Consider the following 144,179-nt stretch of genomic DNA (forward strand, 5'->3'; position numbering starts at 1 on the left):
GCTTGAGGACAAGCAATGCTAAAGTATGGGGGGATTTGATGTGACAAATTTATACCTATCACCCACATCATTATTTGAGGACAAGCCAAAAGTCAAACGTGTACCAGGTCAAAGCTCGAGACAGCGTCGCAGTAGGGGCATTACTCGCCCACTGCGCCGCAGTGGTTGCACGGGATCTGAAGCCTGGAGTCGATTTTTGCATCAGATTTTAGTAGGGTATAAATACTAAACATAAACCTAATTTCAAGATTATCAAAAGTCCCTAATTTCAAGATTATCAAAAGTCTTTCTAGGAGCTGCTCTACAAGGGGTTCTATCAGGTGTCCAAGCAAGATTTTCTTAGGCGGATCCACTGAAGATACACGAGCACCCATCTAGATCGTATTACATTACTGTCTTGCAATTTTCTATTTTCTCAAACGATTGGTACAATATGTTCTTCTCTTATTTTGATTATTATTGTTATTTGATCATGAGTGGCTAAACAATTTATCATCCACCTTGATGAAACTAGACGAATGATGTGATTGCAACATATTTTAATTCAAAGAGTTTATTTAATTATCGTTATTCCGTGATCTTGATGATTTAATTCTTTTTAATAATTATTATGATATTGGTTGCATATATATTCTTCGTTGGTGGTACCAGTTGAATGTACATGTGATTTTAAAATGGTTGTTTGTCTATGAGCAATTATCACTAGTTCATGGTATGATAGTGAATATCATTTTAATAAAAGAGTGATTTTGTCAACGTAATTTATAACGGTTGGTGGTACCACGTTATCTTTTACATAGGTTCAATTGATATTTGATAGTCAGTCAAACTAATTGTTGGAAAAGTTGTCTTGGCATTGGTGGTACCGGCTTGGGTAATTTAACTAGCAACTTAAGTGATTTGGTAATTTGTTCATGGTTGGTGGTACCACATGAGCACTTTAATATTTTCACGATTATCTTTAAACTCAAATGAATTTGGTCTTAATTAAATGCAATCACATTTGAAGTCGAGTGAATTCAAGGTGGATGACTTTTATTTATATTGTCTGAAACTTTCTTTACTTCTATGCAATTTGTCTTTCAAATTTATTTTAATTTAATTGTCAAAGGAGATTTGAAGCAACACCCCATTTTCCAAACCATTTCACCAAACAACTAGTCAATCCAATCCCTGAGAAGGAACACGGTCTTACCTCTTAACTATACTGCAAACGGTCGGGTCCACTGCCCGATAGTGTGTAGTAGTGAGTTTTTAGGTGATTCCAATTTACAATTTTTAAAGCTCGATTTAGCACATTAGGCCTACATATTCGTTTCATATTTCATGTGAGTCGTGTGTATGTATATATGGATATATGTATGTAAATTCAAAAGATCCACATCGTTTGATATCTCATGGGCCAAATGGGTTGTATTTACTCGTCTTTCACTCGAATGGGCCTAGTGGGCCAAATTATGTTCATCATTTGTATAAACGGGTCAAATGGATTATATGTGTTCGTCTTTCAATCGAATGAGCCTATTGGACCTACATACTCATTTCATATCTCATGTTAGTCGTGAGTATGTATATATGTATGTAATTTCAAAAGAACTATATCATATAATATCTCATGGGCCAAATGGGTTGTATGTACTCGTTTTTCACTCGAATGGGCCTAGTGGGCCAAATTATGTTCATCATTTGTATAAATAGGTCAAACGGATTATATATGCTCGTCTTTCAACCGAATGGGCCTATTGGGCCTACATACTCGTTTCATATCTCATGTGAGTCGTGTGTATGTATATATGAATATATGTATGTAAATTCAAAAGATCCACATCGTTTGATATCTCATGGGCCAAATGGGTTATATGTGCTCGTTTTTCACTCGAATAGGCCTAGTGAGCCAAATTATGTTCATCATTTGTATAAACAGGTCAAATGGATTATATGTGCTCGTCTTTCAATCAAATGAGCCTATTGGGCCTACATATTCGTTTCATATCTCATGTGAGTCGTGTGTATGTATATATGGATATTTGTATTTAAATTCAAAAGATCCACATCGTTTGATACCTCATGGGCCAAATGGGTTGTATGTGCTCGTCTCTCACTCGAATGGGCCTAGTGGGCCAAATAATGTTCATCATTTGTATAAACGGGTCAAATGGATTATATGTGTTCGTCTTTCAATCGAATGAGCCTATTGGGCCTACATACTCGTTTCATATCTCATGTTAGTCGTAAGTATGTATATTTGTATATATGTATGTAATTTCAAAAGATCTATATCATATAATATCTCATGGGCCAAAGGGGTTGTATGTACTCGTTTTTCACTCGAATGGGCCTAGTGGGCGAAATTATGTTCATCATTTGTATAAACACATCGTTTGATATCTCATGGGCCAAATGGGTTATATGTGCTCGTCTTTCACTCGAATGGGCCTAGTGGGCCAAATTATGTTCATCATTTGTATAAACGGGTCAAATGGATTATATGTGTTCGTCTTTCAATCGAATGAGCCTATTGGACCTACATACTCGTTTCATATCTCATGTGAGTCGTGAGTATGTATATATGTATATATGTATGTAATTTCAAAAGATCTATATCATATAATATCTCATGGGCCAAATGGGTTGTATGTACTCGTTTTTCACTCGAATGGGCCTAGTGGGCCAAATTATGTTCATCATTTGTATAAATAGGTCAAATGGATTATATGTGCTCGTCTTTCAACCGAATGGGCCTATTGGGCCTACATATTCGTATCATATCTCATGTGAGTCGTGTGTATGTATATATGGATATATGTATGTAAATTCAAAAGATCCACATCGTTTGATATCTCATGGGCCAAATGGGTTATATGTGCTCGTCTTTCACTCGAATGGGCCTAGTGGGCCAAATTATGTTCAACATTTGTATAAACGGGTCAAATGGATTGTATGTGTTCGTCTTTTAATCGAATGAGCCTATTGGGCCTACATACTCGTTTTATATCTCATGTTAGTCGTGAGTATGTATATATGGATATATGTATGTAATTTCAAAAAATCTATATCATATAATATCTCATGGGCCAAATGGGTTGTATGTGCTCGTCTTTCACTCGAGTGTGCCTAGTGGGCCAAATTGTGTTCATCATTTGTATAAATAGGTCAAATGGATTATATGTGCTCGTCTTTCATTAGAATGGGTCTACATATACTCGTTTCATATCTCTTGTGAGTCGTGTGTATGTATATATGGATATATGTATGTAAATACCAAAAGATCCATATCGTTTGATATCTCATGGGCCAAATGGGTTGTATGTGCTCTTAGTGATTTACCGACTCCCTATGCTCCACCCAAAACATCACATATTGTTGGTCCCACTCCTGCCCTAGATATGCCTGCTTTTGTTGCTCCACCATCGGGTTTTACTCCTACTCCTAGTACTTCATTTATTTATCATGCTTATGATGCCCCACCTGCGACTGATACTGCTCCACCTCCGAGTCCTGGTTATATTGTTCCACCTCAGTCTTCAACTTGTATGAGTAGTCATACTCTTAGTGATCCATCGACTCCCTATGCTCCACTCGGTTTTGAGCATGTTGCTTCACCTACGGGTTTTGAGCCTACTGCTCCACCGAGTCCTGATTTTGCCACCCCACCAGAGAGCCCTGATGATGGACTGCAATGTATTTGATGTTATACGTACTTTTTAGGACTATCATTGTGATATATTATGATTTGTTATGCGTACTTTTTAGGAAATATGACGATTTGTGTATTATGTAATATTTTATGTTTAAATGGCGAGAAACTATGACAATGTGTGTATTATGTAATGTTTTATGTTTTAATGGCTATGAACTATAATGGTGTGTGTATTATGTAATAGTTTGTGTTTTAATGGCCCGTCTAATTTGTGTTTGGTTTATTATTTATGGTTGTGTTTGGAAAATAATTGTGTTAACAAGTTATTTCCCATAGGTGAAAATGTGAAATGCGACAAAATTCATTTAAGGTATACATTCATAATGTCAAACGAATCAATTAATACAGGGGATTATTAGGAGGTAAATACCTTATATCGTGAGATTAGAAAGAGTTTTTTATGTTAACATATCAAGTACTTTACAATTATTAATTTTTTTTTAAAAAAAACTTATATTAAACTTGTATAATAAACGTATCAGTTAATACAAAGAGATTTTTATTTTAACATATCAAGTATTTTACAATTATTAATTTTTTTAAAAAAACTTATAATAAGCTTTGTATCATCTACACGCTCATATCAACGATTTCATGCATTATTAAGAAGATTAGAGGAGAAAAACTAAATTTCACCGTTATAAAAAATTATAATAAGGTTTTCAACTAATTAAAATACCCCGTTTTACAACATATGGATAATACAAGACACCTATTGATGGAGAATTAAACGAAATTAAAAGGGGTGACAGTTGTGTTACAATTTTAGTATAGTAAAGATGGATTATACAAAATCTTAACAAAGAGGGGTGGTAAGGGATAATTCCCTGAAAATACAGGGGAACTTTATATATTTGACTCATTTACATATAAAAAATTAATGATCTCTTGTTTTTATATAAAGCTCCTAGTTTTAAATCATATACACCATTTTGTTGATTATGACGTGTCATTCTCTGACATATCAGTGCAAAAATGCAGAGTTATTTACACACCGTTTTTTACCCCGTTTTACTTCATACGGGCCGTTTTTATCACCAAAACGGGGAGTACTACATAAAACGGGTCGTATGACCAATGTGTAAATGAATAGTTGCCGGTGTGTAACTAGTAGCGCCTTATATATATATATATATATATACTTGTCCGAATTTAAAACAAATATTTTATTATTTTTTTGAATTTAAAACAAATACATGGCTCCCCATGATTTTCATGATTATAAAAACCAAATGTGAGAGGTTCCCCATCTAAGCTTAGATAGGAGATAACCCCATACTCACTTCCCCCATATATATATATATATATATATGTATATATAGAGAGAAAGAGAGAGATTGGGTATTGTAAAATGAGTATTAAAGTAAAACAAATAAGATAAGATCTTGACTCTTAAATCTTTACTCCTTTATAAAGAAAATGTCTCTTTTTATTTTAGAAAATTCTACCTTTGAATTACCAGATTACCCTTGACTTTTTATGTCTTGCCCTAATGAATAATAATTTACACTTTAAACCTTTATTTTAATAATTAACACTTTAAACCCTTATTTATCTTCTAAAAATTTTCATCATCATAATTACATAACCTACACCACTTGACACCGTCACCACCACCACCACCACCAATCGTACCATCACCGACACTACTAGATCGTCTTCTCCACTACCGCCGCTGCATTGTGCGGGTACCATGCTCGTTATGGTTAAATTGATGCACGGAGATTCATAAAATAATTGATGCATGGTGATTTTTCATGATGCACAATGATTTTTAGTGAAGAAAAACCTACTATTTTATTTGTTTTACTCTAATACATGTTTTATTTTACCTAAAACTTATATATATTATGATGTGCTCAAAAGCTATAAATAAATAGTTTAAAAAGAAAGTTTATATAATAAGAAAGTTTAAATAACATACAAATATAAATGCATGAATATAAAATGTTTATAAACAGATATCAAACATTTATAGGAACAAAAAGGAGCTAAAGAAATATGAAAAATGAAAATTCACTTATAGCAAGAAAAAAAAACCTACAATAGTTATGAAATATAACTAAACAGAAAGAGTAACACATTAGATATTGTTATATGAAAACATTAAACGTCACAATGAGATGTTATTATAATATAACTTTTAAATTAAAATTATAAAATTTGTAACGTTTGTTTTGTTGAGCTTAAGGTAGGCTGAGGACATTTGTAAATTTGTAAGAGGATATTTTATGTTAAGGGCTTATTTCCCTAGATAATTGTAGAAAATAAAAACTATATTTAGGCCAATTCATGAAAGTAACAATGATTTTTTTATGTTTCACTTTTTTGACAATGAACTTTTATTTATTGCTAGATACAGTAACATGTGACACATGTAACCGCTAATGTAATCGATTTTAAATTAAATAACATTTTTAGTTACGTGACAGATTTTATTTAACTATATGACAATTTTACTGCCGTGTCATTTTCTCCCAAAACAAACATCCCCAAATCGATATAGTGGTTCCTAACCTAAAAGAAACCAAACAACTTTTGCAAGCGAAAAAGGGGGCGATTGGGAGCTATCGTGTCTTCATTTTCATCGCCATCGATTAAATTAGGGTTTCATCTTCACAATATCAGTATTGTGATTGTAACCCTCTTCAGTGGACCTGTTGGACAAAGAAAAACCCAGATAGAAAATTGAAGAGATGTGCTAAATGGGTAGTAGATGTGCTAAAAAAATGGGCACACCACAAGTTACGTGTGTCATATGAAACTACTTCCGTCTTCATTTGTGTTATTTACCTTAAAGTTTATATCAGGTTCAAAATTTTAATTTAACAAAAAAAAATGTTCAACAAATATAATGTTCAAGCTTTATGTTTTTTTTCTTTCCTTTGTTTTTTCCGTTCATGATTTACAATATCTCTGTATTTATTTATTTTTTATGTATTTATAAAAGTGAATCAAGAAATAAATTAGCATGTTATTACCAGTCGCGGGACTCTCTTAAAATTGGATTTTATAATTGTCTTATTTTGACTGGTCAAGTATTTTTCTTCCGACTTTGACCGTAAAAATATTTGTTTGTATTATATATTAATTGACGAAAGTTATATCAATGAAAAGTATATTCAAAACTCAATTAATTCATATATGTTACATCAAATGTTATATAACACAAAAAAATAAATTACGGTTAAAATTGAAAGAAAAAGACTAAAAAAATCAAAATAAAACACGGGAGAGAGTAATACATTTGTTATTAGCCGAAATGCCCAATATATATCCAAACCTAGATTTCCCTGCCGCCTCAACCTTTGCCTATAAATATAAGGGGAACCCCTTTCTTCTTCTTCTTTTTTCAATTTATCATTATTATATTATATATAAATATGATATGAATATCTATCTTTAAAATCACAGAGGAGAGGGGATGGGGATGTTAGGAGACAATAGTATAGAAGATGTTCGTTGGCTCTGTTCTCTTTCAGAATCAGAGCTTGATTTACTCATCAGCCTAAAAGAGATGGCTATTCAAAGGGCTACTTTTATCGGACATAAATCCTTATCCGACAAATTTGATCTCAAGATGCTTAGAGGTCTCAGTTTTGTGTTGATGAAAGTGTTTAAAGAAAAGTTGGGTGATGATAATATTACACAATTGGGGGAACCATGTGTAGACAAATCTTTTTTAGTAAAACATGAAATTAGTCAGGAGTTTCGAGAAATGGGTAAGGAACAGTTGATGGCATACATCGGTTCAGATAAGAAAAAAAGGATATCTCAGTTGTTTGGTTTTGATGGTTTCAATTCTTGAGGCAAGCGGGTTTTACCAATAATTCTGTTTGTTGGCCGTGTTAAAAAATTCAAAGAAAGGAATGTTCAGATAGGATACAATTGTAATAGATTGAAGCCCTGCCTTTGTGACTTTTTTGTTGTTCTTTTTGGAATACAATGTATTGATGTAACATGTTTATTTTCATGAGATGTAAAATGTACCAAGTTATGTAGACTAGAAATCAGATGGTTGTTAACTTGTGGTTACAATGAATTTCTTTCAGTCGTTATAACTGTTAGGCTGCTAATATAGTCTTAGTCGTGAAACTGATGTAACTGTGTTTGTTAACTCGTTAATATAACTAACAAGAGGATGAAGTCAATGTTCGCAAAAAGAGCTCAACCAAGTATCGATGTGGTTACCTTAGTTTTTTTTCCGGTAAAAGGCGGTCATCCCCTTGTTCCCCTTGTTGAGTTGCATAATCGGTGAAAAACCCATCACATCTTAATTTTTTATTTCATAAAAATGGGTATCAGGTTTTTATCAACTTTCATTTATTCATAAATATTAAAATATTAATATGTTACCAAGTATGACAACCTCATACATAAAAATTGAAATCAATGCTAAAACGTCACATTGATTAGGGCTTTAATGATTTTAATGTGCTTTGATTTTAATTTGGCGTTTAATTTTAATTCCTGTTGTGATTTTCTTTATTTTTACCGGAATATGAATATGTATGTAATTTTTTTTTTGGAACATTCAGATTTATATTTATTTAAACAAAAACTAGCGAGATGCTAGGGATTTTATGTATTAATTGATGTGTATGAATGTATGTATTATGTATTAATTAATGAATTAATTATTTAATTAAATTGATTAGGGTTTTTTATGATTTTATACTTGGAATTTATGATTTTATATTTTTATTGCTTTGTGATTAGGTTAAATGTTGCTGCCAGTAAATTTGTGTGTATATGTATGTACGAGCATACTACCCGCAACGTGCGGCGGAATTTTGTTTTAGGAGTGACAATTTGTTATAAGGGTAGATACGGTAATTCAGTGTTGTAGTGTACAGAGGACCATTTTGAGAACCATATATATAATGAAAGGGGTTTTTGGAAAGAAAAAAAAAATATGCTTAATTTTTTAGGACATACCATAAATAGAACTTTAAAATGCTTTATAAGGAAGTATCGACGTGCTAGATAGATGTAATTGAATTGTTATTTAATGTGTTAATCTTCTTTCTTTATGAATGTTTATGAATTATTAAGTGTCTTTTCAAATTTTGCAATTATTATTTTATGCTTTGTTATTAGTAGTGAATTATGGTACAATTTTACGGTGTTAGTAAATGGTGGTGATTCAAAATAATTATGGTACAATTATTATTTTGCTATTGATTGTGGATTTAATGAATTTACTTAAATGGGTCTGTTTATATCTATTATATTTGATGGGATCAAAATATAATTTAATCCCACTATCAATTCAACCTTAGCAATTTTTGCGATAGGATGAGCTTTTTTATATGAGAGGCTTGCATAGCTTCTGGAAACAGTCAAAATTTAGTCAGATTACCGCTGTTATCTTTATTTATGTGTCGCTCTAGCTACAAAAAACATAAAAACATAGTGAGACTACTTGGTTTTGTAACTAACGGAGAAATCAAACTTCTTACTACGAGTACGTGTCTCATGGGAATTTATATGACATTTGGCATGCAATTGCAATGGGAAGCAAGGTACAAAATTGCAGTGGATGTGGCAAAGGGATTGTGTTACCTCACCATGATTGCTCTCCAATAATCATACAATGAGATGTGAAATCGAATATCATACTGTTTGATTCAGACTTTGAGGCTCATCTTGCTGAATTTTGTCTGGCCAAGTTCTTGAGGCGCTCTGGTACTTTGAGTAAATGTCATGTATTGCTGGATCTTTTGGATATATTGCACAGGTAAAAAATTTTAATGCATAACCTTACAATTCTTCTTTCATTTTTGATATAACATGCTCTATATGTAGTCTTTACCTATGGGAATGATTAATCTCTACCAATTTTTTGCTTGCAAACCATTTTAAGACAATTAGTCAGGAGGCTGTAACGCCCGACACCAAAAAACCCATATTTATATAATGACATTACACCATAATTATTTTCAGATGATTACATATAAAGTGACAATACACATTAAACTTCTATTTATAGACTCTTTATATGACCTTTAGACAACCGAAAATGGTCCAATCAGCCACATTCAGGGTCTAACAAATTATTATCTCAAAAATTTGTTTAAAAAGAGTTTAGTGGCGGGCCTTATGATGAAGGCTACAATTCTGGTAATCATATCATCCGTGTAATTATCACGTTGTGGTTCATATAACTTAATGACATCATTTTTTTATTTAATACAAGACCACTACATCGATATTATTTAAGGGGAGTTTTTTAAATCTTTGACCTTAAAGGTTTATGTCTTAACATCCTTTTAAAAAAAATTCCCTTTTCGATTTGTCAAATTTTCATTGTTGGTGTGGGGAAACCTCAACATCACTTGCTAACAACCTAATGGAGAGATTTTGTTAACTGCAAAAAGTCGGTTTCTAGCGATGCTTTGATATTCCTAAGGTAAGTTGTACGTAGCTGATATATGATGAACCTACCTGTATAAAGATTTCTAATTTCAATATCATGATGTTCACTATTAATCCATAGAAGATTTCCACTTTGTCTTGACGATAACCTATAACTTGAATTGTGTAGGGGTAAGGTTCTCGAGGTACTTAAGAATTTGTCTGGTAGGAGTGTTTAAGTGATTGTGGTGACACATGGTGGTTGTTTCTTGGAGTGGGAGATCTTGAGTGCAAGGTAAACTAAGTTACCATTTTTAGTCTGCAACGATTTTTGATCAAATTCTTTGGAAGTTTTAGTGCCGCCTTCCGCGGGTTTTGAGCCCCAATACCTCGACGGTGTATGGGGGAGGTTAAGATGTAGGCAGACCTTACCTCTACCTAAGTAGAGAGGCTGCTTCCAGTTTCTACCTAAATGGTAGAAAAGGCCCTCCAACCTTTGCATGGGATGAGGATCGAACCCATGACCTCTGTCTCCAGAGGCAAGGGTGTTTACCACTGATCCAACCATACTGCTTTTTTTAATCTAAAAATGTGACAATCTAAATTGGTACAGGGTATGGGAATTCCAGTTGGGAAACTCGCTTTGTATACTGCACTTGGAGGAATTAGGCCGTATGTGGTAAGCTTTCGTTCGAATGAAACTTTTCTGTCAATATTGATTTTACATCGATTTATGGGGACTTGGTTCAAAGTTTTAATTATTGGGTAGCCATGATTTTGCGTTTGGCGGGTAGTGGTGTCAATCTTAGGAACTTGATGCTGCCCGTCATGCAAATGGAAACATGGGTGGAAAGAGTACCTGGCTTTCCACATCATATATTGGATCCTTTAGGTTTACGTTTCTTGACATGGTCTTTGACATATAACAGACTTCTTGGACGGGCCAAGTGAGTTTTGAACTAATATATGTTGTATACCTTCGGCATATGTTTTGAGTATATACGTATATTTAATCATCAGGTAATCGTAAATTGCTGCCCAACTCCTGTAAGAACAGATAACGAGTTGGAATTAACTATTAAGAAAAATTTAAGACAAAGAGAGATTGATCCCAACACACATAAGCCACTTTCAGAGATTTATGAGGATCAAAAAGTTCCGTCTAAGTAACGACAATACGTCACAAGGCTCATATAAACTAGACGAAAAAACTGAGCCAACTTGCATCGGTGATGGGAACTTCTTACCCCAGCCTCAGTACAACTTTCCATCCGCCACACACAAATTCTTCCTTAATAGATTCATCGCAACCCATAAGTCAGCCACTAAACAGCCCGAATCCCATCACCAAATGCTGATCTTTTTTCCCTGTTAACTAAACCCAACAGCAACAACAACAGCAGCAACCTCCAGAATCATCAGCTGATCTTTTCTTTACGGTTGTCAGCAGAGCTTCTGCATGAATACAACACGTCTAGCTTGAATAATCCTCTAATTTCGGCTACACAACGCAACACGGGTAAACATCATCTATTTTATGCACACTACATGTTTGATGGAAAGTTTAAATGGGACTAGGCTAAAACTTTGTGTTTGGTTAAGTCAGAAAATGGGTAGACAACATTGTTTATGTGAGACACTTTTGTATTGATATCATATAATTTTTTCGTAGAAATATTGTTATATGACGATATATGAACATGGAATAAGCTTGAAAAACTTATTGGAATATATATTTGGTGATCTGGCCGCGACTTCTCGGTGAATAAAGGAAGGTACTTTTTGTACTTCCCATGATTAGGTACAATAATGCATTTAGCACACTTGGATGATTTCTTACAAAATGAAGTTAACTTTCATAGGAGAAAAAAACAACAAAAGGTGGATTCTATCTATCTCAATATTTATACACATTCAATTAATTTTTTCTATAGATTATTTATCTACAGATGATCAACTTTTAGATCTTCAAAATTTTGCTAGAGCAAGTTCTTCAATACAAGCAAGGTCTGTTGTTGCAGCTAACTTTGTGCATTTATTAAATTAGTTGTAATATAGCTCTAGAAATGTGACTGATAGAGAATCCCCCATCAAGATGTAGATGTCTATATATATATATATATCCTGGTTAATGGAAGCTAACTGTTCTTTTACTTTAGTTACTGGTGCGCCACCTCCAAGATATGTATGCCACAAATGGAAAACCCCATGTAGATTTTTGGTCTAGATGATTGTCACTCTCCTCCTAACTTAAAAGAGAAATGCGAACAGATCAATTTTTTATATTCGCTTTAAATATGATTATTTTGTTGTCATCTTTTTAGCATGAGGGAAAAGGAACTGTAAGAATTCCATGATACATTAACCTGAGCTAAACACAATCATATTTTCTGACTTAATTTTACGTGGATCGTTTTCTTCATTGGAAACGTAAGTGCCAAAATGGACGGGTGGTGAATGCGTAAGAAAAAACAATTTTTATTGGAACATGTGAGGTTGGATTTCCTTGACCCGAAACACATTATCAAAATGTCAATGTGCTGTTGCCTGTGAACCCATAGGCAAGTGTCTCTTTAGAGGTGAGACATAACATGAACCAACCCTTTTTAGAATTATGAAACATTTTTTTTTATTGACTTTCATTTCTCTTAAGTTCCATCAAAAGACTTATATTTTGCCATTAAATAGTAAAAAAAATGGTCTTCATATGTTCAAGCTATTTTAATGTATGTTAAAACTGTTAACTTTTACTTTAATTCTCTTAGATTTTACGTCATCTCAAGGTTTGATGGATTGTTGGTTTAATTCGGGCAGGTGAGATACATGTGTACTTTCCAAGGTCTGGTGGTTTCAGATTGCAAGTATAAGATTTATGGAGTGACCTTTATATATACTTGCATGATTGCTTATCTAATAGAGAGACCATAAACGCTAGAATAGCCTACAGATTGACTTCAAGTGTAGGATCAATTAATTTGTTTTTAATCTAATGATTAACACGTGGGACTTCCTCCTGATGTGTTGAATATTGTCTCTGGTTATGGTCCCAATGCCAGTGCTGCTCTTGCTAGCCATATGGAGGAGAATAAGGTTTTTACGAGGATAGAAGCAAATGATAATTGGTTCATAGATATGGATTTTACGTCAATGTTAACCTCATATCTTTGTGATTATATGCAGCTTGGGGATCCACCGACTGATAAAATTGTACTCGGATTAGCTGCAGAAAGCAATCTTAAACCAGCGACTCTAAAACTTTTTGAGAGATCCCTTTTTTATTGTATGTGTGGATGCGAAAGTTGACGAAGCCGTTGATCTGACACATGCTGCTCTATTCTACAATCAGGTGTGCATTAAAGTTTTTTATTATAAAGTAGATGTAGAATTTTGATTGGACATTTGATTTGGTTTCACTATTCTGCTATTTGCAGGTCCAATACTGTTGTGCTGAATCACATATATTTGTGCATGAACGTGCCTATGATGAGTTCGTAGATAAAGCAAGGGGTAAAGCCTTGCAAAATGCGACATTGTATGTCTCTTGAGTTATATATAAAAAGCAATTTCAAAGATGCCATACATTGAGCAATGTAAGTGGCTTTCTTATCACTCTAATTGTCTGTGGCTAGAGCTGGCTATGTCAACCTATTTACTTATGCTACAAACGTCCAATAGGTCAAAAGTCATCCGAACTGTACTTATAAAGCATAAAAGTGTGTATGTTGTTTATTCAAATAATTTGATTGTCGTCAGATTTTACAATTTCTGTAACTATATTCCTTACACTAATTATTTTAGTAAACTCAAAACGTGGAAAATAGTTTTCCAGGTTAGCCAAACCTTGTATGAAGTAAATGTTTTGACAAGTTACCCAACCCAACCATTTTTGCTGGCTCTGCCTCTGATGTTCGCGGAAAGGTTGTAATTTGTTACCTGAATGATTTTGAAGCGTATGAATTTATTATGTGCAACAAGGATGTTATCACAATAGTAACATATATTTTAAATCTAAGTGCTGGGTGGGGTTTTATGCATTTGAATACACGTTAGGACCAATTTGACATTTTCACATCCTAGCCTATTTTTCAAGTTTTGACAGTCAAACGACTATTAATTGTGTATATAGCCCTATATTTGTAACTTACATATGCAATCAGGCATTGGTAAATACTTTGAGATAGGTGATTAATATGTGAATAATTGCCAATAAGCAATATCCAAATTACTAAATGAATAAAATCAATAAATCAAACATATATAGTCCGCCTTTTGTTATTTAAAGTCGTTTAAAAGTATGTGTCACACCTAATATGTTTTCCCCTAAAGGAATATGGGTGTATTGATGGTATATCTTGTCATTAACAGGGTTTCCCCTCATTACTTTATGTTCTTTTGAAGAAATTACGCGTAACTGAAAGCATAGATATCATAGTAAGAGTTCATAGGTGAGCCCAACCCAAATAACGAGAACTACACAGGATGTTTTGTATAGAATGTATTATCCCCTTCTTGCTTGTTATAACTTTCATTTGTGGGCAAATTTTCTTAAATAGGCATTTTGTTCAGTTGCTTGCAGGGGTTACCAAGAAATACCTTGACAGTAACACGTCCCTAGTCCCTAAATAAGTTGAAGAACCTTGCATCAATAGCAACTCCAGCAAAAACATGTGAGCAGAAAGCAACATGTAAGCTACATATATACAATACAAAGTTAATTGCATGCCTAATTGCCTATGTAATATCCTGTGTTTCCCATGGAAAAATCCAGATATACTGACGATTCAGGATCGGATTCACTGGTGGATGAGGACGCGGACGAAAATGCAGGCCCCCTTAAGATAGGCCGCAGGAAAAGGTTGGTGCCATATGGCCCTTTTTATGTCAAACAAAAGATATCTGTACCAATTATAATGACTTTCCTATATTGAAATTAGGCGCATCGAGGATTCTAAGTCATCTGAGGAAACTGGTGTCGGTGGGCAAGAACGCTCCAAGACAACATTAGTAGAATACTTTGTTTCTAACAAGTTAACGTATGGGTCTGCCCTGCTGATGTCCATATTTATTTTTGTCATGTTTTATGGGTCACAACGGAATTATTAGATTTTGTTTTCTTTTGTTATGAAAGTTATGGCATGGACGTTTTTGGTTTTCATTGTTTGTTATGTTTGTTTGGCGACTTTATAAGGCTTGGCTCCGTCTTGCCGTCGAGAATTTTTACAAGGGGTAAAACCCTAGGCCGGAGGTCCTTCCGAACCAGTCTCTCTACCTTTGTGTAGGGGTAAGACTGTCTACATCTTACCTCCCTCAAACCCGGCTGCTTTGCCGGATTGAGTACCATTGTTGTTGTTGTTGTTGTTGCTAATCAAATAAGCTATAGTTATTAATCTGTCTTATAACAATATTTTTTATGCATATCAAAGTAAGCTATAGTCTGGCTTATAATTTGGCTATAGTTTGGCTTAATCAAGCTTTGTGTTGAATGCATTATAATGATTAAGCTACAGTTTTTCAAATAATTATGTATATAATATAGTACTGATAATGTTATTAGGGCCAAACAATATTTAAGAACCACGCGAGTCTCCGTAAAGAAAACCCTTTATCATGTAGAGGGCTTACTGGCTCCTAGTATATCTACAATCGTTGGTTTTAAATAACATGAGAACTAATTCACTGAAAAAGATATTACTAATGTATCTTCCCATACAAAATGAGTATGCAGATTGCAGAACAAAGATTTCACTAATTACCTCTACCTATGACAAGAAAGACGAAGTACTTTATTGATCTTAGATTAGTCTTAAAAAAAAGTCTTTAAATTTGGCATACTATTTTCTCATACCCTCTTGACTTATCATCTTTTCTGTTCATTTCGACTACATTATATAGGGTACTCGACATCAACCATGAACCTTGACCAGAACCAATGCTTCTTCCACACGATCACCATCTCTTCAATCGGAATATTCTTTGTTTCAGGCAAAAACAGATATATAAATGTGGTCATAACAATCACCCAAAACCCGAAAAAGAGAAAAAGCCCGAATTTCAAATGGCAGAGCAATGTCAAGAATACTTGGGCAACAATAAACGTAAAGATCATATTCACGGAGACAGCAATACTTTGAGCCGCTGATCGGATCTCTAGTGGGAAGATTTCACTTGGTACAAGCCAACCCAATGGACCCCATGACCACGCAAATCCTGATACATATATGCATATGAAAAGCACCACCAGAAAGGCATACCATTTTGGCAATTCCCCCGGATTACCATCTACTCCAAACTTAATCCCTATGAGAACTGCAACCGCAATCTGTTTCAAAGGAGGACATCAATACGATAATACAAGATATAGATTACATAGAGGCAAAACTATATCAAATACCCCTATGTAAAGGTTGAAATAAAGCACTAACCTGGCAAATGAGCATTTGAGTGCCACCTTCAAGAAAAAGAAACCTTCTTCCCCAGTTGTCAACACCATAGATTGAAACACATGTTGCGATAACATTTACTGTACCCGTAATAACAGCAGACATAAGTGAAGCCTTTCCTCCAAACCCAATTGTTTTAAACAAAACAGGTGCATAAAACATAATCACATTAATCCCAGTCAATTGTTGGAAAAATGGAATCATTATAGCCATTGTTAGTTGTGGCCTATATTTCTTTTGTAACAAATTTCTCCAAGGATGTTCAACCTTTTGTGATGCTTCACTAGCCATGACCAAATCATAAAACTCTTCGTCTACATTTTCAACACCTCTAATTCTTTTAAGTTTTGTTCTCGCCTCTTCTTTATTTCCTCTTTCAATCATGGAGTTGGGGGTCTCAGGAAGGACAAGGGACCCAAACGTTATGATCAACGCTGGGACCACCGCACCCCCGAGGCTTAGCCTCCAACCCCACCCTCCTTTGATCATGTCAAAGAAGTAATTTAAAATATTTGCAACTACGATACCAATTGTGATTGATAACTGAAACCCAATGTTGAGTGACCCTCTATACTTGTATGGTGCCATTTCAGAAAGGTATAATGGTACCGCCTGAAATTTATGAAAAAAAATAAAGTTACAACCAGTAGCTAATTAACCCGGATTTAACCAAACTTATTAATATAAGTATCGTAAAATTAAGTTACGCTGATGTCTAGAAATTATGGGATAGTTCAACAATAATCATAACTTTGAAATAGTATATCTTATAAGGAAGTCTAATAATAACAAGTAAGCATTGTTTTAGAAATAATGTTATAAGAATTTTATTTTATTTATATAAGAGATTTGAAGAGGGACAGCCTTTGTTATCATTTTCCCTTAAATTTAAACTTTTCAATACTGGAACCACTTGTGAAGACCCGTTCCATACATATATATTAGCTCATTATATCAAAGATACAAACTTAGCTTTTTTCCTTAAAAAAATGATTAAAAAAAAAACACTGTTTCGACTTGTTTTCCTCCCAACTAACTTATTTATTTGACCGCATGAACAAAATATTTGTAAGAGGCTGGTATTCTATTAAAAGGTTGTAGGTAAATGTGGAACGTCATCTCCACATTTACATGCAATTCATGTAAAATGTCTTCGAATTAAATTACGAGTAACACTTAACAATTGTGAAGTTCTACCTTATCCGTTCTGTCTCTATAGATTCATTATTCTCATGAAATAAAGAATAAATGTTGGCATGGTATCAAGATTTTCAATACTGATTGGTGGAGAAGAATTATTATAAAAATCTTTCTTTTTTGAGAATGGCTATATTTTGTTAAAACATCACCAATACATACGCCAATAAGAGTATCACCAATACAAGATTAAAATGTTACATGCAGAGATGGCTTAACAGTATTATGGGACTAAGCGATCGCTTTAGGCCCCTAAATTTCTAAGGCCTCAAAATCTTGTATATTAGACTTAGTGTTTGAATTTTGGATTAAGTATCATTATATAATTTGTATTGCAGTAACACTTTTTTTATTTTTGCATCAACATCCATTACTTCTAGTTCAATAATAAAAGACGAGCTATTTTTTCTTTTACTTTAGTTTATATGGTAATGAATTAAGCCCCCAAAATTCATCTCGTTTGAGGCCTCCAAAAATCTTAAGCCGCAACTGGTTACATGAAATAAAAACTTTTCAGCTCTCGCACATCAAAGGAATAAAATTTATTTGATAAATTTAGTCAGTCTTTGGGTTATTGGGTATAAATGATAATGTTACAAAAAAATTTATTATTTTTAAATTGGTTTTAAATTTTTACTATAATAATAATAATAATAACAATAATAATAATAATGTATAAATGTTGTTTAATGCGGTTTGACTATTAGATTCCATTATTTTATAATCAATCAATTACGAATTTATTAATCTACCAATATATATATAACAAGGTACTAAATTATTTTATGAAGAAACAAAGACCGTTAGATAAGTTCAAACTTTTAATCACAAACCTTAGATCAAAATAATTATAACATTACCAAATATATTATTAAATAAACACAACATTAGTCCCTTTACTTTATACAATTAACATTTATTTGATAATTATATTATTTAATTATAGAAGCTTTGATATCAAAATCGCAGCCTATGTTTAATAAATAGATATATATTCGTACTTGGTAATATGTATATGGCAAAAAAAAATAAATTAAAATAAATATAAAAAAACGTCCGAATCGCTTTGGTTCCAGACTCCTTTATGTGAATTAAATTTGTCATTTTGCTTTTTAATTATATAATATAATTTAAGTTTAAATTCTTAGTTTAATAATTAGAATATATTTAAATCGAGATATCACAACATACAATAGTCCGTATTTAAAGTTAGACATTATAACTACAAATTAACTTTTGATAAAAATAATTATATGAATATTGTACCTTTTATTTCTTACTCAAAATAACTTATCAATCTACCAATATATATATAACAAGGTCCTAAATTCTTTTATAAAGAAACAAGGACCGTTAGATGAGTTCAAACTTTTAATCACAGCCCTTAGATCAAAATGATTGTAACATTACCAAATTTATTATTAAGTAAACACAACATTAGTCCTTCTACTTTATATATTTAGACAAACTATAACCTTTTGTAATTAAATATATTAATATTTAATAATAAACAAGGACCGTTAGATGAGTTCAAACTTTTAATCACAGCACTTAGATCAAAATAATTGTAACATTACCAAACTTATTATTAAGTAAACACAAAATTAGTCCTTCTACTTTATATATTTAGACAAACTATAACCTTTTGTAATTAAATATATTAATATTTAATAATAAATATATGTATGATATCTACATCGTATTTGTATCCTATTCAAGTTTTACAAAAATTTTTAACAAACAATAAGATGTTAATATTTTATTAGTAAATCATTATATTGGAGTTTTATTTACTCCTTCCGTAAAACAATCAACAATCAATTGGTAATTTTTAATAGGTTAATAGCAATTTGGTTATGCCCTATTTAAATATTATAAACGAAATTAATAAATTAATCTTTTTATATCACTACAAAACATATAAAATAAAACTATTTATCAATTATAGTTTTATAAAACATATAGCCTGAACTTTTATAATAGTATTTAAATATTATAGATAAATTTAATAAATTAATCATTTTTATCATTAATAAAAAAGGTAATTTGATGAGATTCCTCTAATCTCATGTACCATTTGGTACCCACTAATCCAATTAAAGATCATTTGATAAATTCAAACTTTTAATTACAACCGTTAGATCAAAATAATTGTATCATTATCAAATTTATTATTATTAAGTAAACACGGTATTAGTCCTTTCTACTTTATACATTTAGATAAAGTATAACCTTATGTAACTAACTATATTAGTGTATAATAATAAGAAATCTATATAATATTCATGATTATTTTTAGTTTTAAAAAATAAATAATTTTTAGGTTTTAGAAGAAAGCATATACGTATTTAACAACGTATTAAACAATACTAAGTTAATCATTTTTATCACTATGAAACATGTAAAATAAAGCTATTTTTCAATTATAATTTTTATAAAGTATATAGCACTGAACCTTTATAATAACCTTTATCCAACAATAATTTATCTGGCTAAAATAAAAATATTAACAATTTTTAACAACTAAATACTTTTGCGTTTTACAACTAACACTAAAATATACATATATATTTTATATTAAACATAAAGTTTTAAGATGTTTTCCCCCTTTTTTTTAACATAAGTAATTATTTTTAAGTCTATCATTGCTATCGGACATCAATTTGGAATATGCTACCCAAACTTTACAGATAAACCAATAATACTAATTTTTAAATATATACTCCGTATATATTTATGCACTAACTCTTTTCATTCTATTATGCATTATTTCTTTTCAACCTATTACTATCATTTTATTTTATCTATATACATATATTGTTCAAACAGTAAAGTTTTAATAAAATGAATTTATCTGTATATAAATTCACATCAAGTATGTTTTGCAATTTATACTAAAATAATATAAAAAGACCAAATATACTAAAAAGAAGTTAGAAAATAAAAAACCTATGGCTTAGTAAGATATCAATACAAATAAACATTTATGGCTCGGAATCATAATGAAAATAGTATTAAGTTGAGTCTAACGAATTATAATCTATCAAGAATAAAGAGTTAAAAAAATAGTAGAATGAGCTTTTAAGAGATATTTTAAAATTTAAAGTTAAATAAAGTTTTAAAAAATCGTAATAAACTTTCCATATAAATTTTGAATAATAATTGATAAAAAAGAGTTTGAATAACATAATTGATATAATTCATAATATGAAGGGTTTAAAATCAACTTAACTCAAACTTAAGTGGAAGATGACATCATATATATATATATATATATATATATATGTATATATATAGCACGGTACCCGCGCAATGCGGCGGTGGTGGCCGTGCTGGCAGTTGGTGGTGTCGGCGACGGGTGGTCATGGTGGCGATTATTGATGGTGGTGACAATGTCGAATGGTGCAGGTTGATGTAAATGTAAAGGTGCTGGTGGAAATATTTATAAGATAAAGGACCCATGGTGTAAATTAATCTATTAAGGGTAAAATGGTCATTTCGCAACTCTTCTTTTCAATAAGGGGTGTATAATCTTTATATAGTAGAATAAAAGAATAGAAGTATTGATAATAGTCTTAAAGTATATAATGGAGAAACAATAACTATTAGATGAGTATTAAATTTTAATTACAACGCTTAGATATAATTGGTCAAACACAACATTTGCTCTTCTACTATATATTTTAAACAAAATAAAAAATCAAATTTAAGGATAAACTAATAATAACTGTTATTTTCTAATGTATATTCATGTATTAATTCTTTTCAATCTATTACTATCATTATCATGCATTATTTCTTTTCAATATATTACTACCATTTATATTTTACTTTATTCATTTTTATACGTTTAATTTTCAAATGCTAAAGTTTTTCAAAATAGTAACTAATAAAATGAATTTATTTGTATATAAATTCACATGAATTGTGCTGCAATTTATACTAAGATAATAAAAAGACAAAATATATCAACAAAAAGTTGAAGGAAACAAGAAAAGGAACATACGATTATGGATATGAATTATAATGAAAACTATATTGGGCTTAATATTAACGAATTATGATCAATCAAGAATAACGATTTAAAAAATTATAAAATGAATTTTTAAAAAATATTTTAAAATTTATAGTTTAACTATTTTTAAGAAATCATAATAAACTTTTCATACAAAGTTTTTAATGATAGTTTAAAAAAGGGATTAAATAAAATAATTCATATAATCCATAATACGAAGGATATCGACTTTACTCAAATTAAGTGAAAAATGCATCATATATATAGGGAAAAGTAAATGTGGTGTTGTCATACACTTAAATTGGGTGTAATTTCTCTCACATGTTAATTTTTTATTTTATTTTAATGTCTAATGAATAAATAATTATCCCCATGTTTTATATATATATATATATATGAAAATGTTTATGTGAGAACCATTTAAATTGGAAGAACCATGAGAACCTTTAAATTATAAGTTGATGTTCATATATGAATGATATATGTGGGCAAATTTGTTCACATATGACCATATTAAATTTTACTTGAAATTACATATGTTTATATTTGAATAGTTCTCACATAAACTTTATCATATATATATATATATAATCCTTTATAAAGCAAAATGGCTTTCCCTAATATTAAGAAATTCGATACTTTTTTATACCCAAAATACTCTTAGCTTTAAACAACCTTAATATCTTTACTCATGTACCCCTTTTTTTCACATTAACAATCACACCTCTATCGCTACTGCCACTTCCGCCGTTACTATCGCCACCCGTCACCACCACCAAATAAAATACTATATAAAATCAAGTATTTATTAATTTTATATTTATATCAAATGATAACATGTTATTAATTTATATGCATGCTCGCGTATTACGCGGAACAATAATCTAGTTTGCTTTATATTGTTATCTTAAAAGATAATGATTTATCTTAAAAACTTAATGAGAAAGACAAATGAATGTTAGATACGGAGGAAATTCTTTTAAGTCAAATTTTCAATTTAAGTGAGTTATAAGTCCTAAATATTAGTTTAAAAATCATTCTAAAACTTTATAAATGTAAAACCTTATAAATGTGATAAGTGGATTCCACTTAATCTCATTCTTAATCTCTCATTTGAATTTACACATGTCAATCATTGAATAAATTATTAAGATTTTTAGGCTAATCAATTACGAAGATTAATTATTTCCCTATCTATAATTCTACTACTATATATCTAATAAAAAACAATCATTTAGGAAGATTAGTTATGAAATATCGTGTAATATTTGCACCTATCATATTTTAAAATATTTTCACTTACATTATCACTTAACATTAATAAATAAATTCACTATCAATCATTTATCTTTTATAATATATCTTTATTATCCTTTACATTAATTATTTTTACATCAATTCTATATAGATCATACGAGAAGGAAAATGGTAGCAACTTAGAGTTGATAATTTTTATAAATTATTAATTCTACATCCTCAGGGGCGTTAGCATAACCCTTCTTTATTTCACCAATATTTAAATTTTAACATTAATATTAATAAAACCACTAGATAAGGTGTATGTATAACCTGATTAGCAAACCCGATTCCAAAACCAAGTAGCATCCGACCCACAATGAGCATCCACACAGCCTGAGCAAATCCATTTATCATAGCTCCGGCACAGAAAAAAATTCCACCAAATAACATTGAAAGTTTTCGGCCAAATTTTCGTGTCACCGTGGACGCCATCAACGATGATAGTAGTGCAGCCAGATATAAAGACGACGTAAATATCGTCAATATCTGACTGTTGAACTTACAGTATTGATTAGTCGATGTAACTGCATTTTGTTCTCGATACACTGTTGGAAAGAACTTTTCCAAAAATGGATTCATTGATGTAACTCCCCCTATTAAAATTTCATTAGTTATTATGTTATATAAAAGCATTAAAAAAAAGCAAATTATTTATTGAAAACAATACACGCATCATGTAATTGTATTATGTGCAAAAAAATTTGTATCTTAATGTAGATGACTAAATTTTATTGTAACTAGCATTGTACCCGCACAATGCGGTGGCGGTGACGACGACGGTGGTTTAGTGGTGTCGCTGACGGGTGGTGATCGATGGCATCGACAATTGGTGTCGAGTGATCTAACCGTGTAAGTTGATACAATGGTGATAGTGATATTTTAGAAGATAAGGGTTTAAAGTGTAAATTAATTCATTAAGGGTAATTTTGGTAATAGGTTGTTTATTAAGTACAATCTAGTAATTTCCCATCTAACTATTTTCTAACTTTTTTTTTTAAAATAGGGGTGAATAACCTTTTATAAAATAAAGGTAAATAATCATTACTAGTCATATATTTGTAACTGGTTTGACACGTCATTTAAAATTTCACGCGGGCTCTTATATTGGTTCCCGAAACCGATCCACGACCCGGGTCTCTCACGTATTCCTAAATAGTTTTTTGGCATTGTCCAAAAATAAATAGGTCGATTAAAAGATATTTACTCATGTTCGGAGGAATTACTGTATATTGAAACACACAAAAATTTCGGGGTCGTGAATGAGTTTTCATATTTAACTCAGCAGTCCACGTGAAATTATTGGAGATATGTCAAACCACAAGAAGATTAACGGATAACTAACAAATTAAACTAGACAGACTTTTACTTTAGCAAATGTACACAGTATTTTAATAAGATTAACGGTATTTTATTTTCTATTCAAATCTTGTTATAGTTTCATACAAGCATCGTAAATATATAGAGTTACCAGAAATTCCAATATCGTAACCGAAAATGAGACCACCCATGGCTGCGACAATGCAAGTAACTGTGACATAGAGAGTAAGGTTTCCCGGGTAAGCTTTATCGCTGCCGCGAGAAATCGGGACTCCGCCGCCCGCCATGACTAATTTTGTTAGTATGAATACAAATTGGACAAGTAATGTAGTGAGAAATGGAAAATGATGTAACGTTATAAGAGGTAGAAGAAGCACAATCATCCGGGTATTTATAGAGTGCATTAATTCCTTTGCCTTTTCATATAGATAAAATTTAATGTCATTAAAGTAAGAAATTTTAAAAAACAATGATAACAAATCTCGTTATTAGGTCATATTTGTTAATTTATATACTCATGTTTATAATTCGACTGTTTTGCAACCATTTTGATAGTAATAATTTTATATTATAATAAGGCACAGTAACTCTAATAACTTATCTTAATGTTGACTTTTATTTTTTAATTTTGACTTTAGTTTACACTTTTTTGTTTTCCATCATAAATTTATACTTTCTACTCAACAATTTTAATATAATAAATAAATAATAATAACTAATATATATCCGATACAATAATAGCTAATATTTATCCAATTAAATAATAAGTAACATATATCCAATAAAATGTTCAACCATATATATATATATAATTAAAAATAAATTTAATATAATATAAATATATTGGGATCTTAATAATAATTGTACTATTTTAATTTTAATTTAAATATATACTAAAAGACAGTTAAACTAATAACTTATTAACCAATGATATCGTTCGTTTTCATCAAATAGACTCTCGCTAATGTCATCTTTTGAGCTTTTTTAACTTTATTTAACTAATAAAAAACAAATAACTAAAATAATTATTTTTAAAATGTTAATAAAATTGGTTTCTATATACAAAGTCTGGTTTTCACACACGAACAATTGTACATTGCAATATCTTGAGTTAAGTCGGGAAGAGGCTTTAAGGTGTTAATTTGTGACAAAGATGAGAAGACAAAAAACACTACAACAAATTTCAACTATAAAGAAGTCTTTCAAATGATGAAAGTTCAAATGATGAAGGAGGGTATATGTTTCCAATGTTTTTTATTACATTAGTTATTTTTATATTAGCTTAACATTCTTGACATTTGAATAAAACACTTAGTATCTATTTATATCTTCAACATTGAACTTACAAATTTTTATGAGTTACATGTATTAATATCTAGAACTAATAGTGTCGTAAGTCTTGTGTTCAGTGTTGGACACGAGTCTAAAATCTAGTAAATAGAAGAAAAGATCACCACCGTTATTACAAGCAGGGTTTGTTTAATTCGATCTTATCGGCTTAATAATATGAAAGGCTTAGGTATACGCTTAACATAAAATATAAGGGTGCTCTTGTGTTCTCTTTACAATTTTAATCAATAAATATAACTTTCATAAACTTTTGTCGTTTGATATGTTATCAGAGCCACCATACATTGATATTCAATTCTTTCACTTTGACATTTTTGTTCCGTGACAGTTTTGATCCTTTTTTGATTAAATTTGCAACGATTTCTCTATTGTTGTTTCTTCATTCTTCCAAACGCATTTTTGCTGGATTTTTTTTCAAACAATTCATTTTTTTATGTTCCAATCCATTAGTGTTCTTTATATTTTGCTAGCTGCTATTTGACAATTTTTTTTGTATCATCCTTGGGCTATAAAGAGTAGAGTTGTTTAGAGTTGGGTAACTCTTACCATGTAACGCCATGTGGCAAAGTGGTTGTCTTGGATATATGCTATAAACAATATGAGTGAAGTAGCCTCATGATGGAAATAATTGCATTTTTTTTCCAATTTCTATTAAATAGGACATTTTATTTTCATAATTAAAACATAAAATAAAATAGTTACCTAAACTCCAAAGCATAAAATAAAGTAGTTGTTGACCGGGCGGTATCTTTTCTTGCTTATTTGTCGCGTGAATCACTGTTAGATTATCTACCAAATTTGCCAATAGCATATTTCTCTTCTCCTAACCACATTTGAGTTCTCAATCCATTTGAGTTATTGTTTCCAATAATCCGGGTCTAAAGTCGGGTCTTGCTCATTAAAATCTTGAAAACAAGTTTTGTCTTTATCCTACAAAATCATGTGATGTAAAATATTACCGTCACGTCATGCATTCGCTTCTTATCCCAATATCACGATGGAAAACTATTATTTTTCCAAAGCCTTTTTAAAACCCCAAAAGCTCTCCAATTTGTTGAACGCCGACTCTTGTTTTTCCCTTAAATACTTTATTTTTTTATCAACCGGGTCGGCAAAACACATCACAAAGGTTGCAAACTCTAGATAGATGTCATCACTTAAATGATACATAAAAGTGTAAAAATAACACATAAGTAAAAGGAACCTACAAGTTAAAAGATCTGCATGTTTGCAACAAAAAGACACATATGTGGGTAAAATTTACACATAAGTAAAAAAGACAAACCTTTAGGTGCCAACCAGGATATCATTTCTTTAAGGATGCGCAATGACTCAAATACATTTATGTCGTTGTGGGAGCCTTTCATGCCAAAATATGTGTTCCAAATCATAAATCGGTTGAGACAACGACATGAAGTATCAACGACGGTTTCTCAATATCCCCTCATGTGTGTGTACTGCACCATTTGGTTTGGACACGTCTCTCACGAACAATACATGCAACCAATACTCCAATCATGCCCGGGGAAACCATTGACTTGCTCATGCATGTCGTAAATGTGTTGAAGGTCACTCCAAGTCTATCTTCCTAGATATGTCTACCCATACAACTCCTTTATACCTCTGGTATCGCCACCATATGACCACATGGCTCTACAAGATGAAGACTGTAAGGTCAGAGGTTCAAATCTTGCCGAAGACAAGTGGAAAAATATATTTTTATGCTCCATGTGTGAGGAGGGTGCTTCACCGGACATGAGTTCTACGCGGTGTGCGCTCTAGGTACCAAGATGATACATAGGACTAAGAAGTTCCCGCCTATTTGCCCTTAATTATATACATACTAAAAACCAACATGGAATTTACAAGTTTTTAAGCATAGTGTATAATACTTCTTTATTTTTTTAATTATCAATTTTACCCTTTAAGTTTTTCTTTTTTTAAACTTTTATATACAACACATTTTTGACTTTTGCTTATGTCCAAATTTACCCCTTTAGAGTTTTTACTTTTATTATTTGTAGCCCAAAAAAGTTTTCATTTTCAGTTTTTGAACACCAAACTTTTGGGTTATCATGTTCCAATCAAACAACTTTTATACATTTATTATTTTATTTTTAAATATTTGGTTTTTATTACGTTCCTCTGTTCCAATATATAATATAACGATAATTTTTACAATTGTCTTTCAGCCAGCTATTGGTCACGGGTTCAACACCTATTAAATGCATATTGAGAAGTCCTTACCATTGAGGTGAGGCATGGTGGTTTCTCTAGCACTTAGCTGGTTTCCTCCAGAACGATAATGGGACTCTCACCGCCATCCATCCCCTCGGATTTACTGTGCTGGTGCCATAGTCGATCTCTATCGGACGATGAAGGGGCAATGTCGCTGAGTCCAATCACCACTACTATTCAAAAAGAAAATTCACAATTGTCACGTATTACGTTCATGTAACATGTAAGGCAATACATTGTATTACATCACCGTCGACATAGTATCATTATTTACATTAATATAGTTATTGTTTTGTTTTATGTTTTTATATATTTTATATATCTTATTGTTTTATATGTTATGTTTATTATAACTACATGTTTTGTTGCTTTCTTAAAATCTAGGTATGAAGATTTTATTTATCTCTATCTATGTTACACTAATACTACCATATATTGTTTGTATATAGAAATTTACCGTGCAAAAATGTGTTCGGCGACATCGTGCGGATAAAACGACTAGTTTTAACTAATATGTAATTTTAATTTACTTGTACTTAAATTGTAACTAGTTTTTTAACCCGTGCATTGTTGCGGGATATGTTTTTACACGACAATATTTTAGACCCGGATTTATGTCAAATATTTAAACTGAAATTTAAAAAAGACAACTAAGCATATAACAATAACAATAAAAAAATGTAAAAAACTAATTATAAGATATATAAAAATATAAACAATAAATATATTAATGTTTTAAATGTTACATGAATGTATTATATATGAAATGTATTATATATAAAAAGACGGATGAAAATATAAAAAATCAAATGATTAAATGTAGAACCGTAACTGTGTAAAAGTTGTTTGATAAAAACATGAGAACCCAAAGTTAAGTGTCAAGAAAATGAAACGAAAACTTTGATGTGGGACAAAAGTTAAAAGATAGAAACCTTAGCGAGAAATGAAAATTGGTAAATATTATTATGCGTTATATGAATGCTTTAAATATTATATGAACGTAAGATGTAAAGATGATAAAACTTATATATTAAAAACGTTAGATATATAAGAAAACGGATAAAAGTTAAAAGTAAAACCATAATTGTGTGAAAGTTTTCTCGGTAAAAACATAAGAACCAAAAAGTTAAGTGTCAATAAAATAAAAATGAAATTTTGATTTGGGACAAAGTGAAAATATAGAAACTTTAGGGGGTTAAATTGAAAACTGGTAAAAATTATTATGTGCTATAGAAACTTGTATATTTCATGCATGAAGAACTTGTACATTTACATAAGCTTTTAGGAATATATTAAAAATATTAGATATATAAAAAGGCGGATGAAAATTAAAAGTAAAACCGTACTGTATGAAAGTTGTTTGATAAAAACATAAAATTCAAAAGTTAAGTGTCAAGAAAATACAAACGAAAACTTTAATGTGAGACAAAAATGAAAAAATAGAAACTTTAAGGGGTTAAAATGTAAAGTTGGAAAAATTTATTAGTTTTTAGTAATATATTAAAAAAATTAAATATATAAAAAGACGGATGAAAGTTAAAGTAAAATCGTACTGTGTGAAAGTTGTTTGATACAAATATGATAATCCAAAATTTAGTATGAAGAAAATACAAACGAAAACTTCAATGTGGAACAAAAGTTAAAAGATAAAAAGTTTAAGAGGTTAAAATGAAAGAATGGTAAAAAATATTATGTGTTATAAGAACTTGTACATTCCACGCATAAAACACTTGTACATTCACATAATTTTTTAGTATATTATAAATATTAGCTAAAATGTTAAAATGAATATGAATATAAGAATATGTGACATCTGTCACTAAACCCGGTAATTTATTATAATCTCTAACTTGACTTCCCAATTTCTTGACTAGTCAATGTGTATATATATAGTATAACAAGCGTAGAAATGTTGTGATTATTCTAATATGTGACTCCTATTACTTGAATTCCAATAGTTTAAACATAGACGATTGTAGTTATTCCCGTTGATATCTAGACAGAAGGGTGAGTACGGTTCGGTTTGGGTCGGTTTTAGTCAAAAACCAACCCAAACCGTTATAATTCGGTTTTTGAAAACTAAAACCATTGGGTTTCGGTTTCGGTTTTTTCGGTTTGGGTCTATTTCGGTTCGGTTTTTCGGTTTTAGTCGGTTTTTAACCATTTGTGGTTTGGGTCTTATTGAGTTTGAAAGGTTCATAAGTTTATACCTTATAATTACACCATAATTAATTTCAACAAGTTTTCAAAACAATATTAGTAACAATAACACTACAATAATGACAACAAATCCATTAAAGTAAGTTGTACAAACTTCAAACAAGTTATATATATAACTGTTTATATATTTTATGCGTTTTTTAATTATATAATTATTAAAACAAGTCAATCTTGTTGTGTATTTTCACTTAACACATATATATGATATTATTATATAGATCTAAAAATGCAAATATATTAAAATATTTACCAAAAATTAATAATAATATGATACAAATATAAAATAAAGTTAACACCATATTTTTTTGGTTCGGTTCGGTTTTTATGGTTCGGTTTTTCATTAAAAACCAAAACCGAACCATAACTTTCGGTTTTAAGAAACCAAAACCAATGGTTTTTGGTTTTTTCGGTTTTCAGTTCGGTTTTTGCTCACCCCTATCTAGACATATAGTTATATGTCATTTTCATTTCTAGACATTGATAAATCTCTATATACTACTTGATGAGTTAAAGTCTATAATCATGGAAGAATTAAAAGAAATCGATGAATGTGTCCCGACCAAGCAACGAAGTCTATAATCATCAAAGTAAAGTTCAATAAATATATGTAGTGAATTAATTAATAATAATATAATAAGATTGTTAAAGTATGGAATGTTAAGTTAATTTAAGATTTATAAAAGCTTACGTTAAGATATATAAAGCATCACAAATGTGAAGATATTCCTGCTGTATACGAGAGTTCGGTCAAAAGGGATTACCATTCCATCACAATTCATTCTATGATTGTAACACCCGTCGTTTAAAAATATGGATTTCCAAAAACTTTCGCTTAACGGCGTCAAAGAAAGCGGAATTAAACTTTAAAAGTCCAAACCAGCAAAATCTGTTTGGTTTATTCATTAAATGGTGTTACTAGCCATATCATCAAAACAAATCTAAATGGAAATCCATCGGTTGCCCAACATTAAACAACCGACATTATAGTAAATACAAATCATAAATATCTAAACATAAATCAACGTCTAATGCAGGTAGCCACTATGGGTAAATTACAGCCAGCTTCAAGATCATCTACCCATGTCTCACATCTTCTCACATCTACCTGCTCACTATTGTTGGAACTGAGGGCACAACACATTTTAAAAGAGAAAGTGTTAGCGAATTAGCTACGTAAGATAACACATAGTTTATAACACGTTTGTCCATTTAAAACATTATATAAAAGTCATATTAAGTCGTTAAGGCACATATCATCAAACATATCGTCTCACATACATATCATAGCATCAACATCTCTCATATTAGGATGGGTCATCCTAAATGTGCCTAGTCATCTTTTGCATCTCCACATATCACATCTAAACATCTTTATAGTTGTGACATAAGTCACGCATCTCATATAACATATGCATCTTTATAAGTGTGACATAAGTCACACCCGACTGGATGGACAAACCTTACGGTTGTACATCATTGTCATTAAGGAATGGCAAGCCAATCCCTGAGTAATCCGTATGTTCAAAACAAGTGGGGTTGGTAAGACCTCTCGTATTACTCTTCACGTTGTACCTCGTTGCAAGGTGCCACCCAAGCAACCACATCAAACGTACTACCCTGGTAAAGGCACGTACGGGTTAAGCTTAACACTTTCATCTCTGTAAAATAGCTCGAGCATTTTCATCACATGTAGTTTAGGTGTTCATGTTACCTAAACATTAATCACATATCACATCACATCTCATTAACGTTTGGGCCCTTAAACGTGCACGTGTCATGGCAACTTACAAAGTATAGTGAACTAGATGTACAAGCTATGTAATCATCATATCTCACATTCACATTCACACATTCACATTTACATATTAAGCATCATTACGTATCAAGCATGGTCACATGACGTACATTATCATATATCACATATCGTTATGGGAAAAATCCATAAAAAGTCAAGTGCCACGTCAGCAAAACTGATGACGTGGCATCGATGATGTGGCACTTCACGAGTTTCGTCTGTCAAAAACTAACAAGATACCCTTTATTAGGAATTTTTTTAAAAATAGAATCCTTTAAATAGACGAAAACAAAATAGGTTACCTTTAATAGGAAATTCGTGTAAATAGGTTACCTTTTTATGGATTTAACCCTATCGTTATTCATCATATTTCATTGCATTGCATATATATTTACATATCATCTTTCATTGCATAACACATTTAATCACATATCGTATTTCATAACACCTCAAGCATTTCATATCATATCATAACGTGTCATATCTATGGGGTAGCATTTCAGGCTTCAATATGTCTATACACAGCCTATATCACCTCCCATATAATCCTGAATACCCATAAGCAAACAAGATATCATTAGGGGAAGTTATTATATGAAAACTATGTTTTTGTTGAACCCTCAGCGTGTCAAAGTAGTGTATCTTACCTGATGACGAGCACAACGATACACGAAACACAAGTTAACAAGCTTCACAATTATCCCGAGTGACCTATATCGAGTTCATTGTCATTAAACTTGCATAAATCCATCCTCATAAGTTTACAAAACCATCTATTAACTTAGGTACACTTATAGGACCCTTAAACGCTTGTTTCGGACCTCAAACGGACTCACAGACACTTTATGTGGCTCATGCTTTGAATATGCATCACATATTTGCTTCAAAAATCACCCAGAACTCTCCCATGCCCTGATATGCGCCGCATATGGGGTGCTGGTCGAAAGACTGACTCGCGCCCTTCACTTTCAGGCGACCTTTCGACCTCTAGATGATCAAATGAGTAAAAACTTAGTTCTTATGAAATGCAGGAAATTCAAAGACCTTTCCAGGGATATAAAGTTTGACTCTTGAAGTTTTCGAATGAATGATTTATGACGTTTGCAAGACAAGTCTACAGAATTCGTCCGAAACCTGACCACTTTTGGAAATTGACATTTTTCGCATATCTCTGGGCAAAATCATAGGAAACTTTGTTCATATCGAATTTAGGGAACACATAAAACTTTTCAAAAATATGAGATTCATCTCTTAACTAATTCATATAAAAAAGATATGACTTTTGCAATATGACAACAGAATCAGGCCTTGAAATCCTTATCGTTTTGAAAGCAATTTCGATCATCAAACATACATGGCTGATCCCCACGACCTCTACAGTTCATATATACCAAAATATAAATCATTTGACTCTATGAAATCATATATTGATTCCTGGATTCAATAAACACATCTGACGATTAATTTGACACCCGTTTTTTGACCTAAATCGACTCACAAACATAATCGAATCCAAATCAAGCCTCTAGACCAGGTGTGAACCCTATGTTGGTCATATTTGAACATTAAAATAATATTAACAATGATTTCATACCTGTAAGAAATCTCTAGATACTAAATGATTGCAATAACAATCACCGATTCACCCGAAATCACCGATTCTATCAATAAAACGTATTCAATCGATCAAGACCATATATGAACGAATTGAATAGAAGAAAATTACCAAAAATCATTAGGAATTACCATCTTTACCTTAAAGATGATTCTAGATTCGATCTACTTGCGGTTAATCACTCCGATTCAACCCGAAACCGCAAGAAACTCTCTAGAATTGCTCGAGAGACAAAGGGGTGGTTCTAGGGCTCCAAGAAGAATGATGAAACAGATTTTGGGGCTAATGATCTGATTAGAAATCCCTAATCACGTTTTTAACTTTCCACATATGTCAAAATTAGTCCCTAGAAATCTGTATGGTTCTGTAACAATCGTGACTTTTGACTATTTGACTATGTGTACATTTTGAATAAGCATTAGTAATCAATAAATGTTCTAGTGCAATTTAAGGTTCAATTGGCTACAATGTGTTCATATGGGTCAATTTATTGTTCAAGTTGAGAATAATGTGCTAGTCAAGATAATTAATAGGTGCTAATCGATTTTTTTACTTAAATGACATTCAAGCTAACTAGTAAAATGTAAATGGATCCTACCCATGGGTTGTGCCCAAACCATGACCCACCTAAGTTAACCCAACCCTATCCCTTTCTCCCCCACCCATTTCTCCAGATATTTCTCTCTGTTATTTACTTACAAACACACACACACACACACAAGCTCTCCATCTCTCTCTAATTTAATTCACAAATTTAATGGGTTTCAAGTAGAATCATAACAAAATCATCATCCTCATCATCATTCTAGCATCATATCAAAAATTCAAGGTTTCAAGTGCAAGAAAAAACTCCATTTATGTCAAATTCGAGTTTGGTTGCTTGTGGAAGTTTTGGTAAGTGATTTCTAGCCCAAATTCCTTATTTCAAGTTGTTAAGCATGTCTCTTAATTAAATCTAAGTGTCCTTGGTCGAATTCGGGTCAAAATCGATTTGGGTTCAAAGCTAGGGTTTCATTAGGGTTTGTGATGGTCAAGAACTATTTTGAGCAAATATGGGTGTTAATAAGTGTGTTTATGATGTGGGTTTTGTCTATTTATGTTCAAAAATCGATTTAAAAGTATCCTTAATCAACAAGAAGTCAAAAATCGAAATGTGGGTGTTCTTGGGTTGTTTATGGCCGAATTTAAGCAAAGATTTGTGTTAATGGATCAAGTTTTGAAATGGATTGTGTTGGTTGAAGTTAAAACATGTTATTTATGTCAAAAATGTAGTTTATGAACTGCTAATTAGAGCCTTGTGTCAAGATTTTGAGTTGAAATGGGTTTTGAATCGATCTTGGAAAATTCTGCAGGCCATAACGCCCGTTAGGGATCTTAATGGCCGTTAGTCATTTGCCCCCCCTCTAACGGTTGCCCCTGTAACGTCCGTTAGTCTTGTTAATGGCCGTTAGTATCTGAAGGGCGTGTAACGGCCGTTAGTCTTGTTAATGGCCGTTAGTACCTGAAGGGCGTGATGGCCGTTACTTTTGGTAACTCTTGTTAAGGACTGGTTTTTATAACATTTTGAAAGGTTTATAACTTTTGATCCGTAAGTCCAATCGAGCCATATGACCTATCGTTAGAATTGTATGAGAGTCTAGTTTCTTGTGGTAACAATCATTTGGGTCGAATCTTCCTTTATTTTTAAAAATGTCGAGCCAAAGTGTCTTGTTCTTGCTCGGGAAGATTATTGTAGTGTCTGTGGGTTAGCGACTTGACTTGAACCACTAGACCAACTTGTCCTAGGGATTAGGGATGACATTGATGACATTATGTTATACATTGATAGGTCGGGAACGTTTGGTGATCAATTGACGTTGTAGCTCTATCTAACCTTAACATTTGCAAGGCAAAGGTGAGTTTTCGTAGCTTCATTTACTCTTTTAAGAGTCGGGCTGAAAAGTGTACTTCGTGCATGATGACAATTTGTAAATTACATGTTGTGTGAAGGTTTTGATGATGTGCAATTATGTGTTTTCGTTGTATGGTTACTTGTTTATGTATGATGAGTTTGTTTAGGATAGTTGGGTATATATGGAGGATGATAATGCCTTTGAAAGGTTGGAGATGTGGTGGGAAGGCTGCGGGTGACCCTATATATAAACATCAAAAGCCTTTCAAAAAGTAGTATCATACAAAGTATATACACACGGCGTTTGGTTATGTGTGGACAATGATGGTCATGGATGATCAATTTATGTGCAATGAATACAAATGAGGGTCAAACGGGCACTTTTAGTGCTTGATGACATTATACGGGTACGATACGTACTTGATGACAATTATGGATGACATGAGAACAATTGAGGGACATTGTGTGCAAGTGTAAGATCATTGGTCATGTTAGATACTTAATTGATGTCTAAACTCTTGTTCTTTATGTTTGCGTATGTGATGGATGGCATTGGTATGTGTTCTTGTTCCTTCTTTCCTATGAACTCACCAACCTAGTGTTGACATTCTTTAGTACACTTTTCAGGTAACCAAGATAACCCAAGAGCTTGATTGCATTGCTAGAACTTGGACTATGACCATGGATCCGTGATTCATTTCCCATTGATGGGACTCGCTTAGGATCATGAGCCATCTTTTGATATCATTTTTGTAAAACTCTTGATGGTTGTATGCTCCTTGTGCTTTTGTAACTTGTAAACTAAATGTTGGGTTCACGGAATCCTTTTATTTTCATATAGTCTCGTTCTACGATAATTCCATCTTGTGTCATGCTTTTCATTTCGAGCCTAGCTCGGGGTGTTACAGGTTCATTTTAGGCTAAAAATCACATGTTGAGAATACTTACAACATATCCAACACTTTTAGCACCTCTAAAGGCATTAAACTATACCTTTAAACACTTATTCACATCAACCATTAAGGCATTAAAGCCTTACACCTATAGAACCTTCATCACACATAAACCAATTAAGGCATATAAACTTGACGAAACTTAACGTACACACGATGTTGACTTAACGATTCAAGTTAACCATTAAATAAAAGTTTCGGGATGTTACAATGATAAAAAAATAATAACTCCATACGCCTAACAAATAAGTGAAAAATATCTATCAAGAAAACTGGAATTTGAATTTGAAATGGAGATATCCTCTAAATTAGTCGGCCGAGAATGGATTTGTATCCCATCCAAGTTCAATTTATGTTAATAAAATATCCATCAAATATAAATACTACATAATAAGTATCAAAATATAAACCTTTTTTTCCCCTCTGAAGTCGTACGGCCAAGCAAACAAATAAACAAACAAAAAACCTCAAGCAACAAAACTTCTATTTTTCCCCTCTTTACCATTCGATTCACATCTGGCCTCAAAAGCTAGGATTTTAATCATCACTTTGTCAAAGCAAATTTTATTTGTAAGATTATTATAATTCTTATAAACTTTGATTAATAATAATTTCTTTATAGATTATATTTTATTTTAGGTATCTAAAGAGTGATCATTAATCTTGGGGTAAATTACTTATTCTTTTCTTTTCATATATCTATAAATAAATATTAAAACAATAGTTATCCTAGCATTTTAAACCCTTCTACCATTTAAAGTTATTTTAAAAAATTGCCACATAGGTCTTTATCCTATGTGGCATCTCTATATTTTTTTACAATATATAAATCTACAAAATTATATTATCTAAAACTATTAAATTAAATAAAAATAAAATCTATATATAAACAAAATCTTACAAAAATAAAAGTAAAAAATCACATTCTATATCATAATAGAAACCGTATGAATTTAAAATCTATTTTTAAAATTGGAAAATATTTTGTTTTCAAATAATTTATTTCTTAATTTTACTATCTAATATAGCCAATATTATATATCACATTGTAATATAGTTTTATATCCTTTTCGTGGTGGTGATTTTACGTTTTATAAAAGTATTATCAATTATTAGGTGAATTCAACATAATTTGAATCATAGGTTTGTTCTTTGTAATCTAATTATAATTTGAATTAGGTTTCTAACTATATTTGATTAAAGCTTTTCAACTTTTATGAATTTTATTATTTGATGAAGTAATTAAGTTTTATGAAACTATTTTCTTTGAAAGAGTGTGATGAAATTCTAATAAGTTACATATCACTTTGCAAAAAATAAAAGATCGTTATGATTTTACATTATATTTACATTTTAACTTCATTTTATGTTCATTAATATTGCATGAAGTATAATATGTGATAGTTAATATGAATATTTGATAACGTATGTTTTTATATAAATGCAAAGATTTTCACAAATAATAAGAATTATATTTTGAATTTATCTATTTCAATAAATGTAAAAATTTCCATTTAATGATAATATAGATTTCCATTTAATGATAATATAGATTTATATGTACATGCCTAAATAATGTATAGTTGTTAAAAGTTATTATAAATATTCATATAACTAAAACAACATTTTTAAATAACCGCACATCGTGCGGATAAAAGACCTAGTAAATAAATATATCTTTATACTTATTGATATTTTTGTTATAATTAACCTATTTGATGAATATATATTATGGCAGAATTACAAGAACTAATAAAAGACTTTTTTATGTTAAATTGAAAGCTTGAAGTATAGATCACATTAATCTTAAAAGTTTACGTATTAATTGTAGTGTAATATTTAACATAATCTAAGAAAGCTACATATGAAGACAAATACATCATAATAACATATTTAAATAAGCGTTGGTAAGATTGGAAAGTCTAGATAAATATTTAGTTATAGTAGTCTTTAAAACAGTAAGTTGGAATTGTTTCAAAAACTGATAGATTCAGTTAGTTAACTTTGAAGGGTTGTATCTTAGTCATGAAATATGGTTAAGTCATGTTTTTGGTGTCTAAGTTTAAGTTCAGGAAGTTTACTTTCAGCTGGAAGTGGTTTCGTGTCAAAACATGAAGTTTAGGTTGGTCAAATGAATTTTATAAGAAAACTGCTCAAAGCTGAGTTTTCCGAACAGATTTGAGTTGACTTCAAGTAATCACAACTTGATGTTAGAAGTTGAAAACAAAAAGAATGGATTGTTTTTTTGAAGCTTTAAAGGTCTTTAACTTTTATAAAACTTTTTAGAGTGCAAAGAATAATTTTTCTGACTAGTTTGTAAATATCGAACTTTTAAAAATAGTTAACGTACAAAATAAATTCCGTAAAAATTCATGTAAGTGTCTAACACACCGAAGTTATAGTAGTAAAAATTAAGGATCTTAGTTAGTTCGTTTCATCTTAATTAAAAATACATAAAGTTACCAAAAATTCCAGTAAATATGAGTTTGTAGAATTTAATGATAAATCATCAAAATAAATACTCCATATTAAGTTATGTGACTTGTAACTTAATAAAATATGACAAATCATGTTGCGAATATTTTGAAAGTAGCCATATGTGTATTTCACCAAATATAGGTTACAATGCACGGTTATTGACCATGTTCATAATTGTAACTTGTGCTTATATATGTTGTGTAGGTTCTAGTGATCTTTTTGGACTTTGCACAACTATTTGCTTGTTGACGTGAGTTTCGTGGCCCATTTTTATATTATTTTTGGGGGGAAAATGATGCTCAAAATAATTTTCATTTCTTTTACTAGCTGTGCCAAAACTAGTTTGTTTTATTGGACAAATACGTGTAATTATGAAATGTGTATGCTAGCTTTGCTTGTATGGATTACAATGATGCAGTAGATGTTTATCGATATCTATTGTTGACAATTGATTGCAATGGGTAACCGTGACGACAATTAATCAACTTTATACTCCAGCTAGTAGTTTGTTGGTAAACAATGTGTGGTTGAGTTGTTGGGAAACAGTGATGTGATTGAGTTGTTGGCAAACAGTGATGAGATTTTGTTGTTGGAAAACTATGATAGCATTGAGTATTTGGTATGCATACATGCTACTACACGTTTATATTTATACTTTTGTCCAAACTTCTTATATCATGCACATCAAATTCTTATGTATTACGTTAAACCTACGAATTCATCAACATTATGTTGACATTTTCGAGCATTCATTTTTATGTAACAACAATGCTTAAAAGATTGAACATAAAGATTTTAGGAAGACTAATAAAGAGATCCTCATGGACTCCTGGTTGCATTTGAACATTGAATTCTATTTGCTATTCGCTACATCATTTGTTATTTGGGGCATGTTTCCTAAGACTTATCCCGCTTGATGGAATTACAATTATTTGGATTTTATTTAGTATAATTTCATTATAAAGTCCATGTGTTATGTTATGTCTTTCCGTCAGATCCTACAATTTCGCCTAAGGTAGGGTGTGACAAAGTACCTTTACGAAAGTTTGTTAACAACTCACATGAAGTCCAATTTGACATTTCCAAATTCTCGTCAAATGAGTCAACGTTCGACCCGTATGCTAATTGACAAAGCAAGGAAATATAGTTTTGTATTGAGAGGAAACCTAAGTTGAAAATATGAGTACCCTTGTTCCAAGTCACTAGTTGTCTTTAAAAATAAACGCTTACTCATACGATATCGCCGTCTAAATTCTAGCACGCCGAACTCTGTCTCATCAACAAAGTAAAAGCGTAGCAACCTCTAGCTTGTGATCTCTTTCCATGTCTTCGGATACAATCCGGAAGGGTTTTCCCATTCTTTGTGAAAAAACCCATCATGCCAACGACGTACTTGAATTGTCCGTCTTCTAAAAATAGGCACACCATCTTCATTCTTCTCTTCCTTCTCTTCAGCGACATATATCATATCTAATATCTTGGAGCACATATGTTTCATACACATGTGTATGTTCACTATCTTTATATGGTACACATGTATGTTTCGACTTCAAAGCATTCCACTTATTTTCCTTCGAACTTAAATTTAGACTTCTTTCTTCTTTGTAACTTGAAATAAATTTAAGTAGCCTATTGGGCCCAAGTTGGGCCAAACCTATGAATTAAATGAAAACATGGATAAATTTAAGTGGCCCACTGGCTTTTGCTTGAAATTTGTGTAATTAAACATTTTGTCGGGCTTATTAGGCTCTAATAGGAGGAACAAGGAAGACCATGATGGGTATTGACCGGGGCAGGCCCAAATCACCGGTAATTTCAACAAGCACAAAATTTACAAATCTTTCAATAATATAAGTATAAGAGGAGGTTGAGAGTACATTTGACATCCCTAATTTTATGGCTTCATTTTCTACAAAAAGTTTTATTCTTCTAAATTTATTTTGCTCACTATTTACATATATATATTTTTTAAAATTTAGAATATAACATATTTTGTTGTTTTTTATTAGATGAAAAGAAGACACCATTGGTTCATGTTGAAGATTTGAATCTAACACATATTAATAATCATCTAACAAATGTTATCATTTTGATTCCCTTTGATATATATTTTAGACTACCTGTCTATCAGACGAGACTGAAGACTAGTTCTGAAAGGCCAAAAGTTATTTCACAATGTTTACTAAACTCTCTGAAGCTACTACCATTACTATAATAGAACTACTGGTATTGCTTTAACCGTTTTAGTATAGTTTATAAATACTTATGTTAGAATTTAGAAAAAGTTAATCTGTTTGCAATTAAGAATATTACCTATTTGAAATAATAATGTATAGCCTTTTGTTTTGTGTATAAAGTACAAATAAATGTTTATTGTAATATACTAGCCTAGTGCCCGCGCGTTACCGCGACTCCAATTTATAGCACACGATATGCCATAACGATATTAATTTAGAAGGTGTTTAAAATATTCTTGTCTTTGTCCCCGTGTCTAAGTGTATTGGCTAGATCATACCATATATTCCATCAATCTATCAAAAAAAAAACAAGAAAAACAAAATATTAAGACGATTATAAGCTGGTCATTAACAACAATTAAGAGATGGATAGTGCGTGAATTAAGGAAGGGTAATTTAGGAATATTCAGAAAAGTACTTAATGTCTTAAATTTAACCTCTTTATAAAGAGGTATAGATAAAAAAAAACATGAATTTCTTCGTAAAGGATTTTATTAGACAGTATTAACAATTTCTTAATTTTCATTTTTTTTTTCTTTTTCTCTTTCTTCTTAATTGGCACCAAACCACCAAGACGACTTTTTTTTGTCATTAGAGTTCTAATGAATACCCTTTGAAAATCTATAAACTTATTTTAACTAATTTTTATTTTACAGTATGTCCATAAGAAATCTATAAAATTGTTTTAACTTTTTTTTTTCATCTTTCTCTTTTCCATGATAAAAAGAAAAAATTACTCCCTAAAAGTTATATCATGTCTTGTATAAATTAAAGTTTATATCATATAAATTTTAATGATATTGTTTTTATTCGGTCTCACACAGTCACACGTACCTATAGTGTAAAACTATCCCATTTTCATTTTCTTCTTCAAAAATTCATCATTCATGCTGTGTTCTCGAGTTTTTTATTGAAAGAGAAAGGAAAATAATATGAAGAATTTTTAAAATATTTGTGTTCTTGAGTTTCATTAATGAGAAGAAGAGAAAAGAAAGGAAAGGAGTTGGAAGGAGAGTTTAATACATTTTGGTTACAATTTTTTCCTTCCACTTTTGGGATGATTTGGAAGGAAAGAAAATCTACCCCTTCTCTTCTATTCACCTCTCTTCTTTTCTTTCCCCTTCCTTTAAAAAAGAACTCGAGAACACAGCGTCAGTGTAAAAGAAAATGCTAATAAATATATGAAGAATGAAAAACAAATAAAAAAGACCAAAAAAAAGTGCAAAAATCACCTTGCAAGTTTCAAATGAGTGGTTAATGTTATGGATAATGATAAATTAACCTAATTGGTGTGCCTAAAAATGTGCCTAATTATAAGATGATAACGTGTGGAAAAATCAGAGAGAAAGATTAGGAAAGAGAATTAGTGGAATCCACATATCAAATTTTTAAGGTTTTAAGCATATCTTTAGACACACCAATTAGGTTGATTAATATTTTCCTAATGTTATACCACTAAACCCACACCACACCACAATTTTTTTTTTTTGACAACAGTGTTCAAATGTAGAACCACACCAACCAGTCACCTATAATGATATTATCCATTCGTTGACATTATACAATTATACTTTGATATTTGTATTTAAGAAAACAAAAATGAAATTATGAAAATAAAATCCACTTTGTCAAATGTTTGTTGTAAACTTATGTTTATGAATGGAATCTATGAGTATTATTTCTGAAAAAAACAGTAAGAGATGCATGTACCATCCAATACTAGAAACAATTTAATGCCCACATATTCCAATATACACCATTTATAAGATGAAGATGACAAAATTGGACAGAACAGAACAACAGCTACTACTCGTGGTACTCCATCCTGTATTACTTGTACACCATGAGGAGATTGACAAAATATTGATTGCTACGTTTCACTTGTCCCCCAACCCCACACACCTCCACCATGTGCACTACCCATCCAATACCATTTCCTATCTAACCATATTTGACAAGATTAACCATGTAATCATCAATAAAGTTTTACAATGAGATTTCTCCCATCGGTTAATTGGTTTGTTCGTTCTTTTGCCATATTCGACTAACGTCATAGGCAGCTTCTCGTTGTTTTATGAAATCAGCTACCCTCTTCGGTTAACCGATGTGACAAAGACAAGCGCATGGATCCATTTTTTTTTTTATATATTTCATTATTGTGTGTCAGTTTGAAAATCTGTTTAAAAATAATGTAGTAAAAATGTCATAAAATCTTTAATAGATATACAAGTACAAATGCATTAAGTACTGTAACATATGCTTTTTGTAAATATATCAACATCATTTTCATATAACATAACTAATTCGGGTATTACATCACTATCCTTTGGAAATTTGTCAAAAGCAATTAAAGATGCTAGTATTTGTTCAATCACAGATTTGAATAAATCAATGACAAACCTATAACAACCTATTTCATATATGAAAAATACCAAATCATATCACTTCACAATTTGATAATATAACATGCGGCTACATTTATTTTCATGTGCATTATTAACAATTGGTAACAACTAATTAAACACAAGTATCTAATGTCCATTGTTTTCTTTTGACCAAAAAAACATCACAAAATCAAGATTTACATGCAATTAACAAGTAAATTACAGTTCAAGAATGCCAAATTCCCCTAATCATGCTTCTTAATCGGTTGGAAGACAAGTTCCTAATGATCCTTTTTGCATCTAACACTTGATCATCTGCAAGTTTTTCTATATTCTTCAAGTACTCAGAGCATAAAATTTTCCTTCTCCCTTCATTACAAAAAGTTAATGACATGATTATTGAAAGTAAAAGCTTTCTGTTACCAGAATTACCTTCTTGTAGATCAACCAATTTTAGTAGCAAGGTCACATTTTGGTCATTTTGCACAAATCTTTTTTGGTTTCTAGGCATCATCACCAATCGCAAAAGCGTCTCAGCTGCCATCTCTCGTCCCTCAAATGACTTCGCGTCAAGAAACTTAACGATTTCTTGTATAAATCCTGCATCACCCATTGCCTTCTTGAATTCATCTGAATTCGCCGAAAGCCAAAAAGCAGTCCTTAAAGCAGATTCTTGAATAGAAACCTCACCATTTTGAAGAAAATAAAGTATATGATCCAAAAAACCATATGTTCTTAAACTATTCATATATCCAACTGAATCTGTACATAACATCATAACAGCCTTCATGGATTTCTCTCTTGCCTTAGACGAATACAACGATTTTGGATCAATAACACGAACAAGAACACGAATTCCACCTTCATTCACAATCAAACCCCTCACAAATTCATTCCCAGATGCCATAACTTGAATTAACTCAATTGCACCAATTTGTGAAGCCTCATTTTTCGACTTAACTAGCTTAATACACATTAAAATCGCGCCTTCTTCAACTACAAACCTCTTAATCTCCTCAACACCAATAAGATTTCTCAATACCCCACATGCCAAACCAACTAATTCACCCCCAAAAACACCTTCATCACAACCACTTCCACATATTTTTAACAAAATAGATACACCACCATTAGCTGAAACTGACCAAGAATTATCCGAATTCATAGTAATTTTCATTAAACACCTTGTAGCTAATTCTTTTCCTAAATCACTCCCATTTTCCAAAACCTTAACCAAAGATGAAACAATCCCCATCCCAACTAGTACATTTTTATACGAATCAAACCCGCAAATCGTTACAACCGATTTTAGCCCTTCTTCTTGAACTCCAACATCTTTGGAACTCAAAAATTTGATTAAAACATTAACAAGTCCATCAACTTCCATTGCAAATTTAACATATCTTTCATCTTCTTGTATAACTTCATTAAAACAAATCAATGCTTGTTTTTTCATCTCAATTTTGCCAACTTTAAACCTACACATCAAATCTTTGACATAAAACTTTATATCGTCTCTATTCGCATTAAACCCTGGCTTCGATACCACAATTGCGTAGTTTACATTGGATATAGAGGGATCATTGTTAACAAACTCAACTAAACATTTCAAATTCTTGTCAAATTTAGCAAATATAATATCAAGATCACTTTGCATTAACAACTTCCCACTATACGTACATTCGATACATTTATTAGCCAAATTGTTACAACAAGTTGTTGTATCTTGAAACAACTCAATGATGCCGGAGAGTATTGTGTTGGGGTTGCCGGAATCTTGAATTTCCGGCGGGAGAGATGATAGGATTGAAGTAATTTCTTCTAGTTTGTTTCTTATTAATTTCCATTTAGATGGGAATACTTTTATTGAATGAGAGAGATATATTAATGAAGATATTTGATCGGTGAGTTGACGGAATCTTGAATTTCCGGCGAGGTTGGGTGTTTCTTGTATCATGTTGGTGGCTTGTTAAATTTGGAAGAAACCCATTTTCCGGCAGGGATTTCTGTGGGGTTGTTTAATGTTTATTATTATTATGAAAGATGGAAGTAATGAGAACGATACATAATAAGTGATGGCCTTATCTTTATGTGTGTAAAATATGTAATGTTTTAGTTCCGTCTTATTTCAAGTTTTTTATTTGACCTTTTTTAAGTTTTTTCCATTTTTGTTAAACTTTTTTTCGGGTGACTGTATTATATAAGGTTTTGATTATTTGAAAATTAAAATTTTCGTAAAAATTAGAAAACAGCCTAGAACACAATATGATCTGAATTTAACGCAATATGTTTTTAATTTTAAAAAAAAAACACTTTGTGTTAAGTTCATATCATACTGTTTGAACAATTTTTTTATTTTCACGCGATATCAAAAACACACTTTAATTTAAAACTTAACACAATGTGTTTTTTGATTACATAAAAAACAAATTTAAAACATATTGTGTTAAATTCAGATTACAGTATGTTTTGATTAGTTTTCTAGTTTTTAACAGAATTTTTAGTTTTCAAATAAATATTTCACGTATTATATAACATTTTATTTCAACATTAACTATTAACTATACGAATAAATTGGATTTTAAATATATAATTTTCATGAAATATTACGAGTATATAATACCAACAATAATTGTTATGATTAAAATTTAAAAAATGAAACTTAAAATATTAGAGTATGACATGTAAAATGAGACACAAAAATATATTAAAACCGAATACATGTAATTTACTAAACTACTCACTAAGGGTTATGAATAATACTTATGAGATGGAACCAAAACCTACATAACATAATCAATAGGATGAAAGACCCCGACGTCGAGACCCAGCCGACAACCACCTTGGCGTTATTGTGTCAACCGTCAAGTTGTTGGTGTCATGGAAAGGTCGTTGGCCTAACATGAGGGTATCATCAGTTCATCACCGAGTGAAAAATGGGGTCGTTCGATTTAATGCTGTTTTTATTTTTTCTAATTGTTTTACTAGTTATTGAATATTGAAAGGTTTATTTTTTTGGATGAGGATCTTCTCAAGTAATTAATTACCTATCAAATTCATATTATGAGATAATGAAAACTAATAAAACTAAAAGCCTATAGTCCAATATTTTAAATTATTGTCCTAGAAGTAAAGGGATTGTGATGTGGTATTGATGTAGTGATGTGATAACGTGAATGTTATAATAAACCTTATGAATTGTTAATTTATATTTGATGTCATAAATATATTTTATTTATTACAAAAATACAACTTTTATAAAACTTACATGTGGATAGTAAATATATCATTTGTTCTGATAGTAATATCAATTCATTTGTGAATCCTTGGGAAATATTAGAATAGATGTATTAAACTATTTATTTGTTAAATATAAACTTTTGCTCAATAAAAGGATGTTAGTAATAAATTGGTGTATTTTTTTTTGTTGGAATTGCATAAATTGTGGTTTGTTATTTGGTAATGTTGGTCATCATACTATCACTTTTATCATGTAGGTAGTTTAGTAATCAACTTGGCAACTTGGTTTGTCAATAAACGTGTCCCGAGTGACCTAACTAAAATTTAATAACACTATGTGTATATTTGACGTGATGCATGGACAACATATTTTTATCGTATCCATAACTTTTTGAGATTTATACAACAATAATAAGAAAGTCATAGTCATATAAAATTGGATATATTTATAAAGGTTTGTTTCTGTAAAATAATTATTAAAGTTCATTAAAATAAAGAAAAATCTTAATAACTAAGTCCTGATAAAATTAACACACAAATATTGATAATCAAAAAGTTGATGCTACAAAACTCATTTGATTCTTTTTACGACAATATTCATTCAAAACAAAAAGTTTTCGAGTTTGAAAAGAAGAATAGAATTAATTACTGATCTATTTTGTAAATTATGAAATGAAAGATAAGAAGTTAGGAATTAAAGGAGTAAGGTTAGAAAAGATGGGTTGGAGATTATTATACATATTGGTTTATTAATGCTGGAAAAAACACAAATAATACAAAACAAGATTGAATATAAAATGAAGGATAATGATTAACATGTTTAATTGATGTGCCTAAAAACATGCATAAGAATATATATGATGATGACACATTTTATGATGAATGATAAAAATTAAGAGAGAGAAAAATCTAAATACATATGTCAAACATCTAAAACATTAAGCATATTATTAGGTTTATATCTTACGCATATCAATCATTTTCCAAAATGAATAGGGAATAATAGTTAGTTTAGATTAACAAATGATGATTTATATAATAACTTTATCCATAGAGAAATGGATAATGAAAAGATTTTTGATGAGGGATGAAAACTGATAAAATTAACAAACCACATAGATGATTTTTGTAATTTACTTAAAATTGTATGATGCATCATGATTTTCAATCAATAAGAAATAAAAATCATTTTATTTATTTTATTTCAATATTTGCTTCATGAGAAATTACCACAAATCGTCCATGTGGTTTGTTCAGTTCGCATTTTCATCCCTATGCTTTTTTTGTTTTATCATTAGGTGTCCATGTACTTTTCATTTTCATTGGCAATCGTCCCTGACACTAACGACCGTTAGTTTTCATCCGTTAAACCCCTCATGTGTAATGCATACGAGGGCATTTTCGTCCAGTTTGTAACCACAGGAACTATTTGTGATAAAACTAACATCTTTGAGGTTTACACACTTCATCATCTTCCCCCACAATTTCGGTCACCAACCTTGAGCGGTCGGTCACCACCCGCCACTGCAAAAAAACTCGCCGAAAGCAGAGAACCACCACCTCACTTCATCTTTCTACCCCCTATCTCTCTCTCTCTCTTCTCTCTCCCGTATCTGATTTCCGGCCACCCTTCTCTTTAACCGTTGCTGCCGGAAAGACGTCACCGGAAAACTCATTTTCGAGATTTCCCCCGTGTATCTTTGACTTAGAACTCAAGGTTGGTACCAAAACAATGAGACACAAATTCCCCAGAAACCCTAGCCAATAGAAAACCCCTCTTGGCAAGTGGTGGGTTGGTGGTGTTCACAGCGATTCAAACCAGAGAGAAAAAGGAACCCGTTTTAGGGTTTTTAGAGAGAGATCGCGTGAGGTGGAGGTCAAAAACGGAGGTTGCCGGCGTGGGGTGGTGGCTATCGGCTTTCGACGACTTTTCCGGCATTGGCAGGCGGTGACTGGCCGGTCAGAGATAGTAGCGTAAATTATGAGGGAAGATGATGAAGTGTGTAAACCTCAAAGATGTTAGTTTTATTACAAATAGTCCATATGGTTACAAACTGGACGAAAATGCCCTCATGTGCATTGCACGCACATGAGGGGTTTAATGGATGAAAACTAACGGTTGTTAGTGACAGTGACAATCAGCAACGAAAATGAAAAGTACATGAACACCTAATGATAAAAAAAAAACATAAGAATGAAAATGCGAATCGAACAAACCACATGGATAATTTGTGACAATTTCTCTTGTTTCATTTGAACCATTAACAAAATATTATATGAATTTTGCTAAAGAAAGCCTTATAGGTTGTTGTTAACTTTATATATTATAAAATTTAAAGATAGACATTTTAATATTGAATATATAATTTTTTTTATACATGTTAAAAACAATCCATAAAGGTACATTTAATGAATCTCAAGTACATCATCAACAAAATCCGAACAGGGAACAAATTATAATGCAAAATTTCTTATTGCACTTTCTATATCAAAGCTCCATTACATCTAAGCCAACACTATATACAAAGCACTAAAATTATGAGTTTATTATACATTAATACATGATTGGCCGGGTAGATCATCACGTACTGATGGATACGTTTTAAGGCACAATCCATGAGATAAGAAGGCTGGGGTGGAAGAAAAAACAATTGCAAAACACTCACCCTACCATGTGAACTCTATTATGTTGTTGGTTAACTCAAAATCCACGTGAACCTCAATTAGGATAAGAAGCTCTAAGTCATTGTTTTATCTTTTTGTTTATATCTTACTATCACTTTTCTTGTACTTTAGTGCGCTAAACGAGTCAAAGTATACTTAAATTCGAATCACTAAAAATTCAATTTAAGCCGAGCTTTTACGAGTTTGAAACCTAACTTAGAGTTCGTTTAGTAAACGAGCTTGAGTTTCCAGCACTCAACTCAACTGGGGCTTGCAAGTCAACAGGTGAGGGTTTTTAATGTTTGTATATTTAACAACAAAAAATAACTCTTTTTTAAAATTATCTTAAATAATAAGATAATTTTAAAATCATTCATATTATGGATTGACTCAAAAGCATTACTCTCAAATTCAAAGTTTTTACTTAATTAACTAACCCTAGATAATTGATGATAGGTTTTAGTAAAACCATTCGAAGACCATGAGCTTTTTGAAAGTTAAGGACAAATGGGCAATCAAGTGGTGGCCATAAGAATTTCAGTCATTTGGCTGAGTCGAAAGGAAAAAAAAAAAGAATGTCCTAATTCTTAATGAATTCAAATATACAGATAAAAAAATTTTAGAACTAAGACTTTCTACAGTAAAAAATTATAATACAAGAAATACATATCATAATAGTTAACCGATAATTCTTGACGCTCGCCTAGCATTCCTTATAACAAATTGGTTGAGTAGCTATTCGAAGTTTATACTCCTGTATGCAAGATTGCATGAGAGTATACAGTCCATCTTAAATGGCACTGTTGGAGGTCAAACTATTAACATCTAACAACCATCATTAGAAAAAATATATACATGTATATAGCAATATTCGTGCACATGTGATCAAAAATTCAAATCTACACATAATTGTATAACAGATGATAATCCATGCTCCACACAATTATAAACTTCAAAATTACACATAAGTTATTCAGAAAACTATCAAAAAACAATTTTCATGTAAAGAACAATCATCGGTTGGGCTTGATATGAAAAGTTCTTAAAGGTTCTCGCAAAAAAAGGTTCTCAAATAACTTTTCACTATGTATATATATATATATATATAAACACTAATGCTCAGGCCCGTCCAATTGATGGGTAGTCTCAAATTATATTAATCAAAAGCTAAAAAATTGGAATTTAAGTATATTAATCCCTATGACAAGGGGACATATGAAAATTAACTCCATATAAATATTGATTTCAGTTTTTCTTTTTTTTCAACTTTAGTTAAATAAAAAATTTGCCATTTGTTATATCTAGAATTACTACAAACACAAACAACAAATTTAGACTAAACGATTTAGAGTTAAGCTCAACAAAAAGAGAAACAAAAAGTGTACAATATACAATTTGAGAAATACATATCATTTCATCAACAAAGACTATCTCGAACGTTTTAATTTTTTCGGGTTATTCCACTTCGAAACAGTCCATACATGCACAACACGGAGTCGTAAATGATGGTTAACATGTATTGCCTTAAGATCTTCAAGATGAACTAATGTGGTCTTATTTTTTTTGTTGAAGAATAAGCAATAATGAACCTATAATAGATAACAAACTAAATTAAAAGAGATATAATAATAATAATAATGATGATGACGATAACGATGACGATGACGATGACGATGACGATGACGATGCGGATGACGATGACGATGACGGTAATCTTTAAAAATTAAAAACATGTTACCTGATATAGGAAAAAGGTCGAATCTTTTGGTAGTCGACTTTTTTTTTTTGGTTTGGTCGTAGGTCTTTTTTGTGAGAATATGTGAATGTTTTTTCTGGGTTCTATATATATAGAGAATAAAATAATAATAATTTTTGGAAGTCTCTTTTTTTATTATTGATAATACAAAGGTCGGCATTAATAAACATAACTATTAAATAAATATTAAAAACTAGATGATTAATAAGAAGGAAGGATTAGGCTTTAGGAGAGAGATTAGGGTGACAAGTGTACCCTCAACCCCTTTTTTAGTTATATTATTATAGATTTCAAAATTTTTTATTCTCCTTCAAAATATGTCCAAAAAATCATATCTTTTTCATTCTATTACCAAGCTCATTTACAAACCAAAAGCTCCCTTAATTTTGGCGTCAACAAATACTTAAACTTTAATCAAGAACGTTTATTAAGTTACTCTTCAAATCAAAGTTTAAACTTCTTTCATCATTATCTGTTATTACATTGTGGCTTAAGTGCCCGGTGGCCTTTAGATCTTAATATTTGGATCTTTTGTATCTTGATTTACAAGGGAAGCCACATTGCCGACCAAGCATGTGCAATTATATCATATTGTATCAAATTTTAAACATATATATCTTGGCCAGTTTATAACATTTTTATTACTAAAAGAGTTTTGATTTTTTGTGTGCCACTGCCAATGATGCATACGTACATCAAATAGTTGAACGCATATGACACATTAGTTGATCAATGTGTAATGACCAATACTGTAAAAGTTTATGCATATATATTTTTAGAAACGCGGTGATCAATATATATTTTTTTTACTTTTATATCAACAAATATGTTTCACAATATTATACAGTACAATACCTTAAATCATGTTTGGTGATGTGGGGCTAAAAACTTGTGGTGTATCACCAGAATGATTAAGCATATGCAAACCAAAAGTTCTAGTTGTAGGATGCGAGTGCAAGCTAGCAATTTGAATCTCGTAGAATCATAAGCAAAAGGGAGAGCTTACAAACTCTAATCGAACTCAGAGCGTGTTAGGCTTAGAAACAATCGTTTCATAGAGACCAATTAAATAGAACTAGCACCTACTTATGCGCCTCTTATGTTGGTGACACCAAAGGAAAGCTGTTGATTTGGAGCTTGTCGCCACCATGATAATCATCGTTATACCCTATAATTCATGTTGTTTCATAGTTCCCCATGAAATGATTGGATTGTGTAGGTTTCAACAAGTGTTGTTGATTATAGTTCAAGTTCAAAGTGGCTCAACAATATTATGGGTGATTGCTTTAGACCTCCAAACATCTAAAAACAGTTGGGTCTCAAGTATTTGTGAGGTGATAAGACGTAAGAATAGTTGGGTCTCATGTATAGACGATGGTAACAATTTAATTGTTTGCAAACGGGTGTTATTTCACGTTTTGAAACGGTTTGTGACATAATGTTGCTCTTTTGAATAACAAAATGATAACAAATATCTAGATGGGTTTGGTACGTAGTAAGGTTGGATGCTGTTCAGTTCAAGTCAAATTCTTCTTTTGTTTCAACTCAAATGGATCAAGGATCTGTATTCCGCCAAGGCGCCAATGTGAGTTCTGAAGGCAATTCAGTTTCTGAATTTCTGTAGGAACACTGATCATCTAACCACTACGACTTAGAAATCATAATGATCAGTTTCTAAATTCTTGATAAATCAGCATTAACTACACCAACACTAAGAATGATGAACACAATATTCATTTCACATCACCTTTTTCACCAAACTGATCCACTAATCCTTCAAATAATTCATCAAATTGAATTAAAACATTTGTTTATCCAAGTAACACAACTTCAAATGGGACATCCTCATCCAAAAACCATGTTCTAAAATCGGTCTTATTGCAGCTTATTATGTAATGATCATTATTAATACAAAGATCCAAACAATGTCATAACAATTGAAATTTGCCATAGAATAGACAAATTCTCAGACATATGTTTTTTAGTTCAGAGACGAGTGCACAATCTTGCAGTATAAAGCAGGAAGAAGCTCATGAATAATGATGTGTGCTATTCATTATCAGTTATATCTCGTCTACCAAATGAAATTGCTAACCTTATCCCACGTAAAAGAGAAAGATCACGAAACCGAAGTAAGAAGAATACCAGTTTACTTTCACAAGCGACGTATATACATCTTATTGATCGGTTGCAGAACTATCACAGACCTTTCTGAAGTGCCTTTGCCAAATTACCAGAATCAGATTTGTAAGTTATGGTGGATCCATTAGCAAATCACCACAAGTATGCACCTTGTAGCTTGTTCTTTGGCTGTTGTGATGCACCAGCACCAAATCGGATTGGGTTGAAATCAGAGGGTGAGAACAAATGGTGGTGCATCCCTTCGTGGTCCAGCCACGGTTCGATAGACATAAAGTTTATGAGCCTGGCTATCATCACTACCTTCGTCTTTCATCACCTCAACATTTAACCTAGGTTTCTCTTTAGCCAATTCCCTACAACCATTCATAGTCAGATTACAAGCAGACATCCATAAGGATCGCATTGACTCGTATTTGGTCAAACCCGAAAGCAAAGCAGCATTCCCAAACGGGCAGTCTCGTATCTCAAGCTTCTTCAGTTTTGGGCAGCCTCCCAATACACACTCCATTCCCAGATCACTACTGCCTGCAAAAGCCACGGATAGTGTTTCTAGATTTTTGGCGTATTTTCCAATGTACTCGAATGTACGGTCAGTTAAGAGACCAGACACTGCAAGCCGTTGAAGCTTAGTACAAGTCTTGACAATGGCGCCAAATCCTTCGTCCATTGGCTCCTTGGTCAAATAATCAGGTTGACCTGGGCTCATTATGCAAAGACGGAAGTGAGTGAAATCCGGGCAGTTTCTGGCAATGGTGGCAACAGCAGCGTTTGTCATTTGGCGACAAAAGTATAGAACATAATGGAGTTTTGGGCAGCCACGGGAAACTGCTACAAATCCGGATTCAGTCACACCAAGGAAGATTTCTTGGTCAAACGGGTCGGCTGGAAAAACTCTAAGTTCTTCAAGTAATGGGCAGCAAGATCCAACAGCTTCTAGGCCCTTATCACCTACAGTATCAAGAAGCTATACCCGGAAAAGGGCACTATTAGCTTATAATATGATGGTACTAAATCAACCACTCAAAATCTACAACCATTTGTTGCCCACTTTGATCCAAAATGCAATTCTAGAAAAACGTAAGCTTTTTTGGTTTTTTGCTTAAAGATAGTTGAAGTTTAACAAAGAGCAAGTATACCCTTTAAATGGTAATTTACTTAAAGAACAAAGTTAAGGGTTCAAAAATACATAATTTGAAAAGATCGTCCGACTTGACACTTTATGCTAAATCTCTTATTCCAGGAAAAAGTAGCCTTTGTTTTTCATTTATGCAAGAACAATTATAAATGCAACAGTAGGGCCGTGATGATTTTAAAGGGTTTCTGGATGTTCATTTAGAAAGTGATTATGTGAAATTGGATAAGTATAACATTTGTTGTAATAAAATGTGAGCTAAAAGTGCTTATGCTGTGAAAGTTGTTATAATAATCGTACGTTTGACAGTTTGATAATTAAATTGGATTAAGATAAGGGTAAATAAGTAACAGCTTATCGAAAACCGATTATATGACCCAACACGTTTAGATAATCGGAATACAGATCTGTTTATCCAAATACTGGAAACTCATTGTTTAAATCGCAATAATCATATAGACACATAAATGATATAAGCAGATTAAGATTCAGACAGACTAAAAACAAATACTAATAATGAAGCTACTTACCCAGAGGCGACGAAGACTTTTACAGTGAGAAAGAAGATTGGCAAGTTCCACACTAAGTAAAGTTGCGTAGCTCAAATTCAAAAACGTGAGACTGGCACAAGCAGGAAATATAACTGGGAGATAAAGTGGAGTGGCATCCCAAAAACCCGAAAGAGTTTGTAGTTTTTTACATTTACTGAATGTATTTTTGAGCTCCTTGACTGGACCTGAGACCAGTTCTTGCATGAAGGTTCCAGTACCAAGTTCCACCAGTTGAGGAGCATGTGAAAGAAGCTTTTGCAATTGATCCAAACTTACATTGCGATTAACTTTTAAAACCCGTAAAGATTTACATCTAGAAATGAGCTTTTCAAGGGCGTCAAAACTGACTTCACTGTTCAAGCTTGCAAAGTTAAGAATTTCTAGTGAAGTTAAGCTTTCTGGGAAGCAACTTAACCAATGGCCACCAAGATCATCAATCCCATTTTCTTGGATATCCAATTCTGTCAAGTTCCTACACAAGAAATGGTATCAGTTTCAGTTTTGGATTCTACTTAAATGCGAACATGTTTTTGGTTTAGAGTTAAGACATCAAATAAGAATCTCTACCCAGAGTGGAATATAAACTAATTCATAAAGTCATCTACAATCTTGAAAGAAATGGAAATAAAACAGGCTCCATATATGATTAATTTGGATGTAACACATCCCAAAATAAAAATGTAACACATCCCAAAAGTAACCAAATATAAAGAACCAAATATTTGGTTATTTATATAGGTTCCAATTAAAATAAAACAAGTATATTGCCGTTAGAAAGAATAAAATAAAACAAGTATTAAAGTAAAACAAATAAAACAATATGTTTTTTTTCATTGAAAATCACCGTGCATCAATATATATACTTGTGTTTCGTGAATTTTTGTGCATCAATTATATCATAATCCAAGGGTCAAGATCTTATCCTATTTGTTTTACCTTAATACTTGTTTTACAATAACCAACCCCTATATATATATAGTATATATATATATATGCAACATACATTCACTTCGTTCCAATGCCTGTAACACAACCCAATAATAACAAAGTATGCAACGTACTTTCAAGTTTTGTTTCGATTATTAACAAGTTTAGGTGACGCGTACAACTTTTTCGTCTTATAATACATGCATCAGTTGCATATGAACGAAAATTAAACAGCTATAGACTTACTAGAATAATCATGTTATAAATCTATTAACAAAAAAACTTGACTAATACAAATGGATGCATAGGACCCATATATAAAAAAAGATATAACTATATTGGCATGTTAAAGGTAGGTGAAGAAGACACGAAATCAAACTGGAAACATGATTATCCAATTTATGTTCTGTAGTGAATGACATCAAGAACATGCCATCCATTAAATAGGTCAAATGTCACAATCAAAAAAAGCAGCCAAAGAAAAAGCCAAAGGCAAAAAGAAACCATAAAGTAGTACTACTACCACCACCTCAGTTTCCACTCAAAAATACCATCCCATATCCCATATACATTTCATAAAAAAAGATTAACCATTCACAACAAGAAAAAACAAGGCTATTTCACTAGTTTTATAATAGATTAAAGTCATTAGATTGTAGCATAATTCTTTAAAAGTTATACGTTTAGTCATGTATTCTTTTTGTTTAATTGGATAATTGTAGTATTATATGGATTATAAAAAAAATTAAGTAAACTTTATTTATATTTTTTTGGACGTTTTTAACATTAAAACTTGGATCACCTGGATAACCGATAACCTGATGAGGTTACTAAAATAGTTTATGCTGATCCAATCCAATTGAACTTGAAGACTAAGTTATCTTTTCTATGTCAATTTTACCCAATAGCCAATGCTCACAAAGCAATCTCATTAAGTTTATTATGAGCTAAATGAAGCATTGAAGCACAAATACATCATCTTTTTTACACAACTCAGACCTAAATCTTCTAAATTAACTGCATTCCCCATTAATTTTTTTTGAGGTAAATGAAATACAAAGACATGATCTTTTTTACAAAAATCAGACCCAAATCTTCTAAATCAATTGCACTTCCCATTAAGTTTATCATGAGCTAAATGAAGCACAAACACATGATCTGTTTTACACAAATCAGTCCCAAATCTTCTGAATTAAGGGCACTCAACCATTGAGTTTTTATGAGGTAAATGAAGTACAAAAGCATGATCTTTTTCTACACAAACTATAGCCAGTGCACCCCCCATTAATTTCCACAGCCAAATTAGACACCAAAGCAATGATCTTTTCCAAAACAAATCAAAACACCACATGCAAATATCTTTTGCTTTTTTACCCTTTTCATTCCTATCCATTAAACTATTTCCACTTTTCATTCAAGTTGATGTGATGACAATAATTATTATAATACCAATATTCTCTTCAACCAAATTAATCCATCTAAAAATAATTTCCAAAAATGTCATCAAACCAAAATACTTATACTTCCTAATATTACAATCAAGATTCAAGAATAACATTCAAAAGATAAAACAAACAAGAATATTGATCTTGTTGCTCCAAAATCAAACAATCAAAATGGATCCAACTGCTTAAAATTATTATTATTATTTTCTTACCATAGTAAATGTGTTTGATTGTGACATACATCTGAGTTAAAACAAACCTTATTCGTTAATCCGTTTAATATTTTCTAATGAACATTTCCACATCCCAAATCAAAAAACTCATGTTCCTATGACAAACACACAACTTTTTAATTAAAAAAAAAAAAAAAAAACTTACTTGCAATGAGTGGCAATAGCTTTAAGCCCATCAGTACTAAACCCATCACAACTTAATAGCGACAACTTCTTAAACCCAACAAATTTCGTCGCTAAAAACTCCAAACTTTCGTCACTAACAACCATTCTTTTCAACCTTAATTCTTCTAGCGACGAAGAATAAGCCGTCGCTAAAACATCCAACCAAGGAAAAACATCAGCACCCCAATCATCAGGGACCAAATTAAAATCAGAAAATCTTGGTTTTCCTTTAAGGGTCAAACTTTGAATCTTTGGAAATCTAGCGACGACAATCTCGGGTGTCACTGAGTAACAGTTTCCGATGAACACGTGGCGCCTGCTCCATCGTTCTGCGTGGTACCAATCTTTGCATACAAGAGATACTGAGCTACGGTCTTTGTTTGAGTTTATTAGTGACAGAACTCGTTCTAGTAACTCGTCTGGAAACCGGGTTAACTCGGATGGGTGTACTGAGTTGACTCGGTTGACTGTTTTAGATCGTTTTGTGTTTTGATCCATTTTGGGTTTTTGTTTAGATGGGTTTAAGGTTTGATAATTACATGATGATGATGATGATTTTGGTGATTAAAGAAGACATTAATGGATTTGTGTGTGTTTTTTGTGTTTCTCTTTTGGGTTTCTCTGTCTAAAAAACACAGAGGAGATGAGTTTGGTTTTTGGTGACTTTTAAAAGCCAATAGATAATTTTACACATTTGGTCCTTCAGTTATAAGATGATTTGCCGTATTTTTATCTCAAAAGTTGCACAAATGTCATGAATCACAATAAACTTGAACTTCCAAGCCAACAACCCAAAGTCAAAATTTTATTATGGAATCGTCCAAAATTTTATACGAGTACTAAAAGTAAATTATAAGATTTATATCAATTTTGAATTTGAATTTTAATCCCCTTAAAACTAGATAAATACATTAAAATCATATTAAAAATATGTAGTATTACATGTGTGATTGTCATAACCACTCTTGACAACAACATAACTTCGTCACTAAATATTGGTGATGAGTTGTGCCCGTAATTTTTTTTTTATACACCGTCAAACATGCTTCAAAATATAAAATTATATAATTATATAAGACATATTATAAGATTGAGTTTGTTGTTGTTATATATAAAACATATTTAATGATAATGTATATATATCACCACCTCATTTTGTTGTTAGCTAGGAAGTTCTATTCTTATTATCATGTTACTCATGTTTTTTTTGGGAAGGTGAATTTTTCTTTAAACTTCGTTTCGTGATTTGATAGCGAGAGGTCTAGCATACATTATTTTAATTGGGTCCGTGCTAGAGAGCTCTCTCGAAGTAGAATTGCATATTTCAAATACCCGATGGGGAAAACCCCCTACTAATCCGCCCAAAGGCATGACAATTAATAGGGGTAAACTCTGCCCCACAGACTTGAACATGTGTATACCCAAGTCAAACTCTCATAAAAGGACTACCTATATCTCAAAGTTGGTGGAATGGAATTCGAACCTGAGACCTATAGATCACCAGGGAAACTCCAAACCACTCCACCAACTCATCATTGATATATTACTCATGTTTTAATACTTATTAATCATATATGTCAAATGAAATATCGAGTCCTATATATATTTGAGATTAATCACATGTATTTAATTTATATTTATGGTGGGTCTGGCTAAGTTTTAGGCTCCAAATTTCTAAAAACATAAAGATTTTTCAGCGAAAGCTTTATATTAAAAGTTTATTGTGCGATATGGTTCTTTAATGTATGTTAGATCTTCCAATATTTGCGAATAACTGACATCTTTCAAAAAATAAATAATGTGAATGTATACTTATACCTAATCTATTACACCAAATATTATAAACTACTTAAAACTTAGAATTGAACCTAAAATCACTATTCTAAAAGGAGTTTTTTGAATTAAATTTCTAAATACCTAGTTTTGAACTCATGACATCTAAAAAGGACATAAGCTTTGTTAATTGACTCTATCTAGACTAAAAACTATTTACAAGTAATAACTAACATTTGCCTAACAACTATTTACAAGTAATAACTAACATTTGTCCATAGAACTTTATTAAGACTCCTTAAGTTTATAATATCTAACAGTATATCTTTATATTGAAATTAAAGATTAAGATCAAAAAAATAGTCTTAAATTTTGACTATTGACTTTAAGTCAAAGGTCAAGTTTCAATGATAGAACTTGAACTATTGTATTAGAGAGGCTAAAATATGAAGATATTTATTTGAAGGGGTTAAAGCTATATATTTATTAAATTTTATAGCATAACTTATAATTTGTTGTATAAATTTAGACTTGATAAGACAAATTTTATAGAGGTCACAACCCTCTTTGGTTCCTAATAAGTTCCGTCTTTGTCAAGATCCATTTAACTTCACTAGTAAAATTGTTTATAATTTTAAAAAACACAATAAAACTTGAACAATTAATTAATAAAAGAAACCGATGGTTTTTTAATTGGGGGAAGGGAATATTAGGTTGTTAGGCATATAAGTTGGGTGAAAAACCTTTCACATACCTTTTTTTAAACCATAAAAATCATAGAGGGCCAAACATTTATTCAAAATATAAAAATATTAGTATATGGGTGTTTTTCACCAAATTGAGTTTTCTCTTTTTAATTATATACGGTGATTAGCAATTCTTGGTTGGTAAAAGTTAGATGCTTATCGGCGCTTGTTCCACCAACAGTCCAACACGTGAGCTCATTGAGGATTTCCTATGGTTCCCTCGGTCATTGTTGTTGCTTCCTTTTATGAGAAGTTTGGTTTTGTATATGCACGAATATCATCCGCCATCGTGAAAGTCTATATCACGCTCCTTTTTTGTATTACTGGTTACTCCCACAATCTCATTTTGATTATCTTATTTTGATCCGTTAATTCTTTTTCTTTCGACTTTGACCGTAAATATCTTTGTTTGTGATATGTTTTAGTTGATGAAAGTTATATCAATGAAAAGTATATTTATAACTCAATTAATTCATATATGTTATATAATACAAACAAAAATATTCAAGGTCAAAGTTGAAAGAAAACCAAAACACTTAATATGAGATAAAATGAGTATTATTTGTACCTTTCACTACATGAAGTTCCCAAATCGATTGCCATCCTCTTCTTACATTCTTGTCATCTTGAATTTATCTTGCTCGAGTTCAAGTTACACAAATTGTAGGTTGGTATATTAATACCAACTCATGTATTTGATGATGTCTATAGGTTAAATCAAAACTCAACCACATAGTTCCGCCTGTTTGATTTAACCTAAACTATGTCGAAACTCATGTATTTATTCATATAATTCATATATATCTTAACCTAAACCAACGCATTGTATTGTCGAAGTTTAGCAAAAATATCTACTTAGATATTGTCTTTTAGCAAAAATTCCTGGTATTGATACATGTTTGACATTACTTGTTTATTTAACCACTTGTGTTGTCTATTGTGTATGTCCACACATATGTTGTTAGTTATTTCAGTATATTTTTCTGTCACATGCATTTTTCAGCCGCCTATATATCGATTATATACCCCGTCATATAATCTTCAAGGACTAAATTAAAGATCAGAGATCTTTATTAATCTAGCACACATGATTTATGGTTATCTATTATTGATCAATCCGCAATTGATAGACGTGTTTATAAACCTCCTGTGCTAATGTTACTTATTTAGAAATTATATGTTGATTTATATCACGAATAAGCTCATACGTTGTAACACCAGTATCGATTGATTACATTTGAAGCCATATTTTCGCAATTTTCAGGATCGATATATTCACTTTCAGTTCTCTTGTTTGTTTTTTTTTTTTAATGGCTAAACTTTGTGTCATTTTTACTCTTAGTTCTAAATTACTCCAAATATTTATAAATACGCCAATGTTAGGAATTGAGTACTTGACTTCTTCTCAAAAGGGCATAACCTCTAACCCACAATATTGGCAAATATTAATTCAAGTTCTATTTGTGGGGTTTATGCCTGTTATATTATTCAGCTGATCTACCTAACGACATGGGGTTTCAATTCATGGCAGTATCTATGTCGACATGTTAGATATCTAACATCTTTGTATTACCATTTAATCTTGAGAAAATTTCATTACATGCCCCTGTGGTATGTCATATTATTAAGTTTCGCCCCTCTCATTATTTTGTATTATCACATACCCTTATGGTGATTTTTCGTATCATTACATACCCCTCACCCTGACGGACGTTAATTGTGATCCGTCAAATCCCTCATGTGCATTGCATATGAGGGCACTTTAGTCTTTTCCAGATCTAAATACCCTTACAGATCTTTGACTTTTCCTTACAAAGAACATGAGAAAAAAAATATATGCTTCCAGATCTAAATACTCTAGTTTTTAACCTTTATCTAAAACTTGTAACCACCATCATCATTATCAAACACCTTTGTTATTTCCATATTTTAACACCAATAAAATTTGATGATTCTGAAATAATAGATCAAACACATTCTCATACAAACCATAAACATAAATCAAATCAAGCGCATCATACACAAAATAGATCGAAGAGAAAACTGGTGCGTAAAGAAAATTGATGTTGGTGTTGGAAAAATCAAAGGCTGTAGAAAATTGATGCGCAAAGAAACCATAGAGCGAAAGAGAAAACCAACCACCGTTGTAATTTGTTTGGGTGACCGGAAAAGTAGCCGACAGAGGAGTGGAGTGATTACCGTAAAAGCTGATTCTTCCTCCTTGCTGCTACTGGCCGGAAACCACCACCACCGATCTTCTTTGTGACTGTTACACCACCGGAAACTGTTCCGTCTGGAAGCGAATCTCCGACTGCTATCGGTGCCATTTCTTTCTATTATTTATTATTTATGATATTTGATAGTTAACTAGTTTGCTATCGGTGCTTCCATTCCACCACCGCAAACTGGACCGGACTTGAAGGGGTATTACTTGACTAGTTTTCATAGAATTGGTTTGGGGTTCGGCATCGAATTCAAGCCATGTCCCATTACCGGAAATTCACCCGTGGAAGATGATGGTGATGGCGGACCACCCAATCGCCGTTGTTCCCTTGGTTGTTTGGGGTGAGTACTGCGAAAGTGGTGGTGTTTTGCCAGCAGTGGAGGATTGTGGTAAGCGGTGGTAGTGGTGTTGGGAGAGTGGTGGTGGTGTTGTTAGATCTGAAATGAACTTTTAATATATGTATGTTTATGTATATACAAACTATATATAATATATGTTTGAGTATATAGATTATATATATGTATGTATATAGATGGATATAGATACTAGATTTTTTTTTATTTTTTTTTTTTGCCTCTTCATTTTGAGGGTGTTGAAAATCTGGAAGATATAAACAATGCTAAGGTTTGTGGAAGAAGAAGTAGGGGATTGTTTTATATGTAAACTGACTAAAACACCCTCATGTGCAATGCACATAAGGGGTTTAACAGAACACAACTAACGTCTGTTAGGGTAAGGGATATGTAATGATATGAAAAGTCACCATAAGGATATGTAATGATATAAAAAAATGAGAGGGGTGAAACTTGATAATATGGTATACCACAAAGGTATGTAATGAAATTTTCTCTTTAATCTTTTTTATCGAAAGCTACAAAAGACATAGTTATTATTAATTTCACTTTTTACATGTACCAAACTGAAACATATCTAGAAAATCTCTTTTAATAAATTTTGATAATCGGCCAGCAAGTCCTAGCACTGGCTGAACAAAATTTTCAACTCAGTCTTGTTTTTGCTCGAGTTCGCATCGATATTAATTGGTACTATATTAAGGGCATCATCTCATCCCTAATACATCTTTATATAAGTAACCATGAACAAATAATAATCGACCATCACGTCCTGGCGCTAGCTGACAAAATTTCAATTGGTACGATATCAATTTTCAATTGCTCGAAATTGCATCGATTTTAATTGGTACGATATTAAGGGCATCATCTCATCTCATCCCTACTTTATATTTATATAAGTAAACATGAACAAATAATAATCTACCAAATTGAATAATATATGGATAAGATCAAAAGGAAGAAAGAAAATAAAACACAAACATACCCCCATAAACACAAAATAATGGCAAATGACCCATAAAGGGGATGGGTGAGATGTTTGATTATTAGTAATAAAGCCGTATGTGATTGGATTAGACACCCTTAATACTTTTGTCCCCTAAACTTTAAGAACCCCATGTTCTTTCTTACATTCTACACAGCCCAATCCTTTTCTTCTATAATTTTCAAGTGGGACGATGTCCAATTAGTGGTTTATTGTGGGGTTTTGACACGTAGTTCCATTTTGATTCACTTGTTCCACCTATTCGTTAAACTTCATAACAAGCTATGCATATTTTCATGGAGACATGGTGTTAGGAGTATTAATTTATTTTTACATAATTTTCCCAATCTTACACAAAACTTATATATCAAGACCAAAATCAATAGTACGTATAAAGTTATAAACACTTGATCAAAATTCTAGTACCTAAACTTTCTTGTACTTAAACCTTAATGAAAAAGTTGGAGATCCAAGTGGAAATCCCAATAGCTATAACTATAATGGTTGAAGGAATACCAAATTTGAGATGAGCCCAAAAGGTGAGATTGTACCCGATATTTTGAGCATTCCGAGCTTGTTCACAAACAATAAGATTAGCTGCTGATCCTAGTAACGAAAGGTTCCCGGCTACAGTACTGACCCATGCCAATATTAGCCATGCTTTCTTCTCCTTTTCGGGTGATATAGTAGCTGCAGCTGCTGCTATCCTTGCTCCAAGCAATAGTACTGAAAATAGAAGTTCATTGATCAGCCATTCAGAGTACATTATTGGGTAATTTGCACCTTAATCAAAATTAACCATGGAGTAAAGTAATTTATGCATATATTATTGATTATATGGTTATTGGGTGTTTCAATATGATGGTTATGTTAATAAAGGATGGAATGAGGACCTGTTGGCACATTGGAAGCTAGATTTGATAGAACAACTATCACGAGTGCAAGAACTGCTATACCGCTAACGTGATCAATTTTGGCATAAGGTTCTATAAAATTCCATATTGCACTTGGGATTCCTGTTCTATTAAAGCCTTCGACGGTAATAAACATTCCACAAAAGAATATCAACAGTGAATAAGAAACCTGAGAGGTAAAAGGAATGTAATTGTTAGTATTCAACCGTATGGATACATGCGCTGAAGAGTGAAAACGAAAAGAGAAATAATAACTAGTGATCATGATTGGATTGCGGTCATCTTTGATACATAATACGTTTAATCAGGAATGAGCCTAGTTAAGTTAACTGTGTTTTACTTTTCATAGGTGAAAGTTAATAGATATATAAAATAAAGTTACTGGTGTGCAAGAGAATGGGTCAAATGGGTCGAAATTTCCAAACTGGATCTTTTTTTATAAACGAAAAAAAGAAAACTTTATTCAATGAAACACTATAGGCTTAGTGATCATTCACAGTTGACACAATAACTATTTTATAATAAGATTTAAGTTCTTTGACACAAAGTGTTTAAGGTCAATACAAGCCAAAAGTTTCGAGCCGTCAAAAGGTTCTGTTTTGACCCGTACCCAATTTTTTAAACTCTATAGTCCATGGTTATATAGTGTGTACCTTCTCTAAGCATGGACGAGCGTCCTTGAAATCAAGAATCACAAGCACTAATGCAGCGGTAATGGTAGTGTTGGCATATGATCATATTATTATAAGTCGCATATCCGGGGATAGTTTAAGCCTACGGGGTCACACGAAATGACACAGTAACTCGATAATAACAATTGATATATTAAAGTAATATATTAATTAGTTTGATCACGAAATAATTAATTAAACATAAGTAAATGGTTAATTATATTTAATTGATTAAAAAGGAGGATTAAAATGTAAAAATTGGAAAGTGAACTTGGACCTAAGTTCATCATATGGGACGGTTTGGTTAAGGGCTTTTCAAAGCCTTAACTTGATTTATTTTCCAAGTAAATGTTAACCTAATTTTTCCCTATAAATACAAGGGTTAATTCCAAGGTTTTCATTCATTCCTTCACAAAACAAATTCTCTCCTCTCTCCCTCTTTTCTTTAGTTTGGCCGAAGCCCTCTTCCTATAAGGGTTTTCGGTTTCAATTTTAAGTTTAAGGGTTTTAAACAAAGGGTTGTTTAGGTTCGTGATCAGGGTACTAGTATACATTATTCGGGGTGTCTAGTGTGCGATCGTGGAGGGGTTTTGCTTTAAACCCTAAGCATTAATAATAATCTTATTATTATTTTCTTATTGGATCTTTGCATATAAGGTACACATCTCGATTCTCTCTTTGTTAATTAATGTGATTGCATATATGTTTCGATTTCTTCCGTTGCGTCTATTCGTGATCTTGTATGTTTATGCGTTCATATTCTAACAGTGGTATCACGAGCCACATATGTGTTCTATTAATTACAAAGATCAAAACTTGAAAGGGGGTTTAAGGGTTGGTTGATTTTAATTAATTGTTAAATAAATAAAAGGTTGTTTTTCTTATTTTTTTTAATTAATTAAATCGGATCTTGATTAAATAAAAATTAATTTTTTTGTTTAATTAAAGTTTTAACCTTGTTCAATGGAGATTGAAACCCTCAAGCAAGTTTTAAATTGTGAATTGATATAAATTATGTGACGAATTGCATGATTATGTGTATCGTTTTATTTAAAGTAGTTAAATAGATAGTAAAATCACAAGAAATTAATGCAAAATTTATTGTGATTTTACTGGATATATAAAGTGTTACATTATGCAAAGCATGTTGATCCAATAATTAGGGTTAATTATTAGATAATTATGTGACAATGTGATTTTTGCGTGTAAATTTTCTGATATGCAACAGTTTACTAGAAAAATCATATAAATTAATCTGTAATGAGTTAGAAGTCGTGCTTTGGACTGTAGAAGCCCAACACATAGGGCTACAACTTTGTAGTTTTGGTCGAAAGCTGAATCGGACCAGAAACAGGAGTAAACTGGTCATCAAGCTACTGGAAAATTTCCAGTCAGCATGTATATTTGTTTATATGCAACTTGTTAAGTTAATTTGTTTAAAGGCTTACGCAATCAAGGTAACTTGATGCATGTGGTCCTCTTCTTCGGAAGGGGGAGCCGGGATTGAACTTTTGCATGAACCATAGTGACCATGTATAGGTGGCCCACCTTAACTTGTTACTTGATTAAATAGTTCGGTAATTAGTAAGTTTATTAATTTTTGTATTTGTTTATAAGTTGTATAAAGGTGATGCAAAAATTGGTTTTGAAAATAAACTTGACTAAGAACTATCGAAATAGAGATTTCATTAATAAAATTGGAGTCTTGCAACCTTGAGATACACCGGCTCACCCATTTGAACAAACTCTAAGAGAGGTATAAGTCGGAGTGCGTCAGCCTTCTAAAAGGGCGGGTTTTTAAATCGCGTTCATCGCATACCTTTGCCCTTGCGCTTCTTTGTGCGTTCAAATGGAGCTACTGAGCTCTCTTGTGTTGTAAGACTATACAAATGATTTTATTAAATATTATGTTTCGAAGATTATGCATGAGTCTTCAAACATAAACTTTTGATTCACATCAAATGCATTACCCATTTAAAGTTAAGTCAATGCCACCCACTTTGCTAAGAACACTTGCCAGTGCTTTTTGCTCTACGTGAGATGTAGGTGAATTGTATCTCTTCAAGGTGGATTACCACTCATTGTGAGACAGCGGTGGACTATCTACATGTTCTTAATTGGGCGACTTAAAACGAGTTAAGAGGTGAGACCTTAACCCGTGACATAAGATGGGACAAAACATGTTTACAAAACACTTAATACCCCTTTACAGTGTTGTTGTAAGTCCCATAAACCTAGGAGTTGCATGAATGCAATTATCGATTCTCGATTACCTTTTGAATGCCGTCATTTCTAGCAGATCAACTGATGAAATGATTGTATGTCAAGTTGGATCCTAGCCTTAGTGAAAGTAATTTGTTAAATGAATTTAACAAGGGTAAAATTACATTTGTTAAGGATAATTATCGAAATACTGATAGATGAACTTTTGTCTGTTTTGTAGATGGCTACAAACAATACCACTCAAAACATACATCAATCGGCGTTCAGGCTGATGTTGGAAAGGGAAAAGCTTTATGGACCGAATTTCAATGATTGGTATCGTCAGCTCCGGATTGTTTTGAGAGCTGAGAGGAAATACCAAGTCCTTGAAGAGCCATGACCCGTTGCTCCTGCTGCCAATGCTTCTAATGAAGCATTAGCGGAATATGCGGCTGCATATGATAGACATAATGAAGTCGCTTGTCTGATGTTGGGAAGCATGAATGCTGACCTACAAAAGCAATTTGAGCATTCATTTCCGTGTGATATGCTTACTGAACTCAAGTCTATGTTCGAGAAGCAAGCTGGCGTGGAGTTATACGATCTTATCGATGTACTCCATGACTTGCGACATGAACAAGGAACACCGGTGAGCGCTCATATCATTAAGATGAAAGGATATTTTGAGCAGTTGGAAAGGTTGAATTATCCTTATGCAAAGCAAGTACAAATTGGTCTGGTTCTCAAGTCCTTATCTAAGGATTTTGAAGAATTCGGACGCAATTATACTATGCATAGCATGGATAAAACCGTTACGGAACTTCTTGCAATGGCTATTGAATTTGAAAAGAAGTTGCCAAAGAAAACTGCTACTCCCAACATTCTCATGATCAAGGGGGGTAAGGTCCAAAAAGGCAAAAAACCGAAGGGAAAGGGCAAGGCTGACGGTAAAAGAAAGCAAGTTGCTGCTCCTAAACCTAAGAAGACCCCTCCGGCGAAGAAGGAACATCCCGCTAAGAACCTACCTTGTTACCATTGTAATGAAGTGGGTCATTGGAAGCGGAATTGTCCCAAGTATCTTGCTGAGTTGAAGAAGAAGCCGCCCGGTACGTCCGGGACTTCAGGTATATTCTTCACCATTGAATTATATTCATTTTCTAAGCGAAATTCATGGGTTTACAACACTGGGTGTGGTACTCATATCTGTAATTCTTTACAGGGGCTTAGAAAGGGAAAGAAACTGAAGCCGGGATCTTTACAACTATTCGTGGGAAATGGCCTACCTGCAGCTGTGGAAGAGATCGGCGATTATCATTTGGTTTTACCTAGTGGTTTAATAATTGTTTTGAACGATTGTCATTATGCACCTTCTATTACTAGAGGTGTTATTTCAGTTTCTTTGTTGAAAAACAACGGTTACGTTAATGTCTTTAATGATATTGGAATTCCAGTTTCTCGAAATGATGTTCATTATTTTGATGCTATTGCTTGTGATGGTATTTATCAAATTGATATGTGTGGTTGTGATTCAAAGGATAATTCAATGTATCATGTTAGCAAACGAGTCAAGTCCACTTTGGACTCGACTTATCTTTGGCATTGTCGACTTGCTCATGTTGGCAAGAAACACATTGAAAGACTTCAAAAGGACGGTGTCTTGCAATCAAATGATGAATCATTTGAAAAATGCGTATCTTGTGTTTCCGGCAAAATGACAAGGAAACCTTTTTAAAATAAACCGGAAAGGGCTAAAGATCTACTTGGACTAATACATTCGGATGTATGTGGCCCATTTAGACATGTGTCAAGGAAAGGTGCTAGCTATTTCGTCACTTTTACGGATGATTTCAGTCGTTATGGTTATGTTTACTTGATTAAGCATAAACATGAAGTCTTTGAAACATTCAAGGAATTTAAAAGTGAAGTGGAGAATCAACTCGGTAAAACCATCAAGATCCTCCGTTCGGATCGAGGTGGTGAATACTTAAGTCAAGAGTTTAAGGATTATCTTAAAGCTTGTGGAATAGTTCAACAGCTTACTCCTCCATATACTCCTCAACACAATGGTGTTTCGGAGAGGAGGAATCGAACCTTGTTAGAAATGGTTCGATCGATGATGATTCATATGACTCTTCCTTTTTCGTTTTGGGATTATGCCCTCGAGATTGCTGTTCGCATTCTCAATATGGTTCCAACTAAGAAAGTTGACAAGACACCGCATGAATTGTGGCATGGAAGTGTTCCTCAATTGTCTTACTTAAAGGTCTGGGGATGTGAGGCGCTCGTGAAACGAGATACGCCTGACAAGCTTGCACCTAGATCTGTCAAGTGCATCTTTGTAGGATACCCAAAGGAAACGATGGGTTACTACTTCTACTTTCCTACGGAAAACACTATCAAGGTTCATCGATATGCTGAGTTCTTTGAAAAGAAACTCATATCTCAAGAAGACAGTGGGAGGATTGTTGAGCTTGATGAGCGTCAAGAAGATGTGTCAACTTCAAAAGATACTAGCAATCTTCAACTTGGGGGGGGGGGGGGAATGTTCAAAGAGATGAATCTCAAGATGAACTTCAAGTTGAAGATGAAGCGATTCCACTTCGTAAGTCCTCAAGGACCATACGTGCTCGTGATAGATTAAATCTTATGATTGAGTCTGAACAACACGTGGTAGGAGATTTGAATGAACCTCCTAATTTCAATGCTGCATTATCAGATCCGGAATCTGAAAAATGGCTTGAAGCTGCGAATGTGGAAATGAAATCCATGAAAGACAATCAAGTCTGGAGCTTGGTTGATCTTCCACCAAATGGTAGAACCGTTGGGTGTAAATGGATCTTCAAGAAGAAGACCGACATGGATGGAAATATACACACCTATAAAGCTTGTCTTGTAGCGAAAGGTTATACTCAACTCTTTGGAGTTGATTTTGAGGAAACCTTTTCTCCGGTTGCGGACATTAGAGCTATTAGGATCATCTTAGCCATAGCAGCGTACTATGACTTTGAGATATGGCAAATGGATGTCAAAACCGCTTTCTTGAATGGTTTTCTAGACGAGGAAGTCTATATGGACCAACCTGAAGGTTTTGTCGATCCAAAACATCCCAACAAAGTATGCAAGCTTCAAAGGTCCATTTATGGACTAAAGCAAGCATCAAGGAGTTGGAATAAAAGGTTTGATGAAGAGATCAAAAGGTTTGATTTTGTTCAGAATCCTGATGAGCCATGTGTATATCGCAGAGCTAGTGGGAGTAATGTTACTTTCCTTGTTATGTATGTCGATGACATATTGATAATAGGAAATCACATTCGAATGTTGAAAGACGTTAAATCTTATCTTGGAAAGTGTTTTGCTATGAAAGACTTGGGTGAAGCAGCATTCATACTTGGAATCAAAATCTATAGAGATAGAAGTAAACGGTTGATCGGATTAAGTCAAAGTGCGTATATAGATAAGATCTTGAAGAGATTCAAGATGGAAAATTCTAAGCACGGGAACTTACCTATGCAAGAAGGACTTAATTTATCCAACAAGAATAGTGCATCTACACCTGAAGAGGTGGAGCGTATGAAGAGAGTCCCTTATGCTTCGGTAGTGGGTTCTATCATGTATGCGGTTAGATGCACTAGACCTGACATTGCGTTCGCGCAAAATATTGTAAGCCGATATCAGCAAAATCCCGGAGAGGATCATTGGACTGCTGTGAAAAACATTCTTAAGTACATGCGTGCTACTAAAGAATTGTTTTTGGTGTATGGAGGAAATACGGATCAAGAGCTTAAAGTCACTGGATACTGTGATGCTGGATTTGAGACTGATAAGGATGATACCAAGTCTCAGTCAGGGTATGTCTTCATTTTAAATGGAGGAGCAGTAGATTGGAAGAGCAAGAAGCAATCTACCGTTGCTATGTCTGCTACAGAGTCTGAGTATATAGCTGCTTCGGATGCAGCAATAGAAGCTGTCTGGATCAGAAAGTTTATTTCTAGGCTTGATGTGATGCCATCAAATAATACACCTATGGATCTGTACTGTGACAATTCTGGAGCAATTGTCATTGCCAATGAACCTGGGGTTCAAAAAGGTGCCAGACATTACCAAAGGAGATATCACTATGTTCGAGAGCAAATCGAATCACGTGAAATCAATTTACTCAAAGTTCACACAGATAATAACTTGGCGGATCCTTTTACAAAGGCATTGTCAAAGGGAAAGCTCAAAAAGCATGCAGAAGGCTTAGGTCTTAGATATTGCTAAGTTATTTCATGTAAATCTGTGATTAGTATTTGGATAATGGGATGTTAAACAATTGTTATTTTCAATAAATGAATTTTTATACGCGGTATAAGTGATTTCATTTTTATAATAATTGTGTCCTATATTTGCATGTTTAAATCCATGAATATTAGTTGAATATTCTAAATGTCTATTGTCGATTAATTATATGGGAATATAATTAAAGTAAGACAATTGTGAGAGATTGGTGAAAATATTTAAGGGAATATTTTGAAGATGGTGGATCGTACCAAACTCACATGATATTCAAAAGGTGAATATTTGACTTACCCCACAGAACGAATTATCATTTTATGGATCGGCGTCATTAAATGAAATTCGTGAAATGGTTACTTTATTTATCCTTTGACTTGAGATACAAGTGAGTTATGCATGTGTGGATTGCATTTCTTGACATAGTTCCTAACTGTCCTGAACAAGGCAGTAATAAAGGGCTATTTTCAGAAATGTTAAGAAACGACACGGCCAGACACTTGTAGTCAATACAGGATTTGTTCCTTCAATTTGTAACTGAAGTATGATACCATTTGGCGCCCTCATTGATTAATTAAGATGTTTGTATGGCCATACCCAAATGAACTCAAGAGGAGTCTTGACTAATTTGGTAATCTTGATTAATTGTAGAAATGAGAAACATAATCGTTAAATTATGAAATGACATTGATCCATATTCATATTTAACAAGGGTATCTGAACAAAGGGATATTAAAGACTAAATCATTTCAACTTGGCAAATTTAAGAATCTATTCTTAAATATTTCCGGGAGCATTGGAGTGTTGTTAGACGCCAACCAATGTTATTGCTTTTATAATAACATGCTCAAGTGGGAGCTGTTGGCATATGATCATATTATTATAAGTCGCATGTCCGGGGATAGTTTAAGCCTACGGGGTCACACGAAATGACACAGCAACTCGATAATAACAATTGATATACTAAAGTAATATATTAATTAGTTTGATCACGAAATAATTAATTAAACATAATTAAAGGGTTAGTTATATTTAATTGATTAAAAAGGAGGATTAAAATGTGAAAATTGGAAAGTGGACTTGGACCTAAGTCCATCATATGGGACGGTTTGGTCAAGGGCTTTTCAAAGCCTTAACTTGACTTATTTTCCAAGTAAATGTTAACCTAATTTTTCCATATAAATACAAGGGTTAATTCCAAGGTTTTCATTCATTCCTTCACAAAACAAATTCTCTCCTCTCTCCCTCTTTTCTTTAGTTCGGCTGAAGCCCTCTTCCTATAAGGGTTTTCGGTTTCGATTTTAAGTTTAAGGGTTTTAAACAAAGGGTTGTTTAGGTTCGTGATCGGGGTATTAGCATACATTATTCGGGATGTCTAGTGTGCGATCGTGGAGGGGTTTTGCTTTAAACCCTAAGCATTAATAATAATCTTATTATTATTTTCTTATTGGATCTTTGCATATAAGGTACACATCTCGATTCTCTCTTTGTTAATTAATGTGATTACATATATGTTTCGATTTCTTCTGTTGCGTCTATTCATGATCTTGTATGTTTATGTGTTTATATTCTAACAGTCAGTCCATGACATGTTCACTCCCATTAGAAAGGGGAACCAAAATTCCAATTGCAATAGCATAAACTCCTATTTTCCATAATATAATCCTCCACGTGGCAGAATTTTCACGAATCTCATTCAAACCCAAGTCAGAATTTGCATCCACGGACCCATTTATTGGTGGAACCGTTGAAACAACCTGCAACGATCCATTGTCTATAATGTCATTTGAGAGAACTTGCGTGTCACCTGAACCTAAGCAATTCCTGAGAGTATTATCTGCATTTTCATTAACATCGGGGGATCTGTGAACACTTGTGGACTCCAAATAAGCATTAAGCTCTTGTGAATTCTGAGATGTAACGTGTGACATTGAAGCCGGTGAAAAACGATGGGAATTCACATCTTCTTGAAGGGTTAATTCCACTGATGGTGCTTCTTCGTCTTATTGAACAGATAACAACTTCCTAAACATCAATAAAAGAATTGTAGCGTTTACAGAAACGCCAACCAGCATTGCTAACAGAATCCCCAGCAAGAATTTCCCGAAGGATATCTTGCTTTGGACTGCTATTACCAAATTTTGTGGATTACCGATTGGCGTGGCAGCAGATCCAATATTTGCACTTGAAGCAAGTGCTAATAAAAATGGATACGGTGGGAGATTATGTTGGCTTGCAATTTTAAGTACAAATTCAGTCAAAACAACACAAGCTGTGTCGTTTGTGAAAAAAGCACTTGAAAACGCAGATATCAAACAGATTCGACATAGTAAACCTGTTGATCCTGGGTTTTTCCATGCAAGCAACTTACCCAAATACCTAAACATGTCTGCTCTTTCAAGATAAACACTTATAACCATTGTCCCAAATAGAAGACCAAGAATCTGAAGATCAATAGATGCATAAGCTTGTTCCGGTGTAATAACTTGAAAAATAACCATGAGCATGGCACCAAGTAGAGATCCCACTGTTCTTCCAATTGGCATAAAAGGGACACTAGGAAAAACAGCCAAAACCCAAAATACAGCAAAAGCTACACATCCTAGAATCACTTTAACAATAGAATCCATCACCTTTTTTGCACTAAGAATATGCAAGTTTCCTATAATAAGTAACCTCAAGCACTTCGTTAATAATCAATAGTAATCTTTACTTGACAGTAGAATCACCCTGAAATTTAGCAAATGCATTTAAAAGTTAACTGTAACACCCGATTTCCTAACCAAAGAAGATGTGTCACATTCAAATCTAAACGAATGTTAGTACACCAAACAAAGAATTAAGCACTTATAAGAACAAATACGAACTGTGAGTTTTAGTTTGATAAACAACATAAATATATGTCGGAAACAGATATAACATTGATACACACCTCGAATTAAACAGTTTAAAAACCTCCCATTGTTACTCGATGCACAATGAATAAACAAAAAGTTATAAAACTGAGTTAGGCTTGGGATATCTTATAATCAGCGGCTAGCATGGGAAGTCTGATAATTTTGATAACTTCATAGAGTTCTAATGTTTATAGTTTTTTATTTAATCATTAATACTAATTATCTCATTTTTTTAGAGACTTACAAACAAATGTATATACTAACAAAGTTTAGTAAATCCATACATGTAAGCATCAGTTTTATAATTAAACTCAGTTTTATAACTCTGGGTTATTCATTTACAACTCAAAAAATGTTAGAGTTTATCGGATGGTTAGATCCGATGCTCTCTTATTCTTTATTTACTAGCTACAAATACTCATTCCCATTAATAGTATAGAGTTCATCTATTTATCTAAGTATTCAGAAATTTAATTATTAGTAGCCAGTTATTAACATTTGAAAATATTAAAACATAATTTATTTAGGAATTAAGAACAACTCGCCCGTTTCTTGAGTTTTCAAAAGGTATAATATATAAGGGAACTAAAAACACGTGATATATGGAATTCTTTCACATACAAACGTGTTTTAGATACGGGCCTAAGCATATGTAAAGTGAGCAGGGAAGATGCATAAAGTATTTGGTCAAATACTCAATTATTTGTGCAATTCTTCTTGAACATTTTTTTTTGAGTTAATTGCAGGATTCGTCCATGTGGTTTACCTATTTTTGTAGTTTACATCCCTGTTAAGTTTTTTTAAACAAATCCGTCCAAACTTGTCATATTTTTTGCAAGTTACGTCCTTGTGGCTAACAACGTTATTATTTAGCCGTTAAGTCGACGCACGTGAGGGCAGTTTTGTAATCTGTCACCCACAAACAACTTTGTAATTGCACGATTCGTCCCTGTGGTTTGTCCATTATAGTGGTTTACATCCTTACTCAAGAATTTTTGTGGAATAGATCCAAAGTATGCAAATTTGTTGCATGTTCCATCCTTGTGGTTGATGTAGTCAATTTTTTTCTGTTAAATGGAATCACGTGTCACACATGTGAATGTATTTTCGTACATTCTCCCCAATCTTATACCTATTCTTTTTATCTTTCTTACTTCTTATGGCTCCACCAAAATCAATTCAATTTTTCTTTCCTTGTTATTTTTACCTATTTTTCACAAATTATCAAATTCTTCTTTATTCAATTTTCTTCTCATCCAATTATTTTTAAAATTAATTCTTGTAATATTTAGGTTGTTAAGGCTCGAACAAAAAGTAACTGCATATTAATACATATCCACGTATAAAGCCAGAAGGCCCATAATCTTATAAATTATATATATACAAGGTATATATGTTAATATGTATGTGTAAATTCGTAAAATCCCATAAGTGTGTGTGTGTGTGTATATATATATATGTAAACAACATACAAAGTAGTTGTTCGGGTAATAGAGACGCATCAATCAGTGGCGGTCCGCGACTGAGTTTCAGAACAGCTTGGTTTGTGGTTTGTGGTGGTGGTAATGGTGAGAGCTTGGCGGTGGTTGGTTCCAATGGGGAAGCTCATCAATGCAGATTTTGCATTTTTAACCAACCCATTAATAGGTTTGCTTAGTTGTATACTTTAAACGTTGTTTAAATCCACCGTCAAAAAATCAATGACAGTTTGCAAATTTTTGAAAAACCCATCAAACTTTTTATGGCACATGATCCCATTTAACGTAAAAAATTTGACGACATCAACCACAGGGATGGAACATGCAACAAATTTGCGTACTTTGGATCTATTCCACGAAAATTCTTGAGTAGGGATGTAAACCACTAAAATGGACAAACCAAAGGGACAAATCGTGCAATTACAAAGTTGTTTGTTGGTGGCAGATTACAAAACTGCCATCACGTGCAGCTCACGTATGTGGACTTAACGGCTAAATAATAATGTTGTTAGCCACATGGACGTAACTTGCAAAGAATATGACAAGTTTGGACGGATTTATTTAAAAAAACTTAACAGGGATGTAAACCACAAAAATGGGTAAACCACATGGACGAATCCTGCAATTAACTCTTTTTTTTTTCCTTCTAATTACCAGTTAAATAAAGGGTGACCAAGTGCCAGAGATTGATGTTTTTGGAGCAGTTAATTCTTAGAGTAGTGGTTTCTGAATTTGTTGTAAATTGTTGCAGAAATAATTATTAAGTCCAACAGATGATCCTCAATGGTATTGGGCAGAAAAACCAAGGCTGGTTTGCTTCAATCTTGCGACAACATATGCCATTTACACAAGCCCTAACAAGTGTGCCCTTTGCAATTCCTTATCCGGGTTTAACTATGAATATGGTGTAATGGTGTATGATAACCGCTAGATTACAAGTACACTCAACGAGTTACTCTTTTAGTCGCATCTCCCTGCTATTTGGTTGTCGTCACAACTCACAAGGATGCTTGTTGATTATATGCAATATAGATTGAAATAGTCGAATAAAAACGACCAGATCCAGGAACTAAATGGAGACATTGTAACCGGTTCAAAAAACAGGAAACGTCCCTTTAGAATGTGTCGTATATATGTTCTTGAGCACATCTTGGATCTAGTTATAAGGTTCGCTACACAGATGCTGCTTTGTGATGTTGATGCTTTTTTGCAACCTAATTTATCAAACAGATAGTGATTTTTACTAATGTTTCATGTCTACATTTTTCATATATTGTAACCACTTACCAACAATCATACACCAATTCATGATATCTTGATTGAATACCAGAAGCATCCCATTAAAGAACACATCAAATTTGAATACAGATCAATAAGTCATATAATAATGAAAAATGAAATGCAAGGAATAATGGAAATGTTTTTCATTATATAGTTCAATAGAATACAATGCAACAGCTAGCATATCTGTAGCTCAGGTAAAACTATAGCTGTAAACTAAAGCCGGGCAGGGAAATCATACATTTTCCAGTTATTTGCAGTAAATATTTCACAACAAAGATTTTAACACGTTGCCGAAACAAAAATGGATCAACTAAATATGTATCAAACCAAAACAAAAATGGTCGTCCTCAGCAAAGTTAAGAGGACCAAAAGGCAATATCTGCCATTATGAAAATCAGGAAATTAGGGACTTATATTATATATTTTGTGGAAACGAGGAAATCAGATCATATTTGACTTGAATCCCTCCCGAAGATGAAACGCCGCATCCAGTCTGACACCACCAATGACCTTGTACGCCAACTCACTTGCTTGCTGTTCCAGGACAAAATTTTTTTTAAAAAAAACACTTAAAACTTCTGACAACATTTCCTATCATGCATTATGCGGGGCAGAGTGGGTTGGGAAGAGAGAACAGAGGGGTTACCTTGCATACACAGAGTACCAAAGCCATTGAGAGCTGTGGCCAATAGATACCCAATCACCTGGGAGTTGTGCAGCCGTTTGCTCTCCTCCTAATGGAGCAAATTGACCAAGATGCTTGTACCTATATATAAATCCGAGTTCACATTAACTTTTAAGAGGAAAATATGGCAAATAGTGGACCTACAAATTTTAAGCCAGTGATCCGTTTCATAAAACTGTGCACAACGTCGACGGGAAAGTAAACATCAAACACCAAAGTTACTTTCAAACCTACAATTTTATTTGTTAAAAAATTCATGTGATTCCTTTTTCCAAGGTAATATTTTCATTCCTTCGGAAATGTAAAAAAGAGATTGGGCGTGATAGTTTGAGAATATCATATACTTGCTCCAAAATGACTACTCTATCCTTCTAATGATTCTTAGCTCGTGAGGGACGTCTAAAACTATTAGTACTAATAATTACCTAAAGAATGACAGAAGATTGCCTTTTTTTTGGGTGGGGTGGGGGGGTAGTTTACCTGAAGGGGCGGAATCTATGTCGACCTGACTCTCTAAAACGCAGAGGACCTTCAGGTTTATTGGTGCACTCTTCCATGCGGTTGAAACAATCAGCAAGATACGAACCTTGTTGTGCAGCAACCTGTAAAATAGTTGCATACATGGTTGTAAATCTCAGTTATCTCGGCCGATATATCCCCGATATATCGCTTATCGGTGGTCGACCGAGATGATATATTCCCGATAAATCCGATATGTCTTCGATATATCCCCGATATATCGCTTATCGGTGGTCGACAGAGACGATACCGAAAAGCGATATGTACAACCTTGGTTGCATATACACATAAGATAACTAAAAAAGATGATATATATAAAAGGTGAATCTAATGTTTAACACCTGAGCTGTTGCTGGAAGATTCTTCATCTGAGAATCTACTTGAGATAAAGCTGATTTGAATTCTTCAACATTCAGTTCAATGGATTCTTTTACAACATCTCCCTTGGATTCCTTGAGTAGATCAACGAGACTGCTCATCTGTTTATTGTTCAAATAAAGTTGTACCTGAGGATATCTGTCACAGATGTCATCAAGTGCTTCTTGAAATTCTTTTACTGTAAGCGTTCCAGAGTTATCTTTGTCCGCCTTTTTAAATATAGCTGAAATATCCTCCTGGAGAACCATAAATGAACAATAGTTGAACATATATTAGCCTTTTGAATGGTAATAAAGTGTTTAGCAGATTTACTTGTAATTTGTAAACGTACCATGACTTTACGTTGATTAATTGTGGCACAATCCCCAAGGGCATATATACTGTTGGTCCCTTCAACTCGAAGCCATTCATCAGTAGCTAATACACGCCTATTTGCCTATATGGGAAGAACAAATCTTGTCACTAAGTTATAAGAGGTGGAAATTTTAAGTAATGGTTAATCCCTAACAGGTTAATTGGGTATAATAAAAAAATGTTGGCTAAAAAGGAAATGGTCAAATGGGTAAAAGTCGTCCAAAATGTATTTTTAAAATGAATAAAACTGCCAGATCATCGCTGTAAAATGATTAGATATTAACTGAAATAATATGATGTTTTGTTTGTAATCAAATCTGACACTAATCATAAAAGGTTATGCAGTGAACATTTTAGACAAAAAGTATTTCGGCCAGCCCACTCCGCCCCAGGCCATACCAATAATTATGAACTATAACCCTACTCAACTTGGTATTGCGTTACAAAAACAAATTTTGCGTTTTCAAAACTTTTGAAAAAGCATGTATGTATATGCTTCTCCAAAACTGCGTTTCCTAGCAGATAATCACTTTTCTATACAAACACTTTTTTAGATTATTTGCGTTTTACAAACGTATTAATCAAATGATCAATTCAAAAAGTAATTTCAAACACCCTCTTGGAACCACTGCCCAATCTAGCCAGTTTGCCAACTATAAGATAATAATTAAGCTACTGTCAAAAGACCAGACATTTGAACAGGAGAAAACCTGGGAAGGAAACAGAAATACCTGGCCAATCTGCTTCATGAAATCCATTACAACAGGACGGGTAGCAATTCCCGTTGACCAGACTGCCATTCCATAGGGTATAGTCGAAATCTCCCCAGTTTTAATCACTTTGGTTGACATTTCTTTATCCGATACTTTCACAACCATCTCCCCTGTTCTCAAATCTATGCCATCTCTGTGGAACTTCTGTTCTGCAAAAGCGGTGATTCGTTTGTCAAACCTGCACAACACAAGAAGCCAATTGTATAAGGCTTACGTGTAACAAAACGGTAAAGGTAATCTTGGTTGTCTTGAACCTGAATAAAAGCTTACATGTTCAATATATGGTCGGTTGCCTCAAGAAGCGTTATTTTAACCAAATCTTTAACGGATGGATATAGCTTCACCAAGTCCTCTGATACAAAATCGTGAAGCTCAGCTGCAAACTCCACTCCGGTTGGACCACCACCAACAACAACAAACTGAAGAACCCTTTTCTTCTCCTCAACACTTAAATTAGGTAAGCTCGCCTTCTCAAAGCAGTCTATCACTGTCCTGCGAATTTTTTGAGCATCTTCAACTTCCTGAAATATAGGAGCAGTGAATTAACTAGAAATAACCATAAAGACACTTGATTATAAAACAAAAAATCTAAGAGTTAGTACCTTCAAGTAGTGGCAGTTTTCTTCTACACCAGGAGTGTTAAACGTATTAACACGAGCTCCCATTGCAACTACCAGGTAATCATAATCTACAGCAAATTCTTCCTTATCTCCTTGACTTGTACGGCAGTAAACTTTCTTATTTTTTGCATCAATCCTATAACATTCAGCTTCCCAGTAATTAACATCTACATTCTTCTGTTAAAGATCAAACACACATTGGTCAGCAACTTAACTTTAAGAACTATAGCTTGGAAGAAGTCCCCACAAATAGGAAAAAACCAGGACACAACATATCAAAAGTTGTGTGTCAAAACTCAAAATAACAGCAGATAAGCTTCTGGATTTTTATAAAATAAACGGTAGAACACGTTTGTCATTATTTGGAAAAAAAAAATGATCTTTGACAAAACATGAAATCATTCCATCAGAAGTTCAGATGTACTAGGAATATTCAACGGCTGGGATAATTTTTTTCCGTACTAGAATAATTAAAAGATATAAACAATATTAATTACCTTCTTAACTATGTTACGAATGGGTTCAACAACACTACGAGCTTCCACTGTACCAACTGTTACACTTGGTAGTAATGGCGTGAATGCAAAGTAATTCCTTGGAGATATCACCTGAACTTCATACGAGGGATTTTTCAAATTTTTCAAGAAACTTGTTCCAGCCCAACCAGTTCCTAAAACCACCACCCTCTTTTTCTGACTGTCTGCAACAGGTAAATCATCAATCTTTGCACCAGTTTGTGTATTCGCCTCGGAATAAGCCACAAGACCCCCACCACTGCACAGTTATGTTATATAAATAAGTAGTAGTTGATAAAGCCATACGGATGCCATGTATTAAGAAGAAAAGCATTGAACAGTAGTAGCAGAGACAAAGCCAGGAATTTCAGTGTGCTGAAACTAAAATTGGTAATCTTGGTATATAAAATCAGTGAGTTCATAACTATAATATGCTTTAGTCACTATAATTACACTAAAATTTTCTCATATTAAAAAAATTAATCCGACCCCGCTCCGTAGAAGTTAGTTCCATTCCTGATGGTAGTTATTGTATACATGATCTCATCTTAAGATCGATAGAATATAAAAACTGTGTTACCCGTGTAAACTGGAAATTCACTTGAGCAAATATGAAAGTAAAGAATGCTAAGTAGGAATTATGTTTATTCATTTAATGAAGCATGAGTAATGATAAGATGGTCTGTAATCACGTTCTTTCATTTCATGGATTATGAGTCCCTCTATCAGCACTATCAGGAGTACATTTCAGAGCAGATTGCAATGACTCATGATTTGACAACTCTTTACAATAATACTTTTGTTGTTTCAGTTCACGTTTTCTCCACCCTCAAAGTAGTCTCCTTCATAGAAATGTGCCATAAAGTTTTACTCTTAAATTTTTTAAATGGTAACTACTTGAGTACACTCGTCTCGGTTAGGACTTCAATCCACAACCTTTTGTTTTGCACCTGGTAGGCCATCTCTAATACCGCTATGCCATAAGCATGATGGTTTTATGAGACCTATAATTTAGCTGTATATTAAATGGCCACTGATTTGTGTTAAAGGGTAAAGGACCACAGAGCCCAAGAAACTAAGAAAGAATAGCGACCAATACCACAGGAACTACTTTGAAAGAAGCGGCAGGGAAAAAGGACGAAGCGAAAGACATGATGATGATGGGCTCTGATACGGATCAAGAGAATAAGTGGGCTGGGCCGCTGATACGGATCAAAAGGCTCATTGGGTTGGGCTGAAAGAAGAACAGGACACTTAATGATAATATTATTATTTGTTATAGTTGTTATTATTTTTAGTGACTTGTGCACCAAGTTAGGGTAGATCTCAGCTTGGTTAAGGCCATTAGGCCACCGTTTTGTGTAGGAAGATTATTATTAATTGTTCTTAGGAACTAGGGCTGCTGGGGCATTAATCGAAAAATCTATCAATTTTCTTATTCTTTCTTTATTTTCTCGTTTGATACACATCAGGCTCATCCATAATCTTGATTTTAGCAGGTCAACATGAAGGATATATCCGTTCACATTGCCTCTATTTTCAACTTAAAATCAACCTCAACATTTGTGTGCACATGAAATGTGACAGGTGGTAAACATGGTTTACTGGTTCTACTTACGATTTGAATAAATTCACATGAGCAATTAGTCTTGCAAATATGCAGATCAACTATTAACGTTTTTGGTGTAAATCGACTCGACTTGTAAGAGTCGACTCGTAACGCGTAAGACTATAAGAGTTTAACAACATATGCTCCCACTAAGGTAAGTATAAAAACCTAGGATCAGTAACCTTGCTGATATGTTTTGATGAGTTGTGGTTACATAAATTTATCTTGTGCAACCCGTCTATATGAATAATGTATTGCGTCCTCGTACTACCCTTTTTTATTTTACACACACATACATTTTTACATAGCAAGTTCTGTCAGTAGTCCCAAAAGTATATTAAAAAAAAAAACACAGACCGATGTTTTCTCTATCTGCAGAAACCATGATAATGAATTAATGATGCAGACAGAAAGAGATGTCATAGACACAGATCATGATCTACATCACCTAATAAATCCAGTAAAAATCTAGATCTCATAAAGAAGGCATGCTTGACTGACTCAAACATGTAATTTAATTTCGGTGGTTGAACAATCTTTTGTGTATAAATGTGTGATTATGTGAATGTTGAAAAATATTCCAATATGTGAAAGCATTTCCACTAATAATACCTGTTACACATCATTAATTTTCCATACAAAAAGCGGACAGACGGTTTCAATAAGGGACCCACCTACTGCTACAACTTTGCATAGTACAGTTGGTTAGTGTTTTCTTCCGCTGCTATATAACTAAGTTTATTCTTTTCTAACATTTATCTCAAGATTTAGAAAGGTTGGAATTCTGGCAACCCCAACCATCCCACCTCTAGCCTCTAGGCCCATCACATGATATGTAAATCAAGCTCACCTAGTGACCCGCTCAGAAACAACTGGCTTCTAATAAATCAGATTCCAACGGAACCAAGTAGACTGCATGCTAGAGGAAAATCCATATCAAAAACAGCAGACTTCTTAAGAATCAGATTCCACCAGTGCCAACTAGACTACATGCTCGAGACAAATCCATAATGGACGTTTTCACCCTATTTTATTACATACTAACACCGGATGACTGCTATATTGTTAGATGTTGCAACGAAAACATATATATAAATAAGGATAATGATATATCCTTCTGAATTATCAGCCTAATAGTCTTTCTAGCAACTTGATCATGACACTTGGTAAAATCAAAAGATGAAATTACGAGAGATAATTAGAGGATTACACTTGTCATGTAATCAAATTGTTTGGAGGATTATAGGCTGATTTTTAAGGAGGACATATCATTTTAGAAAAATAAACATCGAGTTAATTCCAAACACCTAGCGATTCACGATCCAAATCAAATCCAATTTTCACTATAATATAGACCTAGTTAACTTTATCAATAACAGCACACAATAATTTGATATCGAAGGTCAATCACATATAATTTTCCATAAGTTTAAGCAAAGCAAGAATCAAATCATAATTAATATAATAATTAAGCTGAAGTATAATGAATACCTGACGGCGAAAACAACTAGAAATCTGGAGAACAAAGGATTATCACGGAATGTTCTGGAATACTTTTCATAGAAATTCAAATTCCTCATTTCAGCCTATCTATCTTCAAAGCCTTAAGTCAAATATCTAACAATTCCAGATCTTAATTAGATATACACGATCAATTCAGATGTATATATAACATATATACAGACACACAAAATATATGTATATGTATGTGTGTATATAACTTTACCTTTAAGAGCGAGAGCAAACAGAGAGTTTTTGCTGTAATTGTACTTCTTAACAACTATTCTTCCGATTTAATCGGAAACAGGTGAATATTCGAGGGAGTGACGTGGAGATTTCGACACGTGGATATTCGGTAGAGCTGAGCGGAAATATAGGGCGTTTGATTTGATTTTGATCTCTCTGGAAGCAAGGAAGGATTGAGGTGGTCAATAATTAGACGCTATATAGAACGTGCCACGTGGTCAGCGCCTGTACTTAATTATTTTCACGTTCTAGTCTTTGTCTTCAAACAACAAAATTAGGAGAAACTGTCCCCGACCACACTTTCATTATAATTTGTTCAAAATTTTGGCATGTTTGTTAGTGATGAATTATATATTGTCATAACCTCATAAAAATTACTAATGTCTAGGATTCTATTGTTGTGTGAATTTTCAGATGCATGAGAAAGTTGCTATATTTAAAAAGCAGTAGCGTAATGCCAGCACGGTGCAACAGTGAGATGGTAAGACGGATGTACTCATTAAATAGTTAGGGGCAAATGACCCCTATGACTCAATACTTGATAGCAAAATTTACATCTAGTAAAAAAAGATTTACATGCTTAATTACATGGTTGCCCCTGACTTAAAATTGTGTGTCTTCGAGCAACTAGAACTTTATAAGTAGTACCAATAACCAAGTAATTTGTCAAGCCATTAATTAACTATATGAAACACAAAACAATATTTGTTTTATGTAGTAAGCCATGTGGGATAATCTACTACCTCTATTTGAATCATTCAATTATTTTCTTATATGATGCTCTTTATAACTTCTTACGGTGGAGTAAATACTATTGACCATTATAGGGATTAGTGTCTAGCGATGTAATGAACTATTCCTGATTGTTTATGTTATGTAATGATCTACTTTTATGTTTATGTAATGTAATGAACTTGTTATTTTGTCTAACCGATGTAAGCCACCGAGTAACTGCCTACGTGTAATAGGTTGGTGCCACGTAACGCCATGTCACATGCCACGTATGTTACATACAATAGACATTAAGCCATAGTTCATTACATTTATAGGATTCCGGTGGATTTCATACTCCGGGTATCTTCTCCGACAAATTCCGAACAAATTTGGTAACTCCATGTTTTTCGGCGATTTACCAAAAGATTGGTCATGATTTAGTCATATAACAAAAACATTTCCAATTAAAAGTTTAAAATTAAATTGGGAAATGATGATAAAATCCATTAAAAAGTCGTATAGCATGAGCACTGGTTAATGGTTATCAATACCAGCTTTCAAGTATACACACACATTTTCATTTCAATACAACACTTTGTCACTTAACACAACCACCAAAATTATCAATCCAGTTACCTTTTCATTTCATTTTTAATGGTGAAATCCAATCAGTTACGTCAAGCATCCTACGGATCAATCAATCAATTAGTTAACACTTATCTTTTCTTCCACAATCTAATACGTACTTGCCATCTTCTACATCAATCAATCAGTAAGAAAGTCTGTTAGGTGTCACAATCGGATCTAACACCAGATCGTAGTTGGATGATGACGATTGCATATCATCGCCACTATACAACCAGTCAACCACTACCACCGCTGTGATCGATTCAACACCAGATCTGGGGCACATCTTCGTTGATCGAAAACTTTGTCGGAAGTTGGATGATGATCGTTACGGCGTTACATATTATCACCGCTATACAACCACTGCCACCGTTTAAACATCATATTTGAGCACATCTCCGGTGATCGGAAACTCTGCCGGAAATGGAAGGCAATATGAGAGAAAAATGCGGAGAGATTATATATATATATATATATATTTATATCCGGTGATGGTTACATTCTTGTAATCTTGTAATCTCGTATACCATATTTTCTGTGGGTGAAATAAAATCTTTTAATTATTTAAGCATAAATATATGAGTAAGCAGCCACATCATACATAAAAATAGATAGTTAACCGGCTACCTATTCAAGCGGTCATCCGCTACATTACTTAGCAAAATAACGAGTTCATTACATATCATAGACATCTAAGAAGATAATTGCATAACATAAACAATCAAGAATAATTCATTACATCGTTAGATATTAATCCCATCATTATATCAAAACCAATGTTATGCATTATATATGTACATGTATATACTTCATACTAGTTATATTTCACTCAATATATTTTAATCAACTAAATAAGCATAGATATTAAATATGGCTTAGTTTAGGTTAACTTTCATTGAAAATCTTTAAAATAGAGTTTATACTAACATAAAAAATTTAAACATAGGTTAAAATGAAACCAACATTTTTTATGTGACTTGGTTTGTTCAACAAGCTTATTTAAAGCTAACAAGTTATTTTTATTGTTTGAATTACACACACACAAAAAAATGTTTAACTGAGATGAATATAGTTTAATCCAGCACTTTTGTTACCATTTTACTAACAAACAAATTTAAAAAGTTGATAAGTAGACAACACCTTTATTAGTTCACTTGACCCGACCTGTTGTGATGTATGAAAGGCTACAAGATTCAACCGAGTATTGAAATACCTTAGTACCCTACCCCCAATAACCGATTTTTCTGGATCCGCCTCTTGTGGGGATGATACATCATAGAGTGTGATAAGTTATAGGAGGTGATCGATCATAGGGGGTGATAAGTCATAAGAGTGATTGGTGATGGGGTGATCTACCTGACGGGCTTGCCCCTTAGTCGTACAAGTTCCGCCCTCGGATTTAAAAATTCGTCGAAAGTATATCGAATTACATCTCTAATGGAAGAGCATTAAATTTTAAGAACACTCATATAATTTTTTTTTTATAATTTATCGATTTACGATTTTTGAGATAAAACATTTTAAATAAATTAAAGGGATAAAATGATTTATGTAAGAGAGAGATGTTAATAAGTGATTAAGATTTAGAGGTATTATAGGTATATATTAGTTGATGATATTCCAACTAATAAATAAATGAGAGGGGTAATTTGAATAGATTAAGTTCTTTTTTGAAAAAATAAGAGAAGTTAAATGATTTATAAGGTGGTACAGATATAGATATATAAATAAAAGTTTATAAATACATCTTCATGTTAATCAAAATATTTTATTAAATATTACTTTTTCTTGTTATCATTTTAACTTTTTTTCTTAATTGGTTCACATCATATATCACATATATCTATAAAGTTTTATTTGTATGTTGTTTGTAACTTACCATTTTTCTTTCTAAAATCTGTGATGAAAAACTATATACCCGCTGAGGTTTTTTAATTTATTTTATTTTCCAAAGTATGTTAACTTTTAAGTTGATGACTATATACAATCAGAATTAGTATTAGTATATTGGTTGTTTGGGTAAATCTATGATGTTTGTCTAAGCTTTTGAATAGCATTTTTAGCCATTATACGAGTAACAAGTATCAATGTCACATTGGTATTTAATTCTGTATTCCATGAGGTATGAAGTGTGACCTCATATATTTAAACATCACATAACGAGTTATTTAAACATCACATATGAAGTGTGACCTCATATATATATATATATATATTATATTTGTTGTGAATGGAAAAAAACTGTTGTAGATATATCACTTCTCATATAAAGAGAAACTCGATTAAAACAAGTATACATCTCGATAAAAAAAAAAACACATAAAGTATTACGAGGCTTAGATACAAACACTCTGGTTGAACCTTTTACTTATCTATATCCTCATCGCTCAAATGAGTTAGTTTTGCCTTTTCGAATGTAACATCCCAAATTTTTAAGTCTCATTAACTTTGACATTAGTTACTAATGGAGTACTTTACATTGCAACTTACTCGACATATACTATGACATGTTATGCCTTTCATGTTGATTAATTAGGATGTTATTCTCAAAAAATTATCATGGTGGAATATGACCGATTTGTTTAATTGAGGGGGTCAAGTTCAGTCAATATAACCCTTAACCGTTATGTCAGCCGTTGAAAAATGAAATTCCTTATGTCAAAATTAGGCTAAGGTCTTATCTAGTGAGTTTGTAAACTTTTATTGATTATTGCATAAAATAAGCATATTTGGAATTGATTTGCTTCTATTTTACGTAAATACCGATTAGTCTATGATATTAATAATCACGTACAAGCTGATAAGGGCAAAGTTTTAACTTAATAAAAATAAGGGGTTTGCTCCTTTAGGGCTGTATTTAAGATGCATAAATTGTTTGTACATTTACCATGAATATCAAGGGGCGGACTTTTAAGTAGGAAGGTACAAATTTTTGTATGCACGTTAGCATTTCCCTAAAAATAATGTATTGGCTGTTAAAAAAATAAATAAAAAGAATGTATTAAACTTAAGAATGGATTACATTCAGGAAAATGTCAAAATGTCAAAGTCACAAGGATTTTGGTAAACTAATTAATCTCAGATGGACTATGAAGATGTAAATGAAACGAAAGCCGTCATGCTAAAATATAATGACTTTTGCCCAAGATGCTTCATATTTATAAACCTTTATAATTAATAACTAGAAAAACAAAGTATATATAATAGTTCAAAACTTTTGAAAGTACGTAACTGGTGCCAAAACTGTACCTATACCAGCTACTAGCTCATGTTTGATTATATATTAAAATTCTAGCTTCCCATTGAACTTGCAGTTGGGAAAATATCAATTTCAATCATATTATCTTCATCAGCATGACTAAATTCACTACTTGTTTGCCCATAATAGCCATCTAATGAAATCTCAATAAGCTCTTCCCTGTCATCAAGTTCCTCTTCCCATTTTACAAACACTCTGTCCTGTGAATCCCAATCTTCATTCATTTGGAAATCATCGTCCGACGAACTATCTGTCTCGCTTTCAGGATAATACATTGACAAGGATGGATATCTCTCACAACCCGCGGCTTGTTTATCACTAGAAATGAACTTGGGCTCATTATTCTCTCCAATTTCTTCTTCTTGTTGTTGTTCTTCTTCTCCTTCATATGCTTCATATATGATCTCTAGTGGAGCTTTGATGCTCCATTCAAGAAATTTCATTTTTGTATCCACTTGCTTTGAATCCATTTGCTTTCTTTCTTCAATCACTACTTGTGATGATTCCATGAAATTGGTATCTAAATAATCCCATTTTTGATATTTAGCTAAGAACTTGGATTCCGAGCCTAAATCGTGCTCAAGTTCTACATGCATTTGATTGGATTCTATGTCTAGACTAGAATTAGACTCCAACTTTGCATTGTTTTGATTAGACTCGCCACCTAGGTCCTTTATACCATCACATTCATCTACGTGGGTTTGGTCGATAAAGTCAAGAAAGGTTGGTTCCAAAGAAGTTGATTCGATGACCAAACTTGAATATGTACACAAGTTGTCCCCATCAATTGACAACCATTCATCATGTATATCTTTGTGATCAAGATCTATCGAGCCCAAATAACTAGATTCGTTTTCCAACCTATTATATGCACTTGAATCTATAGTTTTTGATTCTAGAACACTTTCTTTTCGCGACCTCTCGTTGGCACCTAACCTAAGAAGACAAATGAGTGTGATGCCGGTGGTGTTAAGAATAGGGTTAAGAAGTATTCTTAGGAAAAAAGATGGAGCATAAAGGAGAATTAAAGTATATAGAGCAACAATTGTGGAAAAGAGGGGATTTGAACAAATAAATGAACATTTCAAGAAGCAATGATGAATAAAGTTGATGAAGGAAATGAAAGGAATGGAATTGCATTCCATTGAATTGTTGGGAACTCAAGAGCAGAATGGAAAGCAATCCATTAACAATTGATGGTGTGCGATTGAAAAGTGAGTATATATACATGTTGTGGTCAAATAATAAAGAGAGCTTTTAGGGAGTGCGTAAAAGCAAGGCATGGCATATTAAAGCTATGTTCTTTTAGTGGTAAAAGCATTATAAATAAACCATTAAAAATATGTAAGAAATTCTTTTTTGTTATTTAAGTATTTTATCAAGATTCTCACCAACATAGATGTTTATCCGGCTTACTATCATTCTCCGAGTAATTCAATATGCAATTTGAAAACGATTTTAGTTTGGCTGGTCTATCCGGTTTTATTGGGAGTTCGATATATACTAAAAGTTAGGGGTTTTCTCAGATGATTAGTTATCTAGTTTTTTTTTTCCTTTTTTTTACAGGTTTAGATCCAATATCACAATGAATGATATAGACTATGTTGTCTTAACCGGATATACACTAAAGAATTCTCTCACCTAATACCTTATTGGACGAAAAACTTTTTATTAATTGGCCCAAAGACACGACAATTAATAAAAGTAAAACCCTTGTCTCCCCTGGTCTTGAACATGAGTCTATCCAGAAACAAATCTTCATTGAAAGGTTTTCTGTACCACTCTACTCTCAAATCCCATTTTTTCATGAGTCTATCCAGAAACAAATCTTCATTGAAAGGTTTTCTGTACCACTCTACTCTCAACTCAATGACGATTAGTTATTTAGTTAATGCTAGGTGTAACGGTAGCTGGTGAATATAATTGAGTATTCTGGTCGAAGTGGACCATCACTTTTGAAGAATGAAAAACAAGTTTTATACGAAGAATTGTCGTTGAAAGATGCATGCAACATCATATAAATGTTATATCTATCTAATTAATAAAACAGTAGTTATCCAAGCATTCTAAGACATCCTCTTTATTATAAAGCTACCCTTGAATGTTGCCACATAGGATTTATCCTAGGTGACATCCTTATATTTTTTTACAATATATTTATTTATATTTTTATTTATTTATATTTTTAAAAATCATTAAATATATATTTTGATTTTTTCCCAAAAATACACACATTACTTGTGGTAAATATATTGTTTATTTCTAAACAAATATGCTTCCTAATGCCCATTGACACAATTATATAAAATTCTTAGGTTTTCTTTTTCATTTTGTTCTTCTCCACTTTCAATATGCAAGTTAACCGATTTGTTATATTTCATGTGTTCTATTGCATGTCTTTTTTATTTTTCTTAATTTATTAGTTATGACACAACTTAATTAAGATTTATCTTTTCTTTGCTTTATTGTTATTGTTACTCAACTACAACATTTTTTTTCTTAGATTTTGGGTGACCATTTTTAATGGCAAATCTCATGATGGTTGTTAATCAAAGGTGTTAGTGAAAAATCTTTCATTTTTGTAAATAAAATTTTTGGTTTCAATTAATAATTAACAACATAAATAATAGACTGAGTTTATATATACTATTAAAGCAGAAAAACATATATTTGTAAAAATCATTAAATATATATTTTGATTTTTTTTCCAAAAATACACACATTATTTGTGGTAAATATATTGTTTATTTCTAAACAAATATGTTTCCTAATGCCCATCGACACAATTATATAAAATTCTTAGGTTTCCTTTTTTATTTTGTTCTTCACTACTTTCAATATGCAAGTTAACTGATTTGTTATATTTCATGTGTTCTATTGCATATCTTTTTTATTTTTCTTAATTTATTAGTTATGACACAACTTAATTAAGATTTATCTTTTCTTTTCTTTATTGTTATTGTTACTCGACTACAACATTTTTTTTCTTAGATTTTGGGTGACCATTTTTAATGGCAAATCTCATGATGGTTGTTAATCAAAGTTGTTAGTGAAAAATCTTTCATTTTTGTAAATAAAATTTTTGGTTTCAATTAAAAATTAACAACATAAATAATAGACTGAGTTTATATATACTATTAAAGCAGAAAAACAATTTGTTAATAATTGTTAGCGTATATATATAATTTTAGCTAACACTTAATTGAACTATAATTTTAAACAACTGCGCATCGTGCGAGTAAAAGACCTAGTATATATATATATTTTACTTATTTTAAGAACTTTTTTTGTAAGAACCATGAAAACTCTTAAATTATATATTTGTTCACATGTTTTTTTTTGTTCATTCACATGTAAAATAATATAAAAATATATGTTGTAGAATAAAATTTTTCAAGAAACCTTCAAATTAGCCTTTTATGAACTTGTGAATGAATTTGTTCACGTTTTTTGTTCACATGTGACAAACGGCTATATATAAGGTTTTGAAAAAAAAAAAATTTTACAACATATGTTTTTAAAACGTTTCACATGTGAATGACCAAAAAAAAGATGTGTTCCAATATGAAATTTAATAGTTATCACGGTTCTTATAAAAAAATGAGTTCTCAAAATAAAGGTCATTTATAATATATATATATATATATATATATATATATATATATATATATATATATACGGGGATGAGAATATAAGACTGTCGAGTATCTAAGCTTAGGTATGGAACACTCACATATTGTTTGTTAATCCATAAAAATCATGGGGCCCCATGCATTTATTCATTAAACAATAAATAACAAAATATTATTATGTGAGGGATTCCACACCTAAGCTTAGGTGCCGGACAACCTTATATTCCCCTTTATATATATATATATATATATTACATGTATAAACATAAAGTAGTGTAATTAATATCTTGTCAATATATAACACTAACATGTTATCCAATGATTTTCTAACGTAGAGATAAGGTTAAAGATCAAGGTTCAATTTTTTTATGAGACCATGATTATAATTTGTTTATCTACTTTTAGCTTACATTATATATTTTACTCTTGATTAGAGAAACTTATTTTTTATTTTTTATTTTATTGAACAGAATATATATATAATATATATATATATGTTATTACATACTAAACTACTCCAAATAGATATATACGAGCATTCTACCCCCGCAATGCGACATCGACGACATTATTTGTAATGTGGTGGCGTCAACGGATGGTGATGGTGCCGACGTCAAGTGCTATAAGTAATTGATACAAAGATATTTGATTTTTAAGGATAGTGAATATCTTTTAAAAAGTTATAGAATTATTGTGTAAATTAATTAATTAAGGGTAAAATAGTAATTCGCATGTTCCAAAATTTTAAACTTTTCAACATAAGGGTATATTTTTTATATAGCAGTATAGATATTCTGTTCAACAAAATAAAAAATAAAAAATAAGTTTCTCTAATCAAGAGTAAAATATATAATGTAAGCTAAAAATCAGGGGTGTAAGAAATGAACAGAAAAACCGATCCGAACCGCGTAATCCGAAACCGGAAAAACCGAAACCCAAAAAACCCGATGTGTAACGGTTCGGTTACGGTTTGCAATATTCATTACCCGTTGTTAACCAAACCAAACCGAATTTTCATATATACCTACATATAATCATATATATGTATATTTACACATATATGTATTACATTAATACATCATTTACATAACTATTTAGCTAAATTTTTGTATATGTTGCCTAAAATATTAACAATTTTACTAATTTTCTGTAACATTTGCAAATTTTGGACTAAATTTGACCCGTTAATTTTATGTACATGTGACTAATTTATATTACTTAAGTAATATATGATCAAGGTTATTTGTGATTTAAATTGAGTTCAAGGTGCTTATGTGATTGGATGATCGTTTTGATTAAATGTGGATGCAAGTCGGGAAATGTGAATAAACTAGAATTATGAAATTGAACTATCCATGGGTAAGATCCTTAACCCATGACCCACTTAGTTGACCCAACTAACTTACCCTATCCCATCCCCACTCTTCCATCTTTCCCCACCACTCATTCACTCTCACTCTTATCCCTCTTTTTTTTTCTCTCTAAAGTAAATGCAAGAAAATTTCACACACACTCTCATCTCTCTATCTCTCATAAAAATTCTTACACCAAGATTATAGTTCAAGTTAAATTTATGTTAAAATAAGCATCTTTATCATCATCTTCATATCATATAAAGAATTTGGGTGGTTTCAAGTGCAAGAACTTCTCATCTAGCTAGTTTTCAGATTTGGCTCTTGGGTGGAAGTTTTGGTAAGTATTTTCTAACTCAAAACCATCATTTAATGTTATTAATCTGTTTTTGGTTCAACCCTAAGTAGTTTTAAGACAAAAATAGGTTCTTAAAGCCAAATTATGGTTTTGAGTGAAATTAGGGATAAATTGGTCTTGGATTGTGAAATGAAAGAGTTTTTGATGATGGGTTTTGTCCAAAATGTGTTGGTGACATGATTAATGGCTTCCAAAGGGTTCCAAAATGGTCAAAAACTCAAATGGGTCAAAACTAGGGTTTTGGTTATGTAATTAGATCAAGATCGAAATTGAGGCTTGTTGGGATGAAATGAAATGAATTTATGCGGTGGGTTATGTTTAACTATGCCTAAAATTAGTTATTTACACTTGAAATCGGGTCTGGAAGCTCCTTAAGTCGAATTTGAGGTCGTTATGGTTTTTTAGAGTTACTAAATGGGTAAAAACGATTTTTGAGCTAAATTGTGATGTTTGATGCAAGTATTTGAGGTGGGTTATGTGCAATTCTTATTAATATAAGTTGTTTATGTCCAAAAATGAGTTTTGAAGTGCATCCTAAATGATTTTGAGGTCAAAATGAAGCTTGGGTGTATTTTGGGACAAATTTGCGCAGGTTTTAACGCCCGTCAGTTTTGAGGACTGTTCTTGAAAACAACTCACAACCCAGATGAACAAATCACAACCCAGATCCGTTAGTTTTTAACGCCCATTAGTTCTAAGGATTTAGTTTGATAACATATATATGGACTATCTAAAAACCATATATAAAGTCTTGATTTGTAAACATGATATATACATTGATAGGTTGTGGACGCGTGACGATTGAACGTTTATAAACTCACCTTAACGTGATCTTAACTCCTTTAGTTAATCAAGGTGAGTTTCGTAACCTATCATACTCAATTGAGATTCGGGCTGAAAAGTGTACATGTTTGTGTGTTGATCTATTTGATTGATTGATTGTTCGATTGAGGTATAGACTTATTGCTCGATTGACTATGCTTGCGATCATGGATATTTGTTGTGATTCGGATAGTTGTACATACATGGAAGACGATGATACATTCAAAGAATTGTAGATGTGGTGGGAACGCTGCGGGGACCTTATATATAAGCATCGAAGGGCTTTGAATGCAGAGTCGTACGAAGTGTAGGTATATGGTGTTTTTTCGGTTGTTTGATCGTTATATGTTCATATCAAGGTTAAATGATCAATTATTGATCACATCATGGTTATGGGATCGTTTATCGATCCAATTAAGGATGGATAATTTTTATATGTTCGTATCAAGGTTGTGAGGTCCCTTTAATGACCCAATCATGGTTTCAAGGCTTGCGATCGTTTATTGATCCAATTTATGTGATTATTTAATGATCCAAATCAAGGTTTCAAGGTTATATGTTCGTTATGATCGTTATGTTCGTGTCAAGGTTATATGATGGTTTGGCTACCTTTGTCATGGTTATGTGTTCGTTTGCTTGTGAATTAAGGTTGTATAATTGTTTGGCCAGTTTATCAAGGTTATGTGTTTGGTTGCTTCGTGAATCAAGGTTATATGTTTGTTTGGCTATGTTATCAAGGTTATGTGTTCGATGGAATTGTAAATCAAGGTTGTATGATTGTTATGCGTTCGTATCAAGGTTATGAGGTTTATTAAATGATCCAATCAAGGTTTCAAGGCTTGGTGATCGTTTAGCGATCCCAATTATGAGATCATTTAATGATCCAAGAAAGGTTTCAAGGTAATGAGATCATTTAATGATCTAATCAAGGTTTTATGTTTGTGTCAAGGTTTTGTGATCGTTATGCTGTTAATCAAGGTTAAACGGTTGTTATCCCGACACTTGTTTCCTTTTACTTGTCCCTACGAACTCACCAACTTTATGTTGACGCATTTTAGTACACTTTTCAGGTAAACATATGGATTAAAGATGTATTGGAGGTTTCATTGCATGCTAGGTTTAGACTTGGACTTTTTTTATGGATCCGTGATTCATTATCCCCGATCAAGAGTTATGTTTATGTTTGAGCTGATACTTGTATTATGGAATGTTTTGTAAGGATTATTGAATCCTATTTATGCATTTAGTTTTTCTCTACATAATTTCCATGTCGTGCTCTGCTATTGATGTAACCCTCATGATTCCGCCTTGTTGGGGTGTTACATTTTCTTTCACAATCTATGATTAGTTTTGGATATTTTAAGTAATTTTCTTATATATATATACTCTTTTAAGAAAAGTTGTTAACTTTGTTTAAAATATCTATAAAAAATATTAGTAATATCATATAGAAGACATTTTAAGTAATAAATCATGATACTTTTAAATAGAAACTTGCATTGCATAGTTAGAAAAAAGTAATTCAAAATTAGATGTAATGTATATATTTATTTATTAAACAAAATATTAATATATTTAAATACTATTATACATAGAAAAATTAATTAATACAATGTAAATAGACTATTATAATTGAAAACTTAAAATTTATATTAGCATAATTTTAATAAATGGTTAACCGAAATTAACCGACTTTTCGGGTAACCGAAATTATTGGTTCAAAATTTGTAACTAACCGAACCAAACCGAAACCCAAAAAACGGTTCGAAATTTCTAGCTAACCTAACTGAACCGAACCGTTTATAGCCCTACTAAAAATAGATAAACAACTAAAATTTAATTAATTAGTTGAGGCTCATTATATTTTTGCTGAAATGATGCTACCGGAAAGAAAATCAGTTACCTTATGATTGAATTGAATCAATTAGTTAAAATCCATGTAGGTCATCCAGTGTAATACGGAGTATATTTTTGAAAAAGTTAGGGGCTAACCTCTATAAATTGATACTCGATAAATTAATAACCTCGATAAAACTAATAATTTGTCCGGTCTCAACTTGGCCTCAGTACAAAATTGGATCCCAATCAATAAAATAATAAGATAATAATTTTTTTGAAATCCCAGTGTATTTATAATGTTCCAAACGAAACTATAAATTAATAACTATTAAGAGTTTCCAAATTTTAAGATTGCTTAGTAAAAAGCCGCTTGTTTTTTTTTCTTTGAACTTCAAATCTATATTGAGTTTATTTTTAAATCTTCTCATTTTACTCAAGAGTTGCAACATTGTTTTTTTCGTATTGCAACAAAAAGTTGAGAAGAGTTTTTGTTTTTTATAATGCTTATTTTTAAAGCTATTGGACATCCTCAACTTTGTCATCAACCAGATTTTGAATGATTTCGCCATATATTTTGTAATACTTTTTACCTCATAACTTTCATTAGTTACATCACGATAAATAAACAAGTCATTCACAACCATTTTGTGCTGATAATGTATACTCGTACAAGTTCTTAGGCTCACAAATGTATTTGTAACAACTGTGACTTTTGACCCGTTGACTATTTGTGCAACTTGGCTAACAATTTAGTTAGTAATATAATTTAAGTCTTTTGGGGGTTCATTTATGTGCAAAGTGTACATATAGAACAATTCTTCGTGCAATTTGGGACTTGTGTGTGTGTGTCGAGATCATTAGTCGTGCTAATCGATGCTTACAATTTGAAAACAATTAAATTAATAACTAAATTAAATGACTTTTGTAAATCAAGGTAGAAACTTGGGCGAATAAGGGAGCTTTAGCGAAACGTTAAGTTAAAATATGTTTGTGAGTTCGTTTTGGCACTTAAAGGGTTAACGTTTAGCTATTTGTCGAATTTAGCGAAGCGGGAGCCTACACTTTTGGATTCTAGGTCGGCCCCCTTCTAATTCCTCCACCTCCACCCATTTTTTTCTATCTTCTTCCTCTCTTTCTTTTCTCTTCCAAGAAAAACACAAACAAACACATATATCTCCCTCCCTCAAGATTTCTACCTCTTAATGGAAGATTAAGCAAGTTTTGTTGGAGGTTTTCATTATCATCATCATCTTAATAACATATCAAAAGATTGAGTCTTGAAAGTGCAAGGAAACTTCTAATCGGGTCAAATTCGGGTTTGAGCTTTTGTTATAAGATTGGTAAGCTAAACTCATCCCAAAATCATCATTTATGTTTATTAACTTGTTTCTAGTTGATTTCAAGCAAATTTGGGTCACAAATTGGGTCAAAAGGCATTTAGGGTTTTCCTAGGGTTTCAAATGGGTCAAAACAATTTCTAACCTAGATTTGATGTTTTGGGACAAGATTATGATATGGGTTATGTTCAATGATGTTAAAATATGGTGATTTATGCATAAAAATGTGTTTTGGAGCTTCCTTAGTCGATCTTGGAGTCAAAAATCTGCCAGTAGGAGCACGACCGCTCAGACAGATGCTTAGTGCTTGTGGCTGCAGTTTTCCCATAATACAGATGCTCACACGGCCGACCGTGCGAGCGGCCGCAGTATTTCTGTTCCTTCCCCAACTTTTTCGTTTGGTTGTCGGTCGACTTTTAATGATCCAAAACTTGTTTGTTGGTCTTATATTAACATACTAAGGTTAACAAAATTGGTTAAACACATTTCTAAACACTTTGATTTTCAAGTGGAATTTTGGTGCTAAGTCATTGAACCGTGTCTAACCAAAACTCTTCATTTGTCATTTAAACGTTCTCGAATGACTTATAAAACATCTTTAAGGGAAAATTGTGGTATAGTATAACTAGTATTGACCATGTCTTGTAATGTGACATATATTGTTAGGTTGTGGACTTTTGATGACCATTGGGCATTCGTAGCTTGATATTAACTTGCTATTGCCGATCAAGGTGAGTTTGTAGCCCTACTCGTTTGAGATTCAGGCTGAAAAGTGTAAAACCTTTGTGTGATTACTTGTTTGTTTGTGCAATTATGTGTTGCCTTGATTGATGACATAGTTCAATTGGGCATACGTTTGATTTCCTTGATGATGACATGACTTGATTGTGCATATGTTTGAGTGTTTTGAGTGATGACATTGTCTGATTGATGGATTTGTTGACGTGTAAATACATGGTTGTTATATGATTATTGTATGTGCATGTTTGGTTGATTATTAGGTTAGTTGTGCATATATGGAAGACGGTAATACTTTCGAAAGGTTGGAGATGTGGTGGGAAGGCTGCGGGTGACCCTATATATAAGCATCAAAGGCCTTTCAAAAGTAGTATCGTACGAAGTATATACACATAGTGTTTGTTTCCGGGTGGACATTGATGGTCATGGTGCAATTGAGTACAATGAAGTACATTACGCGCAATTGAGTACAATTAGGTACATTACGTGTAATTGAGTGCAATCGAGGGACATTGATAGACATGTTGGGCATTATAGAACTTGCTAGATACTTCTTGATATCACTATTACTTGTTCTTGTTTACTATGCGTATTCTAAATACCTTGCGTAGTTCATTATGTGAGTACATATATGAGGGTCATTGATGGACATCGATTGATTATGTATTGTTTGAGTATGATTGATTTATTTATGATTAGGGTAGTTGTACATACATGGAAGACGATGATACATTTAATGAGTTGGAGATGTGGTGGGAAGGCTGCGGGGACCCTGTATACAAACATCTAAGATTCCTTAAATGTAAAGTCGTATGAAATGTATGTGCATTATGCATGGTTGAGTTGATGGACATGATGACATTAAACGGGTACTTACGTATTTGATGACAATAAACGGGTACTTACGTACTTGATGACATTAAACGGGTACTTATGTACTTGATGACATTAAACGGGTACTTATGTACTTGATGACAATATCGATGACAATAAAGGGACAATGTGTGCATGTACAAATAAATGGATACTTATGTACTTGACGACATTAAACGGGTACTTATGTACTTGATGACAATATCGATGACAATGTGTGCATGTGCAATAAACTGGTGCTATACGTACTTGATGACAATTGGATGACATGAGAACAATTGAGGGACATTGATGGACATGTTTGACATTTTAGAACTTGATGGATATTTGTTGATGTTGACATTCTGTGTTCTTGTGCATTATGTGTATTCAAGCTATGGTATGATTGTGCAATGGATACATGTGGGTCCAGGTTGCGCTACGAGTCAACCTATATTGAGTACTTGTGCCTTTTAAAGGCTTACTGTAAGTGTGTTCCTTGTTCATTAGCTTAGTTCATATTGTGAATGGCTTTGGCATTAGATCCTCGTCATTCGCCCCTACGAACTCACCAACCTAGTGTTGACCTTGTTTAGTACACTTTTCAGGTAACCTTGTGAATCCAAGACGTGATGGTTGATGGATGCTTGCGCTAGAGTTTGGGCTTAGTCTTACATGGATCAAGGATTCATTTGCCCCTATTTACATTATGCTTTATGTACTTGTTTGTTGATGATGGATTCACCAAATCCCTTTATTTTCATATAGTTCATGTTCTACGATAATCCCATGTATACGCTATATCTTTTCGGTAGTATTTCGAGCCTAGCTCGGGGTGTTACAGTATTCTCCACAACTTACATCGTAAAACCTCTTTAAGTTAATAAAATATTAAATTATCGATATAATAATATCTCGATAAATTGATAAAATATCTTGGTTCCGACATTATTAATTTATAGAGGTTTTACTGTAGTTTCTTAGTTCGCATGGTTTTTTGTTCTTCTCTACTGAATACTAATATTGGTAATCTTTACGTGGTCAAAAAGGTTTTAGTCAGTACATAACTACAAAGTTCACTAAAAAGAAATTAACTTATTATAATGAGCTGTTTATTTATCCACACACCAGGCCTTGAGTATTACCTCAATGGGTGAAAGGTCATCTCCTCATTCAAGAGGTTTGTGTTCAAGCCTTGGGAAGTAGTATATAAGAAGTCCCTTTATGAGAGATTGAATTGAGTATATACTCAGGTTCAAGTCTGAGGGGACATGATTTACCCCTATTAATTATCGTGCCTTTGAGCGGATTATTAAGGGATTTTCCCCTATCGGGTATTTAAAATACGCATTTCTTATTTAAGGGAGATCTTTAGCGCAAACCCAGTTAACACAACGTATGGTAAACCTCCCACTTTCGAATCACGACACAAAATTTCCAGCGAAATTCATCTTTAAAAAAAAAAGTTATCCACACAATAAAATGTGAAAGATAAAAGGCTTCTAAGTCTTGTTTCTCATGAAGACTTTTACTCAATTTAAAACGAGGTGTAAATGAATCAACATTATTGGTGAATTATGTAACATCTCGAACTTTTTAATTAACAGTTGACTAGAGTTGTTAAGTCAACATTACGTGTCCGTTAGGTCTCTAGGATATTTAATGCTTATATGTGATTAATGTGTCATATGTGTGAAGCAATAATTCCTTAATGATTGATGTGCTAATGTGTTTAAGGTATATATATACCTTTAGAGGTGTTTAAAGTGTTTGATGTGTAGTAAGTATTTCCAACAGGTGATTTTAGCCTAAAATGAGCCATAAGGAAGTCTAGGGACTAATTTTGACATATGTGGTAACTCAAAAACGTGATTAGGGGTTACTAATCAGATCATTAGCCCAAAATCAGATTCATCCTTCTTCTTTGAGCCCTATAACCGCCCCCTCTGTCTCCATATTGATTTTATTGCAAAAATCTTCCAAAACGTGTGATTTCGGGTGTGTTTGATCAAGCCTTTTGCATGTATTTTGTAATCTCTAGATATCTAAGGTATAATAACATTGATTTTATGTGCTTTCAATCATATTATTCGTTTAATTACTGATCTAGGTCTTTAAATGGTCGATTGATGTCGAAAACGTGTTTTTAATCGATTCGGTGACCTAAAACGGTTGTTATTGTATTGCAAATCAAGTGAATGTTAATAGATGTTTTCATGGCATCATTAGAGTGTTATAATGATGAATTATAAAGGTTAAAAGTCGTTCATAAGGTTTGGGGCCGATTGGGTGGCGTTTGGTTATGATTCGGGTCGATTTGGTGCGAAAAGGTGATCTGCGATCTAATCTTGTCGAGGGGGAAAAAGGCCCTTGTCGAGATCAAAAGTCAGTAAGGTCGGAGGGCTGGATGATCTTGTCGAGATCAAAATTACCTTGTCGAGATCACTCTATAGTCTCGGAAAGTATCAATTTTGAAATGCGTATAACTTTCAAACTGTAACTCCGTTTTTGACAAATACTTTAGAAGATGATTTAAAAGATGATTCTAATGTCAAATCACCTGAAAGGTTGAGTTAGTGAGTGAAGGTCGAGTTTTGTCGAGTTTTGTGAGCTCTAAAGTATTACTTGAACCTCCGATGTATCAAGCCTTGTTATGAGTTGTGTTTATAGGTATCTAAACTTGAGTCATGACCATAAGTAAGTGGGTACTCGTTTATAAAAGAGCAGAGCTCAGAAACCTCAAAATATAACATTGCTTTGACTAATCCAGACACAAACACATTATTCAAAATTTCAAATAACATCTAAACATCTAATGGAAAGAAAAAAAGGCTTAGTTATATAATTTACAATTGAGTTGAAAGTTCATTTTTATAGAACTGTCAAAAGAACCATACAAAATTTTGGTAAGTCTCAGATATGCGCCTGATTCAAAATGTCGCCACATCAATTTTCTCAATAGATGATGATTTATTTTGTGCCGACTTAGCTAATGAATTGATATACAGGATAATCGTCTTTCAGAAGATATCACAAGCGTTTGTTTTGGCACCTTTAGAATGAAAAGCAAAGTGTTGGTCTTTATAAAAGACACAAACAAAGGCCGACACAAACTGAAACAGAATTTGATGCCTTCTGGTTTATATATGTCAATATCTATCAAATAACAAAGATTCAAACTTACACCGATCCAATAAAATAGAATGATATAGGCTCTTAACATAAAGATAAAACTAAATATTACTTATAACGTTTTTCATATAGTTTCTTTAAAAATATTTTTTCTTTTTTAATGATAATTCTTCATTTCAAGTTGAGGGTGCACCAAACCGCATGTATGATGTAAACTCCTGCTAAGGGGCTTCGTCTGTGGAGAGATGGTTGAGGTTTAAGGGTTTGTTGGCGATTCCCCAAAGGTAGGACAATGTCTCTTTACGCCAAAAGATTTATTAGGGTTTAATGGGTGTGTGTTCGGCTGATTGGTGATCATGATGAATGAATGAGGGTTACCTCTCTTTATATAAAAGGGAGTAACTTGGGGAGGGTTTTGGCAAATCTAGGGTATATTTATCCGTTTTCCTTGTCATATCTATCCCTTTATAATTGGGATATGTTTTGCTATCATTTAGAAAATGATTTAGGTTTATCCCTAACCATTTAATAATTATTAACACCACCGGACATAAGCCCTTTGTGCAAGTGCTTCGTGAAGAGTGTCCTTCGTAAAATGGTACGAAGAGTACACTATCACAAATAGTTATTTTCAAATTAGTAATTAAACGTCATTATAAGTATTTGAACTCATACCTCATATGTTTGTTTATTTAAAAACAAATAATATATATCTATATTCTCCTTACATTGATTTGTGATCTTCTGAAGATATTTTCCCGTAGGCAATGGAAAAAAATAAAGTAACACTTAATACCGTGTTTTACTTGTTTTGTATCTTAATATTGTTTCTGACGGTACATAGGAGATGTTGAAATATAGATAATTTTACTTCTATTTAAAATTTTATTAAAGATTAAAAAAAAAAACTTCTAGCGTAATTTTCCGGGGATAAGTGATGAAAAAGAAGATGCCACCAACCTCCAATTCACCACCCCTTTGCTTACCTCTCAACCTTTCCGAATTTAAAATTTGAAAATACCCACAATCACATTCATAACAATATCAAAATTATCCTACTAAAAATGCCCTGAATAAATTTGATTACAATATTAGTTACAATACTCTTTTTACATCTACTATTTTTACATATAAATTTATTTTCAAAAGAAAAATGATTGATATGTTTAAAACATATGCTTAAAAATATGCCTAATGGATTAGATGTTTGACATATGTATCATGTGTTTTTACTCTCTAAATTATTACCACTCATCATGTAATGTGTCATGATCTTATCCTTAGGCATATTTTTAGACATACCAATTAAGCCTAACAACCTCTAAGTTTGTTGTCTCTTAGACTACTGCTAATTTCAACCTTTCAATATTAACTAGTCTATATATAACACCAAAAAAATTGGACCAAATTCAATAATTATAGAGTTCATACATTCTTTGTTGGAAGCTTTTGGACAATTTGGTTTACAAATGAGATTGAATTGTGTAAGTGTGAAGAATAAGAATCGGGTAATGCATGTGCTAGTGGGGATGGTCTGGACCGGTTGGTGGAGTGACTAGTGAGTGTGGTGGCCTGGTGGGGATGCCGTTTGCCATATGACCACCATTTGCATTGTTCATGTGCGTTTCATATCTCGTGTTGATCCAACTTTGTGATAGCAAAAGGTGTCTTTCCATTTGTGGGTTTCATTGACATAGACCACTCACTCAATCCCCTACTTCTCTTAACAACTAAAACATTTTTGTCACAAATATTGGACTAGACTATAAATTAGTTCTTCTCATTTTTTTATATATACATAAACAATAGATTTTAATTTAAAAACCTCACAATAAAATAAAAGATAATCTACTTTAAAAAATCTCAGTCCCGTTTAACAACAAGCAGGGTGTGGTAAGTTCCAAACATTGTCATGTCGTAGAAAAACCTGTAATTCCCCTTGGCATCCACATTAATTTTCTTATGCCCATCACTCACTCAGTGTCACCACCGTCACTAATCAACCTTACGTGTGACCATCACGTCGTTTATGGTATGGAACTATGGATCACCTAAGTATCACATATGTGCCCTCACGTGCCACAAACTCGATGTATTAAGAGTTTGTTATTCCATCACATGCCCTTATATTACGCAATCGGATAGAAATCACTTAAAGTTGTATCAACTTCATATGTGAAGTTGGACAATCCTTAACCACTGGATTAAAATCAACGTTTAAGATTCAAAATCAAATTTGAATTATGACCTTTGATTTTATTTCAATGGTTAAGATCTATCCTTCCAAATTTACCAATAAAGTTGATATAACTTTATAAGATCTTTATCCTACGCAATTAGCCTCAAGGTTACTACTAATATGCAAAAATTTACCCGTGAAAAATGATAATTACTCTTAACCAAATAGCCTAATAATCTTCCTAATATATTAAGAAGGTGACATGTGGTATCCACTAATTTTCTTTTCTAATCATGCCCCCTGATTTTTCCACATGTCATCATCTCATAGTTAGAAGGATTATTAGGCTATTTGGTTAAGAGGATTAATCATTTTCCTTACCGGTTGACACTTTTTTACTATAAAGGAAGGGTTTTTTTTATCAAATATTTTATACGTTTATAGTCAGCAAAATTTTTTTCTTTATATAAAAAGATTTGAACAACAAAAGCTACTTTGGGCCATCCGATACCAGAAATTAACTTAACCAGCACATGATGTGTTAGGACTTGGAGGAAGCTATATGACCCCATCAAAAGGCCAATACATCCATTTGTAGGAGACTAAGCCCCACAAAACAAAAGCAAAGAAGGTTTTAGACAACAAATATTAAAGTAACGATGTAGGTGCTTTGAATTTAGTTTATTTGGTATTTTCGTTTCATTTAATAATCTTATCTTATGTAATTAATTAATAAGAATACTATTATATATACTCCCTCCTCTCCGTCCCATATTAAATATCCAATTTTGACTTGTCAAGTCTTCTGCTTGCAACTTTGATTATAAATATCTTTTTTTGTGTTATATAATAGTTGACGAAAATTATATCAATGAAAAGTACATTGAAAACTCAATCCGTCCATATAATTTATATGAAGTGTTATATAATATAGACAAATAGTTTTACGATCAAAATTTAAAGGAGAAGACTTGATAAGTCAAAATTGGACATTTAATATGGAACGAGGGAGTATATAGATAAAATGGAACCATCAAATAATAAAGTAAAGTTAACTAACATGCAACCAGAAATATCAATTGGAGTTTGTATTAGTAAATACGTTTGGCGATGACCCTGATCGAGTCGGACAAAAGAATATAAAATATGTGGTATGTATCATTCTCTCTACCAAAAGAATATAAAATATGTAGCATGTATAAAGGGATTTGTTAAATAATGCTCTTAGAACACTAATTATGCATTTAATAAAGTCTGATTTTCTAAAAATTAAAGATATGCATTTATGATTCATATAGATATGGTAATTATTGAATTGAATTAGTTAATGAGTATTAAATATAATTTTTGATAATTCAAGAAATTCAGACTTCATTAAATGAACCATTTGTTCCGGGATCATTCTCTCTTCCCTCATGTGAAGGTACGACTGTCACATTTTTCATATTTTGTTTTGACAAGAGTAATTGTTGAATCTTGTTTATAGTTCATTTATTAAAAAAAATACCTTTATTTATAACTAATCAAACATACATGAGCATCTATGGGAATTTGCAACATGTGTTGTGAGAGCCTCAAAAGTTTATAATATACATAAGTCGTTTTCGAATGCTGTTTATTACATATAGAGTCTTATGAATTAGTCCCATGCTTTAGTGCCTTAAACTGGCAATATAAAGTTCCCATAATATAAGTGAAAGTTTTGAAAAGGTAGAGTATAGTTTAATAATATTTTCCAATTAGTAATTAGTAATTTCTCTAATATATAGTCATGGTAACAACTTGCTGCACACAGGATAGAACTTAGAAGAAATAGAATGAATATATATGTATGTCGCCTACAGTGAAAGTTAGTAACGACTACATAACTCTAATCATGGTTTTAAGTCAATTCTGATATTACCTTATCACTTTCTGATTGGGATGTCACATATGATGTATGTAAAGCAAAAGATAGAATTGAAAAGTAGGGGACCTTTTATGTTACAATTAAATATCTTTATCTTGTTAATCATAAAACTTTTTGTTGAATCAAGTCATAATCATTCATAACTTAATGGAAAACCAGCTATAATTCTTCAATGGACGTATATATATATACCTTTTTTCATATTCTTTATGTTTATATCATTGAACTCGAATACTTTAAAAATTAACAACACAACTTGAATGAATTAACGTCGATTTTATCCTAGCTAGCAAGCATACAGAGATAATGTTGTTTATGTAACAATCATATATATCCTTTTATCGACATTCCTATACATATTGGGACGTGTAGAGCATCATATGAAAAAGGAGAGGCATTGCAATGTCTTGATTCTTGAAAATGAAAAAGAATTTTGAAGTGATATAAAGTAAATATAATTGAAAAGGGATGGGTAGATAGCTTTAAAATTAAGCTTTCATTTGGGATACTTTTTGGTACATTGAGACATTTCGTAGCCTAAGGAGATTTCACACTCATATGGGCCAATGAAGAAACATGCATCTAATAAATTAACAAGATTTTAATCGATCATTAATTAAGCACACAATCAAATGATAATGAATTAATGATGGTAATGGCTAGAGATAAACAAAAAAATACCGAATCCTAGAGATAAACAAAAAAAAATACCGAATCCCAATTTCAGTATCGAAAAGTGGTACCAAATCCTAGCTATTAGGAAGGTATTGCGAAATTCCGTAGTTTTCGGGAATTTCCGATCCTGTACTGAGATCGTTTTTAACTGGGACCCGGATCAGTACCACATTTCGGTCATTTTCGCTTTCAGGACTGATAACGTCGATACGGGAAAGCTACAGGAGGGTAATATGTCTAGGTTACAAATGCATTATATATAGGTGCAGATGCATGATAATTAATATGAGCCTTAGTCATTTTACTCTTGGACATGCGATTAGATATGTAAAATGAGGGTATGGCATGGTATTTTAAATGTAGCTCGATCGAGAGCTACACTCGATCGTCCAACATATATAGTGCTTTTTTTCCAGCAATTTCCAACGTAATTAGCAACGATCGAATATCATAAGGACTGTTCTATCTCGATTCGGTGTAATGGTAATATTGGGTTGGGCGGAAGCCAGTGAGCTAATTAAACAGCCTAATTTTTATTTTATTATTATTTTTTTTTTTTTTTTCTTTTGAACGGTAGCCTACTTTTCTCTTAATCGGAATATGTTTTTGGCAATGAAGATAATACAGCAATATTGTCAAGTGATTTTTTTTTTAACAAGAAGTTAGTGGTTAGTATTCGAGACAACATGGTGAAATTTTGATAACATGGATTCGTTCACGGTTAAAGAAATTCGTGTGCACATTGAGTCATTGAAGATGCTATTCCCTTCAGTCGAAACTTTATATATTACTTCCTGGAAATGATTAATTTGCGTCAAGAAAGTTAATATTCATGTTATGGGGATTGTTACTTGATCGACTTTTAGTCTTCAATTTTTTTTTTTTTCAACTGTGTGTTTATATAAGTTAGTGTACGTTGCTTTAGTTGTTATTTGAAGTTGTCTTTCCCCTAGTAATAATATGATTTTCCTTGGTTTAAATATCTACTTTAACCGAATAACTTTCTTTAGTTTGTATTAATAAAAAATAGTCGCGGTCTGTTTTATATATTTCGGTACCCGTCACCTCTTATTAAATTTATATGTATACCAAAACATTACTTACTGACAGAGTATCAACACGGGAGTTTGAAACATGCAAAAGAACTCCTAAAAGTGACATGCCACTTTAAGAAGAAACCAAATCTAGACAAATCTTAAAAAACTAGATACAAGCATATGATAAAATAGCATCTAATTAATCGATGATCACCGATCTTGGAAGATTCCATGCGACCCGCATCTTATCAACTCGAGCATTTTGTTTGAACTTTATGGTCAATAACTTCAGTCTAACAATGTTAATAATCACTTCTACCGGTTGTTGAAATAACCTCTTAGGTCGCGTTTATTTCACAAAATTTGATGGAATCTGATGAAATTGAAATTGAATTCTATTTCATAGTGTGTTTGTTTGTCCAAACAAGGAGGAATCTCATTTTGTAGGAATGTAAAGATTCCATCATTTGATGGAATCTCCATCCCTTGGGGATGGATTCCTTCCGTCACTTGAATTCTCAAAAAACATTCCGTCAAATTCCATTCCTTCAGATTTTAATTCCTTCGAAATATTTCATTCCTTCCAAAAATATTATGTGAACCAAACGCGCCCTTACTCTTTGTCTTTAATAATCTTGTGTTTCGTTCCTGTCATATGAAATCAGGGGTAGCGGCCAAGCTTAGCTTGGTGACATATTGTTCAACCGATCTCTTCTTTGCTGTAGGAATAATACTAGAAACAATATCCTTTCAAACCGTAGTGGAGATGTGAATATCAGCCCTCGAACAAATGCTTGCCCAAACGTGTGATGAGTAAGCACATTGCAAAAAGAGATAATCATGAAAATCAGCCTGCAACTTACAAGATGTGGTTACCAAAAGACCTGTGAAACCAGAAATACTCGTAACATCCTAAGATCAAAACATGTCTTGAGTTTTGAGTTTTTGCTTCAAAATAGTCGTATCTATTTCAATTATATATAAGTTTATTATTCCTATTAAATTGAATTTTTTAGATTGTTAATTGAGATTTGACGTTGATTCCAATTTTTTAAAATTATTCATAAAAATATCTTTGTGATTTTAGTCTTAGTTGTCGACTCGTAACTTTTGACTCGACTCGAAAACCTGAATTTTTGACTCGTGACTCGGAACGTGAGTCGACTCATAAGACTCAGGACATTTTTAAGTACTACATAATATAGTTAAGTTATATATATGTAACGTCTGTAGAATTATATTAAATTCGTTATCTTAATAAGTTTACCAAGATATTACTTATTCAATAGTTTTTGAGTTATAAACTTACAATTTATCTCCAAATTTGTAATAAAATATCCAAAACTACATAGATAACACCCAAAATAATGTAACAAATTAAGTATAATATATAATATATAACCATAGTATCAAATTAAAATAATTATAAGTTTGCGACTCGTGATTCGGTCCAAGTTTACATAACAATTCGTAAGAGTCTGGACAAAAACGAGTCACCTAACGAGTTGACTTGTTTTCGGTGTAAATTGACTCGACTCGTAAGAGTCAACTCGTGACTCGTAAGAGTTTAACAGCTATACTCTTATGTGTTAGGCCATTTTAGCTTATTTGCTATCGATCATATCATTGTTATCAAAGTACTGTGTATTATTTTGTAAACAGAAATTATTAAATATTATGTTTCGATCAACTAACAGTTTAAGGTAAAAAAAAAAAAAAACTTGTGAAGTTGTTACTTGTTATAATGCGGATTCACAAACACATGGTTGGGCCAAGTTCCCACAAATATATACAGTTGGGCCAAATATCCACAAATACATTGTTGAGCCAAATTTCAGCTAGTCCATTAATTGTAGTTAAATTCTGCTTTTCTCAAAACGTTCTTTGATTAGTTTAAGTTGAGATTTCACGATTTGATCAATACAATCAAGAAATTTATGTAAACTTTTTTTTTTTCAGAATCTTTTTTATTACAATAACTTTTTCTCTATCACAAAAATGTGACATGACCTATCTTTTGGAATTTGAACTTGAATCTTTAATTAATCCATAAATACAAACACTTCGATGAGTTTGAAGTAATTTTCAATAACAACATCTATCTTTATATAAGGCGATAATATATCAATTTCTTACAACTATATATCATCGATAGATAGCTATCGTTGGAGACTTAGGAGCATCATAATGGTCCAAGTAAAATTCCCACTACATGTCCAACACGATAATTACGCAAATAACCATATAGATACCAAGAACACTACTCACTTCAAGTCGTCTATATATAGAGAGGCCTTGGTTGGTTTAGGTACCAAAACAGAAAAACAGATGACTATAACAGGAACACTAGTTCAGGAAGTTGATATTAAATGTCATGGCAACTTGCTCCATGATATTTACAAGCACAAACTACACGAGACCGCAATCATATCCCCTGATAAGGTTCGACGTTGTGATTTAGTTACCGGCGAATGGGGTGCTCCTGGATCTGTCATTTCTTGGGACTACATCTATGGTAAACTATATTTTAAATTGTGATGATTGTTTGATTGAAGTTATGTAGGGATATTAACTTATTAAGTTTAGTTTGGGATGTATATAAGGTTACCATTAGATTTTTACCACAGCATCTGCGATATATACCTATATTCCGAAATTCTGGTATGTAGTACTAGCTCGCTATTCAAGAAAAATATATAGAAAATGAAAGAAATTGTTAAATTATATTATGTAAAACTGACCGTTCTATAAATTTAACATATAATCAATGATGAGTTGATGTAGTGATGTACAGTTTCTTTGGTGACTTAATTATAGGTCCCAAGTTGGAAGCACCATTCAGCCAACTTTGAGATATAGGTAGTTCTACTAAGAGAGTTTGACTCGGGTATACCTAGGTTCAAGTCTGAGTGGACAAGGTTTACCTCTATCAATTGTCGTGCTTTCGGGCGGATTAATAAGGGGTTTTCCTCCATTGGGTAATTGAAATACATATATCTACTTCGAAGGAGCTCTCTAACATGGATCCGGTTAAAACAACGTATGCTAGTCATCTCGTTGTCGAATCGCGACATAAAATTTCAAGCGAAATTCACCCTTAAAAAAACAAACAAATTCAACATATAACCATAAGTTTTACAGGATGTCATCTATAAAGGCCATATTTACTATATAAAAAAAAACGCCTAAAATGACTCCAAAGCACCTAGCTCCACAAAAACAAAAGAAAGACTCAATCACTCTAATGGACACGAATTCATCTATTGCTCAACGGCTTGATAATAGTGACTTATGAAGAAGTACATGACTGCTAATTAACTACTGTTTTTCTGTAGATGGAAAAGTGAATACTGTAAAAGAGGTCATTGAAGCAGTTGATGATGACAACCACAAAATTGTGTTCAAGGTGATTGAAGGAGAGCTTTTGAAGGTGTATAATGCCTTCATTCTGACTATTCATATCAAAAACAGGGGCCAGAAACAGTTTGTTACCTGGACTCTCGATTTCGAGAAGTTGAATTCAAGCATACCTGATCCAAGTCCGTATCTGGACTTGGTTTGTGCTTTCACCAAAGATATAGATGCTTACATTCTTAAGTTGGCATGATTATATGATAGAAGAAAGGAATGTGATCTAGTGATTGTATACAATAAAATTAAAGGTGCCTAGCTATGATATGAATATTGGCTGCTTTCACCAAAGATATAGATACTTACATCCTTAAGTTGGCATGATTATATGATAAAAGAAAGGAAATGTGATCTAGTGATTGTATACAATAAAAAGCTGCCTATGCTAATGATATTGGCTGCTCCTTGATTAAACTGTATATTCCTATTATTAATTTGCATCATGTCATTGTTGTAATAGTTCTAATATGGGACTTTCTAAATGCTAAATTCAGTCTATAACTTGATATCATACTCTTTCCTTATTGAAAAGTTTGAAATTTTTGTAAAGTAGGCATCTTAGATATCCCGATAGTGAACTCTAATTAATTTTGCTACACACCTCATCAATTTTAAAACTGATTATTCTCCAATGAATGTAAGTAGGAATATTCCTAGAGGTTAACTTTAAGAAAATAGCCATTCTAGTCCTTCATTTTAAGTGAAATAGAGAACTAAGATATTAAGAGGTGTAGTTCGTAGGCTACATCTAAGAGTAGTTAATATATTCTCATATATATACAGGTTGAGTATTATAAAACAAGTATTAAAGTTAAAAAAATAGGACAAGATCTTAACTCTTAGATCATGGTTAAATTGATGCACGAAGATCCACGAAGCAATTGATGCACGATGATATTAATGATGCACGGTGATTTTCAGTGAATAGAAACCTATTATTATACTTATTTATTTTATTTTACCTAAAACTTATATATGTATCATAAGTATTAATAAAATATCATAAAGTAATGGATATAATCGATATAAATGATGCTAATTACTTACTATATTAACGTATAGTACAATTATAAAGTGCATAATTTGCATCTTATAAATCAAACTCATAATAATATTGCGTACAAGGTAACTTAGTCAATCCATTATTGGCAAATGTCTTACAAACGAAATCGAAATAATAAAAAATAATGGATGGTTTAATTACGATTACACAGGAACAGAAGTCTCAAATAAGAGTGTAATGTAGTCTTTCAAAGTCAAGTCTGAGAAGGTGAACCCATCATTGAACCTATAGGCCACATATATCACCCGTGAAAGATTAACAATTGGATAAAGCAAGTCCATTGACACTTTAGTTGGCTTTAGACATCCCTCGTTAATGTCTTTCCATGCGTTGTCGATCATTTCCTTGAGTTCTTTGACAGCTACATCTTCGGTCACCCCAAAACTCCTCATATATGCATCTATACCTGTAGCTCTATGTTCTCTTTCACGCTCAAACTGCATGCATTTTGAGATATGATTATTTTTTATAGCATGAAAATCTGAATTTACATGTAAGGTTGTGTTTCTCATGTTGTGAGATGATAATTAGTTAATTAGTACCTCAAAGCTCACAACATCATTATGGAGTCTTGCAATTAGTTCTGAGGCTTCAAGTATTTTTTGATGACTTTCATACCAAGCTAAAGCTTCTTCATCAACAATTTTGCCCATGCCTATCAAACAAGATTTCGCCAGAAGATTGTATGTAGATGTTACCAATCCATTCTCATAGTACTCTTCAAATGGTGGTACAGTTCCACTATGTCTCCACTCGGCTTCTCTAAGATAACTTCTAGCTAGATCCTGAAACTGATTGTTATTAAAGAAGTTTAGTTAGTTAATTATCAAGTCAAAATGATATTAGATATAAAATTTATAACAATAATGGACTCGTAAACTTAATTATTAAGGAATCATGCATACTGCTCTTTTTGAAGCATAAACCACATTTTCTCTTCCTTCTTTAGCAAGTTGTTTCTCCCATTCAGCATACTCATTGAGGAGAATTTGATAAAATGGTTTAATATATTCTGGAAGTTGCTCCATAGAGCTAATGTCCCACCTGAAAATGCCATTATATATATAAGGTTAAACCCATATGATATATAACTTGCACATGCAAAATTAAAAAGATTTAACAATGTTATAGGAATATTTGATTACCTGCTTATTGCATCAGTTAGAAGTCGAAGCTCTTGAATAGTTGCATATGCATCAAACGTGTCGTCTAACACCAACACTAGTTGTGCAATTTTTGTAGTTATAATTCTGGCTTCGACGTAATGAGGCTCCAAAAAAACTGCTAACACCCATAGGTACAATTCTGGCATTTTATCTCTTGTATATGTAGCTATTGTTTGGAACTTCATGTCTTTAGACCATCTATATATATTATTAAACAAGGTTTATTGTTAATTACGTTCTAGTTGAATTCTAAACCTCATGATGATAAATGTTTTTAATTAAGTACATTAAAGTTTCTATGGTTTGAAGACAATTGCAACAACTTACTTTGTGAGCATAGACAGTTCCTCTTTTTGCAATAATTGAAAGTAACTAAAATGTGCTTTTGCTAGTTTCGGCAGGGGATCGTATTTTGAACATTCCTCTTCAAAGTTGGAGAAATACAGCCTTGCCTCTACAATCGGCAATCCTCGTTGACAAGGAAATTTCAACCCTTGTTGCACTTGTTGTGCGAGAGTCCCTTCAAGTGTATCCACCACGTTCTTTAAATGCGATTCTGTGAACGCCAAGGCCTCATCTAAAATAGATTCGCCCCGTATTCCTAAATGTGTGCATTCATAAAAACACAACATGCCCTTTACATCGGATGCAATGTGTTCCTTGAATTTTCCGGTGCTAAAGTCCTTGAATTTGTTAAACACATCTGTATGTAATCAAAGCATATATATATGTAAAAATTATCAATTCTATATATATATACACACAAACTAATTATATAAATTAGTAGTCTCTTACCACAAGATAGTTTGTATCCGTATTGTCTAAAAACAAGAAAGTTGACCGAAGTTGTGTAGAGATCAAATTCATTGTATTGTTCCATATTAAGCTCCTTGAAAAGTTTTTCGAGTTGAAACTCGATATCTTTTATGAAAAGATAACTTAAACCAAGACGAGACACGCAGTTAATTAAATGTAGTTTTTCATTTGGATCCATGTCTGGATCAACGATTAATCTTTGTATCTCATCACTTGGTTCTTTCATGGCTGCAACATAATTATTCAATTCCTGGAAATTAATGAAAACAACAACATTTGTAAGTCCTTCATAAAACAAAAGGGAAAACACGTACTATATAGCATGCATTCGGGTGCGCAATGGTGGCTTACCAAGTTGTCGAGGTCGAAAGATAGGAAACGGTCGCCCCATAAGGAAGGAGGAAAGTTAGCAATAGGACGCACAATGCTGGTTTTGGTGTCAACCAAGGCCATTGTTTTTGAATTAGAATAGAGTAGTGTTAAAGCCTTAAAGGTTTAATTGTTTTTGATACTAATTAAGTTGTTAAATGGATGTTGTGAAGATAACTTGTTATGTTGTGGCTATTTATACATTCATTTTTGAAGTTACGTAATCAATGTTTCTTTTCGGCCGCCATATTCATGCATTTGGCAATACCATCCATTTAAGACTAGTTTATATATATTTTGCCAAAAGGCCATTTAAGACTTAATGTCGAGCAACTGGGTGCACCCCGTGGCCAGAATTTCTTGTTAGGGGGCTATACTAGCCAAAAGTACCCATAATTGAAATGGAATTCAAAGTTAGTTATTATGATGATTGTATTGTGAATGCTAAACAGTATAGATGTAATAAAAATGGATATTGAGGGAGGCTCGGTTAGAAAACCCTTTAAGTCAAACTTATAGTTCTTGACTATAAGTCAAACTTGTAACAAAAAACTTGGCTGACTTATAGTTGTTGACTATAAGTCAAACTTATAGTTGTTCCACGCCTATCAACCGTAGGATATTTATAACTTTTTCACATTTGTTAAAAGAACTTGGAATTTATTGAATATGCAATGATTTTAAGTTCATTGTACTATCAGAGTGTGAGTAGACGTGGATTAAAACCACAATTGACATTATTAAGTAAAGTAGAAGGAGATAATTAAAAAAAAAAAAGAAACCATCAAGTATATATCAATAGTTAAGAATTGAAGAAAACAAAAGTCGTACTTGGAATGGAATCTCAAGTAAATGAATATTGTAAACATGCTGCCCAGTTTTGCTTCATTTTTGACCAACTTAACAAAGGAAGTAGCAGCGTTGTTTCGGATATATATCCGACCCACGGGCTCATAGAGCAAAAGAAGAAAAGTTACTTATCTATTTATATTATCGTTAAACCTTTAAAAATAAAATATTATATCTTATGGGCATATCATACATATAGCGTATGATGGGTACAACAACATAGAAACGAGGGATATTATATGATACATATATAAGTTTAAGGGTTAACATGTTTTAATTTTTTTTTTTTATGTGTAGTACATAAGCTTATATTTTATTTGGTATAATTTATATTTTTTTATCTATAAATCAACTTACAAGTAGTCTAAAACTCTAAATTATACTCACAGCTTAGCTAAATTTAATAGAAACTTTTCATAAACATTAATCGAACTTTTAAATTTTCTAAAATATCATATTGATCGATATTATTTTAATAACTATTTTTGTTATTATTTATTATATTTTTTGATTATTATTATTAGAAACTATCTAAAATATGATAATCTAAGTTATAATTAATTTGAAAAACATATAAAAAATGAATATAAGTTAGTGATTTATACCTAGTTTATATTTATATTTATCGATTGAGTTTTTATAGCTCTATATAGTTTCTCTCATTTTTTATCTAACATGGTTGATAACTTTCTCGGAAAAAATAATATATATCTCTTTATACAATAAGACATCTAACAACTAAAAACCCAGTCTTCTTAAAATACTCTTATACAATCGACATACCTAACTAACAAACACTCTCTATCGAAAATATATATCTTTTAACTTTTAAAATAATTACATTATTGCCTTATACATTAAAAATATATGCTATCATCGTTATTACCATCGGTCGTCGGCGCCACTGCTACTACCATCGGCGCTTCATGACACAAGCATCTACTTGTTACAAAAATACTCAAGGGGTACTTGGTTGGGGATATTTAGAGGTTATAAGGAATGACTAACATATTGAACAATAGTAGTTATGTTTGGTTAATGAATACTAAAACTAGACAATGAGTCATTATAAACTAAATTAGAGGCAGGTACCATCTATGTAATTTACTCTTTAAATTATTAATGGAATTGACCTCTTCACAATTGAAGGGACAACACATACGACACTAATTGCATTAGAGCATTCACAGTCCGTCCGTTCTAGCTCGTTCCTGGCTCGTTCTCGATTGAGGGACGAGCGCACACAGTTAAGTGTGGCTCGTCCCTATAGTCGTTCATCAGCATTTGTCCCCCAGAAACGAGTAGGAGCGTTCGTTTGTAATTTTTTTATTTTATTTTTTTAGGCAACGGTCAAGTTTTTCAAAAAAGTTACACTATTAGTCCCTAAAACGGCCATTTCTGATTTTTATACACATTTTCACTTTTGGTCTCTTTTTATCACTTATATATATAACTCTTTACATCTATAGTTTTTATACACAAAAACACACTTTTATAAACATAAAACACAAATTCATATATCTAAAATTATCATGTCTTTTTCACTTCCTTCGAGTGCTAACACATACACACGACAAGAGTTATTTGGGAACGACTCCGACGATGAAGAACTTATCACTATAATGGGTGATTTTATCGTTTTGCTCGAAAATGGGGACTTTTCAACCCCTCTCACTCGTGTTTATATCCCAAGAGATCGACTTGGTGCAGGGAATCAGTTGATGAATTGTGACAACCGTCATCTGAGCGTACTTCCCGAAACACTTTCCGGTCATTTTAGTTTGTTTAATTTATGTACGTAATTAGTCTTATAAGACTTTATCACGGAATAAATGGATCTCTATTTGATTTGGGCTTTATGAGCGTTTAGATGTTAGAAAATTTGTACGTGGACTCGTGAACAGGAGGAATACTAGTTGTCTTGTGAAAATGCCAAATTTAGTAAAATACTTAAAATTATATCAATTAAAGATTTAATAAGTAAAAATAGACATGTTTATATCCGTTAGAAAGCTATTAAAAAGTTACGTTTAAATATGACGATAAAATAGATTAACGGGTCACGAGTCTTCTAGAATGATCGGGTCAAACGGGTTTTAGTAGGGTCAAAGATGGTCAAACTCGGTCAAGGGGGAAGCATGAACCAACAAAACCCTAGGAACCTAACCCTTTTCCCCTCATTTCTCCTTTCACCTCTCCCTCTCTTCTCTTTCTCTATTCTCAGCTGCCATCCCCCTCTCCCTCACTAAAAACGGACGACCACCATCCACCACCGAACCGCCACTAACCACCACCGATTTTCATCAATCTTTATCTCTTTCTTTAAGATCTTTTATCTTGTGGTAAGTTTTGTTTAGATATTTGAATCTAAACGGTTTTTCTTCTTAATAATCACACATTTTTCTTTCATTTATTTATATATATAGATTCGACTATATATGTATATGTATATATATATATATAGATCCGAAAACTTCATCCTTGAATATGTATAAATCGGGTTTTTCTCCTTTTTCCTCCCCTCAAAACCGAAATCATTTACATTTATATATATGTATTTCGGTTATATGTATGTATATATTTATATAGATTCAAGTGTTTGGCAAATTATATATATTTTTCGGTTTAAAGTGTATATGTATTCGGATTCCTCTTAGATCCGAAATGTTTAAGTATATATATATATATATTTTCGGTTATTTGGTGTTCTTGGATATGAACATACCCGAAAACTATCTAGATCCGAAAAGTGAAACCGAAATCCTTGTAGATCCGAAAAGGTATATCCGAAAAGCATCAAACCCGGAAACTTATAGCCGAAAATCTTTAGATCTGAAATCTTGGATCCGAAATCTTTGAATCCGAAATATATATATCCGAAATCTTCGTTCTTGTTTAGATTTGATGTAATCTTTGTATTTTCGGTTTAAATATAGATACATAAGTCGAATATAGTTAAAACCGTGACTATATATGTATGATTTTGGGTTGTTCTTGGTTAGATCATCGAAAAACCGAATTGTATTAGTGATTTTGGTCTTGGAAATCGGTTATGGTTCATAGATCTATCCGGAATCTTGATTTATGGCTCGGTCAAAGTCAGTCAAACGGCCGGTCAACGCCGGTCAAACTTGGTCAAAGGGCAGATTACCATTTTTGTTTAAATTGATCATTTTGATAAAGTCAAAATTTGGGATGTATAAAATTGTGGTATTTTAGTCAAAAATTAAAGTTTTAAATAAATAAAAATTATATTTCAATTAATTGATCTATAATAAAAGGTAAATCACAAAATGTTATAATTAAATTCCAATCTTCATAATTACGAAATTAGTATGGATATATATATATATAAATATATAAATAAAAACTTATTAGACATATGTATATATAAAAGAATTAAAAATTAATATGGACATATGACTTTATATATATATATATATATATAAAAAGACTTTATAAGGACTAAATAAATTATACATCTGTATAATAATAATCGATGACTTATCGAAATTCACATATTTTATAATGACATTCCATATAAATAGTTGACAAGATATAAACATTATGAATGTGACATTATTAAAAGAAACATTGTACATGGGCGATTTGTAAGGACAATAAGACTGTTATATATATATTAAGACATATGATGAGACATAATGGCATTTCCTAAGACACTAGTATAGGACATGGACTTGTGCAATTAAGTAAGTACTTACTGGATGACTTGTGGACAATGTAGGACTTTTGGACAGATGGTGAGCTCATTTCAAGTGTATTTGACTGTTCGTTGTTCGTTGATCTAGGGTACTTATACTTGTGCTACTTTCAGGTGAGTTTCATAGCCCCTCTTTGTACAAGTTTTGGGGTGGAAAGTATACTTATTTTCAAACAGTTTTGTCGGTTTTGTTTTATTTTCAATATTGAGCCTGTGCGTATAGAGTTACTTGTGTCATTTGACGTGCTTTGATCTTGTTGTATGTGTGTGATTATGTGTTTGTTTGTTGTGCTTTGGACGTACTTATTGTATGAGTTGAGACTTGAGACTTGGACTAAGGCAGGTACCGTAAGGTCGGACTTTGAGACATTGAGGCATTTGGACTTATAATGGCGTAACTCTGCTCGTTATATATTGAACTAATACTTGTTTAGACTTAAAAGAATCGACAAAAGACTTATTTCTTTTATTAGACTTTTGACATAAAACCTACGAACTCACCAACCTTTGTGTTAACACGTTTTAGTATACTTTTCAGGTGCTCAGGTTAACCAGGGATAAAGATTGCTATGCTAGACTGGACTTCGGAGATTAGTGCTCCTTATTTATTGTCAGACTTTAAGGCTACATGCCTTGGATTATTTCTTTATGGACTTGGTTGTAATAAGTTATTTTAGCACTGTTATGACTTTGAACTCATGTTTTTGGGAATATATTTATTATATTTTATTTCATTTAGCAGTATCTATGTAATTCCATGTCGTGCTGTACTTTTCATGACACCTCATGTTTCCGCCAACGGTGGGGTGTTACATGAATGATTACTTTGTCGAAAACTCAAAGTAACCGCCACACTTCTTTAGGCAGCGTTTTCGCATGCGAAAAGAGCTGTTCATGCGTATAGCTAACGATATCGCTTCTTTCTCCCCAGTTGGTGATGAGCCTGTGCCTCATCATTTTGTTGAGTTTCGAAACCAGCGTGTAGATGCACGAGGTAAACTCGGTTTTTCTACAATTCAAAAGTGTACATCTGCGATACGTCAGCTGGAGTATGGCAATGTGGCCGATTCACTTGATGAGTATCTACAAATGGGTGAACAAACTTCCAAAGATGCGCTTGATGCTTTTTGTAAGTGTGTGTTTGACCTTAACATGGAAGAGTATTTACGAAGACCAACAACAGATGATATACAACGTCTCTACCAGAAACACGCAGAACTTCATGGTTTTCCAGGGATGCTTGGGAGCATCAACTGTATGCATTGGCCCTGGAAAAGGTGTCCAAAAGCATGGCAAGGCCAGTTCACTCGAGGTGATAAAGGGGTACCAACCATCATGCTTGAAGCGGTAGCATCGTACGATTTATAGATCTGGCATGCATTTTTTGGAATGACAGGTTCGAACAATGACATAAACGTACTCAATCAATCACATTTGTTTAGGGAAATCGTTGAGGATATGGCTTCGGATACTTCATTTACGGTTAACGGAACAGATTATCAGAAGGGGTACTATCTAGCCGACGGTATTTATCCTGAGTGGGCGACATTTGTCAAGGCCTTTTCATGCCCACAAGACCTGAAGAAGAAAAAATTCAAGAAGTATCAATAAAGTGCGTGAAAAGATGTGGAACGAGCATTTAGAGTTCTCCAAGGTCGTTGGGCAATCCTTACACACCCATCAAGGTCTTTTAGTGTTAACAAGATTCGTCGAACCATGTATGCTTGTGTCATACTACATAACATGATCGTTGAGGATTCGGGTCATGCAATTACCTCATATGATCTAGAAATCCTAGCTGACCCCCCCCCCCAGTGTACCTGTTCGTAGCTTCTGAGAGAGGATGGCGGTCCACGCACGGACCAATAAGGAGCTTCGAGACCGAGGGGTTCACCACGGTCTTCGTCATGATCTTGTCGAGCATATTTGGCGTCTCCCGTGATCCATTGTTGTTTATCTTAATAATAATAAATTATGGAACTATGTTGTTGTTTTTAATTAATTGTGTGTTGTTTTTTTAGTATTGTGGGTGTTTTGGAAGATTAGTCCTTGGTTAGTTCTTGGGCTGATATAGAACTGATGTGGTGCTGACAGGGATTAGTTCTTGAAGGATGAGTCTTTACCACTATGAATGCTCTTACTTGAGATCTCTTTTCTTCAAATGCCATAATCAAAGTATTCATAGAGCATTAGAGGACCACGATGACCATAATAGCCAACTTATTATTTTTATATTTTTTTTAAAAATGTGAAGTATATATTAACAAAAAAAATTCAAGTTATTTACAAATAGACTTCAAACTGGTACTATGGACATGCCCATATACCACATAAGAAGCCAAAGCTATAGAAGTTACATTTTTTATATTCTGCATAAACCATATTCATTCTCAAAACAACTTGCACTTGATCTGTATTCAAGTTCTATACAACTTCTGTATGCCAAACTCATTCTGGTAACAAATCCATTCATAATCACAATTTCAGTCCTCATTAATCTCACATTTTGTCCACATAGTTAGGTTGTATACCCCATCTTTTGTATTCCTCATCCACTTGATAAGTTCTGGATACTTTTAATCCCATAAGCCTCAACGTAATGCTATTACTTAATTACAGCCTTAATAATTGCATTTTCATCCCTCTTCTCATTCAAAAAAAGCCTTTGTTTATTTCTTGCTAAATATGGTATACGGTTGCCCCTAGAATGAGCCTTCCCACCACATTAGTAACAACATTATTGGTACATTTGTTTGACATTACATTGATGATGTCTCTCCAGTTTCCAGAAATACCTTGTAAAGAACTTTTCTTAATCATTTCTCCCCAAATTGTTTTAGAGAATTGACACTGGAAAAAGAGATGCTCGTGTGAATCTTCGCAACTGTTACACAATGGGCATTTCATATCATCATCCTTATTCCATATTCTTATTCTATCTTGTGTCTGCAGCCTATCCTGCATAGCCAACCACATTATGAACATGTGACTTGGTATGCCTTGTGTGAACCAAACAATCTTGTTCCAACTAACAACACTCTCATTTCCTCTCAAATCTTCCCATACCATGTGCACAACAAATTCAACCTCCTTTCCATCATTCATTTTCCAAATAATATTATCATCATTGTTACTCTCTTCGGGAATTGGTATTTCTGCCAGAAATGGGTATTGTCCAACCCACCCATTAGGCCATCTCCACCTTCCATTTTCAATTATGTCATTTACAGTCATTAAAGGTGATAAGCCGGCTTCATAATAGCCAACTTGCTTGTATAAGAACAACAAAATAGATGCAGGTGACCAAAATCCTTAGGGATTATGAATCTTTGTGATGTTGCAGTGAAAACCAGATGTTATCAATCAATGTTCCTTACTTTTTGTCCTCAATAGCCCACCAACTACTTTTAAAGCCAAAGGCAAACATCTACAGATTTCCACTATACGATATCCATGAGGCTTGAGATCCATATGTGAATCGAAGTTATCTACATTCAATGCATGTCGAGCAAGTTATCTACATCAATATATGTGACAAGTCTCCAGCTTGTCTAAATGACCAAAACCAATCTGTGACAAAGTACATCATCGATATCGTATGCCAAATGGAGTCTGTTGAGCCATTTCCTAACATTTTTATCAGCTATCTTTCTCAGAAGCATCATATTAGTAACAAGATCTTGGATCATGGACAATGTATTGCCCAAGTTATTGAGCTCAAATTGAATTTCTTTAGCCCGAACTATCTGCTTCAAGGCTTCATCTCCCAGCTTCTGAAATACAACTTTGATGAGTTCAGTAGCAATGATTTCAGCCATTGTTAAGTATGTGTGTGTATGATAGGGGTGGATATGTCGTAGGTTAATTAAAAGAAAATTAGACAAATTCTATATAAATTTATCGTTTTTAGGTGATTTAGCTTATTATCTGTTTTCGATAATCTTAAAGCATTTTGTAGCTGGGGCAAAAGATGAATAACTTGATAAAGTGTTTAAGTATTCAATTCTCACCCAGTTTCAAGTTTGGCATCTAAAGGATCAAGTCTTTCTTGCTATTTAAGTTTTAACATTTGATGAATAAGACTTCGTTGTATATTTATCTTCTTTCAGTTTTGTTATATATCTATAGGTTTTACTTAATAAAAAACACTTCTGATTCACAATCTGGTTATTATGATTCAAATGTTTAGCTTGAAGGTCGTTGTGCACACCAATAACCATGACTGAGCTTTAAACTTTTTATAGTTTCAAGTTGAATCTTTCAACTATGATTCTAAACAAGTCCGACCTATTGGTGATACAACTTTTTATAGAGCTTTACACTTAAACATACACAACAACCACCACCAAACTCCAGCCACCATTACCACCACCAAACTCTAGCCACCATGAGCACAACCACCATCGTGTTGCATCCATTATCGCCACCGTATCCACCTATTACCACCACCCCTGTATACAAATACAAATGAAAACTAATTGTGGTTCATTTGGGGTTAGAATTTGTATGATTAGATTTCAGGGTTAGATATATAATACTAATAGATACATGTTTATATACTTTATGTTTGTTAGAATTTGTAGGATTGTATTTTTTGTAAATGAGTTTTATTAAGATTGAATGTAAATTTTGGGTTTTGGGATGAACGAGGATGATGAAGGAATAAAATTATGAGGCCTCTCACTAAGGCAACCTCTTTCACACTGCCACATCAGCTTTTCTCTCTCTTCATCCACCTCTTCCACACTCACTCCCTATAAACCCTCTTCCATACCTCTTCCAAAACATATGAGAATTCTGGATATATTTAGAATATGGGTTTTGGACCATAAACCAATAACCATGGCATTATCAGCATATAAAAGATGGGAAATTGATGGGCCAAAATTGGGTAGTTTAATGCCAGATATCAGACCCAGGAGGGACACCCTTTGCAAGATATTCGATAACACCTCCATTGAGATGATAAAGAGAAAGGGCGATAGTGGGTCACCTTGGGGTACTCCGCGTTCACAGTTGAATTCCTTAGTCGGGCATCCGTTAACAAGTACAGCGGACCATGTCGATCTAAGTATGCCTTGAATCCAAAAGATCCATCTGCTGAGAAAATCCATTTGTTGCATGATGGATAGGAGAAAGTCCCAATTCACCGTATCAAAGGCTTTTTCGAAATCAATTTTCAAGCAGAAAGCCTCGATTTTGCATTTTTTTAGCCAATTGATGATCTCGTTAAGCATAAGGGGGCCATCAAGGATGTTCGGTCAGATAGAAAGGCGGATTGTGTAGGATAGATGACTTTGGAGATCATTCGTTTGAGGTGGTTTGCTAGGGTTTTTAAGATCACTTTCTTGATGCATCAGATAAAGGTGATGGGTCGGTAGTCTGTTGAGTTCTTTTGGAATGAGGGTGATAAAAGAGGAGCTGCACCTGTGACTAATGGAACTTGATCGAGGAGTAGAATCAAGCATGATATTGTAGGAATCCCATTTGAGGCTCTCCCAGTACTTTTTAATAAACCAGAAATTAAATCCGTCCGATCCTGGGGCTTTGTCACTACCACAGTCCAAAACGGCTTGAGTGATTTCAGATAGGGCGAAAGGGGCTGTGAGGAGAGCGCCATCTGGACGGGATAGGGTTTTCAGATTGTGACAGGTGAGTTGGGGTCTATGCATTAAGGGTTCTTTGAATTTCTCTTTGAAGAAAGTCAATGCTGCATCGTGAATTGAAGGGGGGTCAATATGCCAGCATCCTTGGATGTTAAGACCATGGATTCTATTTCTGGAGGTTATGCGGTTTATGAAACTGTGGAAATAAGCTGTATTTTCATCTCCACATTTAATCCAGCGGGCTCTAGACTTTTGGTGCAAGTCCAAGGCTTTTGAATGCTCTAGGGCTTGAAGTTTTTCCTTTGTTTCGACCCACAAAGCAATCTCATCATCGGTAAAATCTCTATAATCAATAATATCATCTAGGGTTTCCATCTTTTCAGTAAGGCCAGTTTTATCCTGGTTCTCGAGTTTTGTTTGATCATGCATCTATACCTTCAAGGGATATGAGAAAGGGAGGTAACAAATGAATATATTTAATTACTGTATAATACACATGGAAAGGAAGGTGGTAGATCACATATTAAAAATAAGCATAAAACCAACTAGCAACTGTACACGTCAGCAAAAAATGGTTCTGGTCCTACTATAGTAATTTTAGTAGGTTTCAATCCTTACCATAGAACTTTTTTTTGTACGAGTCTCACAATAATAAAAGTGTCAAAGTTGAGGTACTTCTCAAACAATTAGCCCTTTTTTTAAATCAAGATTTTTTTACATCTTTCGTCCCTAAAGTTGTTTATTTTTTCACTTTTGGTCTTAAAAATGAAAATGACTACAATAACCTCACGTGTTTGTCATGTGAGGGGTTGACGGCCAAAAAATGGATGACGTTACGGCACGGAATGTAAACTGAAAAATAAAAGACAAGCTTTAGGGGTTCTTTATAATTAATTCACTTAAAAACATTAAAAACAATAACTGGAAATATTACTGAATTTTCTCTTAATTCTATAACACATAGATAATTTCAAATGCATGTGGGTGCCATACTGTCATATAATGCCAAGTGGATTAAAATTTGCTGTCAAAATTTGTTATAGTGATAGTATTAGGATTTTTACCAAGTTAAATAAGTTTATGAGTGTACAAAGATGTAGGATGTTCTTTTATACTTTACCACAGTAATTTTTCTTTGCATACAAAATACAACATAATCTATTATTTGGATATTTGGATTTTGAGCTTGAGAGAATGTTAATACATGATTATAAACACTTCGATAAAACTGTTTAACTATAGAGTTCGAAGTCATTTTCAATAACATCTATTTTTATTTAAGGCGATAATATAGAATCGAATTTGTTACTTGCAACTGTCATCGTCTCATCGATACATAGCTATCGTAAGAGTATCATAATGTTCCAAAAAAATTTCCACTACATATTCAACACGATAATTACGCAAATAACCAAATAGATACCGAGAACACTCGCTTCCAATAGTCTATATATAGAAAGGCCTTGATTAATTAGATAGCAAAACAAAGTTCCAAGAGATGACCATAGCAGGAACACTAGTTCAAGAAGTTGATATCAAATGTCATGGCAACTTGCTCCATGATACTTTCAAGCACAAACTACACGAGTGCGTAATCATGTCCCCTGATAAGGTTAAACATTGCGATTTAGTTACTGGTCAATGGGGTGCTCCCGGATCCGTCATTTCTTCAGACTACATGTATGGTATGTTACATCTACGTACGGTCCTCATAAGTAACATGATTTTTTTTTAACATGTTTGAGTTTTCGGTTGGGGGAACTTTTTGCTCACATTTGGTTTTGAACATAAGACCTTATAAGTCTCAAATCTGCCTAAATACGAGTACATCCATCGATTGATTATGATATGATATTAATAATTTAGTATAATATCCCATCTGTCTCATTAGAAAAGTCACATTTTGAATATTCAAAGTCTTTGTTTTTAAACTTTAACCTTAAATATATTTTGTCATGTTATTCAATATTCGATAAAAATTATATATAGCAAATAAAGTATATCTATTGATTAACTTTCATCAAATTACACGTAATGAAAAGATATTTAAGATCAAAGTTAAAAAACATAGACATTGAAAATTTAAGACGTACAAGACACTTTTAAAGGGACAGAAGAAGTAATATTTTGAAACTCTTGATACAAAGGTATCTTTGTTACTTCTAGTGATTGAGAAGTTAAAACTACAGATACAAAACTGACGTTTTAGTGTATAAGTTAAATATATAATCGTAAAATTTTGCTGGATGTCTTTTATAAAAACCCGCCTAAATGACTCAAAATCGCTATTAAAAAGGGAGTGTCAAAGGGACACAAATTCATTATGGCTTGATAGTCTGAGTAATGGAGAAATACGTTGGTATTTTAGACGATAAATCTAACAAGTTAATTACTGTTTTCTTTGTAGACGGAAAAGTGATTACCGCGAAAGAGGTAATCGAAGCAGTTGATGACGAGAACCATAAAATTGTGTTCAAGGTGATTGAAGGAGAAGTTTTGAAAGATTATAATGCCTTCACTTCGACTCATCATGTTGAAGATAGGGGCGGGAAGCGGTTGGTTACCTGGACAGTGGATTTCGAGAAGTTGAATCCAAGCGTACCTGATCCAAGTCCATATATGGAATGGCTTTCTTCTTTCACCAAAGATATGGATGCTTATATCCTTAAGTTGGCATGATTTATATATGACAGAAGGAAGGGATGTGATCTTGTGATATGTACAATAAAAAGCCGCCTGTGCTGAATATTGGCTGCTCCTTGATTAAGCTGTATTCCTGTTATTAATTTGCATTATGTCATTGGTGTGTTTGTTCAAATATGGGACTCTCTAAATGCTAAATTCAGATTGTAATGATTTTTTTTTAGCAGCCGAATACAATATTAAAACAAAATGATCCAGCCAAGTAGAACCCGCTAACTGACTGTCAGCAAAGGAAAAAACCATCAAAAGCTTATGATTTGATATTGAAGCGATTTGGGTGTTTAATAAATTCTTCTCAAAAGAGGATTTGGTTGAGAGCGATCCATGCTTGTAGAAACAGAATAAATGGGCCTCACCCCTCTGCCCCAGACATAACGTACAACACCAGAATTGTAGTGGTTTTGCTGGTGGTGTGTACTGCATACTTAGTAATAAAGTCGCAAGCAAATCTTGTACCTGATGTTTGTAAGCTACCATGAGATGAACTATAGGTAATGCTCATTTTGCGTATTCGTTGAAGCAAATTACATTGTTTAACTCATTTTGCGTATTCGTTGAAGCAAATTACATTGTTTAACTCATTTTGCGTATTCGTTGAAGCAAATTACATTGTTCAATTAGAATTCCTAAATGTTTACTTCCCTTCATCAACCAAAAGGATCAATTCTGGTTTGATTCAAGCCTGAATTCAGTCTAAAATATTGATGGTGTACCCACCGTCACCCAGGATAAAGCCTCACCCTAGGTAGGCTAAAAAGATCACCCAGGGTATCACATAGCCTGAGGAAAAGAAGATAAACATGAAAAGATACGATCATATCACTTCCTTAAATAAAGGAGATCGCTACCAAAGATACAAAACGCATGAGAGACTTATTCTCCACGAAAAAGCAACTATAAAAGGGGGAAAACCCTAATCATTATTATTATGCCTACTACGACCAAAACCCTAAAACACATGCAAGATCCACGGGCAAAACCCTAAGAGATCTAAAACACATCTAAACCGGCATACAAAAGGTTCTTACACTTTACCAGTAGGGAATCGCCGTCCAACCCATCAAACACCTCCAAATCCTTTAACCTAATCCATTGTACAAACAATTGGCGCCATCCTCGGGACAATCGCTACTCATCACCACAACCTTCATAAAAAAAAATGTTCAAATCCGGAAAATTTTACACCAAAAAAGGTTAAAATCCGGAAAATCTTTCTCACAAAAATCACAAAAATGGTCAGATTCCCTGATTTAACGCTTAGATCCAAATAATGTATGCCGACAAAGATCCTAATAAAGCAAGAATGAAACGAAAAGATCCAAAAGACTCGCAAATCCAGTCAAGAGATCTATGTTTTCCAGCTTTGGGAGACAAAAAAGCCAGCAAAGATCCGTTAATAATACAAGCACAAATATTCGATATCTCAGTACGAAGAGTATATATTGATAATGGAAGCGAATGTGACATTATTTATGAACATTGCTTCCTGCAATTACCAGAAGCAATAAAGGCAAGAATGACAAACCCTGCAGGCCCACTCGCAGGATTCGCCGGAAACCGCGTATGGCCCCTCGGGGAAATAGATCTCGATGTTACCCTAGGGAACCCTCCGTTTGCACGGACGGAAACCCTAGACTTCACTGTAGTACGAGCACCCTCACCATACAACCTTCTCCTGGGAAGACCAGCAATACAACGAATGGAGATGGTACCTTCCACAGTCCACGCCATGGTACTATTCCAAACGAAATCAGGCATCGGAATGATAAAATCAAGTTACGACCAAACTAAACAAATTAGTGAGGTCAAAAAATCAAAGGAGGAACCAGAAGAAGTGAAGACACCTAGCCAGAGCGATCATGCTCAGGATAATGACAAGGTACTTGTGAACCCAGCCTTTCCTGATCAATTAATTACCATAGGGAAAGGGCTGCCAGAAGATTTCAAAAAGAAGTTACTCAAATTATTGCAACAAAACATCGACATATTCGCATGGGAATACGCAAATATGACAGGGGTCCCCAGGGTGCTCACCCTAGGGGAACAGACCTTTGTTACGGAACACAGGTTGAATGAATGAAAAAGCATGGAACCTGTAAGGCAAAAGAAAAGAAGTTTATCGAATGACAGAGATGAGGCAGCATGCAAAGAAGTAGACGAGCTTCTAAAAGCCGGAATCATAAGAGAAGCCACGTACCCTACGTGGATCGCAAACCCAGTAATGGTGAAGAAAGGAGACGGAGGCTGGAGAATGTGTGTAGACTTCACAGACATAAATAAGGCATGTCCAAAAGGCTGTTATCCACTACCAGAAATAGACTGGAAAGTTGAATCTTTGGCAGAGCATAAATGGAAGTGCTTCCTAGACGCCTATAAAGGATACCATCAAATACAAATGGCTAAAGAAGATGAAGAAAAGACATCTTTTCATACAAGCAAAGGAACATTCTGCTACACAAAGATGCCATTTGGACTAAAAAACGCAGGAGCAACCTACCAACGACTCGTAGACAAAGCATTCCACAAGCAAATTGGGCGAAACCTAGAGGTCTACGTAGATGACATGGTCATCAAAAGCAAAACGGAGGAAGAACTACTTGCAGACATCCAAGAAACCTTTGAGACACTGCGAAAGATAAAAATGAAGCTCAACCCCAAAAAATGCTCTTTTGGAATGGAGGCTGGGAAGTTCCTAGGGTACTATATCTCGGATAGGGGAATCCAAGCAAACCCATCTAAGGTAAACAAGATACTCGAGCTACCAGCTGCAAAGACAGTAAAAGAGGTACAAAGCCTAAACGGCAAACTCGCAGCATTAAGTCGCTTTCTTTCAAAAGGAGCGGACAGGCAATTGCCATTTTTCAAGACATTAAAGAACTGCGGGGCCAAAAAAGGGTTCGAGTGGACAAAGGAGGCTGACGAAGCATTCGAACAAATGAAAAAGCACATAGCAGAACTCCCCACCTTGACATCCCCAAGAAAGGAGAGACCCTGTACATATATCTCGCAGCCTCCACCGAATGCATAAGCGCAGTCCTATTAACAGAAAGGGAAAGAAAACAAATGCCAATCTACTTCGTAAGCAGAATACTGCAAGGAGCGGAAGCAAACTACCCAGAGATGGAGAAGCTTGTGTTAGCACTTGTTCACGCAGCAAGAAGACTACGCAGGTACTTCCAAGGGCATCCAATTGTGGTACTCTCAGACAAACCACTGAGACAAATTTTAACAAAACCAGAAAAATCTGAAAGAATGGGAAAATGGGCAATCGAGCTAGGAGCATATGATATCGAGCATAGGGCAAGGCACGCAGTCAAAGGACAGATCCTAGTAGACTTCATTACCAAAATACGAGAAACAGGAAATTCAGTAACTCACTCCACGACACTCACAGTGACTGGGGAAGCAGATTCTGAAACCTGGGAATTATACACTGACGAGCATCAAGTTCAGAAGGCTGCGGGGCCGGAATACAACTAGTAAGCCCAGACAAGCAAGAATATACATATTCCCTAAGATTCGAGTTTGAAACAACGAACAATGAAGCAGAATACGAGGCATTGATAGCAGGATTGGACCTGGCCAAAGACATGAAAATCAGAAGCATCAAAGCTTTGGTAGACTCCCAGCTCGTAGCCAACCAAGTCAAAGGTGAATTCGTAGCCAAGGGAGAAATCATAAAGCTATACTTGGGAAAAACAAAGGAATTAATCAAGCAATTTGCAAGCTTCGACATCGAGCACATACGAAGAAATCAAAATAAAAAAGCCGATGCTCTAAGCAAGCTAGCCTCGTTAACAGTTGAACACCTGGGGAAGAAAGTACTAATAGAGGTCCTGAAAGAAAGATCCATATACGAGAAGCAGGTGCATGATTTAGTTAAAGAAGAAGGAAAAAACTGGATGACACCGATAACCGAATATTTGGTGAGCGGAATATTGCCAGAAGATGAAAACGAAGCAAGAAAAATAAGAATCAAAGCTCCACAATACAAGTTGATGGATGAGAACCTTTACAAGAAGGCATTTTTGACCCCATGGTTACATTGTGTGGGACCCAAACAGGCGGAAACAATAATTTTTGAAATTCATGAAGGAATTTGCTGATTACACGCAGGACCCAGGTCAGTGGCGACAAAAGCGCTACGCCTAGGGTATTTTTGGCCATCAATGCACAGAGATGCAGCCAAGCTTTTGCAAAATTGTGAAGCATGTCAACTGCACGCAAACGTCCCCAGGCTACCAAAGCAAGATATGACATCGGTAACATCTGATGGCCATTTACAAAGTGGGGAATTGACATAGTGGGGCCACTACCAAAAGCACCAGGAAAGGTAAAGTTTCTAATTGTGGCTATTGATTATTTCACAAAATGGGTAGAAGCAAAACCTGTGGCAACAATAAATGGAAAAACAATTGAGAATTTCGTCTGGGAATATATAATATACCGATTTGGGTTACCACAAATGATAGTCTCAGATAATGGAAAACAATTTGCGGAGGGTACATTCACAGAAATGTGTCAAAAGCTAAACATAAAGCAATCCTTCACATCAGTATATCACCCACAAGGGAATGGACAAGTAGAAGCAATCAACAAACAGATTGTGAACGGCATGGAAAAAAGGCTGGGACGTAGCCATAGTGGCTGGGTGGATGAATTACCATTGGTACTCTGGGCACATCGTACAACACCCAAGCAAAGCAATGGGGAAACCCCATTCTCCCAAGCCTTTGGATCAGAAGCAGTCTTACCTGCGGAAATACAAGTCTCCACATGCCGAACGACAAACGTCAATGAAGAAGACAATAACACAGAAATGCGTATAAACCTCGACCTCTTAGAGGAAAGAAGGGAAATTGCTTCAATAAGAGAGGCTACGTATAACCAAAGAATTGAGAAATATTACAACAAAAAAGTTCACCCAGACAGCTTCAAAATCGGTGATTACGTCCTCAGGCACAACAGCGCAAGCCAGGTAGAATACCTGGGGAAAATGGGGCCAACGTGGGAAGGACCATACAAAGTCGATAAAGTCATCGGAAATGGTGCGTACAAGCTTTCAATGACAGACGGCAACCCCATCAACAGGACATGGAATGCAACAAATCTGCGTAAGTTTTATTGTTAAACAAATATATATATATATATATATATATATATATATATATATATATGTATATGCATAAATAAAAAGAGAAAAGGAGAGAAGATCTTCAACTCTTATGTGCAAATAAATACTCTATTGTTGAACAAGAGAAAAGGAGAGAAGATCTCCAACTCTTACAACATATCCTATTAAAGTACACTATTAAAGAATGATGGGGACCCCTACCGGACGGGTTACAAACCCTCCAGTGTACAAAAACTATGATTCATAGTGAAGAAGGATCGCAACCTCACACACATAGTTTCGAAAAGCCAAAAAAGGCAAAGCATATTATAATAAAGTCATGACTATAACAGAATGCATGCCCAAAAACGCCAAACAAGGCAATGGCATTTCAAAATCATACTCCTATGATTTTATCAAAGCATATGCCTAACTGCTGAAAAAGCAAGTGCATACAACAAAATCCTGAAAAAGGTAAATATGAGTGAAAGGGGAAAAAGGCAAACTCCCACAATAATACAGGGCACGATACAAGCTCATGTATACAACTAAGGAAAACCATCAATGAAGCCGTCAAGACAGTAAATTGGCATATATGGTGATAGTAATCCAACAACAACCAAGGAAAAGGATGAAAGCTACAAAAGCTAATATTACGAAACGGGTAATAAAACACCTGATAACTAAAAACCCGGATGAAGAATCCGAGTATACCACTAAACACCGGATGAAGAATCCGGGTACAAAAAAAAAACCAAACCAAAAACCGGATGAAGAATCCGAGTACAAAACCTAAAAATCGGATGAAGAATCCGAGAACATGACTATGACCCAACCGACGAATCCGGGCATATTTTATAAATATCAAAATCTTCACAAGCAGCTTGGTCGACAAGAGATTTCCCGGAATGTGGATTCACCTTGGTCAAGTGGTGTACAAAAGGAATTACTTCCGTCATTACCTTCTTATACTTCACCTGCAGAGCTGATAGATCGGAACGAAGAAGTTGCAACTGATTTTCTCTATTCACCATCCCATCTCGAGCGGTCTGCAGCTGGATATCTTTAATATCTAGAGCTCGCTTCAAATTTTGAACATCGGAGGAGCAATCGTCAGAAGAAACAGAGGCAAAACCAGCGGACGTGCCACAATCTTCAAAACGCCGCCGTAGGATTTCCAGATCCGACTCCAACCGGTGAATTTTTATCATATCCACATACGACCTGGCACCAAGCTTAAACTTCTGGCCAATAGTCTTTATCCGGCCATGCTTGCAGAAAACACTCATCTTTTTCCGATAACCCCACTTCATCTATTTATGGAATCTATCAACAAAAGTGAAAAACAAAAACCCGGATCCAATTGCTTACCTTATATAGGGATATGAACCGCACTACCGTCAATTTGCAAAAAAGGCCATTCAAGATTCGTTTTAGTACAAAATCGTCCCTTTCAAAAACCTTCTGAAAGACAGCGGACTCCTAGATGCAAACACGCAGGGTATGCTTGAAGGGTACGTTTCACTCTCGATAAACAAGGAACAGATTTGCATTTATCAAGAATCCCATATCTAGGGAAAGAAGATCAAATCAAATCCCTTATTCTTAGAAGTGATATACACGACCCGAAAAACCCTACTTGAGGAATAAGTCACGAACCCCCTGCACACAGGGGGAAGGGTGGGTAGAATTAACTCTTCGGCTAAGACTAACAACACGATCTTGGCATATCATATTATTAGTCTGGGGGGCTTGATGGTGTACCCATCGTCACCCAGGATAAAGCCTCACCCTAGGTAGGCTAAAAAGATCACCCAGGGTATCACATAGTCTGGGGAAAAGAAGATAAACATGAAAAGATACGATCATATCACTTCCTTAAATAAAGGAGATCGTTACCAAAGATACAAAACACGTGAGAGACTTATTCTCCACGAAAAATCAGCTATAAAAGGGGGAAAACCCTAATCATTATTATTATGCCTACTACGGCCAAAACCCTAAAACACATACAAGATCCACGGGCAAAACCCTAAGAGATCTAAAACACATCTAAACCGGCGTACAAAAGGTTCTCACACCTTACCAGCAGGGAATCGCCATCCAACTCATCAAACACCTCCAAATCCTTTAACCTAATCCATTGTACAAACAAATATGAATTTAGCTATGCTTTTCAGACTACAATGTGAATTTGCTTTACTTTTCAGTTTTGGATAAAAGTTGCATACACAGAGTTTATGGAACATGGTAACCAAAAACTGAATCCGTTACACACTGATAATACAGTCAATTAGCTTATAGTCTTCTATAAACATCCCGTAAAACTTAAATGGAGTATAAACATAATTTTGCAGGCGTAAGTGACAACAGCTACAAAAACCCATTTTGCTAGTGAGCATTCAAATATAACTGTTGCAAAGCCGGCAGAAAGCATTAAAAAGTATGGTTTTGATCAGTATAATGTATACTAGTTAGGTATTTAACCAACAAAAATCAATATGGCTGTGGACAATCAGTCAAGTGGTTTAGTATTCTCTTATGGTGGATCCAAGGTAGGATCTCCCATATGCGTATAGACGTATGGTTATTATGATTCAAAGGTTGAGCTTGAAAAGTAATGTGTCACGCCTGCGAATATGGAAGCAAAATCTTAGTTTGCATGTACACAAGTTCTCTGCGCAAAACCAATTCTGTGTCCTGCACGACTGCACGTGTTAGCAACACACAGAAATACTAATCATGTCAAAACATACCTAGACAACGTTAAGCTGTTGTACATTTTATATCAATAAGTCAGTCAACTTTAGTCCTAATTGAGCTATCTATATAATTCGGACATTCGAAGGTGTTTTATTTTGAGTTCAGGTTTTGTTTGCCCATTATTGACCATGAATTTATATGATTAGGAAGAAAAAAATAATGGCATTGAAAGGCCTCTCTGGCTGAAAGCAACCACTTTCATCGAGCCATTGTTCTGGTTAAAACTCTTTTGCATCATCACCCATTCGTTCACATCACAGCCCTTGTTAATTAGTGAAAGGCCAAATTAAGGTTGCCAATAATGTAATTAGACCGGGGCTTTATATTTTTTCAAGCAATGATACTTCCTCGGCTACTTTAGTAATATTGAGATGTGGAGATTTTGTGTCATTCTGGATATTTTGTGCAGAGATGTGAATTGGCCCTCAAAGTACTTTGCCAGAAATTCAATGAAAGTCGAACCATAACCCAGCTTCATAGCTGTTTTCACATTCATATCCACTTTAGCTTCACTGATTCCTTTAATTTGCAAAACCTCTTTTCTAGTAGAGTATGGTACAGACTCAATTGTACAAAGTCCAACATCTTATACCTTAATTACATCACTGGCCAGAATTCCAGACGCCTTCATAGCTGCCCTTTTCAAACTATTATGATCCCATTCAACCAGCTCACAAATTCTGCCAAAATGTATACTCGTACTAATTAAATTCTAACCTTTTCACTCTGCTTACATCACTAAGTACCAAGAACACACTATCCCACTAGCTATTATTCTGATACATAACACAATAACCATGACCGGGCTTTAAACTTTTTCTGGTTTCAAGTATGGTTCTAACGAGTTCTATTGTTACAACTTTTGCATATAACTATTGATGGCCATTAGTTCTTAAATAAAATCAAAAAATAACTAGTTGAATAAACAAATTATGAATGATCTATTGAGTAGTTTTTATAGAAAACTTTTAGAAGGTCTAAAACTTTAAGCTCAAAAAACATAAAAGCTTCCTATGATATTATAGTTTTGTAAGATTTATAATTGAAGTGCTTAAGTGCACTAAATCGAGATGTTGTAACCTGAGATGTAATACTTTTTTGGTCAAGAAAGATGAGAGAAATACATGTTGTAGAATATTATTATTTTTAAAACTGTGTTTAGGCCCCTTAAGGGTGAATCTCATATATCCCCTTCTTAATCTCTAAAATCACATATATACCTAAGTAAATAACATTATATCAAATATAACCAATATAAATATTAAAATTCTCATATTAACCCATTTCATTATATAAATTTAAGAAAAATAATTTTAAACAAATAAATTACCGTAAATATCATCAAAAGTGTGTCTAAATAAAAAAAATAGGTAAGTTGCCAAACTTTTACCAATAACATTCATTATGTAGTTACGAATATTTGTTTTTAAAAAAAGTATATATTAACTTTATAAATTAAGAAAAAATCATAATTACTTTTCGAACCAATTGAGATCTTCTTTCTAAAACCAATTGAAAAACAATTATTACCTTATGCGAAACATCATTTATACTGCGAAGTTTTATTCTTACTTTCTTTCCCTTAGCTTGGGAACATTGATACATTCCTTGTATTCTTGTAATGTTTTTTAGATACATTTGATAGTATACCTGAGGCATGATTGATATATTTTTATCAATACATTTTTGATAGTATAATATTAGAGGCAAGATTGAGATTTAATTGTGTGAAATTGATTTTACCAAAAAAAAAAATTAATGAAAGGGATAAATATGAGAGTTTTAGCATTTAGCTTGGTTATTTTTGATATTATGTAATTTAGTTGGGTATATATGTGATTTTAAAGGTTAAGAAGGAGAAATATGATAATCTCCCTTTTTTTAATGGCAAATTTAGGCTCGGCCGGCATTGTGTCTTCATATCCAACTCCAATTCCAAAGAAAATCCGATTATTCCAGGCAATAGCCTTGTCTCCAGCCCGGCATGTTGTCGATACCTGGATTTATAAAGACCTTTAATTCTCAAGTCCTCACAAGTACGAACCTATCTAAGTACCAATTCATCTATCGATAGTTGCTACTAAAAATGTGTTTAGATGACACCTAGAATGGGAATGTATCGAACCATATGTCAAAATTGATAAAATTGATAACTTTTTTGTAAGACTGAATTAGGGTCTCAAACTCTTACATGACCAATATGAAACTTTTTAGCTAATATCTAAGAAATATTAAGTTATTTATATACAACAACAACAACAACAACAACAAAAGGACCCAATCCCTGCGCGGGGTATGGGGGAGGTAAGCTGTAGACAGTCTTACCTCTACACAAAGGTAGAGAGACTGCTTCCATAGGGACCTCCGGCCACAAAGGAGTGCAAGACGGAAAATAAGAAATGTTTAGAAAATCATGCCTGTCTGCCGAGAATGTGAAAAGAAAAAATACCTGTCTGCTGGGTCCGGCTACTATGCGGGTCGAACGTTTATCACTCATGCGTCCTACCGATATCTTAGAAACATGTTTGACAATACAAATACAAATACGAAAACAACCATATTGGACATATTAAACAACATATAAGTGGCAAACTAATACGTAACTCGAACAAGTAGTGGGAAACAACAAGACAAACATACAAATAAATAAGAAATGACAAAACCTGAAAAGATCCCGATTGAGCCAAGACAGTAACTACTTCTAAACAACCTATGGAAAAAGGACCTTAGGCCACCTAGCTATCCTAATCCTAATTCTCTCACCTGCTCTTCTAAACCAATAAACTAGTCCTCAACCCCTAGTCCTCTAGATAAACTCTCATTGGTCATGTCCCCCGACAGCCATCTTGGGGGAAACAAACACAAGAGTAACCTCCCCCCTCGGTTTAGGCCTCTCGAGACTCAAGGCCAAAAACCCCTACGAAAGGTCACAGAGAACCAAAGTCTAAATAAAAAGTCTACTTAATCTAAAACCCATATGTCTTACCCTCGCATTCCACTACCTCTACCTAGAAGCTCCTCTAAAGCATTCGGAATTCCGTACTTCCACCTCCCTCTACCTACCACTCTTCCTGTCACGTCAAAGTCCTCTGTAGCGTAGCTAAGCCACTTCTCTAGGCCAAACCCTCGCAAACCTCCTTTGGCAAGGCAATATGGGAAAAGAAGACTATCTAGGTCGTCCAAAAGTCCTACCCTAACCTACTATTCTACTCTAATCCTAGTTCTCCATGTCTTCCTATCCGACGTCATGTCCTCCGACAGGCCAAGTTCAATTAGATCCTTCGCTAATCGATCCTCCCACCTCATCTTTGGTCGTCCCCTTCTTCGTATGTCGTCCACGTGAATAGACTCCGTTCTCCTTAGTGATGCAGTTTCATCCCTTCTCCTAACATGGCCAAACCATCTCAAGCGCTCTTCCCTTAGCTTGTTAATGATGGTCCCTACTTCAAGTTCTGCTCTAAAACTCCCGTCGGGATCCTGTCTGCTAAGGTCTTCCCGCAAGTCCACCTTAACATCCTCATCTCAGCCACCTTTACTCGAGCCGTTTAGGCTTTCGTCATCGCCCAACATTCTGACCCGTATAGCATAGCCGGTCTAATAGCCACTCTATAGAACTTCCCTTTCAGCTTTAGCGGGATCCTCTTGTCGTACATGACTCCCGTAGCTGCTTTCCACTTCATCCATCCGGCTTGGATTCGATGTGTCACGTCGTCGTCTATCCCACCCAATTTGTGTATCACTGATCCCAGGTATCTAAAAGACTCCTTCGGACGCAATATGCGGCCCCCAATGCTAATAACCTCATCCCCATTTTGTCTTATCTCTTGGTTATCGAAGTCACATCTAAGGTATTCTGTCTTTTCTCGGCTCACGCACAAACCATGGTCTTCAAGGGCTTCTCTCCATTTCTCTAGCCTCTGGTTTAGTTCCTCCGTCGATCTCGCTATCAGCGCAATGTCATCGGCAAAAATCATACACCACGGTAGTTCCTCCTGTAGGCCCCTGGACAGTTCGTCTAGGATCAACGTGAAAAGGTATGGGCTAAGCGCCGAACCCTGGTGTAGGCCCATATCTACCGAGAAAAGTTCCGTGTTCCCCACAGGGGTTCGAACACCGGTCCTCACCCTATCGTACATATCCCTAATAACCCTAATGTATCTCCCGGTAACCCCTTTCGCTTGTAGCGTCCTCCAAATCAGCTGTCATGGTACACTATCGTATGCCCATATTAAGTTATTTATATCTGTCTATTAATCTATTCATTGAGCATCTCCGAAGGAACTTGGCAAAAGACCTTTCAAATGTTATATAAGAAAAAGTCTTATTTGACTTTAAGCGCTGACACAATATAGGTTGGCCAATGACTTTTATCGAAGACCAGACAATTTTATCATATAGCATTGCAAAGTATAAATTAGATATGAGCACATTTACCAGGCAATTTTATCAAAGACTTGGCAAATGTTATATAAGAAAAAGTCTCATATGACTTTCTGAGTTGACTTGATTCTTTTGTAATGTATGTTTCATCAATGTGTCGTACTATTTGTACAAAAAGTTAACATATAAATATGCTTCGACATGAGCACATTTACTTCAAGAAAACACAAGCTTTAACTGAAGTGTCCAAAAAACTATATTAAGTAACCGAAAGTTCATACCTATTTCACATGATTATGTATTAGATAGAGCTGAAACTATAAACAGAAAAACAAGAAATAAGTTTACATTTTTTTCTTTTTGAACAGAGAAATAAGTTTACATTGAACTGAAAGTTTTTACATAAAACCGACCATATAAATACAGACTTGGAAAATCTCTTCACTACGTGTGTGTGTATACTTTCTGTCCTAAATGTACAGCAATTTAAGCACAAACCAAACTAACATCTTCAATGCAACAATTGAAGAACCCCAAATTGCCTAATGTACCAACACTTTACCCTTTTCTACAAATAACCTGTTCGTATACACAAAAATCGAGCATAATATTCAACTAAAATTCCATCCCATAGAACAAATTCTTCTTGGACATCCCTTCTTCATTTTCATCATTTGTACCAAACAATGCCACAGAGAGATCCCCAATTTTATTCCTATCCAATCGAGAACGAGTCACTCTCAATCGTTTTGGAGCATTTGGAGCTTCGATTTCATCAACAGCGAGTACTGATGATTGATCTAAGGCACACCTAAAAGCAGGGACCTTCTTTGGTGTACTATATGCAAAATGTAGCTTTTTTGCAAGCATAGCCTGCAAAATACACAAATCGATTTTCAAAAATTATCAACAAATAAATTCATATAACTTTACCAAATACCAAAAAAAACATACAAATTATATAAAATAAAAATACAACTTACAGCTTCACAAATTAGCTTCGAAACACGAACAAGAGTCTTCAGATCATCATGTTCTACACCACACAAAACTCTAATCTGCAATAATTTATATAAATTTACATTAAAATACACTTTAGAAAAAATATATTTTCAAACATGAATGAAAATTGAAAACATACCAAAATATCTTGAGGTAGAGCTTCGAGAAATGAAACCTGAGGACCAAAATCTTTTCGAATTGATGGTTTTTTCGAAGGCGAAGAAATCATATCAATATCCTCTATTTCATTTGAAATGAATATTCTCTTTCTACCAAATGAACTAGTTCTTCTCACTACACCCATCGCCATTCCTGATACATTTTTCATTTTAATCAAAATCAGTACTTCTATTATATTATATATATATATATATACTTATATATGTATATATATATATATATCAAATTGTTAGAAAAACACAGACACAGAGACAGACAAACCTTGAATTTGAAGTAACTTTAGATTGATTGTTGTTGTAACGGTTCCAAAATCTGATGCAAATATTGTGGAAGTGTTTTGCAAGTTATATTCACCAGTTATAAATATCTGAATATATAAATATCTGAATATATCTAAAAAAATATATGTATATGTATAGTGTTTTGTATATATAAAGTTTTAAAAAGTTGAGTGGAAATGACTAGAATTTTTCTGATATTTTCTCATTTTCTGAAGTTAAAGTAGTGTAAAAAACTAGCCGTTGGGGAAAAAGGACACGTGGGAGTATGTGGTTGGATGAAGGAAGCTTCATTGGTGAAGTTAGTGGTGACGTGGATGATATGGTCGGTTTGAGTCGGCTATACCGTGGATTTCTTTTTAAATAAGTATTTTTTGTTTCAATAGAATCCTATGTCATTGAACGAATACGAGTGTGACACGTGGAGAATATAAAAGGTTTAGATGGAGACACGATTAGTGGAAGAGATGGAGGGTTAGGATTAAAGTAGAGTGTGTACGTGTGGAGTGATTTACGGTGAACTTTGTTTCTATTTTGGCGGCCGGCTTTTGACGGCTGTTTTTTACTCGGTTTTGTACAGCTTTTTCCACTTTATTTTGGCTAGTGGGGTGGCATGGAATGTATGCCAGTCGAACGCGGTCAATTTACTATGGGCCGGCACGGTAAATTATTAAGTAATTCAATTTAAGAGATAATGTTACATACAGTAATTTTTAAATTTTTTTCTTTTAGGCCACTGTAATATGAAAAAGGATTTTTAAGCCACTTAAATTTAGTATTTATTTTCATTTACATCATATACTACCAATAGTACATCAAAATACATTAAAATAACAAACGGAAATTTCATTTACAACATTAAATCTATATACTATACAAGAAAATTTATAATAAAGTTTAATTTTACCTCTTTACCTACAATAAAATAATAAATTATTCTCTTCGAACACGTTTTTTTCTTCGTAATCTTTTTTTTTTTAAAAGTGAAATTTTATTGATAACTCACCCCAGCGAAACGCCGGCAATATATATGTACAAATATTTACATGAACTTGAAAGAGCACCAATCGGTCCAAGACACCCTATTGTTTTTAGATCTATTACAAAACCACAAATACTCCATTGACTTGATGTTGTGCATGATAGTCTTCTCATTTTCGCTTCCGTTGTTGAACTTGATCTCGCACCTTGTCTTCCAAATGAACCAGCAACTCATCATGATGATACCTTTTATAACCACCCTTTCAATGTCGTTCTTCCTTTGATGTTCGTGATACAATAAGAGGTCCTTGATGTCGAAGACAAAGAAAGGGGACGATTTGCACCAGTCTTGTACCCACTGCCAGATTTTGGTCGCCAAGATACACTTGCAAAAAACATGCTCCTCAGTCTCCACCTCCTCCCCACAAAAGACACACATAGGATCAGGGATGTGGCAGTTACGGACTTGTAAAGCTTCAGACGTAGGGATTCTATTCATAGCCGCCCTCCATAAGAAGATATTACATTTCCTTGGAATCCATTTGCACCATTCAAAAACAAACCTGCCGCTAAAATC

The 144,179-nt window shown here is 33.2% G+C and overlaps 12 protein-coding genes, 1 long non-coding RNA gene and 1 pseudogene across 13 annotated transcripts; 6 read left to right on the forward strand and 8 right to left on the reverse strand.

Annotated features, from left to right (window-relative positions):
* The first annotated feature begins 3,248 nt into the window (after window positions 1-3,248).
* Window positions 3,249-3,689, forward strand: LOC122597078 (branchpoint-bridging protein-like). Its single transcript, XM_043769713.1, has one exon. It carries the CDS (start codon window positions 3,249-3,251, stop codon window positions 3,687-3,689), a length of 441 nt encoding a protein of 146 aa, XP_043625648.1.
* A 3,353-nt stretch (window positions 3,690-7,042) lies between these two features.
* LOC122597924 lies at window positions 7,043-7,735 on the forward strand. Its single transcript, XM_043770513.1, has one exon. It carries the CDS (start codon window positions 7,125-7,127, stop codon window positions 7,506-7,508), a length of 384 nt encoding a protein of 127 aa, XP_043626448.1. The 5' UTR covers window positions 7,043-7,124; the 3' UTR covers window positions 7,509-7,735.
* Window positions 7,736-8,889: 1,154 nt separating this feature from the next.
* Window positions 8,890-15,229, forward strand: LOC122598330. The gene is made up of 9 exons (XR_006323594.1): window positions 8,890-9,440; window positions 10,248-10,352; window positions 10,671-10,736; window positions 13,238-13,403; window positions 13,489-13,647; window positions 14,423-14,502; window positions 14,624-14,742; window positions 14,826-14,912; window positions 14,992-15,229. It is a non-coding gene; the product is annotated as an uncharacterized LOC122598330 (long non-coding RNA).
* Window positions 15,230-15,941: 712 nt separating this feature from the next.
* Window positions 15,942-23,601, reverse strand: LOC122597079 (sugar carrier protein C-like). Its single transcript, XM_043769714.1, has 3 exons — window positions 23,279-23,601; window positions 16,480-17,109; window positions 15,942-16,376 (listed from the first exon to the last, which is right to left on the reverse strand). Exons 1-3 carry the CDS (start codon window positions 23,585-23,587, stop codon window positions 15,942-15,944), a joined length of 1,374 nt encoding a protein of 457 aa, XP_043625649.1. The 5' UTR covers window positions 23,588-23,601.
* Window positions 23,602-43,554: 19,953 nt separating this feature from the next.
* Window positions 43,555-45,590, reverse strand: LOC122596418. Its single transcript, XM_043768993.1, has one exon. The coding sequence runs from the start codon at window positions 45,441-45,443 to the stop codon at window positions 43,713-43,715; it is 1,731 nt and encodes a 576-aa protein (XP_043624928.1). The 5' UTR covers window positions 45,444-45,590; the 3' UTR covers window positions 43,555-43,712.
* A 6,945-nt stretch (window positions 45,591-52,535) lies between these two features.
* Window positions 52,536-58,386, reverse strand: LOC122595208 (protein TRANSPORT INHIBITOR RESPONSE 1-like). Its single transcript, XM_043767544.1, has 3 exons — window positions 57,722-58,386; window positions 54,951-55,443; window positions 52,536-54,252 (listed from the first exon to the last, which is right to left on the reverse strand). Exons 1-3 carry the CDS (start codon window positions 58,237-58,239, stop codon window positions 53,497-53,499), a joined length of 1,767 nt encoding a protein of 588 aa, XP_043623479.1. The 5' UTR covers window positions 58,240-58,386; the 3' UTR covers window positions 52,536-53,496.
* Window positions 58,387-64,201: 5,815 nt separating this feature from the next.
* Window positions 64,202-74,511, reverse strand: LOC122597080 (annotated as a pseudogene).
* Window positions 74,512-77,656: 3,145 nt separating this feature from the next.
* Window positions 77,657-86,608, reverse strand: LOC122595204 (external alternative NAD(P)H-ubiquinone oxidoreductase B2, mitochondrial-like). Its single transcript, XM_043767537.1, has 12 exons — window positions 86,090-86,608; window positions 84,720-84,895; window positions 84,485-84,610; window positions 81,367-81,643; window positions 80,852-81,046; window positions 80,520-80,770; window positions 80,208-80,427; window positions 79,454-79,558; window positions 79,086-79,358; window positions 78,706-78,827; window positions 78,187-78,306; window positions 77,657-78,074 (listed from the first exon to the last, which is right to left on the reverse strand). The coding sequence occupies exons 3-12, from the start codon at window positions 84,571-84,573 to the stop codon at window positions 77,987-77,989; spliced, it is 1,740 nt and encodes a 579-aa protein (XP_043623472.1). The 5' UTR covers window positions 84,574-84,610; window positions 84,720-84,895; window positions 86,090-86,608; the 3' UTR covers window positions 77,657-77,986.
* Window positions 86,609-89,202: 2,594 nt separating this feature from the next.
* LOC122595763 lies at window positions 89,203-90,520 on the reverse strand. The gene has a single exon (XM_043768199.1). It carries the CDS (start codon window positions 90,482-90,484, stop codon window positions 89,372-89,374), a length of 1,113 nt encoding a protein of 370 aa, XP_043624134.1. The 5' UTR covers window positions 90,485-90,520; the 3' UTR covers window positions 89,203-89,371.
* Window positions 90,521-111,517: 20,997 nt separating this feature from the next.
* Window positions 111,518-113,026, forward strand: LOC122596331 (kirola-like). Its single transcript, XM_043768885.1, has 2 exons — window positions 111,518-111,716; window positions 112,537-113,026. The coding sequence occupies exons 1-2, from the start codon at window positions 111,530-111,532 to the stop codon at window positions 112,806-112,808; spliced, it is 459 nt and encodes a 152-aa protein (XP_043624820.1). The 5' UTR covers window positions 111,518-111,529; the 3' UTR covers window positions 112,809-113,026.
* Window positions 113,027-113,674: 648 nt separating this feature from the next.
* LOC122595886 (germacrene A synthase short form-like) lies at window positions 113,675-116,180 on the reverse strand. The gene is made up of 7 exons (XM_043768358.1): window positions 116,009-116,180; window positions 115,637-115,907; window positions 115,169-115,544; window positions 114,821-115,039; window positions 114,581-114,719; window positions 114,218-114,466; window positions 113,675-114,112 (listed from the first exon to the last, which is right to left on the reverse strand). The coding sequence occupies exons 1-7, from the start codon at window positions 116,108-116,110 to the stop codon at window positions 113,819-113,821; spliced, it is 1,650 nt and encodes a 549-aa protein (XP_043624293.1). The 5' UTR covers window positions 116,111-116,180; the 3' UTR covers window positions 113,675-113,818.
* A 5,292-nt stretch (window positions 116,181-121,472) lies between these two features.
* LOC122597081 lies at window positions 121,473-122,207 on the forward strand. The gene is made up of 2 exons (XM_043769715.1): window positions 121,473-121,908; window positions 121,993-122,207. Exons 1-2 carry the CDS (start codon window positions 121,473-121,475, stop codon window positions 122,205-122,207), a joined length of 651 nt encoding a protein of 216 aa, XP_043625650.1.
* A 5,458-nt stretch (window positions 122,208-127,665) lies between these two features.
* Window positions 127,666-129,020, forward strand: LOC122596684 (kirola-like). The gene is made up of 2 exons (XM_043769302.1): window positions 127,666-127,887; window positions 128,610-129,020. Exons 1-2 carry the CDS (start codon window positions 127,701-127,703, stop codon window positions 128,879-128,881), a joined length of 459 nt encoding a protein of 152 aa, XP_043625237.1. The 5' UTR covers window positions 127,666-127,700; the 3' UTR covers window positions 128,882-129,020.
* A 12,461-nt stretch (window positions 129,021-141,481) lies between these two features.
* LOC122597853 (F-box protein SKIP27-like) lies at window positions 141,482-142,714 on the reverse strand. Its single transcript, XM_043770428.1, has 4 exons — window positions 142,605-142,714; window positions 142,303-142,475; window positions 142,145-142,219; window positions 141,482-142,034 (listed from the first exon to the last, which is right to left on the reverse strand). The coding sequence occupies exons 2-4, from the start codon at window positions 142,471-142,473 to the stop codon at window positions 141,777-141,779; spliced, it is 504 nt and encodes a 167-aa protein (XP_043626363.1). The 5' UTR covers window positions 142,474-142,475; window positions 142,605-142,714; the 3' UTR covers window positions 141,482-141,776.
* Between the last annotated feature and the right edge of the window lie 1,465 nt (window positions 142,715-144,179).

This window comes from Erigeron canadensis, chromosome 4 (genome assembly GCF_010389155.1).
Source record: "Erigeron canadensis isolate Cc75 chromosome 4, C_canadensis_v1, whole genome shotgun sequence".
Classification (NCBI taxonomy): Eukaryota; Viridiplantae; Streptophyta; class Magnoliopsida; order Asterales; family Asteraceae; genus Erigeron; species Erigeron canadensis.

Excerpts from the sequence above, each read along its gene's own strand:
- LOC122597078 (XM_043769713.1), top strand. The coding sequence starts at position 3,249 with ATGTATGTAAATACCAAAAGATCCATATCGTTTGATATCTCATGGGCC.
- LOC122597924 (XM_043770513.1), top strand. The coding sequence starts at position 7,125 with ATGGGGATGTTAGGAGACAATAGTATAGAAGATGTTCGTTGGCTCTGT.
- LOC122597079 (XM_043769714.1), bottom strand. The coding sequence starts at position 23,587 with ATGAATCCATTTTTGGAAAAGTTCTTTCCAACAGTGTATCGAGAACAA. Across the intron at positions 17,110-23,278 it reads GAATCGGGTTTGCTAATCAG|GCGGTACCATTATACCTTTC; the intron begins GTTATACATACA and ends CATAAATTTCAG. Across the intron at positions 16,377-16,479 it reads CTCAAATGCTCATTTGCCAG|ATTGCGGTTGCAGTTCTCAT; the intron begins GTTAGTGCTTTA and ends CCTTTGAAACAG.
- LOC122596418 (XM_043768993.1), bottom strand. The coding sequence starts at position 45,443 with ATGATACAAGAAACACCCAACCTCGCCGGAAATTCAAGATTCCGTCAA.
- LOC122595208 (XM_043767544.1), bottom strand. The coding sequence starts at position 58,239 with ATGGATCAAAACACAAAACGATCTAAAACAGTCAACCGAGTCAACTCA. Across the intron at positions 55,444-57,721 it reads GCTATTGCCACTCATTGCAA|GAACTTGACAGAATTGGATA; the intron begins GTAAGTTTTTTT and ends TTTCTTGTGTAG. Across the intron at positions 54,253-54,950 it reads AAAGTCTTCGTCGCCTCTGG|CTTCTTGATACTGTAGGTGA; the intron begins GTAAGTAGCTTC and ends TTCCGGGTATAG.
- LOC122595204 (XM_043767537.1), bottom strand. The coding sequence starts at position 84,573 with ATGAGGAATTTGAATTTCTATGAAAAGTATTCCAGAACATTCCGTGAT. Across the intron at positions 81,047-81,366 it reads TTCGTAACATAGTTAAGAAG|AAGAATGTAGATGTTAATTA; the intron begins GTAATTAATATT and ends GATCTTTAACAG. Across the intron at positions 79,559-80,207 it reads TCATGAAGCAGATTGGCCAG|GCAAATAGGCGTGTATTAGC; the intron begins GTATTTCTGTTT and ends CTTCCCATATAG.
- LOC122595763 (XM_043768199.1), bottom strand. The coding sequence starts at position 90,484 with ATGGAATGCAATTCCATTCCTTTCATTTCCTTCATCAACTTTATTCAT.
- LOC122596331 (XM_043768885.1), top strand. The coding sequence starts at position 111,530 with ATGACTATAACAGGAACACTAGTTCAGGAAGTTGATATTAAATGTCAT. Across the intron at positions 111,717-112,536 it reads TTCTTGGGACTACATCTATG|ATGGAAAAGTGAATACTGTA; the intron begins GTAAACTATATT and ends GTTTTTCTGTAG.
- LOC122595886 (XM_043768358.1), bottom strand. The coding sequence starts at position 116,110 with ATGGCCTTGGTTGACACCAAAACCAGCATTGTGCGTCCTATTGCTAAC. Across the intron at positions 115,040-115,168 it reads GAACTGTCTATGCTCACAAA|ATGGTCTAAAGACATGAAGT; the intron begins GTAAGTTGTTGC and ends TAATATATATAG. Across the intron at positions 114,467-114,580 it reads TTTATGCTTCAAAAAGAGCA|TTTCAGGATCTAGCTAGAAG; the intron begins GTATGCATGATT and ends AATAACAATCAG.
- LOC122597081 (XM_043769715.1), top strand. The coding sequence starts at position 121,473 with ATGCGAAAAGAGCTGTTCATGCGTATAGCTAACGATATCGCTTCTTTC. Across the intron at positions 121,909-121,992 it reads GCAAGGCCAGTTCACTCGAG|GTTCGAACAATGACATAAAC; the intron begins GTGATAAAGGGG and ends TTGGAATGACAG.
- LOC122596684 (XM_043769302.1), top strand. The coding sequence starts at position 127,701 with ATGACCATAGCAGGAACACTAGTTCAAGAAGTTGATATCAAATGTCAT. Across the intron at positions 127,888-128,609 it reads TTCTTCAGACTACATGTATG|ACGGAAAAGTGATTACCGCG; the intron begins GTATGTTACATC and ends TTTTCTTTGTAG.
- LOC122597853 (XM_043770428.1), bottom strand. The coding sequence starts at position 142,473 with ATGGCGATGGGTGTAGTGAGAAGAACTAGTTCATTTGGTAGAAAGAGA. Across the intron at positions 142,220-142,302 it reads CTCTACCTCAAGATATTTTG|ATTAGAGTTTTGTGTGGTGT; the intron begins GTATGTTTTCAA and ends AAATTATTGCAG. Across the intron at positions 142,035-142,144 it reads CGAAGCTAATTTGTGAAGCT|GCTATGCTTGCAAAAAAGCT; the intron begins GTAAGTTGTATT and ends TGTATTTTGCAG.